Source organism: Pangasianodon hypophthalmus, chromosome 24, assembly GCF_027358585.1.
Source record: "Pangasianodon hypophthalmus isolate fPanHyp1 chromosome 24, fPanHyp1.pri, whole genome shotgun sequence".
NCBI classification, from domain to species: Eukaryota; Metazoa; Chordata; class Actinopteri; order Siluriformes; family Pangasiidae; genus Pangasianodon; species Pangasianodon hypophthalmus.
Genome location: NC_069733.1, coordinates 17,098,555 through 17,242,733, shown reverse-complemented (window position 1 = coordinate 17,242,733; position 144,179 = coordinate 17,098,555). Strand labels below are relative to the sequence as shown.

At 38.3% G+C, this 144,179-nt stretch overlaps 1 protein-coding gene across 1 annotated transcript; it reads left to right on the top strand.

The window, feature by feature from the left end:
* Positions 1-69,753: 69,753 nt before the first annotated feature.
* On the top strand, positions 69,754-142,469 carry srrm4 (serine/arginine repetitive matrix 4). Its single transcript, XM_026931479.3, has 13 exons — positions 69,754-71,310; positions 112,860-113,000; positions 119,476-119,565; positions 123,034-123,111; positions 123,262-123,288; positions 124,377-124,427; positions 126,136-126,216; positions 129,251-129,368; positions 133,019-133,302; positions 134,081-134,239; positions 134,347-134,451; positions 136,002-136,145; positions 136,356-142,469. The coding sequence occupies exons 1-13, from the start codon at positions 71,180-71,182 to the stop codon at positions 136,600-136,602; spliced, it is 1,656 nt and encodes a 551-aa protein (XP_026787280.3). The 5' UTR covers positions 69,754-71,179; the 3' UTR covers positions 136,603-142,469.
* The last annotated feature ends 1,710 nt before the right edge of the window (positions 142,470-144,179 follow it).

Below are 144,179 nucleotides of genomic sequence, written 5' to 3'. Positions count from 1 at the left end.
ACCCTAAAAGTAGAGGAGATGTTCAACGTTTGCTTGTTTCAGATGCGGATGTCTATCTCACCCAAACTCTTAAACAAATAAAGAATTTATGTGGATAATAACTTAATATGGAGTGTTATTTAAAAATAGGTATTATTGTATATTCCAGGTTTCAAACACGGAGATGCAGAAAGAGAGGAAGAGGAAGAGAGAACGACAGAGAGAGAGAAAGTAAAGAGAAAAGACAGAGATAGAAGAATAGAGGGAGAAAGAGAGATAGCAGGAAAGAATGTGTGAGAGAAAGGGAAGTTTAATAAAAAGAGAAAATAAAAAATGCAGTCAGGTCCATAAGTATTTGGACAGTGACACAATTTTGGTAATTTTGCCTCTGTACACCACCACAATGGATTTGAAGTAAAGCAGTCAAGATGTTCAGCTTTAATTGAAGGGGTTTAACAAAAATATTGCATTAATCATTTCGGAATTTCTACCATTTTTGGAGTCCCTCCATTTTCACAGGCTCAAAAGTAATTGGACAAACTAACATAATCATAAATATTAGGATTATTTTTAATACTTGTTTGCAAATCCTTTAAGTTTCCCCCCTTGAGATGCTTTGCCAGGCCTTTACTTTGCTGCTTGTTTGTGGGTCTTTCTGCCTTCAGTTTTGTCTTCAGTAAGTAAAAGCATGCTCAACTGGGCTGAGGTCATCAGACATTTAAGAACATTTAATTTCTTTGCCTTAAGAAGCTCTTGGGTTGCTTTCACGGTATGTTTTGGGTCATTATCCATCTGTACTTTGAAGCGCTGTCCTGTCAGTTTTGCAGCATTTCACTGAATCTGAGCAGAAAGTATAGCTCTGTACACTTCAGAATTCATCCTGCTACTTCTATCAGCAGTCACATCATCAATAAACACCAGTGACCCAGTTCCATTGGCAGCCGTACATGCCCATGCCATAACACTGCCTCCACATGTTTGACAGATGATGTGGTATGCTTTGGATCATGAGCCCTTCCTTTCCTTCTCCATACTCTTCTTTTCCCATCGTTCTGGTACAAGTTAATCTTGCATCAGAACTGGCCAGGCTTTTTTTTTTAATATATATCTAATCTCTCCTTTCTGTTCTTGAGTGTTACCAGTGGTTTGCATCTTGGAGTAAACCGTCTGTATTTACATTCATGAAGGTGTCTCTTGATTGTAGACTTTGACAATGATACGCCGACCTCCTCCAGAGTGTTCCTGACTTGGCTAGATGTTGTGAAGGGGTTTTTCTTCACCATTGAAAGAATTCTGCGATCATCCACTTTAGTTATCTTCCGTGGTCTTCCAGGCCTTTTGGTGTTGCTGACCTCGCCAGTGTATTCCTTCTTTCTAAGAATGTACCAAATTGTTGACTTGGCCACTCATAAAGTTTCTGCTATTTCGCTGATAGGTCTGTTTTGTTTTTTCAGCCTAATGATGGCCTCCTTGCATCGACACCTCTTTGGACGGCATACTGAGAGTTTCCATGAACAGCTACCAAATGCAACTTCAATGCTTGGAATCAACTCCAGACCTTTAATCTCCTTAATTTATCATGAAATAAGGAGGAAACAGGCCACAGCTGGCCATGAAACTGCTTATCAGTCAATTGTCCAATTACTTTTGAGTGTGTGAAAATGGAGGGATTCTGTAAAAAAAAGTCTGTAATTTCTAAACGGTTAATGCAATATTTTTGTTAAACTCATTGAATTAAAGCTGAAAGTCTACACTTCAACATCTTGATTGTTTTGACACCATTGTGGTGGTGTACAGAGGCAAGTGTTATAAGAGAGAGGGAGAGAGAGAGGGAGAAACAGAAAGAAATGTAAAAGGGGCTAAGCAGTGACAGAGATAGAGAGAAGAAAAAAGAAAGAGTCAAACAGAAGAAACAGGGAGAGACAAAGACATGATAGAGAGGAAGAAGGGTTTTTTTCCTTTAGGGAAACAGAGACACAGAAAGGGAGATAAAGGACACTTAAAGGAGAAAGGAAGAATGAGAAAGAAATAGAGGGTCATAGAGAAAACAACAGAAAGGAAGAAAAAAAAGCAGACAGAAGAAATTGAGAGAGAGAAAGAGAAGGGAAGAGAAAGAGAAGGATGAGAAAAGAGAGACACAAAGAGAGGAAGAGTTAGAACAAGAAAAGAAAAGAGTGAGAGAGGAAAATGGGGAAAGAAAGAGAGAACAAGAGAGAAAAATGAGAAAAAATAGATTTGGAAGAGAGAGGAAGAGAGAGAGAAGAAAGATTTATGGAAAGTGGGCGGCAGAAAGAGGGAAATAGACAAAAGTGAATGGTGAAGGACATAGCGACAGATGGAGAGAGAGAAAAGTAAAAAGAAATGAGGGGAAACAGAAGGACAGGAAAGAGTGATGTCAGGGTGATGATATATTATTATCTTGTCTTGTGTCTATCAAGGTGAGTAAAAACCAGGCAGAGCAGAAACAGATGGTTAAGGGTATGTGTGTGTGTGTGTGTGTGTGTGTGTTTGTGTGTGTGATCACATGTTGTGTGCAGTAATACAGTATGCGTGTGAAAGGCAGGATGGAGGTGTGAAAGGTGTGTGAAAGTGAAAGACGCAGCGGTGACACAGGTGTCAGGTGGAAGTTTCTCACCACTGAAGCACTGCAGAACATAATGGCGTGTCTTCGCACAACAAAAACGTCTACACAACTTCTACACAAGCATCACCGACTTTCTTATAGCTTGTTGTACATTTTTGTGACACTTTGTTGATGTTGTCAAGGTGTGCGAGTGATCGAAGGATGGAGAGTTTAAAAGCAAAAAAGCCTGGTTAGCATTAGCCGGCTAGTCTAGGAAAACAACTGCAGCACTGCTATGCTAATAAGACTGAACAGGTGATTGTCGGAGGTGTTGAAAAATTAAGACACAGTTTAAGTAGCTAGTTACAGCCAGTGGTCTTCGAGTAGTCAGTTTCCTTAAAATGCCAGCTACAGACGTACGTTCCGCCTCTTAACATCCTAAAATGCTTGACCTCATCATGGCGAATAACACAAATTTATTTCTTTTACACAAGCACATCGATTGAAAGTTTGCTTGAATTATTTTGTTTTAAAAAGCTACCACTTACGCTTCCTCGTGTGTAACACAGAAGTGTGAAAAAGATCCACATTTGCTAACATTTTTATACACAGATGTCTTTAAATTTGCCTCTCTCGTTTAAGTTGACTGTTTTTATTTAAAGTTGCTTATTGAGTTTTTAAAATATATTTTTCACATATTAAATTTGCAAAAATTTTTAAATAAATTGTATAAATACCTAAATTAAATTTTAAATAAATTGTATAGTTATTTATTGTTTATTTAATACCTAAGTATTATATATTTATAATATATTATTATTAGTATTATTATATTTATAATATATTTTTCACATATTAAATTTGCTTTTTTGTTGTCTCATTTTTTAATTTACTTTTTTTAAATAAATTGACTAATACCTAAATTAGTTTTTTTTTTTTTTTTTAAAAATACATTTTTATTCATGTTTTCCTTTGTCTTATGTGTTAAGAAGCAGCTGTGGTTTCAGTGAGTTTATTTTATAGAAGAAAAGCACAGACAATAAATAATTACCTTTGCATATATCAGTTATTTGTATTTGTCCTTTGACTTGCCCTTCATGTACACGCTCTTTTTAATAAATGAATGAAAAGGTTAATGGATTTCTGTTTATTCAAGCGTTCTTGCATGTGTGTCAGTTTGAGCTCTGTAGGTCACACACAATCTCTACCCACAATGCAATTTTAGCAATGAGCGATTACAGAGAGCGTAACTGAAAACGACGTGTCCATGTTTCATGTTTCTCACATCCTGAAAATCAATAAGATGATGGGAAGAAGGCGGACAGTGAGCCAGCTGGTTTTGTTTACCTGTTTAATCGGGAATAAAAATCGATCTTGTGATTCTCTTACGGGACATGTTTGGGAGAGGAATGTTCTAGAGAACAAAAGTTGACCTCTGGTCCATGTTTTACTTTCCTGTGAAGCTGATAGAGAACGTACGCTTCGGTTCTAAATGTGTTTGGTATGAAAAGCTGCAGTTATGTGCTGATATTAGATCAAATCAAGAAAAGTATTAAAATATAATAAAAATTATGCCTTGTAAATGAATCATTCTAAGTTAACTAAGGAATAAAGCACTGTGTGTCATGCTGTTATTGGAAATGAATCAACAACAGGATAGTGTGATGAAGCAGAGTTACTAGCCTTGGGGTGTGCTGTTATAGGAAAATAATCAACTCCAGGGTAGTAACTCTGCTTCATCACACTATCCTGTTGTTCATTCATTTCCTATAACAGCATGTCCTGAAATGTTTTATTCTTCTTACACCACAGCAACTTGTCAGTGATTATGATTTATTAAAGAACGACACATCATACTTTTTACCCTTTTATAGTTACATTTAATGCTGTGCAACGTCCATGAAACAAGTTCCTGTTCTCACTTTTAGCAGCTATATACAGTCATTCCCTCACCAGCCTCTCTTTTTTCTTTTTTTTTTTTAATTAATGTTAATAAGACCAAAAAAAACCCAAAACAAAATAAATAAAACGGAGCTTGTCATGTTACCGAGAAACCGAAAAGTGTAAACTCCTCTGTCCTGAAGATGTCAGAAAACGTAAACTTCCAGCTTTCCCTCTGACCCCTCTGTTACAAAGCGCTGACACTGGAGACTCCTTCCATAAATGTTAAATAAACGTCTCCTCATGAAATGTCAATTACACACATTTTTATATCCGTTTATGTGGCGTGTTCACCATACGCATCCCTGTGAACGAGCTGTTACTATAGAAACGATAACGTACAGTAATATAAACCTGTGATTTGCAGCTGCACTACAGTCAGAGCTGCTGTTATAGAAAATGAATCAACATCCACCTACTGACCAATCAGAAGCCAGAATTCCACAACGTGTTTCACTGAGGTTTACATCAAGTAAATAATAAAAAAAAAAACATTAAAAAAAAGGCAATACTCAGCGATAATTATTCTCCTACGGGAACGAGAAGCCACTGTTCTCATATGAGGATGTTATTTTTTTTAATGACTTCCATCCCAAACTACTTCCTGCTTAAAGACATTGATTCATTTCCATAGTGCCGGTAAACAGAAACACTAAAAAGAAATTATAATGTACACACACACACACACACACACATAAACAGAGTAAAAGTCACTTTGAATACAACTGGCAAATGAATCAATGTAAATATGAATGAATTTCTTATAGTAAATAAACCAACAGAGACTGAAATCTCATCGTTGTATAAATGTAACACAACCTGTATAAAACGTAATGAAATATAAAAAAGAAATGTGTTCATAAATGTAAAATGATATATTCAATATACTGGATGGATATACATACAAAGTTATGAGTTTTTTCCTGAACTCAGTTCAAAAACAACAACTGGTAGATTCTCGCCAAAATGGAAATGTACATTTTTTTTCATCATTTCCCGTTCTTGACCTTTTACTGCTGCCCTCAATCTCCAAGGAGATGAAGTTTTCTATTGCATGAAAAAGCCTCCTGGGTGAGTGTGCTTCCTCCACAACACACTCGAGATGCACACACACACACACACCTTCTCTTTTAATGACATTCACTCCTCTTCCCAGCTGTTTTTTGTCTTTAAATCTAGCTGGTGCATAGCTAAAGGAGCACATAACAGCCATAAAATAAATGTACATAACGGCCTTACCTCAAATTTACACTCAGATTTAAAGAGATTTTTAAAAATTTTTGCTGGAAGTTTGCTTCTTTTGTTTTGTACAGGAGTTAGGAGGCTAACCTGGAGCTACCTGGAGCTAACCTGGTTAGCATCATCACACACACACACACACACACACACACACACTGTGTCGAGGTGTTTAATGTCTCGAACACAGGTGTTGTGGTTTCTGACAGTGTATGACACGCCGTTATCTATAAACATAGACAAAAGGCTGTCACAGAGCTAAAAACAGTCGGAACTGGTTTCTAATTGAATTCATTTTCATATTTCATTTTATGCTAAAAATGTGTTATACCACAGTGCTGTTGAGTTCTGGACTCTGATTGGTCAGATTGTACGGCAAGCACTCCACATAAACGGATTAAAAAATCTTTGACGTGTAAGGAGTGTGTAAGGAGTTTTTTTGTGTGAGGAGACGTTTATTTAACATTTATGGAAGGAGTCTCCAGTGTCAGAGCGTTGTAACAGTCAGAGTTAAAGCTGTAACTTTATGCTTTACGCTTTTTGTAATTTCTTGGAAACATGACAAGCTGTGGTTTCTCTTTATCAAGAAAGAAAAAAATTATAAATAAAAATGTTATTTAAAGACCACTTAAGCCAACTGCTACATTTGTGGTGTATTTCTGTAAACCACATTCTATAGTTCTGTATTTTTGTCTCATCAGTTTGCTAGGTTATTTGTAATTATTCAACTGCTTATGTAACAAAGAAAAAAAAAAGACAGCAAATGAAAATATCTTGAATGTAGTCAGAGATTTGTAGTATTTCCTATTATAAGATTACAATAAACCAAATACCTAATTATTAAACCTATTTCTAGACAACTTTTTACTAATTCTAAGAATTTTCTTTTTCTCGATTCAAAATTATCTGTCAACAGAATAAAATTTAAAGCTTGGAAAGAGTAATAGCATCTAAAAACAGGCTAATAATCTTATTTGATCTTTAATTTCTTAATAAGAAATATTACGTAAATGTCCCTATATTTTAGAAGATATTTTCACTTGCTAAGATATAATTTTATGCAGTTTAGTAAATAATAAACGAGTGAGTGATGGAGTGAATTCAGACACAGCAGTAGTAGTTTCAGTGTGGTTCATTAGGATTGGTAATTTTTTTTTTTTTTTTTTGAAATTGTAATTCATCTTGCAGCCAGCAGAGGGCTCTAAACATTACAAACTGCTCCTTTAATATGAACAGCAGAAGGCAGGCTGTTTTAAGTGTGACAAGGACATGTCAGTAATTTAACCCTTTATATAATGAAAATGTAAATGAAGTAGAAAAATACATTTCACTATATTTATCTTCTGGAATACACACAGTTTCATCAGTCTTGAATAATTTAAAAATGTGTAACAATTCAATGGTGTAAAATGTGTTTTATCCGAAACAAGCTGATAAATATTTTAACTCGAGAGTGTGAAATGTCCTGTAAGATATCAGGCTCACTGATTTTACTTTAACTTCTGTCTGCTGTTCACTTCAAAGTGCACTGTGATGTTGGAGATTAGAGCTAAAATGTCGGGTTTTCCCAACATCTGAATATTCTTCAACCCCACACAAACAAATACACAAACACACACACACACACACACACACATTTTCATACATTATTAAAAGCACAGACATTCACTATAAGAAATATCTCTAACAATGCCAACATTTCAATAATTTTAATATAATTTGGTCATGTAAATGTAAATTATTAAAGAGAATTTTGTTGTGTTATTGAGATCAACATCCTTTTTTCAGGATTCAGAAACAAATAAATGATGGGATATGTAAAGTATGTACATGCACTGATAAGCAGCGTAGATTTAAAACCATTACACGGTAAACATTTAAAATTTCAGTTATTTTATTTTTTTTTTAAATCAATCACTGATTAAATCAGTTTTCCCAAGTTCTGCCTTTTTACAAAGTTTATTCTAAGGTTAAATAATTCAAAATCGTTGCCATAACACTAGAAGTAGGTTAGTAATCCATTTTAAATTGTTTTAAATAGTTTTAAAAAGCACACACTGTATTTCCCTTAGACAGGTACAGTACAATGTTATAAATGATATACAGTATATATGAAAGGTGACTGTAGTAATAAAACAAGTGATACATTGAACTACAATCCTGTGCTTATGAGAAGATTATGAGACGTTTTCAAAAAGATAAACCCCCAACTTTTGTGGTTTTCTCTCCTGATGGATTGGAATGTTGACATTTCTCAGTATAGGACTATTAGCGAATAAAGTGTAAATACAGTATCATTTTATCTGTATAGAGTCTTTTCTTATTTTCTTACCAACACATCTGAGGGAAATGTTAATATTCCTGACAGTTTCATCTCATTTTCATTGTCTCTATTACTTTCTGTTGTTTGTACAAACAGCTATGTGCTAGCTAGTTTCAGCTTCAGTATTGAGCTAGCAAATGCTCAGTGTCCATGTTTCTCAGTTGCCTAGCAACAGTGTTCGCATGACTTGAACAATGAGTGTAGTTTGTGTTTATCTTCCCATGTTAAAAGCACAAATGAACCATATGTTTGTGTAGTATTTTCTAGTATTTTCTAGAAATCCTCTTTAATATTTGTACAAAATAAGTTTGACCAAAAAACAAGTCTGAACAATAACCACAAAAAATCTTCATCATGTAAAACCGACCAGTCAAACTGTGATTCAAACCAAAGAGGTGGACTGTTTTTATTAATGTCATCTAATATTGAAAACTATAAATATACTTCAAAATCACAAGTTGTGACATAAAGTTAACCTTTCTCAGTATAGAACTTCTAAACTCATGGATGGTTAAATAGCAGTTGATGCTAAAGTGTAAATACAGTATGATTTTATCTGTCTTTTCTTAATAATTTACAAACACTTCTGAGAAAAATGCTGATATTCCTGTCAGGATTCCACTGTCTCTCCGCTTTTCCATTGTTTGTATGAAAGACTTAACAGCTATGTGCTATCTAGTGAAATCATCAGCCTCATTAGGTAGCTTATGCTCAGTGTCCATGTTTCCCAGTTGCCTAGCAACAGTGTTCACATGACTTTTACCACTTACAGGCAATGTAGCTAACTTTAGGCTTTATTTCATTTCATTTAACTTACAGTTGTAAGCTGGATGCCACAGTGCATTATGGGTAATACACAAAGTCCATATAAATGTTAAAATAAATAAAATGACTAGTGTTTACGTGTTTGAGACATTTCTTAAAAATGGCTGACTTTCCAATATCAAAACTACCTAGACCTGAATTTCAGCATATAGCACAGAGCACACAAATATCCATCATATAAACCCACGAGCATCTGCTTTCTGCTTCAGTGGCTTTTAATCGCGTTGCTTACGGCCTTTCGCATGAAGACTGATGTGTTGAATTTAGCGCCGGGCCAAAATGAGGTCAAGCTTCATTTCAGTCCTAAATGAATACCAGGTCATACCATTCATCTTTTATTTATTTATTTATTTGTTTGTTTGTTTATTTGCTTGAAAGAAGTGATGTTGCACATGTGGCCTGTGTGCATGACTCGTCTTATTGATGCCAGTCAGACCATCTTGCTGCTTTTCAAGGTAGGCTGATTTTAGGGACATAACGCATTCGGAATTCATTGTTGTGCTGGACGGAAGTCCTTCAAGGTGTGTGATCATGTCTTTGAAAGTCAGAGTGCCATATTTCTCCTCCTCAGCTCACCAGTTTCACCACTAAGTTCTGTTTGGGCCAAAACGGCCCCAAGTACCCTTTAGACATGTCCTTTTAAAGCACCGAAATTATCTAGTGGCTAAATGACCAAGGAACACCTCTACACCTGTGCTCTGTGCTCCAGATCTACGAATATGCATGATATGTAAGTTGGAAACACCCCAATGTCCACGTGATGCTGCTAGGAAACACAGGTAGACATTTGGATGTGCTAAACTGTAGACAGACCTGTAAAAATATACCATACGCTCCAAGATTTTGCTTATCATTAACATTGACTAATTTAGTAAGCTAGTGTTTCCAGGTACCACATCATCATCATCTTATAGTGTGCCTCGTCCGAATCAGGATTATGCGCACAGGATTTTTAACCAGGAGTTAAAAATTGCTGGCCTACTATATAGTAGTATAACAGTAAAAAAATAAGGTTTGTGAATAAAACTTTATTATTAAAATATGGCATGGAGTGAAAGATAAAAGGGACCTATACTGTTGGAATTTATATTTCTGCTCCCAAATGCCAAGCAATGGAAACAAACTAAAAACAAAAAGCAGTGAAAAAACGTCTTAGTATGCGCATCTTGTACTAGTTATTTTTTTTTACCTTTCTGTTTTCAAAATATTAGCACCCTCACTCTGTATTTGTCTGAAACTGTACAATTTTTCTGTCATATACAACAACTGAAATTATAAACAAACCTTTCATTCTGACAGCTAGGTGTAATATAACCCTGTCTTTCCTGTGTCTTATTTTAAAAGAAATACTGTCTGCACTCCCTGCTGGGAACCGACAAGATGTAATTCGCTTTTTTCCATTTTCCCCTTCTCATAATCTTCTCTCGCTGAATGCTTGTGATTTAAAGACAGGCTGCTCATGTTGTCGGGCAGAAACGTGGCCGAAAATGGATATTACGTTCAAATTGATTTTTATGCAGTGGCGTGTTGGGTGTAATGCATAATGAAAATAAGAACAAGCAGTTCAGTCGTGTGTGTGTGTGTATGTGTTTTCACTCAGCTGCTCTTTTCTTATTTAAATCGAATGGGTAACTTGTGCAGTGTTCAATAACAGTTAGATCACAGATGAGAAAATGAGTCAGTGTTTTTAGCACTCTCTTCACTGCTTGCTTGAATGTTTGCTTCATTACTTTACCAGTTCATGCGAAGTTGATAAGATGACCTGTGGGAGGAAATGCTCTACATCACTTTGAACCTTAAAGAGTGAACAAAACAAAATGGCGGGTGAAGCTGTATTCTAATGTGGACATGAGCAATGAAATGTACACATTTTCAAAATATGACTTCTAGCTAATTTGATAAGCAACAATTTGCCATGCTAACTAACTAGGTAATGAGAAACCAGCATCGTACACTGGCTTTGTTAAGATGCAAGGTCTTCAGAATTCATTCGTTCCAAATGATGAAGACCTTGCATGCTACCATAACAACATGAGCAGGTGACTTTGGTCAACACTTTCAGCTTTTAAATTGCACATAAGGTGTTTTTAATGAGTTTTAAGTTATTTTGTCTCAGAAATAGGTAAAGTGTGAGTTTTAAAGGCACAGTGAGAAGAAGAGTTTGTGAGTGCAGTAGTCACTCAACAAGGATGCTCTATTTGTTGTTGTTGTTGCCACAGTGGATCATTGGCCCACATGTTTGATTTGGCACAGTTTTTACATCGGATGCCCTTCCTGATGCAACCCTGCCCAGTTTTATCCCGGCTTGGGGCCAACACTGGAAATGCACTGTCGTGTGTAACTCCAGTGGCTGGGGTTGGTTCCCTGAAAGGGAATTGAACCCGGGCCACAGCAGTGAGAGCGCTGTAGCCTAACCACTAGTCCTCCAGGGATCCACTCAACATTATGCTCTAGTTGTTGAAAATAACCAGATCTGTTAATATACATGCTCTATGAATAACACAGAACCTGGTAGCAAACGTAATCAGGCACAGAAGGTGTTCACAGCTATAATTCTTCCATTTAGATTATTAAAAGGGTTACCCACCTCCTCTGATCGGATAGAAATTTCATTTGGATTGAGCTCACACATGAATGCTTTCTATAGCAATTGAGCTCTTATTAATGGATTATTAGGCTGCATGTACTGTAAATGTGTGAGTGTGTTGGCTGCAGGTGATGTAAAGAAAATGCAGTGCTTTTATTCAGGCCATGGTCTGGACACTGCTCTCGTAATTAGAGGTCAGTGCTGATGATGTAATGGTTGACTCCGTGGATGTGTTGCTGAGATAGTTTTTTTCATCTGGATGATAATCATGAGAGACACTGGTTTCACAGTCTGAAAATTTGGTTCTAATAATAAACCCACGTCTCTTATTGCCTTGCAACTGGGTCATTCAAGTGGAATTAGTCTCTTCTTAACGGCCTGTTTTGTTCCGGTGTGCTCTCACATCGTCTCGTCACATCAAGGAAAGTCAGATCAAGCTGGAGATGTGAGAAATATTTGTGCTTTTTTGTTGATTTCTTCTTCATTTCTTCCCTTTATTCTTCTGTTACCCAAACTGACTCTCTCTCCTCTCCATGTATTTTTTATGAAGCTGAGAGCTAAAATGTCAACTCGAAACACACTGTAGCTGTGATAATTAGGCAGAAACAGTGGAACTGAAATGGAATTTCTCTCCTCATTAAAAGTTAGGAAAGTATTCTGTAGTGTTTTGCTATATCTTAATATAGTTTCTATACATCTGAATACAATTTCGTTGCAACTGTAACGATTTCCTATACATTTGTGTATTATACTATATACTTATGTATCCAGTATATAGTGTGTATACTGCAGCTTGCATTCCTGTGGAGACAATCAGCAAACACCACATTCACCGTCATCAAACACCAACAATCTCCATGAAGCACCAACATTTAGCATCACCCATCAACATTCATCATCAAACGCTAACATTCTCTATCAAGCATTCACCGTCAATCACCAATATTGCTCCTTCTTACAGGAAAACAATATCCTTGAAGAATTTCAGTCAGGTTTCAGGCCCCATCATAGCAAAGAATCTGCACTAGTAAAAATCCCAAATGACTTGTTTTTAGCCTCGGACCAAGGCTGCATCTCAATATTAGTCTTACTTGATCTTAGTGCTGCATTCGACACTTAGATCACATAGATCATAACATTCTCGTAGATCGCTTACAAAATCACATAGGTACTCAGGGACAGGCATTAAAATGGTTTAGATCCTACCTGTCTGATCGATACCATTTTGTAGATTTAAATGGAGAACTATCCAGGGTAATGCCAGTGAAATATGGGGTTCCACAAGGATCAGTTTTAGGACCTCTGCTGTTCTCAGTTTACATGCTTCCCTTGGGTAACATCATTAGAAGACATGGGATTAGTTTCCATTGTTATGCTGACGATACCCAGTTATACATCTCATCAAAACCAGATGAAATAAATAAATTGTCTAGATTAACTGAATGTGTTAAAGATATAAAAGATTGGATGACTGATAATTTTCTATTACTAAATCCTGATAAGACAGAGATATTACTTATTGGTCCAAAAACCAGTACACAAAAGCTCTCTCAATTCAACTTGCATTTAGAAGGATGTACTATCACTACTAGCTTGACGGTGAAAGACTTGGGCGTAATATTAGACAGCAGCTTGTCTTTTGAAAATCATATTTCCAATATTACTAAAACAGCCTTCTTCCATCTTAGAAACATTGCCTAAGTGGTTTAGCTCCCACGTATCTAGCCAGTCTTCTAACACGTCACAATCCACTACGCTCCTTAAGATCTCAAAACTCCGGACTTCTGGTAGTTCCCAGACTATCAAAGTCTACAAAAGGGGGTAGAGCGTTTTCGTATTTAGCTCCTAAACTTTGGAATAGCCTTCCTGACAGTGTTCGGGGCTCAGACACAGTCTCCCAGTTCAAACGTAGATTAAAGACATATATCTTTAGCCAGGCATACACTTAACTCACACCATAACCTTGTACTTCAGTACATCTGATTAATTGCACATTATGATTTAGGGCTTACTAATATTATGAACAGCAGCTACGCTAATTCCTTTCCACTTGTTTCCCTTCTTCTACCCATCCCGAGGCACATAGAGATTGTGCCAGCTCCAGTAGACGAGGCCAACCCTATGAGGATCCTGAGGCATCCAGAGATGGACCTGCTCCAGCTGGTTTCTGCCTCGTAAGGATTTGGGTATTCAAAGCATCGCTGCCAACCGTATGTGGACTTTGAGGAAGACAACAACTTCCAAATTAATATACACATAAAATTCTACTTGACTATACATAAATGCAGAAAGGACATTGTTCATATCACACTCTCCAGTGTCACCCAAATGAGGATGGGTTCCCTTTTGAGTCTGGTTCCTCTCAAGGTTTCTTCCTCATATCATCTAAGGGAGTTTTTCCTTGCCACAGTCGCCTCAGTCGCCTCAGGCTTGCTCACTAGGGATAATTTTGTCTAACATCTAGGACTGTTTGCATGTTTTTGTTTCTGTTTGCATGCTTTTTGTTTCTTATGTTCTGTAAAGCTGCTTTGAGACAATGTTCATTGTTAAAAGTGCTATACAAATAAAATTGAATTGAACTGAATTGAATATTCCCCATCAGACATTAACACTGAAAAACAAACATCAACATTCTTCATTGAATACCAACACATACCATCAAACCCCAACATTTACTTTCAAACACCAACATCCTCTGTCGAACACCAACTTTCTCAAATGCCACCATTCATTATTACACACCAGCATCAAACAGCAACATCCAGAAACAACCATCAATATTCTTCTTCAAACAACTTTCTCTATCAAAATCATTTACCATAAAAACCAGCATTCACCATCACACAGCATCATTCAACATCAAACACCAACATTCAACAACAAACACCAACATTCACCATCAAACACCAACATTCACCATCAAACACCAACATTCACCATCAAACACCAACATTCAACAACAAACACCAACATTCACCATCAAACACCAACATTCAACAACAAACACCAACATTCACCATCAAACACCAACATTCACCAACAAACACCAACATTCACCATCAAACACCAACATTCACCACCAAACACCAACATTCACCACCAGACACCAACATTCAACAACAAACACCAACATTCACCATCAAACACCAACATTCAACATCAAACACCAACATTCACCATCAAACACCAACATTCAACAACAAACACCAACATTCAACAACAAACACCAACATTCACCACCAAACACCAACATTCACCATCAAACACCAACATTCACCATCAGACACCAACATTTAGATATCAAACACCAACATTCACCATCAAACACCAACATTCAAGAACAAACACCAACATTCACCATCAAACATTAACATTGTTTATCAAACACCATCGACCTTCAACCCATTCCATCACTCTCATGTATCATTTGGCTTTCTTATTGTCTAGTAAAATAATCAATAAGCCAAATAAACTGGTGTGAATAGTGGCGAGAACTTTCTGTAAACTTCCCAACACACACACACACACACACACACGCCCCTTCTATAGCAGGAATAGCACAAAAATGTTCAGTACATTTACTTTCCATATAAGAAGTTAATGATTTATTCAAGTGTTTGTTTGGCATCAGTTATCTTGAACTCTGTTCGTGAGACAAGCACAAACTCAAATTCCAAGACTCAGAGTTTGCTTAATGCTCAATTTCCTTCAATGATGGGGGTGGCAGAACGGGCATGGTCAAGTGTTAGCTGTGGACGGAGAGTGATTGAGTGGGTGAAACCGAAGCAACACACACTCTCGTATGAACTTGAACTTGATTGAAGTTACAAAAGCCTTTGAGTTTTTTTTTGTTTTTCATTAAGTGGATGAGAAGCATACTGAAAAGTGTTCACACTATGTAAAAACTATAATAGAAAAAGAAAAGAAGCGAGAATAAAAGAAGCATGAAGTTCCAAAAAATTTGCCTGTCTTCAGAACGCTCTTTCACAAACCCACACACACCAGGTTCTACAATGGGATATGCTGAGGAAACCTTTCTTTCTACTATACGCATAATATGTGTATATGTATAATGGATTAAATTAAATAGTTCCTGGGATACATATTTGTTTCCTGCCTATATAAAACAGCAGAAAGAACATTTGCAAGTGATTTATGTTATGATGGGATATATGAAGGAGTTTATTGGATCTTGAAAATGATGATCTTCTGCCTGCGTTCACTTCAGCACTGTGACTCTCTTTTCAGAGCAAAGTGATTTAAAAATGACAAAATTCAACTGTTGCTGCAGTTCCGATATTAGATCTGTATTCCCCTCACGGGGAATTATTCCAGCAGATGGAGCACGTCTAATTACATTTTATGATTTATGTGATCATTTGTGTGGCATCCAGGGAACGATCACTGGGAATACTGATTCAATAATTTCTCGATCTAATGCAGGAAATTAATAACGGCCTTGAGAATCTCTCGATGTATCAGACAACAAAATGTTAAACCCTGGAGGTTAATGCGGTGTTTACATCTTGATGATTGTTCTTTGCAGGCTTTCTTGTTTGGAAATGGAACAGATATGCAAATTAGAGATTGTTTTTAGAGCAGAATTATTGTAGCAAACACATAGATCTTATTTCAGTGGCAACAACTTTATCCCCAAGTTTCATAATGAGATTCTGAGAGTTATGCTAATAAGTCAAACTCACATATTAATAGCTGAGGCTGGATAACAATATGGTTTTCAACGTGACCGTGTCAATTTCCTGTTCTGAATTCTGCAATGTTTCATCAGTTTAAATGAAGTTATGAGACTCCAGGGATTGAATCATGATCAGTGGCATTAGGATCTGATACAATAACATGCTTAATATGACAAAAATATAGAATTCAATTTGAGTTTTATATCAATAAATACTTCATTTGTATGTGACAGCTAATATATTTTAACTATCACAAATTCTTAAACATCATTTGCTATGAAACACCAAAGTTCTCCATTAAAAAACGTCAACATTCTTAATCAAACCCCAACATTTCCTATGAAACACCAAAATTCTCTATCAAACAGCAACATTCTCCAGCACGCACCAACATTCTCCATCACGCATCAACATTTACTGTCAAACAAACACATGTTCCATCAAACCCCAACATGCTCCATCAAACACCAACATGCTCCATCAAACACCATGCTCCATCAAACACCAACATTGACCATCAAACAACAACATGCTGCATCAAACACCATGCTCCATCAAATACCAACATTGACCATCAAACAACAACATGCTACATCAAACTCCAACACTTACTGTCAAACACCAACATACTCAAGCACACACCATCAAATCCCAACATTTACTATCAAACACCAACATTCTCCATCAAATAACATTCACTACTGAATACTAAATTTGTCACTGAAGTCCAAATATTTACACTCAAATACCAACAATCTCAAACAAACACCAACATACACCATCAAACCCCAACATTTACTATCAAACACCAACATTCTCAAACATCGACATTCTGTACCAAGCATCAACACTCACCATCAGACAGTAACATTCTCAAGAATCAACGTTCACTAAGATTAACATTCTCCTTCAAACACTACTGTTTATCATCAAAGCCCAACACTCACCATTAAACCCCAAGCATTTACCATGACACACTAACATTCTACATCAAATACCAACATTTACTGTCCAACACCATTCTCAAGCACTAACATTCACCATGAAACGCGGTTCTCAATCAAACTCCAACATTTACTATCAAACACCCACAATTTCAGTCATCAACATTTACCATGAAACACCAACATTCACCAACAACAACATTCATCTGCCCAAATCTGCCCTGAAACAACCTGCATCCCACAGCACACAGCTACATCACAGATGTTTTCTCTGTCGGTTGTTCGTGTCAGATTGAGAAGTTGAAAGGCCAGATCCAGAGTGTTTAGGGACAAGGATGTAGATGATGACAGGAATCTTAAAGAAAAACACACCAATCTCAATCTGACCTTTCTCCTAAATGTGAATGGCTAAGAGCATTGGGTCGAGCTCTAATTTATCACAGTTACTGGTTAATGCTGAAAAATGATTTTGTAGTGCTCGTAACTGAAGCCAGAACCTGAAACACTTGTCTTCTGCTTGTCTTCTGCTCACCCTTGGCTGTTTTCCACAAAAGCTATGAGTGCTTTGAGGTTTGACAGGACCTACACTGATCTTGATCTGTTGCAGATTCTCTTGTTCTCCTCTCACTAGCTTTCTTCTCTTTTCTAACAAATTTGAGTAATCACACACACACACACACACACTCAAAGGCTTAGAAGAAAGACACCCTGCTTGAAGCCTGTGATGTTGGTACGGTGTGACAGGAAGTAGGTCTGAATGCGAGAATTCACACAGCGCGTGTGCATGACTGACAGATGGATCAGTCTGTATGACACGGCATTGTTTTTTCTATTTATATTCAGTTCTTGTTCCAAGATTGACTTGTCAAGAAAATTGTACTTTTTGGTTGAACACCTGTGATTTATTTTATACATTTACTCGATTTACTCGATTTTTAAGGTTGCTCTTGTCGCTACAACATACAGTGCAAAGTACACAGTAAATATATGTAAAAGCTAATACACAGAGTGAAAGTTAACCTATTAAGCAAAAACCAACCTAGTAAGGGAAAGCTAATCAATCATGTGATAGCTATTATAGTGAATGAAAGCTATCCCAGTGAGTGAAAGCTAGAATGTGAAAGCAAACCAAGCCTATGAAGTGAAAGCAAATCTCCAAAGTTAAAGCTAACCTCTCAAGGTAATCTAATCAAATGAAATCTAACCTACTGAGTTAAGTCTAATCCATCAGGTAAAAGCTAACATATTGAGTAAAAATTAACCTAGTGAGTTAAACAGTAGCCTACTGAGAGAAAGCAGAGCTAGAGAGTGAAAGCTAATCTAGTGAGTGAAAGCTAATTATCAAGTGAAAACTAGTGAGCAAAAGACAACCTAACAAGTAAAAGCTAACCTAAAGAGTGAAAGCTAACCTAGAGAGTGAAAGCTAACCTAACGAGTGAAAGCTAACCTTACCAGTGAAAGCTAATCTAGTGAGTGAAAGCTAACCTAGAGAGTAAAAGATAACAAAGTGAGTGAAAGCTAACCTAGAGAGTGAAAGCTAATCTAGTGAGTGAAAGCTAACCTAGCGAGTAAAAGCTAATCTAGTAAGTGAAAGCTAACCTATCAAGTGAAAGCTAACCTAGCAAGTGTAGCTTGCTGTGTGTTAACTCTGTAATTTCTGTTTTGTTTTCTTCATTCACACTTGGATGTTTAATGGAACACTCAGGTCTGGTATCATTTCTACATTTTTTACTGTAGAGGATGATCATGAGTGTGTGCAGTGTGATTGCTGTGGGTAGGAGTAGGAGTAGAGGAGGAGTAAGAATAAAGGAAGAGGAGGAGGAGAGTTAAATCCAGCTCCATCTCATAAAGTGAGATGATTTAGGCTTCATTTGTTCCTGCAGCATTCAGTTATCAGGCTGCGGGGGAGACGTCGCTCCCCTTGTTTCTGCCATCTGGCCCTGTGCTGTAGTAAACATATGGAAATGTGGTTCTGCATAAGGTATAACAAACCGACTTAGACATAATCAAAAACAACAAAATTATTTAACATAAATGTAAAGCATGGAAAGACACCAAAGAGAGAAAAACCTGAAGCAACAGAGATGATCAAGGAGAGAGTAAAAAATTAACATTAATACTTTTATATATATATATTTTATAGGGTCCCTGGAAGATTAGTGGTTAGCCTCGGAGCTTTCACCGCTGTGGCCCGGGTTCAATTCCTGGCCAGGGAACCACACATCAGTGCACTCCCAGTGCCGGTCCCAAGCCCAGATAAAATCAGGGAGGGTTGCATCAGGAAGGGCATCTGGTGTAAAAAGTGTGCCAAATCAAATATGCGGACCAGTGATCTGCTGTGGTGACCCCTAACGGGAGCAGCTGAAACAACAACAACAACTTAATTACTTATTATATATTAGGTAATCTATACTATGCATAAACAAAATTCAACTATACATGAACATAACTATAATATATTAATTTAATTAAACAGTACATAAACAAAACTTCACATTAACAAAATTATACATCTGTACTGTATGAACATTAACCAAACTATACTGTATGCTATGAAATCTACACAAAAACTACAACGACAACCCTATACTATGCATCAAGAAATCTACATACAGTACATTAAGAAACCTATACTATACATTAACAAAATTATACCATACTATACATTAAGAAATTACACTGTACATGAACAAAACTATACTATGCATTAAGAGATCTATACCATATACAGTACAGTTTACTTTATAAAATCCACAGTATGCATGACGAAACTGTACTTTGCATTAAGAAATCTATTCTATATATTACAAGTAATCTACAGTATACTATACATTAACCAAGCTATACTATACATGAACAAAACTATTCTAAACATTAAGAAATCTATACTACACATGAACAAAACTATAGTATGCATTAAGAAATCTATAGCAATATACATTAAGAAAAATACAGTATGTGATACATGAAAAAAATTTAACTGTACATTAAGAAATCTATACTATACATGAACAAAATTATAGTATGCATTAAGAAATCTATACTATATATTACAAGTAATCTACAGTATACTATATATTAACCAAGCTATACTATACATGAAAAAAATTTAACTATACATTAAGAAATCTATACTATACATGAACAAAACTATGCTATGCACCACCAAAACCATATGATACATTACCCAAACTATACTACACATAAACAAATTTTGTTTATTTTCCTATAACAGCACATCCCCAAGTGTGTTATTCTTTACATAGTTAGACAGTGCATTAGGAGAATATTTGTATAAGGTGTAGACTTGAATGAATGAGATGAGGAAAGAGGGAAATGATAATGAGAGTGAGGGATTAAAACAAAGAGTCCAAAATTCAAAATAAACAGAGACATAATCAGAGAAACAACAAAATCAACAAAAGAGCACAAGATGAGCTGGTTTTCAGGTGGCAGTGTGTCATAATGCAGGCGACATGCAGAGCAGCTCACAAACATCATGGTTGGGGCGGTTTACAGTGAGGAGGCTGCTCATCCTGTCATCCTCTAATCATCTCTACATTCATCACATCCTTCCATCTTCAGCTCCTCATTCCACACAAACACATGGAGCAAGATCAATACAGGACCACACACACACACACACACACACACACACAGCAATACCTGAGATACTTCGAGGCAAACACACAACGTCACATTCAGAGTTGAACTGAATAATTGACTGGTGTAAAAGTGTGAGTTTGTAAGTGATCCAGTAGAACATGGCCTCTTTTGCTTTTAATACAGCACTCATTGGTAAGAGTCTACCAATTTAGCATAACTTAACTTAGATTTGTTAATTGAATTCCACTCATAATTGCAAAAATGCTCCAGATCTTTTGAATTGTGAGGGGATCTCCTGCGCACAGTCCTGGTCCACAGGCTTTTGATAGGATTTAGATCTGGGCTCAGCCTGGGGCATTCCAAAACTTTGATCTTCCTCTTCTGAAGCCATTCCTTTGGTGACTTGGATTTGGTTGTTATTGTGCTGGTAGGCGAATTTTTTATTTATCTTCAGCTGTTATCCATGTTTCCCTCTGTGCTGATTCAAGCCCCAGTCCCAGCTGAAGCGAAGCAGCCCCATAGCATGATGCTGCCACCACCCTGCTTCACCACAGATATGGTGTTCTTTGGATGATAAGTCTTGTTTTTGCACCAAAAATATCTTTTAGAATTATGCCAAATGGTTCTACCTTGGTCTCATCAGACCATAACGCAGTTTGCCACATGGTTTGGGGTCGTTTAGGTGGATTTTTTTTTTCATGAGAAAGGGCTTCCATCTAGCTACTCTACCCCACAGACCAGATATGTGTAGAATACGAGAGATTGTTGTCACATGCAAGGAGAGAGCAATACTTACCAGATATTCCTGCAGCTCCTTCGGTATTCCTGTAGGTCTCTTGCCAGCCTCCCTGATAAGTTTTCTTCTTGTCCTTTTGTCAGTTTCAGAGGGCTGTCCTGTTCTTGGTAAATGTCACTGTGGTGCTCCATTTTGTCTACTTTTGTCCATGGTACATCTAATGTTTTGGCAATTCTTTTGTACCCCTTTCGTGTATCTATCTATCTATCTATCTATCTATCTATCTATCTATCTGCCCTGTCTTCACTATATATAGATATAACTGATGTTCCCTCTGTCCATAGTTTTGTAAATTTCATTTATATCTTCTAAACCTATTAACCTTAATTCTTGTGCTCATATTATATGACATTTACATTTTAAAAGTTATTTTCTTATTTTCTTATTTTCTCTGATTTCACAACTTTTAGATTAATAGATACTACATTAACTATTTATATGTATATATGCACTATGTAAATTATATAACTATATGTTTTGATAACTAAGACTTAGATTATTCTGAGGTAGTAACAGCTTTTCTTTTGTTTTTGTTTTTATTTCTCTGGATTTAGTTCAGGTGTAGCTGTTCTTTTCCGTCTCTGACGTGTGGTTGTATCTTGGTGATGTGTTGGTGCCATTGGGGAAGTCTGTTATAGAGATGTCCTTGTTCTTGTTGTGTTTTCGGTGGCAAGTCCTTTACTGAATGTCCATGAGGAGGTAAGAATTCATCTTCAATGCTGCTTGAGGTTGTACCAGTTTCATCTGTTTCCCTGCCTGTGCTGCTGTACTCTGTCTTGCTGATCAGTGTGTCCTCTCCGCACCATCCATCCACCTGGGTTGGTTTTTCAACATTCTGTGTGTCTGTCTGCTTCTGGCTCTGGTCTGTCATGTTGTTTTCATGCTGCTTTCCTTCTATCACCACTGGGTTGTTTTGCTCTGGTTCTTGTTGCGCTTGGATCTGCTGTGGGCCTTTCATTTTATTACTTTATGTTCGGTGGCACCTGAAGTACAGATGTCCCATCACACCACATAGATCACAGATTTCCAGATTTGAACACTCCTTCCCTTTATGTCCATGCTGGCCACATTTCCAGCGTTTCAAGATGTCACAGTCCTTAAGTTCAGTTAAGATACAGATGTAACCTCTCTGGGTTTGTCCAGGGAAAATGATTCATTATACGTCCCCATGAAGATAGAGTTATGGATTGACATCAGGCTGCAATCAGGTTGTTTTTTCATTCTGACTTTGTATCGTCATACACCATACCATATTCCAAACTGGCCTACCTGTTTTTGGACAGGCTGAAGAAGGTCACAGATGTGTCAAAGGTACATTTCAATATCCTCATCTGCCACTCTGCCAGTCCAGAATTTGACCACCAGGTACTTGACATCCTGTGGTGAAGAGTCAAGTTCCCAGTTTTTCCAGAAACCATTCTTGCACCAGTGTTGAAGAGCTGTGTGAATCATTGTAGTGTCTGTTTTTACAAGAAGCACAGTTCATAGTGCCTTCTGTTAGGGAGTGCGATGAAAGAGTATATCCCTGAAGCTTGAATCCACTCACTTGAAGAAGCTGAGGTCCTACTTGTGATCTATAAGGAGTTTCTTCTTCTCTTATATAATGAAGCCAAGCCCAGTGCCTCCTCACTGATGGCTGCTCGTGAAGACTTTCAAAGTTCCAGTTTCAGTTTGCAGTAATTTGCTTCAGCTGTGCTTAATTTCAGAGATGGAATTGCAAGAAGCAAGAAAAAGGGCTTCAGTGCCATGAGGCACTTACAATTTAATACAATTGCAAATACAATTTTTTTTTTGTTGTGCTAGCAGTGGCCTGAACCAGAAATTAATTTTGGTGGGATAAGGAAATATACAAAATAAAATCATAACTGTTTTCTTGATCTGTATAATTAAATTAAGTGTGTAAATAAGGTAAGTGTGATGTGCTTGTGCATTTCAGATGGATGTCAGACAGCAGTAGGAGTGGTGAAGATACTAATTTGTTATTTAATCATTTATGGCACAATCTACCATCAAACAATCTTTAATATTTATTCATCTTTCCATATTAATAACTTTGCCATAAAATGCATGTATGACAGTGTAGTGTAGTGGTACCTACCGGTACATGGTATAAGCAGGAGGAAGGACGTGGAAGGGAGAATAGAAGAAGTGGGGGTAATGTGCTGTGCGTAGTGTACAGTGTGCAACATGAAAATAAATGTTCAGTTCATTTTTTCTTGATTAGAAGTGGAATATGTTACACCTGGTGACGAGGATAGTCAACATGTAACACTTCTGAGCCTGGTAGGGGTAAAGACTCCTATTTTCTTCAGAGTTTCTGAAATCTCAATATCTGGATGGCAAAATGGCCACCAATTAACCTTCCCCTGTTGCATCATTTGATATACAGACAGATCCCACCAACCTTGGAACACACTGGGAGACGTGGGTGAGCTGTTTTAAATTGTGCTTTACTGCTTCAGGGATTAAAGTTGACATACAGAAGCATACATTATTGTTACACTTCAGCGGGTCAGATGTGCAAGATATGTTTACCACTTTGGATGATACTGGCGAGTACAAAGATTATGATTTGGCTTTAGCTAAATCGAAGGACTATTTTACACCACAGAAGAACATTCCGTATGAGAGTCATGTTTTTTCACCAAGCCAAACAAGAGTAAGAGGAGTCAGCTGCCACTTGTGATTTTGAACACAACAAAGATAATTTCATTCGTGACCAAGTCACTGATGAGTCAAAATTCGAATGTGTTACGCCACCAATTGCTGTGTGAGAAAGAGACCTCATGCTTCATGGACTACAAGACATCACAAAGGTGATAGAGGTCACAGACATGCAAGCTGCCAAAATGGAGAGACTCACCATCAAAGAGATTAGCAAACAGCCACATTAGAGAGCAGAATGTCACCGCGAACTAAAAGTTAAGCCAAGAAACAAATCTCAGGTGGACGTACGCAAAAGCAATTCTGAGAAATGGCGACTTGCCACCTTCATCGGGTCCTCCAGGGCATCCAAGGGGATTTCAGATGATATTTTGGTTTTCGGCCAGGACGTGCAGGAGCATGATTCAAGATTGCACCATGTGTTACAGAGACGTCAAGCTGCTGATGTTGAGCGGTGACAAATGTGACTTTAGGATGTCTGAGATGGAGTTCATGGGTCACCTTCTCACTAAAAATCGTATTGGTGCGGCCCAGTCTAAGGTGAAGGTGGTCCAAGATACATGACAGCCAGGACTGCAGAGGAAGTAAGATGCTTCCTGGGCCTTGTAAATTAACGTTGTCATTCTTTGTAGTCCTTTTCTACAGACCAAAGTAGAGTCATGTTGTGGTGAACACATTGTTCTGAGGGGGACTCACACTGTTGTGCCACAGGCAGCACAGGAAAGAACACTGTTTTAGCTCACAAAGGGCATCAAGGTGCAAATTAAACAGCTTCTGTGCACAAAGGTCTGATAGTCAGGCATGGACAGGGAGGCAGTGCAGGTGGTCAGGACTTGCTATGCATGTCAGATGAATGCTACACCTTCCAGGCCTGTTCCAACCATGCGCACAGGGCTGCACAGTAAACCATGGCCAACAGTAGCTGTGGACATGTATGGCCCATTCCCATCAGGCAAACATTTTCTCATCACAACAGACTACTACTCAAGGTGGGTGGATGTGAGTGTGCTTAGTAACATTACTGCATCCAATGTTGTCAAATGCCTGACAGAGATGTTTGCTACACATGGCCTGCCAGAAGTACTTATTTCTGACAACAGAGCCCAATTCACAGCGAATGAATTCATAGATGTGCAGGAGAATGGAATCCAGCATTGACGGATCATGCACTATTGATCTCAAGCAAGTGGGGAGGTTGAACGACAAAACAGAACGCTTCGTAAAGCAAGTCACACTGTTCATGCGGAAGGAAAAGACTGGCGAAGAGAACTGTAGAGATTCCTGCTGGCTTACAGGAGCACTCTACAGTCAGTCACTGGCCGGAGCCCAGCAGAACTCATTTTCAACCGCCAGATTCATGCCAAAATGCCAGAGGTGCCAGCCATCACACCACCTGGGCACTAAGACTGTGCTGTTTGGCTCAACGATGCGACCACGAAGGAAACGGGTAGGCAGGCTGCCGACAAAAGCAGGAAAGCACAATACAGCAAGGCGACAATACAGCAAGGTGACACAGCACCCAAAACAGAACAAATTATCATTTGTCAACAAATTATCATTACCTACAGGCCTGGTGGAAAGAAAAGGGAATTCTGTCCTCAAAAGAGCTGGCAAGAGAATAATGAGACATGTATCAGCTGTCAGAAATGGATTCTGCCAGCGGATTCACAATCCATACAGGATACTGAAGACCATGAGCTATGGACTGAATCCGATAGCCCATGTGCAGGCTCAGCAGATAAAATTGTAGAGTCAAGTTTAGGATCCAGTCCATCAAGCATCAGGAGAGAGCCAGTCTGGTTTCGAGATTATGTTAGAAAGGCAGATGCCAATCAGAGCAGAATAATCTCTGGCACTGTCTTGCTGGCAGGGTAGTCTACCCTACCACTAGCCATCAAGGTTAGATAGAATACTAGAGTTTCTATCTGCTCAATGTAATGACGATTTTGTCTTATGAATTTTGTTTCTTTAGTGAGATAATGTCCACTGGTCAGACTATTATAACTTTCTAGTATTAGATGTCCTTTGAGAATTTCTATTTTACTAAACAGAAAAAGAATTGAACTTTGTTTTGTATTACTGCAATGACTCTCACCTCTATATCTCTATATATCTCTTGTAGCTTCTGTGTAGTAGCTTTCAAACAGAAACAGGAAACATGCATCATCCCAACTGGCTAATCTGGCTTCTCTTCACAGTAGCTGCTCTCCAATGAAAGTGATTAAACAAGGGAACGCATTCATTAAAAAAATCAGTATGATAAAAATGACCTAATAGTGCAAACACTTTAGTAGTTTCTGTTAGCGATTCTACTGACTGGGTCTGACTGGGAAAGAGACAAAAATGCTTCAGAGGAACCTCCTCCTGTTCCAGAGAGTGTGAGCCCAATGTCTGTTAAATTGTTTTAAATGTTGGAAAAGTGAAGAATTTTCTTTCTTTGGTGAAAAATTAATGACGTTGGGACGTTGTTTTTGTGGCCTAGAAACTCTTAGCTAGGATAATGAGTATTTCTGGTAATGAGGTTTTGTTTCTGTTCATTATTGTTCTCTTTGGGGAAACATATCTTTTTGAGCTAATCATTATGTACCTTATTGCTAACAAAATTAAAATTTTTATAAAGTGTACCGACTAATAAATGGGCAGTTGATTTCCCATGTTCAGAATTCGATCAGGAATAGGTCATACACTTCCTATTCATGGTAACAAGCCCGATTCTAAATAATTTTGACATGTCAGGTATACACATTAGTCTCTATGATTGCTAGGACATATAGCTCTTGCAGCAACACGGCATGAACAAGATGGTTGACAGTCCAGCGGTCTCCCATGAGACCTCATTAAGAGAATCAGAATGGGCTTCAGAGAAATATTTGTATTTATATTTATTTATATTTATTTATTCATTTATTTGGTTGCTTATTTATTTATTTATTTATTTATTATGGCTGCAAACAAGTTAACAATTTGAGAATTAATAAAGTTTATAAATGACAGTTTGTCCTCCATTCAGCATGCAGCATGTTTCTCAGTTTCACTGTTCTGAGCGACGTTTTGTTCTGATTTCCCTCAGCGTGCTCCTCTCCTGTCATTGTCCTCTCACTAAACAGCTTTTACAGAAATAAATTTAGATCCCATTTGAGCAAGCCAGAGGTGTCAGTGGCAAGAGAAAACTCCGTGAGACTACATGAGGAAGACACCTTGAGAGGAACCAGACTCAAAAGGAAACCCATCCTCTTCTGGGTGACACCGGATAGTGAGATTATAAGTCTTTACGTATATAAGTGTGTTTCCTGATTTTGTCCAGGTGTGCTGTGTTGAGTCCTTAAATTTTATCTTTCTAAACCCTGTTTTCTAGTCTCTTTATGATGTTTTGACAATGTTATCATTGTGTCCAGGTTTTTTGTGTTTACCCGTGATTAGTTTGTCGTATTTATACCCTTTCTTATTGATGTTAGCATAATCTTCTTTACTCAATTTCTGATTATGAATTATCCTAGTTATTAGACATGAACTGTCATTTATAAACATGTCTTAATGTTTAAATTCTGAATAACAATTTTATTCATACTTATTAATTATGTATTAATGAAAGTTATTGTTTTAATTATCTATAATATATATTATATATCTATAATATCTATAATATCTATTCTTTTGTGAAACTGTCTACTAGATATTAAAATACACTAGGATAGAAAATAATCAGTATTTTCTTATTTTATATTTTTTCTTTCATGAAGATAAGTGTTCATAGTATAATTACAGGACTTTTACAGGACTCCGTACTGATCCAGTACAAGCCATGTAAATCTAGACTATTATATTATGTCTTTGTTTTAATTAGGTCTGTTCTATTCTTGCCATTTCACCTGGATAAAGTTCTGTCCTGCTGAAAACCACCTGTGCCTAAGGATTTGCCTGAAAGTTGGCCGAGACTTAGGGTCTTGTTCCAGGCACCATGATATCAGCTTGTGTGCAGTGATAGAAGTGATAGAAGATGACAGAGAGATAGTCATCTAAAATTTGTTTGCAACTTTATTTTTTCCCTTAATTACAATTTTTTTCTACAAAAAAAATTAATTATTAAAAAAAAGTTGGTATGCTATTCAAGTTTTCTTCTTTATTATGCAGGTCTAAATGTGATGCTTCTGCATTTTCTCACCTTTAGACAGACCAGGAGGGAAGTACAGGCGTCCTTCAGTAATTTCATCCTCTGTCTGAAAGGGCACGTCTCCACAGAGCAGTTGATACAGGACTATGCCCAGAGTCCAGACAGTAGCAGGACGGCCCAAGTACTGTCTGTGATGGTACCACTCGGGAGGGAAGTACTCTGGAGTGCCTGAGTGTACAAAAACGAGCAACCACCAGCGGCACCATCACAAACTGGTTCTCCACTGCATTCTCTTTGATTCTATCCCATTTCTATAATGTACTTACCTGGGCAATATTTGAAGGGGGTGTCCTTAAGGAAATCGCTACAGCTAAAGTCTATCAGCTTAACTTGCTGTGTCTCAGTATTGATGAGATCATTCCCAGGCTTGATGTCATTGTGGTTGCAGTTTACCATCATGAAGTTTACAGAATTCTTGGAGTTTCATGCAGAGACTGGGTTGCTCCAGGATCAAGATGATGTAATGGGGTAACCCCGCCTCTACAGGGAGGACACGTGTCTCTCCAGGCTAAAATTAAAACAGACACAGTTAATATGGGTTTGGAATAAATATTTTTAATCTATGGAAAGCAGAGATGTAAAGACTTCAGCAATGTTCAACTGATATCTATTCTAAATGCTATAAATATAAATGAATAAATTTACTTACAATGGTGATGACTCCTTTGAAAGAATCTTTGACTACAAACTTAACAGCAACCTGTTGACATATGCAAAAAAAATGATTAGTAAGTTCTAAAAGCTATCATTTTACTACATTGTATAATTAATACAATTCTACAGCCACTATGTTAAGTGTCAGCAAAGTGAGGCTTTCAGGAAAAGTCATGCATTAAATATTGGAATGCAAAAAGACATTTATTAAAATAATCAAATTATCATACATTAATCTCATCAGGTAAGTCACATCCCAGACTTCAGGTCAATTTTTGCATGATTAATTAGCTTCACTGTAAACTGGCGCATGGAACTTGTAAATAAAAAAAAAAAAGCTTTTAGCGTGTGTGTGTGTGTGTGTGTGTGTGTGTGTGGGACCTTATAGGTACATGTGAGGGAAGTCTACCATTTGTAATACTTTACAATTCCCATACTGAGTTGGTTAATGGTAATTAACTGCATATGTGCAAACATACCTCTGTGGCATCTGCTTTGTGATCTCCTGCATATACAGCACCGGCACCTCCATGTCCCAGCAGATCTCCTACAGTGTGCTCTACTGCAGTAGCCTGTAATGAATGAGACATGCGTTATTACAGTTAATAACAGTTATTATAGAGTGATCTTATTACATCATTCTGTCTCTGAGTGTATATGAGTACCGCACATAAATATTACAGTCTCAATATAAAAAGAAACTGAATTGAAGAAAAAAAGAGAAGTAACCAGGAATTTCAATCGAATATGTGATTGATCAGATAAATCTGTTGTTATCTATAAATGAACTCTGTTGAAATACATTTTCATCCTAGACACTCTGTGTATCTAATGTTTTAATACTTGAAATTATTTCGTTTAATCAATCCAAAGTCACATTTGCAGCTACCTACGCTCTGATTATTTCTATTACTTACTCAAAGACTAATGTAGGTAGTATGGAAATATGGATGTATAAGCTTTTAACTTGCTATTAAATATTTACATAGTGCAAATATATAAATCTAGCCTATTAGATATTTTTCTGTGCATATTTTAAAATAATAAAGAGCCTACAGACCTCTGCTGACAAATCTGTATTATTTATCTGCTAAAATTCATATATTCTTTGATTTCAGTGTATTTTTGTGCTCACATAGTCCTCTTGAATGAACCATACCACCCTTACCACCTTAGCTTACCTAGATACATTCCTTGTTATGTGATTTTCAAATGTTCAAAATAGTTTTTGTGCAAATGGTGGATTCTGACTTACCCTCTGAAGTAGAGGGCTGTTCCTGAGGAGCAACCTGAAGAGCAGGTGTCACATTATCCTTTAGGTTCTGTAAAAAAGTTTGTACATAATGAATTAAATATGATATAGCATATGGTGATGCCTAAGTACACACATCAGGTCATGCAAGCACTTTTTTTTACTAATAGATTACACCTTTTGGAACATTAAATATAACTCCCTTTCACTTTAGTTTATATACTGCAAAAAAGTATATAAATACTGAACTCAATCATTTGTTAGCCTTATTTTTTATATCCCTACGTGTGCATATAACCAATGTTTACTGTTATAAATATATTATTTAAATATATATCCATTAAAAAATATTTCATCATCATATATAACTGTACACACTGGGTAAAAGATAAAGTTTAAATTAAAAAGTTACACCTCTCAATGATTCCTTGTAGGTGAATTTTTTTTAAATGATCATTTTTGATTAAACATGTAGTAAAGTTTTACAGCCTATTTACTAATCAAATTTGGAACTTTACCCCATGTCTTAACTAATTTTGATGAGGTCTATCCTATTCTTGCTGTCTAACCTGGACATTCTCCTGAAAACTTATGGAAAACCACTTATGCCTGAGGATTTCCTCAAAAGTTGGCCGAGATTTAGGGTCTTGCTCCAGGCACCATGATATCAGATCACAGCAATCCGTGTGTTCAGTGATACGACAGCGGGTCAGAGAGACATTTATGAAAAATTTAGTTATGTTTAAGGCTATTTTGCTATGCAAGTTTTACAGCTTTATTATACAGGTCTAAATGTGAGATTTCTGTATTTTCTCACCTTCAGACGGACCAGGAGGGAAGTACAGGAACCCCTCAGCAATTTCATCCTGTGTGTGAAAAGGCAGGTCTCCACAGACCAAGTCAAACAAGAATATGCCCAGAGTCCAGATGGTAGCAGGATGGCCCAAACACTCTCCCTGAAGTGTCCACTCGGGAGGGTAGTAATCCGGAGTGCCTGAGAGTACAAGAGATGAAGAGCAACACCCATCAGCAATGTCACATAACTGGGTCTCCACTGCATTCTCTTTGATTCTATCCCATATCTATTGCGTAATTACCCGAGTGTTTCCTGTAGAGGGTGTCCTCAAGCAAAGCGCTACAGCCAAAATCTATCAACTTAACTTGCTGTGTCTCAGTATTGATGAGAACATTCTTGGCCTTGATGTCACGGTGGAAAACTCCACGGTCACAGCAATGACGAGCAGCCTGAACCATCTGTAGCATGATGTCTCGAGCCAGTGGTTCAGGCAGTTTACCATCGTGAAGTTTATGCAGGGACTGGGTGGCTCCAGGATCAAGATGACGTAATGGGGTATCTCAAACCATTCCAGCAGTTCCAGGACATGCGGACTGCAAAACGGCGTGGACACCATCTGCATTAACCCCGCCTCTACAGGGAGGACACGTGTCTCTCCAGGCTAAAATTAGAACAGACACAGTTAGTATGGGTTTGGAATAAATATATCTAATCTATGGAAAGCAGAGGAGTTATAATGGAAAATGTTTCAGCACTCTTCCTCTGGTATGTGTTCTGAATGATAGGTAATTAATCTGAAATATGATAGGGAGGAGAATTTGTTTTCGTTTAAGAAGGAATGAGAAATAGACACATAATCAGTATATGTGGTCAATAATGTGGATCTGAATCTCAGAAGTAAAATAAGTTTACTTACAATGGTGATGAATCTTTTCATGGAATGTTTGGCCACATATTTAATGGCAACCTGTTCACAAGTGCAAAACACAATTAGTATGTTCTAACAGCTATAATTTTACTAATTAGCATGAATACAATGCAACTGTATTCAACTGTCAGCAAACAGAGGCTTTCAGGAAACTTTCCCTGAAGCTGAAGCTGATGAGGGAAGTCTATCATTTGTAATGCTTTACGATTCCTGTATTTGGTTGATTAATGCAAATTAGCTGTATATATGCAGACATATTACCTCTGTCCCATCTGCCTTGCAAACTCCCGCATATACAGCTCCGTCCCCTCCTTGTCCCAGCATCTCTCCCTTACTGTACCGTGAAGCAAACTCCTCTATTACACAGACGATAATTCAGTTATGTTAACTTTAATTAAGAATAAAATAGCCTCATGGGCTTGTCCTCTCCTGCACTAGCCGATGATGAATTAGACATGTGTTGTTAACAATTATATTACATTGTTCTTATTATTATAATCCAAACAAATGGTGTATTCTGACTTACCCTCTGGGGTAGTGGGCGCTTCCAGAGTCTCAGTGTGCTGCTCTTGGGCAATTGAAGCATTTGTAAGAGCTCCTTCTTCTTTGTGCAGCAGGCGAAGATTTAGCAGCCATCCAGGTTCTTTTCCCTTCCCTTCATGCAATTTCTCAGACAGCTATAAGACAGGCAGGGAAAGAAAACTGGTGATGAAAACAATCCTTTGCGTTTAAAATCAGGGGTTCATTTCACAAATACGAATCATCTTATTTCCTCGTATAAGCTGGTCCAACAAGCTGTTTGTGATTCTGTCTGGGAAGGTGGCGACTGCTCTAGCGATGGTCTCACAGTAATCGAGGGCTTGAGCAGACAGTCCAGACTCAAACAGCTTGCAGGCATAAAGGAACTTGAACTCCTAAGACATATATAACACTCAGCCAATCATTCTGAGTACAATGGTTCCCTGTTAAAAAAGCAAAATCCCAACCTGGAAGTTTGGCTGGGTGAACCCTGAGGTCAGGCTCGGCACATATTCATAAACCTCTGTTCGCTCAATGGCTTCCTTTATGGCTGATATTCCAACTGGCAAGCTGTTGCAAAGAGAAAAATGTGTCAGTAGCAAGCAAGGAAAATAATCACACACGTGCACACAAAATACCTTTCGCATCCAATCAGATCAAAGCCGGACTCCTTATATGCCAGCACATAGCAGAGATGCGCTGCAAAGGTCAGTCCTTCGGTGGCTGCAGATGAAAGATAAAAGATGCATGTGAGGCTCAGGGTCAGTGGAACAGTTCAGAGTTCATGATAACGTTACAGCAGTTAATTTCAGAAAAATACTGTTACTGTGGAGCTTATCCATACCAAAATTGTCTCCCATGTCAATCACAGTTTTTATGTGCTCATCTTCTGGCACAGCAGCGCGTAACAGAGCTGCCAGAGGAAGGCGCCAGTCGTCCTGTTTCTGAACACCTCTGAGCTGTAGCAGAGATTAGCATGTTACTGACAAAAACAATGCAAAAATATATATTCACAATAAGGACATATAGTGATGCTGATGTGCCGATGTACTAACCTTAGACGCCTTTTTCCTAAGACGTCTGTAGCCCCTGAAGAGGACTGTAGCAACTTCTGACATTCTTGCTTTCTGTAAAAGAAATATCTTCAACTTGCATGTCGACTCTAGGTATATTTATTCACTTTTATTGTTAAACAATTTTGCTTGAACCATCACTTGCAGTACATAATGAATTCTAATGCTTACTCCATTTTGTTTACAGAACAATTCCATAATGTTCCAGAAGAAATAGGATTCCCTTTGTTCAGGTTCATCAACATGGCGCAGACACTCCTGAGATTTCCTCTTGATAAACCGAATCAAGTCCTCCTTGTGCATCTTACTGCTGCAAGAGATATTGGAACAGCACATACACCTTGAGCACCTGATGATATACTTCGAAACCTTGCTGTTGAAATAGCCTTCATATTTAATGTGCATGAGAGGAGAAAGACAGAGGGCCAGGAAAAGTAAGATTCTGCCCAACAAACAGGACCTTATCATCACAGTCCAGGATTTCTGCCTTTCCTGCAGACACATCCTCATTTACAACTACAGAGGAAGAACATAGTAAGAATTATTATTCATTGTATTTTTTTTCCATCTAATTGTATCCAGCAATGTATAAACTACAACCTTATACATTATAAATTTCAGAAATAAATACCTTAGGACAACACTGTGCCTCACACGATAATTTTTTTCTCATGTACTGTCTGTTGTCTATAAAATGGTTGAATTTTAAATTCATTGTCATTATGTATACATAGCAAGAGATCATTGTGTAAACATGAATCCCTCAAATCCCCTAATCCCCTAATCTGATGTGAGCCAGTCTCAAGGATCTGAGGTTCTCCACAGGCTGTATGCTCACTCAACATTTCTTTACTTCTAAACTGCACTGTGTGTGTGTATGTGTGTGTGTGTGTGTGTTACTCGGACTGCATGGTTGAACATCAGCTTTTCCTCCACCACAGGGAGAAAAAAGTGGACTAGGGTTTGTCAATATCATTAATGCCGTCATGGCCATCAAAGTGTTGGAAAACTATGGAAAATTAAAAATGATATGATGATGATGACAATGATTATTACTATTATTATTATTATTTACATTTATGGCATTTGGCAGACGCCCTTATTGCAAGCCACTTACAAAAGTGCTCTGTAGTCTCTATCAATAAATACATTCTGAGACTGGCTCGCTAGGTCACAAACTAGGAATACATTAGTCCATAAACTCTGTTGGGGTGGTAATATAGTTACAAGCGCTCAGACAATGCAATATATATATTTTTTTAAGTACTTTATGAAGAGGTAAGTCTTTAGACGTCGTTTGAAGACTGCCAGTGACTCAGCTGTTCGGACATCTAGGGGAAGTTCATTCCACCACCTTGGTGCCAGAACAGAGAAGAGTCTCGATGCAGGTCTTCCTTGTACCCTGACAGATGGTGGGACCAGTCGAGCGGCGCTAGAGGATCGGAGGGAGCGTGGTGCCATGCGGGATGTGATATTATTAATGGTGAAAGTTATTTTAAATGTATTTATTGACTAGATTTTAGGAAAAATTGGAGCTATTTGCTTTTCATTAACATGCATTTCTCTGAGAGCTGTTTCCACTCTCCTCCTCTCAGAAATTCAGCTGTCAGGAATGCAGGTGGTTTTCCTTGTGGATTTTACTCGGGAATAACTAGCAATAGGGATAGTAAATAATAATAATAAAAAAAAATAAAGTTATACTGTATTTGCTTCATTTTATTGACAGTCGTAGTCTTTAGGAGATACTGTAGTTTCAGTTTTTTATTTTTTTACACTCTATAAAACAGGTTAAGTATATGACTAAAATAAAAGTTTTAGCCTATAGTTATCGATATCTACATATTTGTTTATAATAATCTCCTCTGCTCTTCAGCATACTTATCAGCTGAACCTGGGAGGTTGACTTTCTCTGTCAGTATTCACTCAGTCAGACACTCAGTGAGTTTGAACAGTGAAGCTGTGAAGTAGAAGCGAAGAAGAAAAAATGGACCAGCAGAGGACGCGCGGATTGTGACGTCACAGTGTTCGGAAACGCGCGTCACCACGCGCACGCAGAAAAGCGCCTTCAGCTTCACTGTAAGGAAACTCTGTCAGTAAACGCGTTCACTGGCTTTGTGGATGAACCTTGTGCATCAAGAATGAATGCATGAACAATGCACAGCCCCTAATAAAGAATAAGACTATAGTGAGTTTGTTTTCGTGTAGCACTAGACCTCACTGTACAGAGCCTTAATACGTTTCATTCTCAGGATTCATTATGATTGCTGTGTGTCCAAGTCTCTGCTTTAACCTTATTTCTGCTGCGCGATCATGATTACTGTGTCTCCAACAGTCTCCTATAGCTAGATTAAATTCCTATATCACCTTCCTATATTGCCAAAGGTGTATTTATTTTCCAGCAAACGAGCGAGTGTGTCGAGATTCACAAATAAAGTTTATTTCAGTCCATTTCTGATGGTCTCGCGAGCCCAAACTTCTCCTCTCTTCTGCACACAGTAAAGTAACAAAACTAACACACAACAATTCACACTGTTTATGAGTATAAAGCCAAAACATTTTTAATCATCTTTTACTATTAAAAAATGATCAATCAGGTTTAATGTGATGCTATGAAAGCATTCCAACAATTACACATTTCACTCACTGAGCACTTTATAAGGAACACTATGCTAATACTGGGTAGGGCCTCTCTCTGCTCTCAGGACAGCCTCAATTCTTCGTGGCATGGATTCCACTAAATGTTGGAAACATTCCTTTGGGATTCTGGTCCATGTTGATATGATTGCACCACACATCGTGCAATTCTTGCAGATTTTTCTGTGCACTTTCATGCCGCGAATCTCCCGTTCTACCACATCCCAAAGATGTTCTACTGGATTCAGATCCAGTGACTGGGAAGGCCACTGAAGAACACTGAACTCATTGTTGTGTTCTCAGTTTGAGACGACTTTTGCTTTGTGACATGGTGCATTATCATGTTGGATTATCAGGTAGCCATTAGAAGATGGTAAACTGTGGTCATGAAGGGATGCACAAGGCCAGCAACAATACTCAAATAGCCTGTAGCATTCAAGCATGGATTGATTGGTATTAATGGGCCCAAACTGTGCCAATAAAACTTTCCCCACACCATTACACTACCTCCACCAGTCTGTACTGTACACACAAGGCAGGGTGGGTCCATGGATTCATGCTGTTGGCATCAAATTCTGACCTTACCATCGGTGTGCCTCAGCAAAAATCAAAATTCATCGGACCAGGCTACATTTTTCCAGTCTTCAGCTGTCCAGTTTTGGTGAACCTGTGATCACTGCAGCTTCAGCTTTCTGTTCTTGGCTGACAGAAATGGAACTGGATGTGGTCTTCTGCTGTTGTTGTCCATCTGCCTCAAGGTTCAGCGTGTTGTGCATTCTGAGCTGCTTTTCTGCTCACCACAATTGTACAGAGTGTACATCAGTAAGGCATTTCTGTCCACAGAGCTTCTGCTCACTGGATGTTTTTTCTTTATTGCACCATTCTGAGTAAACTCTAGAGACTGTTGTGCATGAAAATCCCAAGCGATCAGCAGATACAGAAATACTCAAACCAGCGTGTCTGGCACCAACAATCACATTGTCTATGAGAACACACTATCTATCTACCAATCTATCTATCTATCTATCTATCTATCTATCTATCTGTTTTTCTGCCTGCCTGTCTGTCCCTTTAGCTGTCTGTCCATATGTCTGTTTTTCTGTCTGTCTATCACTGATTACTGCATAGTGTAATTCAGCACCATGGACAGTAACATCTCTCTCTCTCTCTCTCTCTCTCTCTCTCTCTCTCTCTCCCTCTCTCTCTCTCTTTGATGATATATGATGATGGTATTTGGTGGCTCTCAGATGAACCATATGGTCTTTCCTGTCGCGGCGTGTGTGAAAACACTCTCATGTCTTTCACTCATCGTGAGCAGACGCAACAGCTCTGCTGTGAATGTGAGATTCCTCTGCGCACTGTTTGTGACTTCACACTCTTTATTTAACTTGAGGAAAAGAAGAAAATTCTTGCTCAGATTTTGCCTTCTATAAATCCCAGGAGGGGAAATGTGCTGATAAAAACATTCAACCAATAACATTTCATGAAGTGATCACATGACCTCTTTTTTAACAGCTGGAATTAAATGTTATTGGTCATGTGATTAACAGCTGTGAATTAAGAGTTTGCTTAGCAATATTAATTTGCAATAACTGTACTATATAATTTAGATTTATATTTAGGTAATAACGTTTCTTTAAAAATTCCAGTAAAACTACATAGTTATTATATAAATAGTAGTAAATTAAATTAAATTAAATAATAAAGTTAATTTAAAAGTTACAATATATTTCTAACTTTTATATAATAATATGAAATAAATATTATATTATATTATTTTCATATTCAATTTAATGTTTTAAATGCATCATAATTAGTATATATTAATAAAACAACAATAAAATCTAGCTAATTAATTAATTAATTAAACAAATTTAATGTATCCAATACATTTAGTTTATATAAAAAGAGTAAATTAAGTTGATTCAGTTTGGAATATATCTGTAAAATAATATTAAATAAGAATATTAAATTAATGTTATAATGCTAATTAATCCTAAATGATTTATTTATTAAAATAAATGATCCCCATTAAAAAAAATAAAGAATTTAAATTTATACTAATATTTAAAATGAACAATTGAATATGAGATTTATAATCAAATATATTAAATAATATTAAAATAGCAAAAACTACAATGAAATAAATTAGACAGTAATATAAACATACAATTTTATGCATGAAATAACAAATTTTATTAAAATGAAGAGGCTGAAATTAAATGAAAATGGTGTAAATAACAAGACAGCTGTCACAGTACGTCAATAACACACACCAGCACCACAGTCACATTCTGTCTCACACACACACACACACAGCCTGGGGTCACTCGGGACTGAGTGATTGACAGCTTGGTGGGTCAAGGGGTTGAGTGAGAGAGAGAGAGAGAGAGTGCAGAGTAAAGCTCTCTCGCCCGGAGCAGTGTGTATCTGAGTGAACTGATAAGGATGGAGAGAGATGAGAGACATATGGAGGAGGAAGATAAAAAAATGACTAGTGCTGAGGGGAGAGACACTGCTTCTTCAGCAAAATGAAAAGGAGGAGGAGGATGAAAAAGGATGGACAAAGCGGACAAGAGATATCCTTAAAGAAGACAAGGAAAAGGAAGAGATGCCCATAATGAAGAGGAGGAGAAGGAGAAGAAACACCTGTGAGGAAGAGGAGGAGAGACGCCCATAAGGAAGAGGAGGAGAGATGCCTGTAAGGAAGAGGATAAGAGATATCCTTAAAGAAGACAAAAGGAAGAGATGCCCATAATGAAGAGGAGGAGAAGACGCCAGTAAGGAAGAAGAGGAAAAGAAGAAGAAACACCTGTGAGGAAGAGGAGGAGAGATGCCCATAAGGAAGAGGAGGAAGAGGAGGAGAAACACCTGTGAGGAAGAGGAGGAGAGATGCCTGTAAGGAAGAGGAGGAAAAAGGAGGAGAGACACCTGTAAGGAAGAGGACAGGAGATATCCTTAAAGAAGACAAGGAAAACGAAGAGATGCCCATAATGAAGAGGAGGAGAAAATGCCAATAAGGAAGAAGAGGAAAAGGAGAAGGAACACTTGTGAGAAAGAGGAGGAGAGACACCCATGAGGAAGAGGAAGAAGAGGAGGAGAAACACGTGTGAAGAAGAGGAGGAGAGATGCCTATAAGGAAGAGTAGGAGAAACACCTGTGAGGAAGAGGAGAGACACTCATAAGGAAGAGGACGAAGAGGAGGAGAAACACCTGTGAGGAAGAGGAAGAAGAGGAGGAGAAACACCTGTGAGGAAGAGGAGAGACACTCGTAAGGAAGAGGAAGAAGAGGAGGAGAAACACCTGTGAGGAAGAGGAGGGGAGATGCCAGTAAGGAAGAGGAGGAAGAGGAGGAGAAACACCTGTGAGGAAGAGGAGAGACACTCGTAAGGAAGAGGATGAAGAGGAGGAGAAACACCTGTGAGGAAGAGGAGGAGAGATGCCCATAAGGAAGAGGAGGAAGAGGAGGAGAGATGCCTGTAAGGAAGAGGAGGAAGAGGAGGAGAAACACCTGTGAGGAAGAGGATGAAGAGGAGGAGAAACACCTGTGAGGAAGAGGAGGAGAGATGCCCATAAGGAAGAGGAGGAAGAGGAGGAGAGATGCCAGTAAGGAAGAGGAGGAAGAGGAGGAGAAACACCTGTGAGGAAGAGGAGAGACACTCGTAAGGAAGAGGAGGAAGAGGAGGAGAAACACCTGTGAGGAAGAGGAGGGGAGATGCCAGTAAAGAAGAGGAGGAAGAGGAGGAGAAACACCTGTGAGGAAGAGGAGGAGAGATGCCAGTAAGGAAGAGGAGGAGAAACACCTGTGAGGAAGAGGAGGAGAGATGCCAGTAAGGAAGAGGAGGAGAAACACCTGTGAGGAAGAGGAGGAGAGATGCCAGTAAGGAAGAGGAGGAGAAACACCTGTGAGGAAGAGGAGAGACACTTGTAAGGAAGAGGATGAAGAGGAGGAGAAACACCTGTGAGGAAGAGGAGGAGAGATGCCAGTAAGGAAGAGGAGGAAGAGGAGGAGAAACACCTGTGAGGAAGAGGAGGAGAGATGCCAGTAAGGAAGAGGAGGAAGAGGAGGAGAAACACCTGTGAGGAAGAGGAGGAGAGATGCCAGTAAGGAAGAGGAGGAGAAACACCTGTGAGGAAGAGGAGAGACACTTGTAAGGAAGAGGATGAAGAGGAGGAGAAACACCTGTGAGGAAGAGGAGGAGAGAAGCCAGTAAGGAAGAGGAGGAAGAGGAGGAGAAACACCTGTGAGGAAGAGGAGGAGAGATGCCAGTAAGGAAGAGGAGGAAGAGGAGGAGAAACACCTGTGAGGAAGAGGAAGAAGAGGAGGAGAAACACCCGTGAGGAAGAGGAGGAGAGAAGCCAGTAAGGAAGAGGAGGAAGAGGAGGAGAAACACCTGTGAGGAAGAGGAGAGACACTCGTAAGGAAGAGGATGAAGAGGAGGAGAAACACCTGTGAGGAAGAGGAGGAGAGATGCCCATAAGGAAGAGGAGGAAGAGGAGGAAGAGGAGGAGAGATGCCAGTAAGGAAGAGGAGGAGAAACACCTGTGAGGAAGAGGAAGAAGAGGAGGAGAAACACCTGTGAGGAAGAGGAGGAGAAACACCTGTGAGGAAGAGGAGGAGAGATGCCAGTAAGGTAGAAGAAAAAAACACACTTGAGTAGGAGAGAGGCTTGTGAGGAAGATGAAGAGACATGTGTCTATTTGTCTCTCTGCCACTTTCTCTCTCTTTTTTTTATCTTTCTTCCTTTCTCTTTCCCCCTTTCCACCTGCCTATTTCTGTATCTTTTCGTCCATCTGTCTGTCTTTTACTCTCTTTTCTCTCTTTTCCTCTCTCAGCTGTTACTGTCTTTAATATCTGTATGTCTCTCTATCCTTCTTCCTTTAATTCATTTACACTGTCTCTATGTCCCTTTCCTTCTCTCACTCTCTCTCTCCATTTCTGTCTGTCCCTCTGTTTCTCTGTCTTCCTCTCTGCCTCACTATCTTTCTCTCATTATCTCTCTCTCTTTTACCTTCTCTATGTTTGTCTCTCTGCCTTTCTCTTCGTCTTCCTCTTTATCCTTCTGTCCCTCTTTTATGTCTCTATCTCATTCTCTCATTCTATCTCTTTTTCTGTCATTCATTATCCACTGACTGCTTTTTTACTCTCTCTATCCTTCTTCCTTCATCTCCTTCTCTCTGTCTATATCTCTTTGTGTCTCTACTTTTTCTCCTTTGGCCTTTACCTCTCTATCTCTTTTTGTCTCTCTCTGTCTCCATTTCTGTCTGTCCCTCTCTCTTCATTGATCTTTCTCTCATTATCTCTCTATCTCTGTCACCATCTATCTATTAGTCTTTCTGGCTTTTTTCTGTCTCTCTTTGTCCATTTGTATCTCTCTTTCCCTTTGCCTGCCTGTTCCTGTCTCTTTTCTTCTTTCTGTCTGTCTTTACTCTCTCATTCTCTCTTGCTCATTATCTTTCTCCCTTTTGTCTATATTTCTCTCCTTCTCTGTCCATCTGGTCTTTCTTTCTCGAATATCACTGTCTGCTTTTTTTAATCTCTATCTATCCTTCTTCCTTTATCATGTACTCTGTCTTTCTCTTTCTGTTTTTGCCTCTTCCTCTTATCCATCTGTTGCTTTTTAGATATATATCTTTTAGTTATCTATGCTTTTTGTCTCTAGCCTTTCCTTCTTCTTGTTCTCCATCTTCTTGTCTCTCTCTTTTTGCCTTTGCCTCTCTCTATCTCTCTCTCTCTCTCTCTCTCTCTCTCTCTCTCTCTCTCTCTCGCTCAGCCTTATAATGAATACTTTTTTTTTCTTTTCAGAAATCTTGAGGAAAAAAAATCACAATTTTTCAAGCTTCTTAAGTTGCCATGACAACAAACGTATTGTTATAATTGTAATATCACAACACTCGAATAGTTGTGAAGCTGCAGATGAAATGCATAAATGAATGATCAGCTCTGTCTTTACGGACGTGATGGTGAACAGTGAAAGAAGGAACTCGCAGTCGAATGGACAGAGAGCTGTTTCAATTATTCAGGCGCTCACAGCTAAAATGATATCGTATCCAAACGCTGCCATTTCATTACAGCACTTCTGAGAGAAGGAAAGAAAAGAGTGAGAGAGAGATTTTCTCATGAGTTCGGTTCCTGCTCGTCATAACGACACTTCACAATGACACATATATCTATTATTCAGAATTCAGTATTGTTTCATATCAGCTTTTCTTTTTCACAGTAAAAGACATATGTACCTTTTCCTTTCACTCTTCCCTGATCACAATCTGATACGCTACGTTGCTGTTTCACTGTGAAGAAGAGCGTTCGGTCACTAGTTATCTCGTTAATTCCTTCAACTCTTGGCTCTTTATTCAGCTCTTCATTGTAAAACACATTATTTAGTAACTTATTCAGAAACTCCAGGGAAACTAAAAGGAAAAGGAGTCAGGAATGTAAGTCCAGATCAACCGACAGGTTAAAGAGCTAACGTTCCAAAAATGCTAGCAAACATTCACAATAATAGCTTCCACACGATGCAAGTGGTGATACCACTGAATGTGCTATGCTGCTACAGTCAGGTCCATAAATATTGGGACAGTGACACAGTTTTGGTAATTTTGCCTCTGTACACCACCACAGTGGATTTGAAATGAAGCAGTCAAGATGTGACTGAAGCGTAGACTTTCAGCTTTAATTCAAGGGGTTTAACAAAAATATTGCATTAACCGTTTAGGAATTACAGCCATTTTTTACAGAGTTCCTCCATTTTCACAGGCTCAAAAGTAATGGGACAATTGACTGATAAGCAGTTTCATGGCCAGCCGTGGCCTGTTTCCTCCTTATATCATGATAAATTAAGGAGATAAAAGGTCTGGAGCTGATTCCAAGTGTTGAATTTGCATTTGGTAGCTGTTCATGGGAACTCTCAATATGCCGTCCAAAGAGCTGTTGATGCAAGTGAAGGAGGCCATCATTAGGCTGAAAGACCAAAACAGACCTATCAGAGAGATAGCAGGAACTTTAGGAGGGCCAAATCAACAATTTGGTACATTCTTAAAAAGAAGGAATGCACTGGCGAGCTCAGCAACACCAAAAGGCCTGGGAGACTACAGAAAACAACTAAAGTGGATGATTGCAGAATTCTTTTCTTATTGAAGAAAAACCCCTTCACAACATCTAGCCAAGTCAGGAACACTCTGGAGGAGGTAGGCCTATCATTGTCAAAGTCTACAATCAAGAGCCACCTTCATGAATGTAAATACAGACGGTTTACCTCAAGATGCAAACCGCTGGTAACACTCAAGAACACAAAGGCCAGATTAGACTTTGCTAAAAAACCTCTAAAAAAAAGCCTGACCAGTTCTGATGCAAGATTAACTTGTACCAGAATGATGGGAAGAGAAAAGTATGGAGAAGGAAAGGAAGGGCTCATGATCCAAAGCATACCACATCATCCGTCAAACATGTGGAGGCAGTGTTATGGCATGGGCATGTTTGGCTGCCAGTGGAACTGGGTCACTGGGGTTTATTGATAATGTGACTGTTGATAGAAGTAGCAGGATGAATTCTAAAGTGTACAGAGCTATACTTTCTGCTCAGATTCAGTCAAATGCTGCAAAACTGATAGGACAGCGCTTCACAGTACAGATGGATAACAACCCAAAACATACTGTGAAAGCAGCCCAAGAGCTTGGAAATTAAATGTTCTTAAATGGCCGAGTCAGTCACCTGACCTCAACCCAACTGAGCTGCTTTTCACTTACTGAAGACAAATCTGAAGGCAGAAAGACCCACAAACAAGCAGCAACTGAAGATGGCTGCAGTAAAGACCTGGCAAATCATCTCAAGGGAGGAAACTCAGCATTTGGTGATGTCCATGGGGTCCAGACTTCAGGTAGTCATTGACTGCAAAGGATGTACCTCCAAGTAATAAAAATAATCCTAATATTTATGATTATATTAGTTTGTCTCATTACTTTTGAGCCTGTGAAAATGGAGGAACTCTGTAAAAAATGGCTGTAATTCCTAAACGGTTAATGCAATATTTTTGTTAAACCCCTTGAATTAAAGCTGAAAGTCTATGCTTCAGTCACATCTTGACTGCTTCATTTCAAATCCACTGTGGTGGTGTACAGAGGCAAAATTACCAAAACTGTGTCACTGTCCCAATATTTATGGACCTGACTGTATATGATACGATTCGATCTGTGTCAAACTTTGTTCAGAATCGGTGTCAGGCCTATCGATAATTTACAAATGATTTATGAATAAATTAGGAATGAGTTACGAATGAGCTATGAGCAAATTACCTTGCTATCCCATTAAATTTAATTACGTTTTAAAACATGAACGAATTTTTATTTACCAATTGTTTGTCCTTTTTGGATATTAATCAATTTATGACTGTTGCATCAATTCATTTAAATTTTTGCCTTGTAAATCAATGCATTGATCCAAATCACAGGATCCAAATCGTTGGATCCTATGTAGCTAGTTATCATAACTAAACGTATATATAAAACGTATATATAAAAAATGTAACTTTAATACTAAAACAAACAAAAAAATCAGTAAAGGATTTTAACCCATTGAATTCCCAGGACTTAAATACCTACATTTAAGTAACAAACCGCATATGAGTCTGTTTAGTTCCAGCTTTGTTTGTTTCATTTTTAGTCTGTTTCCCTGATTGTCTGCACCTGTTTCTTGTTTCCCATAGTTAGTGTGTGTATTTTTCTTTAATTGTATCCATGCAAAGTATCGTTGTGCATTTATTACTACAATGTCAAGCCTTAATCTGTGTCTTAAAACTTCATAATTTTAACTGACGAACCTACAGGAAGGTGGTGATCTCTGAAGCTGACTTCAAGCTAATAAACTGTTGTTTAATGTTGACTCAAAGGATCTAATGAACCGATAAGATTAAGAATTCAGTTTATTACACACCCAGATACCATTAATCTGTAATTGGAATCTTGAAAATGATTAAATCAGTTGAATCCTGATGGATTTTATTTCTTCCTTTAAAGTTTAAAGTCATTGTGGAGCTACAAGTTTTTCTTATGACACCAGATTTTGCAAATTCAGTTTGTCTGTGTAAATATTGCTTGTGGTTGAGCTTGATTAAGAAATGAATGCATGTAATATGCGTAATTTGAAAATCATTTTCAATGAATGTATTTTATATGAAAGCAATTAGATTAACTCTGTGAAGCATTTAGAAAAAAGCTGAGCTTATTAGCACTTACAACTGTAATAAACCGTGATGGTTATTTTCCATGAAGTGTGTATTATTGTGCATCTCATTTCCTTTGTGGCCTGCAGGTGCTTCGCTGTGATCGCCACACATCGTTTAGAGCTTATAGACCATAAACAGCATTTCATCCAGAGAGATAACTGCGTACGAACCAGTGGACGGGAAATACCGATCTGTTTGAATGGGTTCTGAACATACAGAGAGGAAAACCATTTCAAAAACTAGAACCAAGACCATTTTAAACATGGTCAGGTTCTTAGGAATATAAGCAAGGTGCAGAAACTTACGCTTTATGAACTTAAACTATCGAAATATCTTGTGCAAATAATTTAAATCAAATTCTTATAAGGCTGTACATTTCAATTAAGGCAAAATGTATTCGTTTCTACAGGTAGAAATAATCATTTTTTAGATGTTTTAGATAAATTACATTTGTATGATGTCTTCTAGTAATACAAAATATCAAAACGCAACAGAAAAAAAGTTTTATTTCACTGTTTTTCACATCAAATTATCTGTAACTCAGCAACTTTGAAGAAATCTCTTCCCATTAGTCATCACTTTCTGCTATAGGTGCATGTCAATTTCCTTTAAAACCTTATAGATAATACTTACTGGAGCTGACACACAGCAAACCACATCTTTTTTTACACTCTTTTTCTCAAAATCTGGTTTTTTTTTCTATATACAGACCCAAAAATCTCAATTTCTAGGTGACTGGGATTCAGAAAATGTTACATATCCCCTAAGTAGAAGGATATTACAAAAGAAGTTCCCGAAATGTAGGATTTATGTCATTTTGAACTGAAAAATGACAACAAAAAAAAAAAAAAAAAAAGAGAGCCCGTGGTGTTTCCTTGGTTGGAATGAAGAAACAATAAAGAAATAACATTTTTAGAAAAATCTTTATCTTGAGAACATCTTCATCGTGAAATAAATAATTTAATTCTACCTTCATCCGTGGACTAGATTTTTGTTTTTAGTAAGTAAATTCGTGTAAATAATTGAACGTTTCTGGAAATTTTCCAGTGCAACAATATTTAAGAAAAATATGTAAGAATATCAGAAATGTGTTGTTTAAAAAAAAAAAAAAAAGTGTTTGCTCTGAGGTTTTTGCCTTATCATCACTACCGCTTTCTGTCAGTTAGAATGTAATTAGTACTGGACTTAAATTAGTAAAGAATGCTGGAGTTCTGTTTTATAAATATCATTTGTTACTTTTTTGATATCTGCTAAAATAGTAATTAAAAAAAAAACAGTACATGGTAGTGCACTGAGCTTTTTGGATTTGGATTTTGGATCTTACTGTAATTCCACTAATGATATATAAGAGGCTGTGCTAGACTGAACAGCGTCTGCGTTTTCACAGCTCCATATCACACGACTCTGGATAACTTTAGAGAACTTTTTAATTGCAAGTGCTAAATCTAAATTTAAATCTGCTAAAGTAAAAACTTGGGTTTACTGTGACAATGCCTCCTTGTTAGTTTTATAATCAGGAATGTGCTACAAGTAGAGGCTTACTTACAGCCTCAGTGAACAGAGAGTAAAATATGTGCTCAGATTCAACCTTCAGCAAAGTGGGAATGATAAAAGAAAGTTAAAAAAGTGCTTAAAGTGATTATATTTTGAAGTAAAGTGTAGTTATAGTGGGCTGGGATGGTAAAACAGTGTTGTTTTCTAAGTCTAGTATTCAGAGTTCAAAAATTATATTAATATTTATATTTTAATATTGAGCCCATTCAGGGCTCCCTAATAAAATCACAGTAGTTCACACCTCCAAGGTTGCCAGAATTATTGTGAGTAGAAGACTTTAAAATCAAAGAGAATCAGGGTGTGGACTGAATTAGGAAATATAGCATTTTTTAAGATGTCAAATATAATTTAAGATAGTGAGCAGTGAAATAAACATCTAATATTTGCAATGTTGTAATCATACCATTAATCATTTACAAAGGGCCTAATAAAATGGCTTCCCTTATTATTTGGCAGCTTATAAAATAGCACTTGATCCACAGCCTATTATTTTGCATTAATTAATGTCATATTTAAGTATTTAATATTGCCCTTGAATTGTTACCCTGGATTCATCCCATAGTTACCCAGTAGTTACTCCGTATTTATCCCATAGTTACCCCATACATATCCCATAGATGCTGCCTGTTACCACATAGTCAATCAACATTTACCCCATAGCTACTTCATATATACAGTATCTGGTACTTATGCCATATTTATCCCATGCACACCTCATATTTATCCTGTACTGTAGTTACCCCAATAGTTTCCCCACAGTTTGTCCACAGTTACCCCATAGCGACCCCATAGTTATTTTGATTTAGACACAATCATTACCCCATAGTATTTCAGTAATGATTCCAACAACACCCAATAGTTCCTCTGTATTTTTTCCCTAGTTACCCCAAGTGTTAATGTGATTAATCAAAATTTGTAAATCTAATATCAGGGGCACACAAATGGCATCACAATCATGGAGGTATCAGTTACAGTTGGATGTCAGGCAAGAAAAATCCAGAACACATAATTGAGGAAATTAATTTTAACCGACCTCCTTAAGGGTGATGTCTGACAGAGCCCAATGTTTTTACAATCGTTTTTTTAAACGCATCCAGATCGACTACCTCTTTTCATTTCCCCGTAAATTGAACCGAATCTCCTCTGCCACCTGATTCCACTCATCAGCTCGTTACCAAACCTTTCATGTGTTAAATTGAGTGCATTATCGCGGCTCTATAGGACCTGAATGTGTCACTCCTGAGTTAAATGAAATCCAATGTATGGGATCTGTGGGGATTTTGCCCTAAATAAATAAAAACACCTGCTCTGATCAATGAGATGAACATGATTTAATGGCAGTAATTACATTACACAATAAACAGGAAATAGGAAACAGGTGAATGTCAACAATACAGGTTTCAGACAGTCGGTTACAATAATGAGGATGCTGTGAATTATGAAAAAACAAATGTTAAGGTTTTGTCCCTCTGCTTATTGGTTTCCTCATGCTACTGTTTTGCTGATGTTTTTTCTTTTCATCATGTGCTCATCATAATGTTGGTGTAATGAGTCTTTCTAAAATTTTCTTATAAATAAATGTTGTCACTGATATACCCACTGAAGAAGAAGGACACGACATTAGTTTACTAGTAAATGTTTAATTAAATATCTGTTGATTAGTTGCACCTGTTTCTTGTTTCCCACTTTCCTTATTTGGACACATGTATCTGTTGTCATCTAATTGTTCTTTTTGGTCTTGCTTCCATATTAAAGCTGTTTTTGCAGAGCTGTTCCTCTTTCATTAGTTTAGCTTCCATTTACCCCATAGTTACCCTGTATTTATGCCACAGTTACCCCATAGTTACCCGTATTTACCCCATAGTTACCCTGTATTTATCCCCGTTACCTCATAGTTACCCTATATTTATCCCATAGCTACCTCATATTTACCCTCTATTTACCCCATACTTACCCTATATCTATCACATAGTTACCCTGTATTTATTCCATAGTTCCCACATATTTACCCTCTATTTATCCCATAGCTACCTCATATTTACCCTCTATTTACTACATAGTTACCCCATAGTTACCCTGTATTTATCCCGTGGTTACGGCATATTTACCCTGTACCCCATACTTACCCCATAGTTATGCTTGATGTCCCATAGTCACCCCATAGTTAATCCACTGTTACCCCATAGTAACTATGTATTTATTACATAGTTACCACATCATTACCCTGGATTTATTCCATACTCACCCTATTGGATTTGCCCCATAGTTACCCTGTAGTTACTCCACAGTTATTCAGTAGTTACCACAGGGTTGCCCTGTATTTACCCCATAGTTACCCTAGATTTATCGCATACTTACCACATAAGTACCTTGGATAAACCTCATAGTTATCTCATAGTTAATCCATAGTTATCCCATAGTTGCTCTGGATTGATGCCATAGTTACACCATAGCTACTTAACTATGCATATTTACTCTATAATTGCCCTGTATTTATCCCATAGTTACCCTATAGCTACTTAACTGCCATAGTTACTCTATAGTTACCCGGTATTTATCCCACAGTTACCCCATAGTTACTCAAAAGTTATTGCTACTTCTAATGTATCTCATAGCTACCTCATAGTTACCCAGTATTTATCCCTTAGTTACCCCATTGTTATGCAACAGTTATCTTAATTACCCAATACATGCCCAATAATGATCCTATAGTTACCTCTAGTTAGCCATAATTATTGGTTTATTGACCTTCTGAAGTTTTTGGCAAAAAGAGAAGATTCATGAGTCACCTTTTCATTGTGTCTGGCTGATTGAAGATGCTTCATTAAACATTAAGGGTTTTTTAATGAATCTTGGTGCTTATGTTCTGTCCTGTTACCTCAGACCACCTCTATAGATTTTATAGCAATACTGTTGTGATATGTAATCTAAAAACCCCAATAATTTTCCTAGAAAACTCAGTGATCATTAATATAAATAATCCTAATGAGCACGGAGTTCCTTCAGGTTAATAAACACCAGTCATTTTTAATGAACAGATCAGTATGGTCTCAGACTTAATAAAAACTCACTGTAATATAAATATTACCATTTTAAATATAGTGTTTCATAAATGTGCTGTGTTTTTAATAAATCCATTATGTAGGATTAAGAATAATTTCCTTTTAAAAAGGTGAGTTTTAACAGACCAGCCGGTTTATTTTATCTTGGCTGTTTTTCCTGCACTGAGTTTTCTTCTCCTCGAGAGGGCAAATATAATTTCATCCTGTCAGAATGACTGATTTTATCAGTGTAATGTGTCCCCATGTCATCAGTGTCCTTCTCTAGAATGACCTTTTATTGGAAAAAAGGGACACGTCTATGTGTTTATTATGGTCCTTAGGAAAACTTTACTTATGAATACACGATGGGTCTTTTTTTCGATATACAAAGTATATACAAAGTATAGTGGCCCTAATTGCCCCAGACTGATTTTGACCTGTTCAAAATCAGTTTGGAGGCAATTAGGGCCACTATAAAACATCTAATATACAACAACAACAGCAACAACAACAACAATAATAATAATAATAATAATAATAATGATAACAATAATAATAATATGTTTTATAATATAGTGATGTTTGTGCCATCAAAAGTAATATTGTGTAGTTTTATTTCTCAACCTGTGCAAATTTTTAATTTCCTCAAAAATTACATACAGAATTTTATGTTACGCAGCATGAATAAACAGAAATATTTCAGGGAATCGTGTTATCTAATTATGATTTGTACCATCTTTTTAAAAATATTATTCAATTGAGTGCATGAAAAATTAAATAGTAAAATCAGTTTTCATAAATGGACTCCATTTTATATCAAATATGTGGCAATATTTCATATTATCTACTAAATAACTGTCTCCATTCATATAAACCTACATTTTATTTATAATTAATCAAATGATCTTCAGTCCCTGAGTTACTTATACCTGAATCCAATTTGGAACATTTCCCACGTTCAGTATACACATGTAGACCATAATATTATAGCTTCATCGGGTCAAAATATGCCCACACACCGATCGAGGGAGTGATGGAGGATGAGAGCGAGTCTGACACTGACTTGAGAGACAGAGCAAAATCATTTCTCACCATCAGCAACTGCTGCCAGTGTGTGAATCTTCAAAAAGACAAATTTAAAGCCCTAATTAGCTCTCTGCTGTCTCATAAGAGGAAGAGGAGACACACTGACAAGTTTTTTCCCCCACTTTTCACTTGGTCACCTCATCAGTTTCTGCTGTGCAAAGACGCTCGCACGAACAGAGCTTCTAATTAAGATCCTCATTAGGATTAGGGAGCTTTCTGTTCTCACTGTCGCATCCACAGCAGTAACTTCAGCAATTTGTGAATTTTAGCTCCATGCTTTTTTGTTGTGAGAGAAAAAGTTTTCTAAAATGGAATGTTTACATGTTTAAATGAGTATGTTTACATGTATAAAATAATTTAATACCTGCAAAAAGTAGTGAATCAGTCAGTAATCAGCATTCCTTTTAAATACATGACCTAGTTGGTTTTCTGGTACATATCTATTTAGATATGTGGTGATTAGTTGCACCTGTTTCTTCTTTCCCACTTTCCATAGATGGCCACACCATCCTGTTGTAAGCTAACTGTTCTTTTAGGTCACACTTCCATATTAAATGTCTTGCAAAACTGTTTCTCTGAGTCTCCTTTCATAGTTTATCATGTATCTATGCCATAATTACCCAGTATTTATTCCTTAGTTACCCCATAGCTAATTTATATTTACCCCATCAATACCCCAAACTTTTCAAGTAGTGATCCCATGGTTACCTCACAGTTATTTCATAGTTACCACACAGTGATCCCAAAGCTACCTCACAGTGATCCCAAAGCTACCTCACAGTTATTCCATAGTTACCTCACAGTTATTCCATAGTTACCTCAGTTATCCCAAAGCTACCTCATGATTATCCCATAGTTGCCTCAAAGTTATTTCATAGTTACCTTTAAGTTATTTCATAGATACTTCACAGTGATACCAGAGCTACCTCATGATTATTCCATAGTTGCCTCACAGTTATTCAATAGTTACCTCACAGTTATTCCATAGTTACCTCACAGTTATCCCAAAGCTACCTCACAGTGATCCCATAGTTACCTCACAGTGATCCCAAAGCTACCTCATGATTATTCCATAGTTACCTCACAGTTATTCCATAGTTACTTCAGTTATCCCAAAGCTACCTCATGATTATCCCATAGTTGCCTCACGGATATTTCATAGTTACTTCACAGTTATTCAATAGTTACCTCACAGTTATTTCATAGTTACCTCACAGTCACAGTTACACTGTGGTATGGTCAAATGTATGTAGACACCTGACCATCACACCCATATGTGGTTCTTCCCCAAACTGTTGCCACAAAGTTGGAAGCACACAATTGTATAGAATGTCTTTGTATGCTGAAGCATTACAATTTCCCTTCACTGGAACTAAGAGACCCAAACCTGTTCCAGCATGACAATGCCCCTGTGTACAAAGCGAGCTCCATGAAGACATGGTGTGTGAAGGTTGGAGTGGAAGAACTCGAGTGTCCTGCACAGAGCCCTGACCTCAACCCCACTGAACACCTTTGGGATGAACTGAAACACCGACAGCACCTCAGACCTCCTCACCCAACATCAGCGCCTGACCTCACTAATGCTCTTGTAGCTGAATGAACATGGAAGGAAATGGAACAGACTCTTCAACAAGCACGTATGGGTGTGATGGTCAGGTGTCTACAAACTTTTGGCCATGCAGTGTATTCTGTAGTAATCCCATAGTTCCCCCGTACTTATCCTGCAGTTATTCCACAGTTATCCCATAGTTCGATGTATCACACAATCAGTGTTCCTGATTGCTATAAAATTGTATGTATACTGATACAGTAAAGTAAGTTTTTGAATTTAAGTTTTTCTTATTTCTGTAAAATCTACACTTCATAAAACAAAAAGAGCTATTGCCTAACACGTTACCTGGTGTCCCACATTATCTGTGTTCATTCAACTTATTTGAATAAGGACTTTAAGCAACAATGAAGACAGGGATGGTTGCAGAAAACATTAGAGTTGTTGCTTAGTGACTCGGTTTCCATGGCTACAGCGTGAACACAGAGATTTAGTTATGGTTGGCTGTAGCCGCCCCATAGCTGTCGCTGCTTAAAGTCCTTATTAACGTAGCCAATTACACTAAGAGCTACGAGACCTGACGAGGCAAGACCTCCAGGAACTGTGCACTCAATAAATATTGATCTCTCTCTCTCTCTCTCTCTCTCTGTCTCACTCAACACAATACTATCAAGTTTTATAAGTAAATGGAGTGTCGATAGAAGTCCATCAATAACCTGTGTTTTAGTCATTGAGCCTTTTTGATGCTGCTTTTCAACTCCTGAAATTTTATTAGCTTAATAAAGGGCAAAATCTCTCTCTCTCTCTCTCTCTCTCCTCTTTATTACGCTAAGAACTGTGTTTTAATTGGCAAGTGTTTCTTAACAGCGCTTCAATGTTGAACTTCTGAAATAATGGCTCAATAAAGGGCTTTTAAAGTCACAGTCTGTCTATTTTTTCATCTCATTCTGTCTTGTCTATCCCTCTGTTACTTCATATAATCTTTTTTATCTTTAATTTTCTCTCTATTTCTTTCTCTTTTCTGTTTCTGATACACTCTCTCTCCCTCTCTGTCCACATCTATTTCTCTCTAGAGAGTGATAATTCCCACAATTCCCCACTGGCCCCACAGTCGGTGGTTCAGCAGCGAATAAGGTGATGATGGCATGCTCTTTTATTGCACTCGTTTTCCACCACTGAAAGCAGAGTGAATGTCTTTTATGCCCTCGTCTGCATTCATTGAGAGAGACGGGGCACTTATTGCCCTTGTTCTTTTCCAGGAGGACAAAAAGATTTAAGCGAGGCAGGCTTGAATCAGGATGAAGTGCATTGACCTAAAAGGAAAAAAGAAAAGTCACTTCTGTTTTCAAAAGCACTGAATTGAAAACAGGATGTTTTCATTCCAGCATTACACCTAACATACTACAATGTGATGGAGTCAGAGACTGAGCAAGTTAAAAAGATGAATAGAAAACACCAAAAAATATCAGCCTTGCTGATGTAGGCTGACTATTCGCTTTCTTTTTATACAGAAGCTAAAGTGCTGCTTTCTTCTCTTAGACTTTTGGTAGAGATTCTACTGAGGAACATATTTATATTTATACCATCGTGCTGTTGAATCCTCAATTCTGATGATTCAGAAGGTGGTGGAACATTTTCTACAACAGCAGCTCTGCAAATCACTAGTTAATATTAATGTGCTCATTATAAAACATTATTGTTTCTATAGTAACAACTCACACAAGGACTTGTATGACGGATGAAATGTATGATGAACATTGTAATTCTTGTATAAGAGGAATAAAACACTTCAGGACATGCTGTTATTGGAAAATAATCAACTTCAGGGTAGTAACAGTAACTCTGCTTTATCATAGCACCCCATCATTGATTATTTACCTATAACAGCACAACGCCAATTGTTTTTTCCTTACTTAATATTTCCTTATCACTGTATACCATCACACACATATATAGTTACATCCCCCAGTTAGGCAGCAACGAGTTTTATTTTTTTATTTTCCGAAAATTGCAACCCACAGTGGAGACAAACGTGTGTCACGGCACAGATGTTGTCATGAGAAACACGTGTTGACGTGGTGTCACATGGCTGAGGTGTAGACTGAAGCGAGAGCAGTGTTAAATATTTAATGAATACTTTCAGGAGTGAACATCCTGACAAGGAGCTGAGTGTCATCTGCGTTCACTCTGTAGGGTTAATAAAGTGTAAGTGTGTGTGTGTGTGTGTGTTTTCAGATAATTGACCTCACAGAGTCTATTTATTTTGGCCAGATTGAATGAGATGTTCATCACCTCCTCCCTCACTGTGTCTGCTTCTGGAAAACACTGAGCTTATTCTTGGAAAATCTGTCTGTCTGTCTCTCTGTCTCTGTCTCTCTCTCTCTCTCTCTCTCTCTCTCTCTCACTCTTTCTGTCTATCTATCTATCTATCTGTCTGTCTGTCTGTCTGTCTGTCTTCTGTATTTTTATATTTAAATGTGTAACCTAAACATTAATTTAATCTTTAAACAGTAACTGTGCAGTTTTAGGTCTAGGAGACACACACACACACACACACACACACACACACACACACACAAAATCACAAAAAGCACAAACAATTGCAAATTGCTTGAGGTGATCAGGAGTCACAGAGTAAGATGTTGTTCTTGAGTTGGTCTTAATAAGTAAAGAAATCAATGCAGTGTGTGTGTGTGTGTGTGTGTGTGTGTGTGTGTGTGTGAGAGAGAGAGAGAGAGAGAGAGTGTGTGTGTGTGTGTGTGTATATATGTGTGTGTGTGAGAGAGAGAGAGAGAGTGTGTGTGTGTGTGTGTGTGTGTGTGTTTCCTAGACCTAAAACTGAAGCAATCAATGAGTACAAGCTGGTCTCTATAGAATCCATATTCACACACACACACACACACACACACACACACTTTAGAAACCTGAACAATTACAGATCCCTGATTTACTAAAGATTTGTGTGAGAGATGTTGATTTACTAACAGCAAAATAACACGTGTTGTCCAGGTTTTTTTCAATAAAAATGTAAAATATAGAGCTTTCACTTGCTAATTTCCACTTGCTAGTTTGCTTTCGCTCACTATTCAGCGTTTACAGATTAGTCAGATTGCACTCAGTAGCATGCTTTTGTTTGAAAAATTGTATTTTGCTAGACTGTCTTTTCCTCACTTGCTAATAATCTTCTCCTCACTAGATAGCTTTTGCTCACTATTTTGTTTTTTTGTCCACTAGTTAGTTTTCTCTCATTAGTTTGCTTTTATAGAATAATTTGCTTGTGCTTGCTAGTTAGCATTTCCCGCTAGTTAGCTTCCACTTTCATTTTCATTTCTAGTCAGCTATTACTCGTGCGGTTGCTCAGTTCAGACTCTACTATTTCAGCTGCCTTTTATGATTTATGATTATTTCTTGTCAAACACTGAGTGTGATGATTTTGAAAATAAAATCTCAGCTGAGTTCTCTAACAGAATGCATGTTAACGTGTGTTCTCCATGTCAGGTCATACGATGAAGATCCTCTAACAATAACGACAGACCTGCGATAAAAAAATTACTACATCATCAATCAGCATAATCCAGGGTCATGCAGAAAACAGGGTCACATAAACACAAACATTCTTTAAAGTCAGCTTGAGTCACCCATTTTTCATTCTAAAGATAAGAATTTCTGGAAAAATACATGTATACATTGAAAAATGTACTGATATTTTATTAATATACTGTACTCCAGATGTAACATGATCATGGATTTAGAGTGACCTCTGTACAGTTATGGATTACGCCGATTTTTTAAAAATAAAATATCAGTCATTTACAAATCCCCAATAATACTTTTAACTGCTTCTGAGAAAAAAAAATCATTATTAAGATACCTCAGGAATTCAGGCCACAAAGTTACGTGTTTAAGTCGAGCTGCTTTTATATTTTCTCTCTCTTTCTTTATTTCTCTGAACCTCACGTCCTGTTTCATGCACACTGTTACATAATGACCAGCACCCTGACCTCAAACCCAGCCACTGTCTCTCTGAATCATGTGAAGTGCAGCCATTAGCGTAACTTAGAGACGCTACCATCATTACTGATGAACATTATGTGGTGTCCCCCAGGCAGGGATCGTCAGCTCCGTGTTTCTCAGTCTCAGTCTAGAAATCCTCGAGCACAATCAGACTGACAGGAGGCTAACCAGAGCGGACATGACTGTCTCTCATAACCTTGTCCTCTCTGACTGCTCTCTTTCAGAGCTGTGACCATCTGAGAAAAGATTCAGTCATGTTATCAGGACTGAAGGAGGTCCAGAGATGGATCCCAAATGCTAGAGCTCTTATTTTAATAAGCAAATGCAGCTTGAAAACTGTGGAATAGTTTAGCTTGCTCAGTAGAAAGCTAATAATATGTTTAGCGTTTAGCGACCAATTAGCATCCTAAATGGGTTCTTCTTGGAACCATTCCTGAGAGCTAAGGACAACAAAAAACTATTCAGGACTTCACTTTTTTGTCTAAAATTAAAATAGCATAAAATAACAAGATTGTACAAACAAGTAATGCCACATTCAACTATCTTGGGATAGTTATGGATTCTTAGCCCCCTAAATAGGTTGAATAAACACTTGAAAGTAATGCCACATTCAAAGTTTCTTGGGATAATTATGGATATTTAGCTTGCTAAATGGGTTCTGCTTGGAACACTCTAGATTTAACATTTTTATCTAACGTTAAAATAGTATAAAATAATAATCTGGTATAAACACTTTCAGTGGTTCTTGGGATAGTTGTGGATTCTTAGCTTCCTAAATGGGTTCTAATGATTGGAAAACACAACCACATAACTCTCATGCCTTCAAGATTTAACATTTTTTGTGTAAATCCCTATTCAGACAGGATTGCACTCTTTGGGTAAAGTCAGTAATTACATTTTCACACATCGGTTTTGAGATAAAACTCTCACATCTGGATAGCAATTAAGTTAACACAGGATGAGCTTTTCATTGCTTTTTATTGCATCACACATGGTCATATGTTTTATGTGCATTAGCGGTTTGAGTAAAGAGAACATTAATAGATAATTTATGATTTTATTTATTTTTTTGACAATGTTAGATGGTTGACGAGCTGACAGCAATTCTACTGCTCATTCATTATTTGTAGAAATGGCATGATATTGTGGTAGATGTACATATAAAGTGGTTTTATATATATGTGGTTGTCAGCCTGCAAGAACACACTGTTCTGTTTCTCAAATTCTTAATATGGATACACGTGCTAGATGAATAAACACAGCAGGTAGCAGCAGAGGCAGCTTCTACCTGAAAAATCACAGCGTTGTCTATCTGGACAACATCAGAGCTGGTCAAAAAACAGAAGGTAAATTGGTCTGTAATTTTCTCTGGGGAAGAGGGGAAAAATACTGCCATGGCTGAACTGGATGGAAATAAAATTTTCAGAGTAACACCAGGAAATGCTGAAATACCACAGCTTCCAATGTAAAATTTCATACTGTCCGAATAGGACTTAAAAGTTCAAGTTTCAGTAGTTAACCAACTATTTCTCAGTATGTTGGTTAACATCAAACAGCCAGAGTGTGTTTTTAATTTCTCCTTTCAGAAATGAAGAAATGACAGCTAATTTGGGCACCTAATATATCAAACTTAATACGACCCAAAACAGTATATTTAGTTACAATCGGACAAGAACGGCCCAGTTATTGATGTTCATGGACACATCTGCTCACTTGGTAATATTTTCAGTTCAGAATTTTGGAATAGGAACTTGATGGAGGAGATCATAACACGTTGCTGTCTCACAGCTCCAGGGCTGGTCCTGAGCTCGGGTTACTTCGTGTGTGGAAGCTCATCCTGCATCTGTGTGGGTTTCCTTCCTTCACCTTCCAAAAACGTGCAGGTAGGCAGATTGGCTATGTTATATTGTCTCTATGAGTGAAAGAGCATGTGAATATATATGTGTGTGTGTGTGTGTGTGTGTGTGTGTGTGTGTGTGTGTGTGAGTGCATTGTGCCCTGTGATGGACGGGCGTCCCCTCCAGGGTGTATTCCTGCCTCATACCCAGTGTTCCCAGGATCCACCACAACCTTGACCAGGATAAAACAGTTACTGAATGAATGAATGAATGTTTTTAACTTCTCACCATCACCACCACTACATAATGTAGACCAGTTTTGGGCAAGTACACTACATCCATGTGGGCAACTTGGTTCCTGCTGGATATGCATATTTTTTGGTAAGAACTGTATGAATAGTATAAAAGAGACCCAAAACTCCATTCGAACAGCATACACTCTTTTTGAACATTGTCCTTGAGAGCCATGCTGTAAAAAGCTGACAGTAGCTTTAATTAACAAGTACTAGTGCTAAAGATAGTTACCACAAATAAGTCACAATAAGGAAGTGGCTCACGCTCAGACAGCAGAGGATGAGGCTAGTGGTATTAACGACATGCCTGAGAAACCTGGCTGCTTCTCCAGCTAATAAGACAAAGACAAAGCACTGGTACTGAGAGTAAATGTGAGAAAGGTTTGTTTCATGTTTTTTTTTTTGTGTAGTAGGAGGTTTAATCATTGTTAAATCTGTTCATGATACAGTGTGATTTATTGTATTGGCAAAAAACAAAAACCAGTAGCTACATACAGGCTAATAAACTTTATCTATTAGATATTAGCTAACACCAAACCCTGATGAGGTTACTTAGTTAGGTTTTTTTTTTTTTTTTTTTGCTTAGTTACGTAGTTTCTATAGTAACAACGCATTCACTGGAACTTGTATGGCGGACACTAGAATGTAAATAAAAAAATAAAAAGTAGGTCATTCATTATTCATAAATATAAAATTGTAATCATTGGTAAACTGCTGTGGTATAAAACAAAATAAAACTTGCTGTTACAGGAAAATAATCAACTATGGGGTGGTAACAGTAACTCTACTTCATCACACCACCCGGTTGTTGATTATTTTCCTTTAAGAGCATGACACAGAGTGTTTTATTCCTTACATATTCAGTACTATATACACACTAGAAGGGCAGCATTTTGGGGCAGCATGTATACCATATACAACAACATGTATACCATGCTGTTGCTTATTTTCCTTTAACAGCACACCCCAAAGAGTTTTATAGCTTATGTATTAGCGTTACTTGAACAATATCCAGCAAGGTTTATGTTTATGAAGGTGAGATATAAGCATTCTAGAGATTATTTAATGCATCGAATGCAAATCAGCACACGCCCCCAAGGGCAGTTTGAGTTATTGAAAATTTCAAGGAAATGACAAATACCACTTAATTTCACAGACACTTTAACTGAGCATTTTAGCCGAGAGCACTGTATAATATACAAAAAGTCAAACACTCAGCCAATCATCAAACAGCTGGCCCTCTGTTCAGTACTTTTTTTTCTCTTTTTTTACACAAAACTAATGAACAGTACATTAAGATGAGATATAACCTCAGGGAAACATATGCATAATTATAGAAGACTGAAAACCTAACTCGGTAATCTTGACTCAGCGTCAGCATCTGTTGATCATCATCAGAAAAAAAACAGTTTTATTTGTACAGATCAGCTAAAACCCAATGATCCTTAATAAAGCATTTTTCCCTCCAGTCTGCAAAAGTGCTCGCTTTGCAATTCGCAAAACCAGCAGCGCAACACACTCGACAACGAGCAAGCCATTCCTGGTGTGTTCATGAACTCGTCACGTTCAGCACTTTTACTAATTGAATTTTGAAACTTTCATACAGACGGGATAGTAAATGAAGCCCAACAGCTTGTAATTGGATGACTATAAAAAAAATCACAGCTGCAGACAAAAAAAATTTACATTTTCTTCTGCTCGGGGGTGTTTCTGCAAATGCCGTGACAATTAAGAGCATTTGACTCGGTCTCTGCAGAGTGATGTGATACGTGAGCTCTGCTCTGAGATGAACTGAGCACTTTTAAAATGAGGTTAAACACAGAACAGAGCTTAGGCGTGTATTAGGCAAAGAATTAAACACTCCATGTTGTGTTGCTATAGGAAAATAATCAGTGACGGGGTGGTGTAATGAAGCAGAATTACTTTTACACATATCCAGAAGCGTTATATTTCGCTTGCCAACCTAGTGCAATGTTTATCTTATTGAAGATTGATGTCATACTTTTTATCCTTTTATAGTTACGTTTAATGTTGTGGAATGCCCATAAGACAAGTTGGTTTCTGTTATCAGATTCATTATCTTTTTTCTCCCTATTGAATATCAGAATCGATGCTTGGTACAAACATAAGGATATCATTGTGGAGTGATCTAATAAATAAGAGCCTTTAAGGCTGTATGAAGCAGTTCATTAACTAATTGCTTTCAGTTATAGTTTAATTTGCTCACTTTGATAGAGATCGTTGTTAGCGCTGAGGATGAAGATGACTGATTCCTAATAATCCGTCCTTCAACATCAGCCACTTGCCTGTGGTTAGGAACTGAATCGGCTGGACTGGACTGGTGTTAAAGGACATCACAATGACACACACAGGCTCTGTCTCGCCCACATCGATTTAATCATGTGCGTAATTACTGTCATCCAGGCTAATTCTCGGCAAATTAATTGCATTTTGGACAGTCCGAATGCTGAGGGAGGAACAGGAGATAGATCTCGATCCAGCGTGGCATAAAATCAAATTGGGCTGCTGACACTGTTTACACTGGTGCACGCCGTTGAGTTACATCACGCATGAATAAATATCACTTAGGACAGAGAAATGAGTTAACGTGAAGACACGTGCACATTGCTGATAGAAAAAAAGCCTTTCATTTCTCAGCTGCCAGAATCGAGAAGGATGAAGACGTGTCATGTTTCGCAAATTAAACAGGAATGGAAACACGTCTTTTGCAGGCCCTCGTCAGCAGAAAGACGTTTTAATAGCGTTTTATTGGTGTCTGTGATGTACGACAGGCCTCTCAATGTGTTGACTGCTAGAATTACGCAGAAAGCAATATGATTGGCCAGTTACATGCATGCACAGTGGTTTTTATGGAGATAAATGAAAGGAGGAGGCTAGCACGCCATGAGAGTCTTTAACTCAATACACTGTCAAGGACATGGGAAAAAAATTTTTGCATTTTTTTTTTTAATTTGTATTTTTATTTACAGTCAACTGGGCTCTCTGGCATGTCCTGATGGGCAAATAAGAGAAGAACATAAATTCAATTTTATCAATCAATAGCAAAGTTGATTTAGCAGTAGTTTACCTAATGTTAGCTAGTTTACTAGTAAGAGGACACGGTTCTCTATGTCTCTGAAGTTAATGTTTTAATTACCGCAGATAAGTTTACATAATGCTAGCTAGCTTGATACTAAAACAACCTACTCTTTTTAATTACACAATAAACAAGCTTACCCAGCATTAGCTAGCTTGCAAGTAATATTACCCACTTTTCTCAGGTACACAGTGAACTAGCTTACCTAACAATAGCTAGCTTGCTAGTGAATTAGCAAGCTACTTATTTTCAGATAGCTACTGCTGCTGGAAATGTAACAGTAGTTACATTTACAGTAACAGTAATTAACTCAGTGCTCACAAAGGACATATAATAATATTTACAAGAAAACACATCTACACATTTTTATCCATTATCCATTTATAGTTACGTTTTATTACGTTACGTTTAATATTGTAATAAGTATCTGTTCTCACTTACTTTACTGGAGCTGTAAAGAGTCGTTTCTTCATTTTCTCCTTAAGTTAAAAAGACAGAAAAAAATCCAGCTTGTTACTGAGAAAAGTCTTCCGTCCTTACACTTTCCTATGGTGCACCCTCTGTGAATGAGCTGTTACTATAGAGTATACTATACTATAACGTATTAGAATGAGTGTATTAATATAAACTATATAAATATATATACACTAATTACCTGTTACTTGACTAACTAACCTACTGAAAGCTAAGACTGATATTCTAACATATTAGTATTATAGAATATAATATGGATATTCATATAATAACTCAAACGTTGTGTTAAGCAGACTGTTCATACTATGCACTAAACTGGACTAAAAAGCTGCATTTTTTTTAAATTACTTACCTGAACAAGGAAATGTTAATAGCTGAGTAGTCAGTATATCAGTAATACACTCTGTCACATACCTAGAGCTCACTATTCTCCCCAAAACTAGTCAAAAACATTGCAGTTAGATAGCATTATTAGGCACAGGTCCCTGTCTCCCTCACACACACACACAAATATACACACACAAACAAACACACTATGTGACACTGATGATACACCTTGTTAAATTTCTATTTCACTCTATTACCAAGAATAAATGCACTATATATCCGACATCTGATTTGGGTGTCAGGTGATAAATATCCCCGCTACAGGATGATGGACAGTTCAGAAATATGCGGCTGAGAAAAGCCGATGGTCAGCCTGCTTGTTTAATGCAATGTGAGAAAGTGTCAGTAACAGAATCGAGATGTGTTATCGTAACCGGACAGCTTCAGCCTACCTTAGATTCACTGCTGCACATCCTAATGAGGGTTTCCTCTTCCTGTCCGGCATTAACTCTATCTCTGAGTCTCTCTGTCGGGTTCAGTGAGTGTGTTTAAAACACTAAAGTAATTTGTATAGCTCATATAATTAATTTTTATTGCCAAAGTAAAAATGCGTAGTAACAGATGTGGTACAGTTACGACTTGTGCACCTACAACATACACTGAAAAAAGGGAATATGTGGTTGACCAGATTTAAGAAAAAATATGTTAATGTACATAAAAAATATTTCATTTCTCATCAAAACGCGATTTAATTGTTTTTACTAAATTTTATTTAAGTAAATATTTAATCTACTACTGTAGTTAGAATTATGTAACGAGTGTGATCTATTAACGTGAGTCAATTACATTATAAAATTTCATTAGGATGTTGCCGTGAGGCTTCATTAGTGTTGTGTGTGACATGGTAGTGTAGTGGGTTGTGTTACCACCTCACAGCTTCAGGGTCTTGGGTTTGTTCCTGAGCTCGGGAGTACATGGAGCACATGGAGATTTTATTCCAGGGCTTTGAAAATATATGACAAATCCTGTTGGCTGTATGTTAATGCAACTCAATTAATTTATGTTGAACAAATGTACACCTTTGAATCAAGTAAAGTTAAATAATTTTTTTCAGTGTATGCATAAATAAATAAAGCCCTGCCCTGTCTTTCAATAAAATCAGTTGAATTTTTTTGTTTGTTTCATTAGATTCATTTTTGGCAGATTATTTGCCATTACCAAATGTTTTAACTATTTCAGATTTTTCCTTGGAACTGAGCACACCAGCACCTCCAATAGTTATACACACACAATGGCATGGGGCTGATTTCTTTCTAGCCCAGACTGTAGATTCATGCAGCCTTTCAGCGACAGCCATGTCAGGTGATTATTCAGAGTGACACGTCCCCTAGAGCTGATCTCCATTTGCGCCGATATTTTTCACACACATTCGTAACGTCATCGGCAGTGATCGAGAAGGCACAAGTGAAATACAGTTGCGGGTGTAATGAACATGAATGAAGTGGATTATTTACTCTGTCATCTTTTTTTTTTTCTTAAAATATCTCTGGAGAAGAAGCTAAAAGTAGACTAAACACACATTGTCCAATCAAAGTTGCGCAAAAGGACAGACGAGAGTACGAACTGTATGTTTGGTGTGCATTTTTTGACAACATTTTCTGTTTATCATGTTTGGAATTCAGAGGAAGCACTATATGAACACCAGCTGAGCATTACAACTTGAAGCACTTAAAAATTTAATTCATGAGTGTGTGCAATAGTTTGCCTCACATCATCATTATTCCATTGATGAGACTTCGATAAAATGCACTGCTCAGCCATAATAGCTATTGATCGATATTAGATTTTAGCCTCCCAGCTAATATCACCATCAACCATCACTGAGCGCACGGTATATGGACACATAAAGCACAGAATCCAGAAAATACTAAATGGTTCAGTTTCTATTTCCATTCAGGCATCGCCAACAAATATACATGATAGAATGAAAGTATAGATCGTAGCTTATATGTTGAGAAAATTAAACAATATAGAGTTGTTAACATTATAACACTATTTGGGCCATGAAATTACTTGACTATTTCCAAGATAACTGGTTTAAATAAAGAAACAAAATGAAATTACATCACTAAAACTATTAGCTCTGCTGCATGATTAATATAATCTTTAACTACATACAAGCTGCTTGATTTCAAAAGTAGCATTCTCACCTCCCGCTTCACTAACAGCTACTCTGGCTAACCGCTTTACTGTTTAGCTTTCGTTTATTCAATAATTTCACTTCAGAAAGCACTTTATCTTGGTATTGATCACTGTATTTTTAATGTATTAATTAAAAAAAATTGCTAATAACTATTAGGGAAGCTAATAATATAGCTGATATAACAATATCATTATATTATGATAAATTATTCTGAAATAGAGACCAATTTATTGACTAAGTCACTGAATGTAAAAAATCTTTTTCTCTACTTTATCTTGTTGAATCTTTAAGTAATATATATTTTTTTAATTTATGTGGCAGCACCGTTTTCTTTCTACTTTGTTAGACTAAAAATTTTTCTCATTTTTCGCTAAACTAAAAATTGGGAATATCTAAAAAAAAATAATATTTTTATCCAACTGTATACTGTTATCTAAATTAATTTTAGGAAAGGAAAGACTACTAACATGGCTAAGATTTGTGTGATGTGAGATTTGTGAGGCTACAAATATGCTAGGCTAATGCACCCTGGATTATGATATTTCTGATAAACTGGAGACATTTTAGTTTTAATAATTCAAGTCAAGTCAATTCCTGTAAAATTAAAATACATTAATCTGAGACGAGACTTACTACGACCTTATTTTGTACCTTATTCAGTTAATATCATATAATACAAATGTTATATGACTATTTTTGCTAGTTTGTATCATAATTCGTTACATTTCAGCTAAGGTTTTTGGCGTCCTGATTCCACACAGAGATACACTAAAGCATAATTCAGACATATTGCTTGATTAGACGAACACACTGCGAGTTGCTATTTGGTTTAATTCGAGTGGGCTAGATGGTAATCGTTATTCAAAGCACGCTGATGAGGGCTCCACTTAGCGTTAAGTGCTTGGTGGCGTTACACGTTAAGTTGCACGGTTAAAATATGCATAAAGCTGCCTGGGTGTTGACAGTGAAAAAACACCTTCATAACGCGGCGTAATGCGGAACAGCTGCAGAAAGCCTCAGGACGCGATGGGAAACAAGGTGTAATGTTTACCACCTGACGTTGCTATGGCGATTATAGTGCAAGAGAGATTTAATTGGAATAGGTGCTACTGTAAGGATGAGGAGCTACGACTCGCTATGTTCATTTTCCTGCAGTAGAGAAGAAGACAGAATGGCAATCAAATACGAATATGGAATTCACGCTTCATTTCGTTCAGCAGGTCTCTGCAGTCATTTACGAGGTTGTTATATAGAACAGGCAGTAATGATCCCTGGCATAGGCATCATAATCAGCTGCCAAGGGTGCTAAGCTGCCAGCAATGACACTGGCTCACTGCAGTTGTGGCTACTTAGTTAATAAAAAGTCCTCTATGTAGGGTGTAGAGGCTATTATTGCATAGCCTACATAGTGAGAAGGAATTAGTGAAAAGTTTTCCTTATGGCTCCATTTTCTCAAATATTTGCTGTATGTTCAACAGCATTCCACATGAACGGCCCAATGTTTCATCTCTCAATATGGAATTTCAGGACTCATGGAAGTTCAGTTAGCAGACAATGCTAAGTGTATTTACAGTGCAATTATAGTTGTACAATTTTTTTTTCCTAGTAACTTTCCCACACATCTGAGGTATATGTTGATATTTCTGTCAGTTTTGTCTTGTTTCTACTCTCGCTGTGTCTTTAGATTTATTAGTATGAACAACTTCAAAACTATGTACAAGCTAGCTGCATCATTAGCCTCGGTAATACTATGCGTTCATGTGAAGCAGTTGATGCTCAGTGTATTTACATTAACATTTCAGGCTTTTCTCAGTAGCTTATCTACACATCTGAGGGAAATGTTAATATTCCTCTGTTGATATTTGTCTCGTTTCCATTCTAACTGTGCCTTTATGTTAGCATAAACAACTTAACAGCTATGTACAAGCTAGCTACATCATTAGTCTCACTAATGCTAATGTTTATATTTCCAGGTTGTCTAGCAACAGTGTTCTTGAGAACACAAGATGTGACATAATGTTGTTGTTGTTGTTGTTGTTGTTGGTGATTTTTCTATTATGAGACCTCGGGACCAGTGGAAGATTGGTTAGCAGTTGATGCTAAGTGTAATTACAACAACATTTCAGTCTTCTCTCAGTAACTTAAACACTTGAGGAAACTATCAATATTCCTGACAAATTTGATTTGTTTCCTTTCTCTCTGTGGCTTTGTATTTATTAATAAGAACAACTAAATTAATAAGCTAGATACATGGTTAGTCTCGGTAATACTCTGTATTTTCAGGTTGCCTAGCAACAGTGTTCTTGAGAGTATGAGTTGTGACACAAATACACTATATTACCAAAAGTATTCGGTCACCTGCCTTGACTCACATATGAACTTAAGTGCCATCCCATTCCTAACCCATAGGGTTCAATATGATGTCGGTCCACCTTTTGCAGCTATTACAGCTTCAACTCTTCTGGGAAGGCTGTCCACAAGGTTGAGGAGTGTGTTTATGGGAATTTTTGACCATTCTTCCAAAAGCGCATTGGTGAGGTCACACACTGATGTTGGTCGAGAAGGCCTGGCTCTCAGTCTCCGCTCTAATTCATCCCAAAGGTGTTCTATCGGGTTCAGGTCAGGACTCTGTGCAGGCCAGTCAAGTTCATCCACACCAGACTCTGTCATCCATGTCTTTATGGACCTTGCTTTGTGCACTGGTGCACAGTCATGTTGGAAGAGGAAGGGGCCCGCTCCAAACTGTTCCCACAAGGTTGGGAGCATGGAATTGTCCAAAATGTTTTGGTATCCTGAAGCATTCAAAGTTCCTTTCACTGGAACTAAGGGGCCAAGCCCAACTCCTGAAAAACAACCCCACACCATAATTCCTCCTCCACCAAATTTCACACTCGGCACAATGCAGTCCGAAATGTACCGTTCTCCTGGCAACCTCCAAACCCAGACTCGTCCATCAGATTGCCAGATGGAAAAGCGTGATTCATCACTCCAGAGAACGCGTCTCCACTGCTCTAGAGTCCAGTGGCGGCGTGCTTTACACCACTGCATCCGACGCTTTGCATTGCACTTGGTGATGTGTGGCTTGGATGCAGCTGCTCGGCCATGGAAACCCATTCCATGAAGCTCTCTGCGTACTGTACTTGGGCTAGTCTGAAGGTCACATGAAGTTTGGAGCTCTGTAGCAATTGACAGTGAAGAAAGTCGACGACCTCTTTGCACTATGCGCTTCAGCATCCGCTGACCCCTCTCCGTCAGTTTCCGTGGCCTACCACTTCGTGGCTGAGTTGCTGTTGTTCCCAAACTCTTCCATTTTGTTATGATAAAGCTGACAGTTGACTGTGGAATATTTAGGAGCGAGGAAATTTCACGACTGGAATTGTTGCACAGGTGGCATCCTATGACAGTTCCACGCTGGAATTCACTGAGCTCCTGAGAGCGGCCCATTCTTTCACAAATGTTTGTAAAAACAGTCTGCATGCCTAAGTGCTTGATTTTATACACCTGTGGCCAGGCCAAGTGATTAGGACACCTGATTCTGATCATTTGGATGGGTGACCGAATACTTTTGGTAATATAGTGTATGTAACTTCAGGGTTCATGGAAGTTCAGTTAGTTGAAGCTGAGTTGTATTACAGTATAATTATAGTTATGTAAATTCTTTTCCTAGTAACTTACAAACACATCTGAGAGAAATGTTGTTATCCTGGACAATTTTCCAATCATTTCCACTCTCACTGTGTCTTTACATTTACTAGTATAAACAACTTAAAAGCTATGTACATGATAGCTGCATCATTAGCCTCCGTAATACCCTGTATTTCTAGGTTGCCTAGCAACAGTATGTTTGTGAATAAGAGTTGACACATATCTGACCAACATATCTGAGGTAAATGTTGATATTCCTGATAGTTTTGTCTTGTTTCCACTCTCGCTGTGCCTTTACATTGATTAATATGAACAACTTAACAGTTGTGCACAAGCTAGCAACATAATTAGCCTCCGTATTGCTAATTGCCTGTATTTCCAGGATGCCTAGCAACAGTGTTCTTGAGAATAAGTTGGGACACAATGCTGATGTTTCTCTTTATTGAACTTCAGAGCACTTACACTGGAGACTCCTTCCAAAAATGTTAAAAAAAAAAACATCTCCTTAAAGAAAGTTATATATTTTTCTTTTTCTTCTTTTATTATTAGTCTTAGATTACGTGTACGGTCTGACACATAAGTCCCTGTGAATGAGCTGTTACTATAGTAACGATTACGTGTTAGAACGAGAACATTAATATAAACACTTGTGCTTTATGTTCCACTTTGCCTACAGGTGCACTGAGGCTTTATCTTAGTGACTAGTGGTTTAGTGCGGCTGAATCACAAACGGACATTTAGTGCACTCTGTAGTGTGGAAATTATTTCCGTGTTCTTTAGTGCATTAATATATTTGTATTGTACGTAGGACCCTGAATCCCTGCTGTACATGTGATGCTGTGGTGCGAATACATACAGAGTGTGTAGGAACGTCTATACTTGTAGTGTGTAGTGTGCATATGTAGGGAGCAGGAAGCCATTTTGGATTGAGCCCTGGTGACAGGTGGTTTGCTGAGGAGGGTGACGGGGTCTCGGCTGGCGGAAATGTTTCGCCTCAGGGGTCTTTAAGACACACACACACACACACACACACACACACATGCGCGCGCACACACACACACACACACACAGGGATCCATCTGCTGCCTCCGAACATCAGACCTTTAGTTATGCTGATTAAGGAGCAGCGCTTCTTTGTCCGTGAGAGAGTGAGAGAGAGAGAGAGAGAGAGAGAGAGAGTAAGGAAAGGAAGTGAGGGATGATACACAGAAAAAGAAGCCAGAGGAAAGAGAGGAAGAAGAATGGAAAAAAGTAAATAAAAAAGAGAGGAGTGGTGACAGACTGACTGTAGAAAGGAAGAGAGAAAGAAAGGAAAAAAATAAATGAGAAAAAAAGAGAAACAGGAAGGAGTCAAGGGTGCGAGTAGAGAAAGAGAAAAGAGCAAAGAAGAGAAGAGAAGAGAAGAGAAGAGATGGTGAGAGAAAGAAGGGAGGAAAGCAAAAAGAAAAGGAAGAAAGGTATAGTGACAAAAGAAGGAAGAGGGAGTACACGGGAGATCAAAAGATGGATAGTGATTGAAAGATAGAAAAGAGAAAATGAAGAGAAAAATAGATGAAAGAGGGCACAAGAGATAAAGTAAGAGAAACAGGATAAAGAGAGAGTATGTGTGTGTGAAAGAGAGAGAGATCTTTTTGTTTGTTTTTGTTTTTTTTGTGTGTGTGAGAGAGAGCGAGAGAGACTGTGTGTGTGTGTGTGAGAGAGAGAGAGAGAGCGAGAGAGAGAGAGAGAGAGAGAGAGAGAGACAGCATGTGTGTGTTTGTGTGAGTGAGTGTGTGTGTGAACGAGAGAGAGAGATTGTGTGTGTGTTAGTGTGTGTGTGAGCGAGAGAGACAGTGTGTGTGTGTGTGAGAGAGAGACGGTGTGTATGTGTTTATGTGTGTGTGAGAGAGAGAGAGAGAGAGAGAGAGAGACAGTGTGTGTGTGTGTGAGAGAGAGAGAGACAGTGTGTGTGTGTGTGTGTGTGTGAGCGAGAGAGACAGTGTGTGTGTGTGTATGTGTGTGTGTGTCCTCGCAGTCTCCACTTTAACGTCACGCGCTGCGCCTCCCAAAACGAGCCACCTTCAGCGGAGCTGTTCACTCGCGCTCTCGCGCTCAGTCCGCGCGTGTACACGCACGCATACACGCACTCTGTCGCGCGACACACCATCTCTCTCTCTCTCTCTCACACACACACACACACACACACACACACGCGCGCGCGCGCGCGCGCACACACACACACACACTTACTGCCAAGCACTGAGCTTTGTCTCCTAGTGCTCACCAGAGAGAGTCGCGTGCAGGTCGCTGCGTCTCGCACGCGTTTTGGAAGAAAGCGGCGCGAGGAGGATTCTGAGCCAATCAAGAGCCGTCGCCCATGACAACCCTCTAACCGTCTTCAGGATTTTAAAAGATTTCAAAAGTGAACCGTTATTTATTTATTTTTTTTAAAACAACAACAACAACAACAACAACCAACGACAAATTAGAGTTTTCTGAAAGACCGAGGTTCTCAACTTGGACAGCTCCCGTGGTACTGCAGCTCTGTGAGTGTGTGAGTGTGTGTGTGAGTGTGTGTGTAAAACAGAGACGGTGTGTATCGGGCTAACGGTTTCCTGGGCTCGGTGTCAAATCTTGGACTCGGCTATCACTCCGGGAACATCCGGGAACATGGCCAGCCTTCTACAGGGGGAGAAGCAGCTCTTTGACAAGTTCTGGAGAGGAACGTTTAAAGCCGTGGCCACGCCCAGACCCGAGAGCGTCATCATCGCGAGCATCACCGCGCGCAGAGAAGCCAACAGGTAACAAGCTAACTTAGCTGTTAGCTAAATACACAACTTCAACCTACAAAAACAGCTTGTTTGTTTCTAAATATGTTATTACACATAAACAAGCAATAAAAATTAAATTACAACGACCATACAGAGTTAAACTCACATAGTGACATTATACATTCACACATTCATGTTTTGTTTTTTTTTTTTTTAGTTTTTTTTTTTGTTGGTTTTAGCTTAATAGTGTAATAACCACAGCTTTTTTCTTTCTTTTTATTATTTTTATTTTGTTATTGTCAATTTGATTTAGTTTAAAAGTGATTTTTTAAAAAAAAATAATGTCTATTTCTTCATTGTACATTCATCCATTTTAAAATTTTGATTTTTTTAAAAAATGTAACCAGATTTTTTTTTTTTTTGGAGCAACCTGCAAATTAATTCATTTTGTCACAAAATTCTAAGTTTCTTCTTCCAAAAAGCATCACAAACTGTGTTTTTACTTTAACAGACGAGTAAAAATACTTTATTTCTTTTCACATTTTATGGCTTGGCAACTTTATGGAGGGATTTCAGTCTATTGATGTTTTCATTTGATCATATTTTGTTAAAAAAAAAATAGATCCCATTATTTCACTGTCATTGAAAAAGAGGTTTATTTTATCAACTACACAAAAAAAAAAAAAAAGCACCAAGCTGAAATCAAAATTATTGTGAGTTATGTATAAGCAGTGCTAGTCAGTTTTAGTCCATTTAGATTTTTTTTCCCAACAAAATGTCTTTTAAATTGTCTGTAAAATGAAGGCAGAAACAACCCAGAATCCTTTTGCAGGATTTGCGGTTTAATAGCAGAGGTGCCAAAATGATTTAAAATCATCTACAGGGTTTAAAAATACTTCTTCCCGACGGAAGTTACGTTGATGAGATGAAGTGACTAGCGCTCGGCTATCAGTTCTTGTTATCTTAATTTTCTGAGTGGTTTCAGTTTCAACGTTTGTCTAAAACTCCTTCAGGTATTTCCATGGACATTTTGTCTTTTCCTCTATGATACTGATGTTACAGTAATCTGAAATGTGTTACATGGGAATTTGAGTCCTAAAATAACAGTATTTTAATTTGAAAATCAACAGCACATTGAACAAAAATGAACAAAAATGACTTTAATTATCTAAACACAATATATTTTGAACACTTAACACATCATATCTGTTATTTATTAGTATTATGATCGACACACACTTTACATTTAGGTTCAGTCGGTTATTGTTCAGCATCTGAACCCCTTTTGTGTCCTGTGAATGAGACTATGGACTTATTCTTTAATTGTGATTGCTAAAAATATTTTTTTTGCAAGTATGTCAATATTTTATGAGGTTGTTTTCGCTGATCTACACTAGATTCCACTAGAATTATTAAAAAAAAAATAATAAGTAAGGACGTGTTTATAACTCGTCCAATGGTACACACACAAAAACTGTACACACACAATTACACGTACGTTGACAGGCAGAATTTATTTTCAAGTCCTGTAAGTTCCTTAAAAATATTCTATAAGATGTTTAGACTTGAAAATGAGAGAAAACATTATTTTCTGTTGTTATTTCGGAAAGCTACCAAAAGCTAATTTTGGCAAGAGATGAAGATTTACAATGACAGGATGTGATAAAGCTGATCTGAATTTAACTTTACGTAAATGCGAAGCGATGTGACGATGACCCAAAATGGAGGAAACGCGCCTTAGGAGTTAGCTTTGTCTAGTTTTTCAGTAACACGACAAGCTGCGCCTTATTTTTTTTTGTCTTAGTAACATGAATTATTAACAATTTACGCAGCACGTTGTATAAAATAATACACTAGGGGCGGGGATAAGATTCCTTTGGCTTTCAATATGACATCTTCTGCTACATTCTTATCTCTTATTGTAAGCAGAGACGGTGATAAAAACGTTATTTTGATGACGTCTGTCATTTATCGCACGAGGAAATGATCACGTCATTACCTCATTAAGGAATAAAGAAGGAAATTTGCCTGAAATTACAAGATTGCTGCATGACTGTGTGTGTGCGTGTGTGTGTGTGTGTGTGTGTATTTTGAGAGTCTTTGTTCCCTACTTTTCAAAGGTCAGCTGTTGTATTATTTGCTTTGAGTGCAGGTCAAGAGACAGAGAGAGAAAGCGAGTTCACTCCTGCTCTGTCTGCACTCGTTCGTGTGTGTGTGTGTGTGTGTGTGTGTGCGTTTGTTGAAAATCTCAAACAACTCGATCCATTATCGCAGCCTGAGATGCTGCAGGTGTTTTTTCACACACACCGAACATCTCTAAAAAAATAATAAAATAAAATAATAAAAATGTGCTTCCGTCTCAGAAATTATAAAGTGTGTGTTCAGGTTTTAACACACACACACACACACACACACACACACGCAGTTTGAGGATACACAAGGGCACTAGGATAACGGAAGATCACACACACATGCACAAACACACACATTTATCATGGTGTATAGGCAACAACAACAAAAAAATCATCCACATCTGGATGTATATACGCACACACACCTTCTCCGCTTGTTTTTTTTTAAAATTTATGCCACAATTCTCGATTCTGATTGGTCAGAAAGTGTTGATTACTTTTCAGCAGCTCTGACAGTAGCGCAGGTTTATATTAATGTGCTCATTCTAATACATTATTGTTTCTATAGTAACAGCTCATTCACAGGGACGGTCGATGCTCCACAGTTCAAATGTTTATTTAACATTTATGGAAGGAGTCTCCAGTGTCAGCGCTTTGTAACAGTCAGTAAGTTTTCCGACTTTGTCAGGACAGACGAGTTTACGCTTTGCTGTTTCTCGGTAACATGACAAGCTGCGTTTTCTTTCTGTTTTCTGTCAACCTCTCTGTCTCTCTCACTCACTCTATATCATTCCCTCTGTCTGTCTCACTCGGTCTGTCTCACTCTGTCTCACTCAAACTGTCTCTCTCACTCGGTCTGTCTCACTCTGTCTCTCTCACTCTGTCTCTCTCACTCTGTCTGTCTCACTCTGTCTCTCTCATTCTGTCTCTCTCACTCTGTCTCTCTCACTCGGTCTGTCTCACTCTGTCTCTCTCACTCTGTCTCTCTCACTCTGTCTGTCTCACTCTGTCTCTCTCATTCTGTCTCTCTCACTCTGTCTCTCTCACTCGGTCTGTCTCACTCTGTCTCTCTCACTCGGTCTGTCTCACTCTGTCTCTCTCACTCTGTCTGTCTCACTCCGTCTGTCTCACTCTGTCTCTCTCACTCTGTCTCTCTCACTCTGTCTCTCTCACTCGGTCTGTCTCACTCTGTCTCTCTCACTCTGTCTCTCTCACTCTGTCTGTCTCACTCGGTCTGTCTCACTCTGTCTCTCTCACTCTGTCTCTCTCACTCGGTCTGTCTCACTCTGTCTCACTCAAACTGTCTCTCTCACTCGGTCTGTCTCACTCTGTCTCTCTCACTCTCTCTCACTCAAACTGTCTCTCTCATTCTGTCTTTCTCACTCACTCTATATCATTCACTCTGTTTCTCTCATTCTGTCTGTCTCACTCTGTCTCTCTCACTCTGTCTGTCTCACTCGGTCTGTCTCACTCTGTCTCTCTCACTCTGTCTGTCTCACTCGGTCTGTCTCACTCTGTCTCTCTCACTCGGTCTGTCTCACTCTGTCTCTCTCACTCTGTCTCTCTCACTCAGTCTGTCTCACTCTGTCTCACTCAAACTGTCTCTCTCACTCGGTCTGTCTCACTCTGTCTCACTCAAACTGTCTCTCTCACTCTGTCTCTCTCACTCTGTCTCTCTCACTCGGTCTGTCTCACTCTGTCTCACTCAAACTGTCTCTCTCACTCGGTCTGTCTCACTCTGTCTCTCTCACTCTGTCTCACTCAAACTGTCTCTCTCATTCTGTCTCTCTCACTCACTCTATATCATTCACTCTGTTTCTCTCACTCAGTCTGTCTCACTCGGTCTGTCTCACTCTGTCTCACTCACTTTGTCTCTCTCACTCTGTCTCACTCTGTCTCTATCACTCTGTCTCTCTCACTCTGTCTCTCTCAATTCAATTGAATTCAGTTCAATTCAGAGCAGGCTTTACTGGCATGACCATGACTGTGTGTGTGTGTGTGTGTGTGTGTGTGAGTGTGTGTGGATTACTCACTGTCTCTCAGATTGCGGCAGATACTGTACTGTACGTACTGTCCTGCTAAAACGCAGGTGTCAGTGTTGGGCAGAAGGGAGAATTTGGGGTGTGTGATTTGAAATTTTTCCAAATATATTTCACGCCAGTGTTTGAATTTGTTACGCTTTGTTAGAAAGTGCAGCTCTGTCTCCACTCTCTGCTCTCACTCTCATGATTTCTTATAGTGGCCCGTCAGCATGGTTGTGTGTTGGTGCTCAGTCACTGTAGTCAGCTACAGTTGTACTGTCGATTTAGGGCCAGATACGACTGCATTTTATGATTGTTCTTGTTCCTGATGTAAAACCGTGTTAGTGTGTTTTAGCAAACTGATGTTTGGGACCAGATGGGTGAGGAGACTCTTCTCTCTGCTCACTCTCTATCTCTCTCCCTCTCTATGTCTTTATCACTGTCTCTTTCACTCTGTCTGTTTCTCTCTCTGTCTCTCTCTCTCTCTCTCTCTCTATGCGTCTTTATCTCTCTCTCTCTCTTTTGTTATCCATGTTCTCTCTGTCTCTACTAATGCTAACATTTACAGCTAAATGAATGCGGCTAATTTAACTCAACACACATCACTTCCTCTCTCTTGCTGCATTCATTCCAGCCTGAAACAGACAGAACTCTTTCTACACTGATGGAAAACAAACTTGGACAGTTTTATTAAAGTTAAATTCAAAGCATTTGTTTAGGTTTCAATTTTCAGTTCTTTTATAAAAAAAAAGAAAAAAAAAGCCATCAACGAACAGAGCAGTGTCGTCGCATTCAGCTTCAGGTGCATCGTTATTCACCAGGAATCAACGCTGGCCAACGGACAGACAGCCTGAACGGATGCAGCCCTGAGGGAACATCTCACACACACACACACACACACACACACACACACCTGATCATTGTGTGACTCTCAGTTCTCCTGCACCTATTCATTCCATCTCTTTGCTTTTGTTCCCTTGTTTCCTGCATCCTCCTCCCTTTTCCTCTTTCTTTCGTGCCGAGGCCCACAGCAGAGTGATTATAAAGATTATGTTGCCCCTCCTCCTCCTCCTCCTCTTTTTTCCACCCCGGGGGCATTTAGACTGGAGCAGACAAGAGATTTTAGCCCTTTTCAGCTTTGGGCAGCTGTCTGCTACTGAGTAACAATCTTCATTAGAAATGCACAGATAGGGGTAAAATCGGGGGCAAGCCTGTGTGTGTGTGTGTGTGTGTGTGTGTGTGTGTGTAAAAGAGCAGATGGTCTATAGTCTAAAAGGGGGCTGGGATGGACCTGTTACACCAGCAGATGTTATATTAAAGAGAGAAAGGAATTTACCACAGGAACGATACGGGTTGAAAGAAAGAAGTTCTGATCATATAAAAATTTTTTGGTGTTTGGCTTTTTAGATTTGCTGTAATGTAGCTAATGAGTAAAGGAAGCTTATGGCCTCCAGTTTAGCAGCAATCTAAATCATCACACGCACTTCAAATTTATTCAGCTTTCAACCCAAAGAAGACAGTCGACAGGTTGATGATCTACACAATGAGGCAATGGATATAAAAAAATATACAAGCATTGAACACAATCAGGACCAGTAATAAAAATTCAAAAAAGAACACGTGAGCATACAAAGAGGATGGTGAAGAAGGCAAAGAAAAAGATTACGCCAAAAATGTCAAACGTCTTGAAGTTGTTGAGTTTCTAAGCTAATAGATCTCCTTCTCCAACATGGCTGGTATTTGTGACGTCCTTTTTTCCATTTTAATAGATAACAGTGAACCACATCATCACGTATGTTTGATACACTGAACATGTCAGTAAAGCTGACTGAGGCGACACAACCGTGTGACAACGACAGTGGTAGCTCAGTGAGTAAGATGTTGGAATTTTCATCGGAAGGTTGTAAGTTCAAATTCGAGCCACTGCTGGGCCCTTGATCAAGGCTCTTAACCCTCAACTGCTCAGTTGTATAAATCAGATAAATGTAAGTTGCTCTTGATAAAGGCCATAAAAGTACATTTAGACTCGATGCTATAAGCTTCCCTTGCTTGCTAGCTTCAGTGAAAAACTAAAGAAGCAGTCTTTAATAACCCCAAACAATTCTTGGCTGGTTCTTAGTATGGTGTTGGACCACCATAAACCTCCAAAACAACTTCAAACTGGATGGATGGACGTCGTTCTTTCAAAAAGATTTTCCCTCAGTTGGTGTTTTGATGACGTCACTCCAAAATCTCCCATAGGTGTTCAGTCAGGTTGAGATCTGGTCAGTGTTAACATCTGGTCAGTGTAAAATCATTTTCATCCTCATCAAAAGGATGCAGTGAGCCCTTGTGCTCTGCAGATGGGGGCGGGGTCATCCTGGAAGAGACCCCGCCCACCAGGATTGATATTGAGTCATCATGTGACAAAAGGTGATCAGTCAGAAGAACTTTGTACTGATTTGCAGTGGAGTTGCAAATCAGTGGATTCATGTTAGCGTAAATAAATAAATAAATGCCCACACATTATAACAGAGCCACATTCTTTTAATTTGTCACTCTGCAGATCCCTATCTTTATCCTTTTATTCCCTCCATTTTTTCACCACATTCTTATATATATATACATATATATATATATATATATATATATATATATATATATATATATATATATATATATATATATATATATATATAGAGAGAGAGAGAGAGAGAGAATCCCTTCCTCTTTGTCTCTCTCTCCCCCTTTTCAGTATTTCAGTACAGATGGTGCTCTCTTTTGCACCATCATCTCTTTTGTTGTGTGTATATCTATCCAAGACACTCACACACACTTTCTGAGTGTGTGTTCGTGTGTGTGCTCTGGCAGGCTGCAAGGCTTCGGCTTTAAATCCACAGTAATTTCACATCACAGCACAGCACACAGAGAGCAGAGTCTCATCTTATTTTGCCGGAAGTCCAAGACTGTAATCGTGAGCATGATGAAAAGCGCAGCTGTGAGGCAGAGCAGGAGCAATACAGGACTCTCACTATGTTTGCAGTCTGACGTTGAAAGGAAATCTACAAATTTCTTTTTCAAGATTTCAGGATCGGTTCAAGTAACACGCCACGTGATGAGCGGACATAAACTCTCGACAGGCTCTTTGTGTCCAATTTTCATGTCCTTGACAACTATATTTAACAAAAGAAAAAGCATGAAGGAGTTCTGAGACATCAAAGCCCATTCAGAAATCAAACCCTGGGATTGGGCCTGTAAGCCATACTCTTGGCATTGAACAGTTTGTATTAACCGACTAAATTCTGAGGATACATGATGTATGGTTCAGGCTGAATTTCTAAGTGTGAATCAGCTGCTACCTTCACATGCTCACGGCCTTCAGATGCTTCTGTATGCTGCTTGCAGTGTTGTAGTTCCAAAGTATTTGCATTCAAGCACGTCATTAATGGTAGTTAGGAAGCTAGCTTGATTAATTATTGTAAACTTATTGTAAACTTATTGTAAACATGTCCAACTATAACCAGTGGTTAGCGATATAATGTAGTGCGTACAGCCTAATTAGTGACTACTAAAAGTAAGAATTACTTTACCATAAAGACCTGAAACCATCCTGTTCTTAAAAAGCAGTAACAAGTTTATGTTCAGCTTATAGTTACATAATTAAATCAAATTTACCATGATCCCATAGACCATAAGGGCATTATGAGTTATCCATACTGTATCCATACAATGCAAACTGAAGTTGAAAAGTAGTGAAGGGGCAGGAGCTTCACATGTAAGGATATAATTATTATACTGCAGTATGTTGTAGATACCAAAAAAATTAACCTTAGGCATCTGAATCCAAAGCCATCCATAGTCGGAAGTCCAAGAGACCATAGGAGGGGCGTACTCTGTCTCCCCTGTCAATCACAGCGACACTAGCCAAGCCTGGGCATCTGTGAGATCATGTATGCGGAAGAGGGTGGATAGCTCTTTCCTCCAAGTGTGTGACGCAGCACGAACAGGAGTTCGAAAAAATGTCATTGGTTGGCTTCATGTGTCTCAGAGAAAACTTGCGTTATCCTTCACCCTCTCTGGTTGGTAGCAAAATTGGGAGAAAATGAGGGAAAAAAATTTAACTTAGGCAATAAATACTCTGTGTTAACAAGCTAATGTTTACACCAGCTGTTAGAAGCAGCTAATTAAATTGTTAGTCTACAAATCTTTTATGGCGCTTTCACACCTATTAGTCAGAGTTAGAATCACAGGCAAATTTATTCTTTTGGTTTGTCTGCTATTTGGTTTGGTTTGGTTTCACACAGCATGTATTTAAAAAAGAGGAGAATACAAAAACACAATGATTTTGTCACACACTATTACTTCACTGATACTTATTTTAACAGAGAACAAGTATTAAGTGGACTGAACAACAAAAGCATCTTGATGCTGTCACCAGATTCATTTAGGAGCATCCATTTTGTAAAAGTGCATAAGCAAACAAATAGAAATGCAAGAGAACAATAAAAACAGGAAGCAACATCAGAGTGCTTATTTATCACTGCAGAATTTTCAGCTGTTTTATTTATTTTAGTTACAATTTAATATTACTAAATATAATGCTTCTTACATGGACTTGGGTGTAGTTTAAGCTGGTCTATTTTTCTGTTTATCATAAAAACAACACAAAGTTCCTGTGCTTGCGTTACTGTCTGTGTGGAGTTTCAGGTTTCCTCCCAAAAACCTACTGGATTGACTACACTAAATTGCCCCTAGGTGTGAATAAGTTTGGAATGACATTAGACATGGGTGTGTCCCCCTTCAGAACTGAGCACATCACTAATGACACTTGAAAATGGATGAACAAACGAGATGCAGGTGATCAGAGGGTGTGAACATGGCAGGGTGGCTGAACACAGGACATAAACAGGAAGGCAGAAATGATGTATTTGCTTTTGTGAACCATCCTTGTACATAATGTTTCTCTCTCTCTCTCTCTCTCTCTTTCTCTGTCTCTCTCTGCGTAGGCTATAACGCCAAACAATTTGCAAATATGAAATCATGTTTGAGAGCTGTAAGTAGGGCAGAAATCATTTCCATACACTTAAACAAGCAATATATGTTTCATTAACTATTAAAAGCCAAACATAATTAGCGTAAAGCTCTTTATGATCCTCCAGCATGACCTAATAATGAATTGAATAGTGTTAATATTTAAATTGGCACTGAATGGAATCGGGCTTTGAAATATTGTTTCTGCAAATCTGGCTTTAGTCTGAGGATTAGGATGTAATGTATTCAGAATGACTAAGTGCTATAAAATGGGACATAAAGCCGCACAGAGCAGAGACTCTTTTCTATCCAGATTTAGAGGATTTAAACAGAACTTTTCTTTGCTTTCTGGTCACCTAAATAAAGATTTTTTGGTGACAGACCAGGTACTGGGAGATTGGATTTCTTTTTAATAAGCTTTACTGACATTGTACAGATACATTTTTATTCCCCGAAGTATACATATTATAACTGTACCTTTAAAGTAGAACAGAGATTCTTAAGGTTTAATTATGTACCTGTAGAGTAACTTTTGTTGTTGTTTTGAATAAGCACTGAATTATTCATTTTAAAGGTTCATTCACTAAAGGTACAAAAGACAGCCAAAAGGTACAGTTCAGCGTAAACAATTTAGACGTAAAGTGACAGTTCAGAGTAAATATTTTAGACTGTAAAGATACAGTTCAGAGTAAATTCTTTAGATATTATTAAATATTTATTAAATATTATTAAATATTTTAGAAGTTAGTTAAATGTAAACAATTTAGCACATAAAGGTACAGTTCAGAGTAAATATTTTAGAGCATAAAGGTACAGTTCAGCATAAACACTTTAATTTCAATTTCAATTTCAATTTTATTTGTATAGCGCTTTTAACAATGAACATTGTCTCAAAGCAGCTTTACAGAACATAAGAAACAAAAAGCATGCAAACAGAAACAAAAACATGCAAACAGTCCTAGATCTTAGACAGAATTATCCCTAGTGAGCAAGCCTGAGGCGCCTGAGGCGACTGTGGCAAGGAAAAACTCCCTTAGATGATATGAGGAAGAAACCTTGAGAGGAACCAGACTCAAAAGGGAACCCATCCTCATTTGGGTGACACTGGAGAGTGTGATATGAACAATGTCCTTTCTCCATTTATTTATAGTCATGTAGGTTGTTGTCTTCCTCAAAGTCCTCAAAGTCCACATAGGGTTGGCAGCGTTGCTTTGAACACCCAAATCCTCACGAGGCAGAAACCAGCTGGAGCAGGTCCATCTCTGGATGCCTCAGGATCCTCGTAGGGTTGGCCTCGTCTACTGGAGCTGGCACAATCTCTATGTGCCTCGGGATGGATAGAAGAAGGGAAACAAGTGGAAAGGAATTAGCGTAGCTGCTGTTCATAATATTAGTAAGCACTAAATCATAATGTGCAATTAATCAGATGTACTGAAGTACAAGGTTATGGTGTGAGTTAAGTGTATGCCTGGCTAAAGATATATGTCTTTAATCTACGTTTGAACTGGGAGACTGTGTCTGAGCCCCGAACACTGTCAGGAAGGCTATTCCAAAGTTTAGGAGCTAAATACGAAAACGCTCTACCTCCTTTTGTAGACTTTGATATTCTGGGAACTACCAGAAGTCCAGAGTTTTGAGATCTTAAGGAGTGTAGTGGATTGTGACGTGTTAGAAGACTGGCTAGACACGTGGGAGCTAAACCATTTAGAGCCTTGTACGTAAGTAGTGCTAGTTTATAATCAATTCTAAACTTAACAGGTAGCCAGTGCAGGGATGCTAATATTGGGGTTATGTGATCATCTTTTCTTGACCTAGTAAGAACTCTGACGGCTGCATTCTGGACTAATTTTAGCTTGTTTACTGAAGATGCAGGACAGCCACCTAGCAATGCATTACAATAGTCCAGTCTGGAGGTCATGAATGTATGAACTAGCTTTTCTGCATCAGATACAGATAAAATGTTCCTAAGCTAGGCAATGTTTCTAAGGTGGAGTATTTTAGAGTGTAAAGGTACAGTTCAGCATAAACATTTTAGAGCGAAAAGGTACAGTTCAGCGTAAACGTTTTAGAGCGTAAAGGTACAGTTCAGCGTAAACGTTTTAGAGCGTAAAGGTATCATTATTATTTAAATCCTTGTGTAGTGAAAAACATGGCATTTTCCTCAGGCTTCTTTACATTATTTACATACGGTACAGTAAGACCTCAATATTTTCAACCTTATTTTTTATTCTTCTGTGATTATTTTACTCCTACGATCGTCTCCTCAATATTTTCAGCCTGCATGAATATCCCTTAGGCTAGACAGAGTAAAAGGGATCATTTATTATTTCTGTTCCTTCCTGTAGGAACGAGTGAGGCGAGTTTCCCATCAAGGCTTAATGAGGTAAAAAAACCTTACCGTTGAAGCCAAAGAGCAGTAAAGGCCTCGCAGAGTGACAGCAGAGCTGCATTATTACAGCCTCTTAGGGAACGAAAAGAAGAAACTCACAGTGAAAAGCAGTGCTAGTAGAGTGGCTCAGCTGATTTATATACTCTGTGTAATGGTGCCTTTACATTAAATAGCAGCGGTGGGAATGTCTTTAGATGAGAATATTAAAGCAGTCAATGATTTAATATATGACTTAGAAATGTTCTTAGAAATGCACCTTGATTTGGTGTTGTTTAGGGATGGAATCTGAATATGATATAGATATAAATACACATACATATAGAAGGGAAAGTTTTTATAGGGCATCTGGTTAAGACTAGTGAGTGGGATGTTTTACGAGGGCTGCAAGACTCGAGACATTTTCTGTATTGACTTGGACTTGGGCATTAGTCTCACTAAATATGGTCTTGGTCTCGACCAAGAGTTTGTAAAAAGGTTTGTGTTATCTCTTGTGCACAAAGTCTGACAAGAAGTAATCTTTTTTTCTAGAAAACAGCCTAATCATTGGCACAATGCATGAATGAAGACAACTAGTTGAAGTAAAGGCTTGACCTTGAAAAGGATTTGATGTTTTTTAGTCTCAATCTCATAATGCAGTAAAATGTGAAAAAAATGGAAGTAAAGTTTAGGCCACGTCCATTTCAAGATTAAATCCAAATACAGATACAGATACACATAGTGTCATTGTGTCACACCCCTAATGTTGTGCAAAACAATGGGTGGACACACCCCCTTCCTTAGGACTGAAAGGGGCAGAGGCCACACCCTCTTTATTAGGACTGAAAGGGGCAGAGGCCACACCCCCTTCCTTAGGACTGACAGGGGCAGAGGCCACACCCCCTTTACACCTTTTTCTGAACCATTGCAATATTTACTCAGTGATACATGACTATCCCGCTTACACAGATATCAGTGTGATAGGTATTCACAAACTGAGCTAAAATATTATCTTCTCAGTTTGAAACAAAAGATTAGATCCATGGTTTAAAGCTCTGTGTCTCTCTGCTGTTGAGATTGAAGTGTAAATTATTTGGAGAGTGAATGATAAAAATCAAAGGTTTATCAGCAGGAGCTTTAGGAAACATCAGGCAGGAACATGGCATCACATGTGGATTTAAATGTGAACTTCATTAACTAAACACAGAGGGGGTTCGTACTGATACACTGGTGCATGCCGTCCATCACAAACACACCATCCTCTGAGATTTTATATCAGAAATACAACAACACTGACATTTTCTTAATCCCCTTGTTGTGTTCGCTACTTAGTAACCTACTGTGGCTTTTATAGCACTTTATACCTCACTGCTGTTGAATTCTCAAATCTGATTTCTTTGGTAACAGCATACACAGAGACTTGTACAGTGGACTTTCCACATAAAATGGATTAAAAAAAAACATGTAATTGTTGATATGGTGAAGTTTTCTGTAAGGAGACGTTTATTTAACCTTTATGGAAGGAGTCATCAGTGTCAGCGCTTTGTTAGAGGTAAAGATGTAATTTTAAGTTTTCTGACATCTTCAAGACAGAGGAGTTTATGGTTTTATGGTTTCTCAGTAATGTGACAAGCTGCTTTTTTTTTTGTCTTATCAAAGAGAGGCTTTTTATAGCTATTATATTGTAACAGGAACGTGTTTCTTGGAAATTCCATAATATTAAACATAACTGTAGTTATTTTCGTTTTTTTTTTAAAAGGGTGATAACAGTAACTCTGCTTCATCACTCCACCTCATAGTAGTTACTGTGAAATTAGTAGTTAATGAGTAATAGCAATTACTGTGTAATAATAGTTGCTAAGTAATTAGTAGTTACTGAGTAATTAGTAGTTATTGAACAAGTAGTAGGTACTGAGTAATAGTTACTGAATAGTAGTATTTACTGACTAATTAGTAGTTACTGAGTAATTAATAGTTAGAGAGTCATAGTCACAGTGAGTAATAGTAGTTTCTGAGAAATTAATAGTTACTGAGTTATTGAGTAGTTATTGAGTTATAGTACTTACTATGTAATAGTAGTTGCAAGTAGTTACTAATACTAATTACTAAATAATATGAAAAACATGTATCTCTGCTTTTTCACTTTTTTCAGTATATGAGCAGCTTCCACTGAAAGAAAAATAAGAGATTGATGGAATAGAAATTTGCCAAAATTGCATTTTTAATGCAGTTATTTTTTCCCCTAAATTTACTTTTGTCTCAGGTTCAGAACAACCTGAACATCATCTCAGTAACACAAATTGAATTTGTTGAAGCTCATCAGCGAAACAGAGCTAAGCACATGAAGTTTTATCTTCCAGAAATTATTCTAATAAAAAAAAAAAAAAAAAAAAAAAAAAAAAAAAGATAATTTTCACACATCACGCTAAAGTGTACTTGAAGGGTTATTGTCAGTCAGATTGCTGGATTCCTGATTCTTCTCCACATGCGTACCAGAGCGCAATTTTCCTCTCGACCGAACCCCCCCCCCACAGGGCGATCGCACACCATTAATAAAATGCAAACTTATCAAAGTCAAACCTTCATCACTAAAATTAAATCATTTCAAGCTTGACTGGCTCTCCACCTCCCTGCCGCCTCTTCATTTCTCATTTCCCTCCCGCACCCATCCTTGTTCTCACGAAGACGACCTGCCACTCATGTGAAATCGCTCTCATTTGCATAACTGATGCCTCATTTGGGGCTCACGTCTGTTTCTGTAGCCGTGTCACGCGTGCTCTGATGCGCAAGCAAGCGCGATAATGGACAGACGAAGCTCGATTTAGAGGTCACAACAAGCAGTGAAGTCCAAGTGTGGCCTGAGGTTGACATTATCTCCGTCCTTCATCCTTTCTGCCATCAGATGTTGAATTATATTGGTGTTTATTAGCTACGTACTAACATCCAGGTGACATCCACAAGGTAAAGTATGACAAAGCGTAGCTGAATTATAAAATGCATCAGGAGAGAAAATGTTAAACATGACAAGCTGCATTTTTTTGTCGTTAACATTAGCTTCATTAAATGTAGCAATAAACAGTTAAAAATTTTGTTCTTTAATAAATAAAAAAATTGTAATTGCTGTGGTTTAAGAGGAATAAAACACTTCAGGACATGCTGTTAGAGGAAAATAATCAACTTTGTTGTAATTCGCTTCATCACACCAACCTCTCACTGGTTCCTGTAACAGCACACTCCCCCAGTCATTTTATTTAATGATCATTTCTTCTGGTTTCCCAGCAGACCTGATTGTGTTGGTTATTTTGAACCAGAATGGATGTAGAGACAGGAAGTGAGCAGTGAGTAGACGAGGGTTTGTCTGAGAGTCACTCAGTGTGGATCGTAGTTTCAGATTGTGAAGTTTATCGCTCATGACGTTCCAGCAGTGGACGGTTTCGCTTGAGCACTGATTAGGGAAAGTGAGGTTGACACGCTGGCGCTCTTTTCTCTCAGTTTGTACTAAGCGTCCTTTCCTCATTAGCCACATTTTCTCTTGTCCCTCCTTTGTGCTGACAAATGCCATCAGGGAAACAGAAAGTGACACCAAGAGACTTCTTTGCACCTAATTTTTCGGGTTTTTTTTTTTTTAGAGGAGAAATTAGGCTTTGAATGAAGTTTTTTCCCTGATGTTAACTTAAAAAACCCTGATTTTCCAATTCAGACCTCTTCAAGTATCCTGTCCTAGCTCTAGCTCATTAGCCACATGTTTGTTTAACCTTTAGATAAGGGAATTCATATAATCATTTCAATTGCTTCTCATTCAAGATATGTAGAGCGCTTATGGCTTTGAACATGTCCAAGTGTCCTTTATTAGTGCTAGCTCATTAGCCGCATGTTTAGCCACACTGCCTTAAACTGACAAACCTCTTTGGCGAAATAGGAAGTGAAAAAAAAGGACTTCAAATAATCATTTAATTCCTACTCATTAAAGATTTTTATACAGCTTTTAGCACTTTGAACATGTCCGAGTGTCCTATACTAGCACTAGCCACATTTTTGCACGTCCTGCTTTATACTGACAAATCTTTTTCAAGAAACAGGAAGTAAAAAATATTTCATATAGCATTTAAGGCTTTAAACAGGTCTATGTGTCCTTTCCTAGCACTAGCTCATTAGCCACAAGTTTAGCCACTCTGCTTTATACTGACAGAGAGGCTAAGGAGAGAAAGGAAATGTCTGAGAACTTCAGGTAATTGTTTAAATCTTTTTTATAGAAGATTTTTTAGCACATTTGTGGCTTTGAACATGTCCAAATGTCCCTTCACAGCTAGCTCATTAGCCACATTTTTGCCCATTTTATTTTATACTGACATACCTATTTTGAGAAACAAGTGTCACTTCCTAGTGCTAGCTCATTAGCCATATTTTTCCCGTCCTACTTTATGCTGACAAAACTATTTCGAGAAACAGGAAGTGAAAGGGATTTTACAAAATACTTCATGTAGCATTTAAGGCTTTAAAGGGACTTTTAATAATAGTTCATTCTTGAAGAGTTAATTCTCTTAGAGCGTTACCTAGCACTAGCTCATTAGCCACATTTTTCCCCACCCTGTGCTACCATGACAAACTTTTTCATGAAACAGAAAGTAAAGTGCGCCCTTCAGATAATTGTTCAGTTCCTTCTTACTGAAGAATTTGAACAAGTCCAAGTGTCCTTTACTAGCACTAGCTCATTAGCCACATGTTTGCCTGTCCTAATTTATACACTGACAAAAAAAGAAGCCAGAAGCTGAAAGGGAGTTTATATTTTATACTTTTTTATTCCTTTTTATTAAAGATTTTTAAAGCATGGTTAAAGCAAAGGTTTTGAACATTTCCAAGTGTCCTTTCCTAGCACTAGCTCATTAGCCATCTTTGATCGCCCCACTTTACACTGACAGACCTCTGGAGATACAAGAAGTAAAAAGGGACTTTTTAAGTTAATTGCTTAACGCTCTCAAGTGAAAATTAGCCTTTTTTTCATTTATCAAAAAAAATTGTGCTTCCCTTTAAGTATTCGTTCCTAGCATAAGTTTATTAACCAGTGGCAAATCTCTTTTGGGAAAATGAAAGTAAAAGCTGAAAGTAATTTAGTTTATATCTTTCTAATTGAAGACTTCAGAATCTTCTCTTTCTACAAAATGGTTATCAGTCACAGCTAACAGGGTATTTTTCAAGTTTCCACAGAGGCAAAGAATTTTCAGGGAGATAAATCTAATTTCCAGCTAAAAAAGGAATTAAACAATTAGCTGAAGTCAGTTTTTACTTCCTGTAGGTTTTTCTATGAAAAGTAAGATGAGTGGAAAAGAGGTTAAGGAGCTAGAAAAGTATTAGAAGAGGACTGTTGGTCATGTTGAAATGTCATAAGCTGTAAATCTTCATGCAGCTAAACACAGAGTCACAATACTCTACATACAGAAACCCAACAGTGTCCTGACTAATCTTATAACAGACTTGTGGCGATGAAATAATTCATTTGTTTATACTGATTGAAAATGTCTGATAAGTCGATTTCCATTCTGCTGGTGGAACAGAATGCCAGTGCACTGCGAGAAAGTGTTGATATCAGCTTTAATCTGTTATAAGGTATACACCAATCAGCCATAACATTAAAACCACTGACAGGTGAAGTGAATAACATTATCTTGTTACCATGGCACCGGTCAAGGGGTGGGATACATTAGGCAGCAATTGAAAAGTCAGTTCTTAAAGTTGATGTGTTGGAAGCCGGAAAAATGGGCAAGCGTAAGGATCTGAGTGACTTTGACAAGGGCCAAATTGTGATGGCTAGATGACTGGGTCAGAGCATCTCCAAAACGGCAGGTCTTATGGGGTGTTCCCGGTATGCAGTGGTTAGTACCCACCAAAAATTGTCCAAGGAAGGACAACCAGTGATCCAGCAAAGGGTCATGGGCACCCAAGGCTCATTGATGTGCATGGGGTGTGAATTCTAGTCAGTCTGGTCTGATCCCACAGAAGAGCTACTGTAGCACAAATTGTTAAAAATGTTAATGATGGCTGTGATAGAAAGGTGTCAGAACACACAGTGCATCACAGCTTGCTGCGTATGGGGCTGCATAGCTGCAGACCTGTCAGAGAGCCCATGCTGACCTCTGTCCACGGCCGAAAGTGCCTACACTGGGCACTGCACCATGAAGCAATGGAAGAAGGTGGTCTGGTCTGATGAATCATATTTTCTTTTACATCACGTCAAGAGCCTGGTGAGTGTACATCCCTTACCTGGGGAAGAAATGGCACCGGGATGCACTATGGGAAGAAGGCAAACCGGGAAAGAGTTAGTGTGATGCTCTGTGTGCAATGTTCTGCTGGGAAACCTTGGGTTCTGGCATTCATGTGAATGTTAATTTGACACATACCACCTACCTAAACATTGTTGCAGACCAAGTACACCCCTTCATGGCAACGGTATTCACTAATGGCAGTGGCCGCTTTCAGCAGGATAATGCGCCCTGACACACTGAAAAAATTGTTCAGTAATGGTTTGAAGAACATGACAAAGAGTTCAAGGGGTTGACTTGCCCTACAAATTCTCCAGATCTCAATCTGATCGAGCACCTTTGGGATGTGCTGGACAAACAAGTCCGATCCATGGAGGCCCCACCTCGCAACTTACAGGACTTTAAGGAACTGCTGCTAATGTTTTGGTGCCAGATACCACAGTACACCTTCAGAGGTCATGTGGAGTCCATGCCTCGATGGGTCAGAGCTGTTTTGGCAGCACAAGGGGGACCTACCCAATATTAGGCAGGTGGTTTTAATGGTATGGCTGATTGGCGTAAGTATACTGTTTATGTGAACACTCTGATTACTCCCTAAAGCAGATAATGACCGTGTTATTAGTGTGCATGTAAATCCACTTGAATATGCCTTTAAGACTCTTAGAAAATGAATTTCTCAGGGCGAAATATTTTTCTTGAGCTCACAGTGTAACCTGAAGTCTATTTAATCCACTCCGCCTGCTCAATTGGTCTTGTACCTAATTATATTTGCACCCCGAAGCCTCTTTAGTTTTGGCAATCATTCCAAGTTGTGAGCCTTTAATTATTTGCAATTAGCTTCCATTATTGATCTAAAACTTTGCTCATTAGCCTGGAGTTAATATAATTATTACATGCCTTCTATGTTTTCTGGCTCTTATTGATGTAATTATATGGGGAGCAAACTGCAAAGACTTCAAGGTCCAAATAAGAGAAAGCACAGAGAGCAAGTGAAGAACAACAAGCTACAATCCTCGAGCTCTTTGCATGACATCAGCTTCTGCACCGCTTTCACATTACGGATAACAGAATAATCCGTTACCCTCGAGAGAAATTGGATGAACCTGCATCACATAAAATAGAGATGGAAGGATTAAATAACCAGCCAGGGAGGGTTACATCCAGCAAATGAGACAATTTATTAGGCATCTAAGAGAAAAAGAGAGGTCACCATCTCTTTAATAAACACGTCCAGGTGGAAAGCAGTAATTACAGAGTGTTTACAAGTGCTAAGACGGGCCAGTGCCCACCATGATGAGGAGTGAATGCAATCATTAGGGCGGGCATGGCATTTTACTGATTCTCTTATGGATAGAGAGTGTAAGATGTCAAGGCAGATCATAACTTTAATTCGCTTAGAGTCAGTGACTTTTAATGCACATTTATAGGATCTTTCTCTCCTCCCAAGATGTTACGATGAATAAAATATTCCATTCCATTAAATAATAATACAATACAGAGCTGATTCACATAGCTTGAAAGAGTGTAGCTGGGACTGATAAGCTACTGATTTGCTGGGCAAATAAGCTACCTCCTTTACTAGGACTGACAGGTAGAGGAGCCATGCCGCCTTCAATGGGGCTGACAGGTACAGAAGCCATGCCTCCTTACTGGGACTCTTAGACACAGGCCACACCTCCTTCACAAACCTCCGTTATTTACACTGACATGTACAGAGCCATGCCTACCTCCTTCACTGAGGCTGACAGGCAAATAAGCCATGCCCCTTTCACTGAGACTTCCAAGCAAATAAGCCACGCCTCTTTCTTGTGACTGACAGATACAGAGAAGCAAAGGAAGAGAAACTTAATTAATCCATCCATCCATCCATCCATTTTCTGTACCACTTATCCTACACAGGGATGTGGGGAGCCTGGAGCCAATCCCAGGGGACTCGGGCACAAGGCCGGGGGACACCCTGGACAGGGTGCCAACCCATCTCAGGGCACAGTCACGCATACACCCATTCACACACAACGGACAATTTGGAAATACCAATCAGCCTACAGTGCATGTCGTTGGACTGGGGGAGGAAACTGGAGTACCCAGAGGAACCCTCGAAAGCTCAGGGAGAACATGCAAACTCCGTGCACACAGGGTGGGGGCGAGAATCGAACTAAGCCACCGTGCCCCCAAACTTAATTGATAATATTCATAAATAATAATCACTAGTAATAAAAACTTCTTTCTCCTGAATTCATTTCCTCACCGTCACTAAACAACTTTTCCCTGATACACGTTGTTCTGAATCCGTGCAGCCATAACGTAAACATCGTGGAACGGTTTGGTTCCGCGGTTGTTAGACAAAGCAGCTGGCTACAAATGAACTCCTCCAACTGAGCTGACCTGCTGCTGTAATTCTCTGAGGCGAGCCATAAATCCTGCTCCGACAGCCATCAACTCTCCATCTGTAACTCCACACACATACACACACACACACACACACACACAGGTGGTGGAGAAACAGCAGCTTCCTTTTGGACAGGATTAATGTGCAGAGCTCAGCGTGGGGCTTCAGAGACACACAGAACACACACACTGAGGCAAGGGAGATTTCCCATCCACCTGCTCTCATGTGGATTTTGGATTCTCCGATAAAGCTGAGTGGACTTTATACAACTATCAAAATCGGAAAAATCTCTGTCCTACATGATGTTTCATGCTTTAAAGAGATAAAGATAAATCTTCATAAATGCTCTCGTATGCATTGTAGCTCATGTTTTTAATAGTAATATGACTATAATGTAGTATATCTAATGTTTATAGAAGCTGTAAATCTAGCTAGCTAACATATCAGAAACTTGCTAATTAGCATTACTCATGTTTCTTGTGAGGAAACCCACACAGACACAAGGACAACACGTCACAGTTTTCATATAGAGTAACAGCAGGCTGCTCCACTGTGTACATACTGTATATGAACATATTTCCAGCAAGTAGCAAGCGAGCTAGCTAAGAAATCCTTACAGCAGCTGCTTACAGTATACAAGATCAACATTGCTAATTTGCAGCCTTTCCGTGCTAAACAGTACAGTTCAATGAGAAAACACTAAATGTCAGGATCTTGTAGTTACAGATAGCACACGTACAAACGTGCAAATTGCAATGCTTGTTTTGCTAATTTCAAAGGTGTCAGGACAGCATTGTTTTACATTTTCCTTTCAGCCATGTTTGAATTTAATGTGTGATTTAAACTAATCACTGCTATAATAAACCAGCGCCCCCTCCTGGCGATGGCTGATTTACAGTACATTTAAATTTACATCATTTAGCAGATGCCCTTCTCCAGAAGTGCTTTGTAGTCTCTATCAGTAAACATCCTCATGCTAGCTTGCAAGGTCTCCATAATCTCTCAGTGTGATTAGCAGATTTACCTCAAAATTCCTTGATATCTTTAATTGTTATAAAATACATTGAACATTTATTGTTTGGTTTAGCCAGTAACACATGTGTAGTTTGTTTAATGTTATTGTGATGACCATGAGGGAGAATATTGAAGGACATACATTAACAGTGACCATAAACAATGTTGCGCTGACATTTTCCCAATTAGCAAATGAGCTAAATATTTAGGTGGATGCTGTTCTGATGTTCCCCAGATGTCTGAGTTTGATCTTGTTCAATCCATTAAGATGCTAGAGTTGTTGCTAGTTTTTGTTAATCATCCTTTAGGCTTTAGCATCGGTTATCTTCAGGATCATGTGCCGCTTAACATTTTTGAGAATTGTGTAGGTAGCAATGCAGCAATTTTTTTTTCTTATATCAGGGTGTCAAACTCCAAATGTGCCCTTAGATCTAAGTAGGTAATGTTTGGTCTGCAGGCCATGAGTTTGACACATGTCTCAAATTCCTCCTCCCAGAGAAGCAGTCTGGATAAGTTAAACTCCTGAAGCATTTGGTTTTATTATGCATCATGCTAGGTGAAATACATGAGTATCAAGAACAAGAGTTATACATTGTGTTCACGTGATCAGGTATTCAGCTTCATCACATTACTCAAGTGAAACTCTTAATAGGATCATTTTAGTTCGAAACCTGCATGCAAATTATTACAATTTTTCACACTTTAATGAAAAATATGTGAAGGATTCCAGATTACCTTGATCACCTCCGTTATTAACAAAGGAGAGAGAAATGATTTTTTTTTTTTTATCAGTTCTACAGAAGTGTGAAAATCCCTTAAAAAACTGTCTTGACACATTAAAAAAGCTTTCCTTGCATGCAGCTCGACAGATGTTCCATGTCACATCCCTCAAGCTACCGCTGCTTTTCCACCAGATTGTTCCATAAATCAAGCGGTCGCCTTTTTACACAAACTACATCCATATTTTATCCGTTATTTCTCGCCCTTGTAAAAAAGTGCTTGGCGAGGCTCTGAATTATTCACAGTGCTGTTTTGCATAGTAAAGGCCAGCTGTGAGAAGAGGTGAACCTCAAGTCATCGATGACACAGCCGCCGCCGTCACTTTTTCACCCATTCGCCCTTTCATCGAGCTAATTAGCGTATCGGACTCTCGACAGGACCTCTCACCGTCTCTACACCTACTTCCCCTGACGAGATATTGATGTGTTTACGGGTTACACATCTCCACAGAGATCAGTGGCTCATTACTGGTTCAACTGCAATGGGTTTTAATGTCGTCCATCCATTGATGCTTTACTCGGAATGTTAATGCTCTTTAAAAGCAATGAACGTCTTCAGTCTTCCTAGTCAGGCTGAATGTCTAGCCGTAGTAATTCAAGGTGACCTGTAAATTATTTCTTTTTTTACCTCATTTTTCACCCAATTCCCATGTGCTATCTAGGACTCACTACAATAGCTACCAATCTGGAGAGGTGACAGCTAAAGCCTTCAGTTTTCTTCTTCTGACAGTCAGCAATCAATAGTCAATTATTCTCAATGAAGCAAACATTCAAGGCTTTGGATGTGGGACTAAACAGGAAGTATAAATACAGTACGCAGGCAGCTAGCGAGTAATACATGTGACTTAGGTTCTGCACAGATAGCTTTTTTAAATTTACAGCCTCAATATTTAAGCAAACGCATTTATCATAAAGTGCAAGGGGCCCAAGCAGCACTAGGATCAACCTCTCTCCTAGACTTGTATGGCTCGCAAGCTGAGTATGTTTCGTCAATAAATATATCCAAGAATCATTTTGCGTGACATGGCACATGACTTTTTCCCCAAAGTCCGTCCACAAACATGAGATTTTCTCATCTACTTTCTGCAAACTGCTTCAAACTCTTTAATAACCTTTAAAGCTGGGATTCTGTGAACTTTTCCACATACAGAAGTATGGAGAGCCAATCAGATTGCAACCTTGAGCATGTTTAAGGTTGTGGTCAGAAAAGTGTACGAAAAGGAGCATCTGGGGCTGAGATTAGAGACATTATAATGCTGTGAGAAAAGGGCAGAGGTATAGCTGTGCTCTGGAGTACTTTAATGTAATCCATGGAGGTGATGGAGGTCAGGTAGTCTGGACCAGCTCTCCCTCTCATACCCAGGGATGGAAGCTTTGACTCCTCTGGGGAATCTGAGCAAATACAGAGAAAGAGAGATAGAGAATGTAGGTCTTAAGAAAAAAGAAATCGTGTGAAAATTGAAGAAGAACCTTGTGACACCTACAGCAGACAGTGAGACTTTAGTGGTAGTGTTGCATGTTCACCGTTCAGTGCATTTGGAGTTTGTATGCATTTGTGCACCGATGTTGGTGAGGAACAGCCTACCCACTCACGCCATATATTTTTTCCCCACCAAAACACACAAAATGCTGTTATCACAACTTCCGAACTCGTACACGCGAACTTCCGAGGAGGACCTGAAGGTAGCGTTAGCTTCCTACACAATTCCGTTCAAACCCTAATCAAAGAGATAATCAGTTTATTTGATTGGGCTCTTGGATTAGTGCTGGAACAGGATCCATTAGTGATCACGCTAGAGCTGAATGATAAAAAATGCAATATGTGGAACGATCTTTGGATAATATCACGATGACGATGTGTGAGATGTGATAAATCAAGTGAGAAATCTAATTTATTTTAATGAATAGAAGTATAAATATACACTACATGGCCTAAAGTTACATGTGGCTCAGAGGAAGCACGTGTTTATTCTTCACCCTTTTGGGCAGAACATTAGGGGAAAAAAGACACACAACCTGACACAACACAACCCGACAGACATTTGACATTAAAATGTTGGCTCAGGATTAAAGGACAGGTCTTTGACTTTCTATTACTAGACATTTCTTTTAAATGTTAATTGCTTGTTCTTGGTGTTCTTGTGTGTGACAGAAGCTGGTGATGATGTTGTTGTCGTTGTTGTTTTTGTTTTGAAAGTGAGCGATGGTGTAAATTACGTCCTCAGCTCAGTTCAGACATTGAAGGGCTTTGATCAAACATCATCTCTAGTGCAGGTAAGATGGAAAATGAAGGATGAACAGCTGACAGGTTAGACATGACGATGGTAAAGCAGTTTTAAGTAGTAAAAGCCCATTTAAAGGATCTGGGTATTTGTAAATAAATTTATGCATGAAATGGTTAAACTTTATACAATAATTATTTATCAGTTGATCGTTAATTAATTGTTCATGTTTATTTAACAAGTAATTTATATTTATTGTAGTTTATTTAATAGATCTTCCCTAAGGAAAACTTCCTAACATTGCACTGCTATCATCTATTCAGCCAAGCGGCTAATCAGCAATTAGCTTATGATATAAATATATATGAAATATACAGTACATGGCTTCTAGCTATATGGTGCAGATAACATGCAGTAGCTAATGTTATACTTCTCTTATTGTTCTAAGAAATGCTAATAATGCGTCATAGTGTGTTATTGGTAATAAACACTGTTCCTGAGGCACAAAGAATAACACCGTATGAACATGTTTAATAACCAAACCATTTCTAACCTTGGGGGCAGACTTCTGTAATAACACCACGTAACTATTGTTTTATGCTTCACAGCAGAAAGTCGCCCTGTCCTGAGACAGACAGAAGAAAATACAACGCTGCTGCACTACACACACTCTTTAATTCCCTTGCTAGGCTGTAACAGAATCAACGCTTTGAGTGAGAGTCAGAGGTGCTTGCTGCTGGAAATAATGAGGGCTGTTCAGGTGGGGTTCGGCTTAATGATGTGGACTTGCACTAACACAAGTGACATTCTCTTCCGAGAGAGAGAGAGAGAGAGAGAGAGAGAGAGAGACTGAGCAGTCGGGACAGAAATGATCAATGATCTGTGGTTTTCATTTTCAGTCTCGCTTCTGAACATTTTCGCCTCATCACCGACATCCATCTCTACTTCTCTGTGAAAACAGGAATCCACATCAGCAAAGACCCGAAGAGCATCACCTCTTCGTTACACCAGCATTCTCCATTCTGATTGGTCAGAAGGTGTTGATTCATTTTCTATAACAGAAGCTCTGAAAGCACAGGTTTATGTTAATGCATTCGTTTTCATTTCTATAGTAACAACTTACATGAATGGCTTCCACAATCCACATAATTTAAGGCTAAGCAAACATTTTAGATGTGTTGTTTAACAAAGCCGTATAATCGTTAATTATAACGAGGTGTTCTGGAAAGAGCCTCCCGGAAGGAGTCTCCAGTGTCAGCGCTCTGTAACAGTAAGTTTTCCGACATCTTCAGGACAGAGGAGTTTATGCGTTCCAATTTCTCTTTAACATGACAAGCTGTGTTTTTTGTCTTATTAACTGTGAGAGAGAGAAAAAAAAAGTGGCTGGTTAGGGAACGACTCTTTATAGCTGCTATAAAGTAAGTGAGAACACAAGCGATCTTGTTTTGCAGACATCCACAATATTAAATGTAGGTATAAACAGGTAAAAGTATAACATTTCGTAGTTCAATACATAAAAACTTTAATTGTTGATGAATTGCTGTCATTACAGTAAATACTAATCAATAGTAACCTCGCTGTTGACTACATTTGACACTGAATAAACAACATTCTCACTACGAGCGTTAGCTCTGAATTAACTAGAAATATATCTAGCTAATGTTAGCAAAAGTTTGTTATTTCACCTAGCCATGATTTGATTATTTTCTGAAGTGATGATTACAAAAAAAATAATACATATATAAATCAATTAACTACATAACTTCATATCATGTTCAACAATTCCGGGGACAAGTTTACTCTCAGCATTGTTGACAAAAATAAGGTGACATTTCTTTCCATGGCAAGTGATGGTGATAACGACGGCTATATTTCCATGGGAAATAATCGGTTTTAAGGTTTAGCGGACATCACCCTGCATCCTCCCTGCGTACTTCTGGATTTTGTGAAAAGGGTCTTCTGTATCACATCTCACAGAAAAAAGTCTTCTGTATCACATCTCACAGAAAAAAAGGTACACTGATTTTGGCCAGCATTTATTTTTAAACCTCAACAGACAATTAACGAATGCTGGACATCGCCTACTGTACATTGTGTCTTAGTGAGTCTGTTCGACATAAAATCAAAGTAAAAGTAAAAAAAGAGAAAGTGTGACATCACAGCCTGATTAAACAGTCTCTATAGAGCTCCACAATACAGCGAGTGTGACGTTCTTTAAACAAATTCATGACACAATAATGTGATCGTATCCTTGTGTTTGACGCAAACATCTGGGTTTGCACAAAAGGAAATGATAGAAACCGCTATGAACTGAAGATGCAAGAGTTTAAACATATTCACTATCAAAGCTGAGAGTTTGGATAGTTTCTGCTAAAATATAAAGGATTTTACTGGACTAAAAGAAGTGGGAGCCACATGTCTTTAGTGTCCCCAGTGCCTATGCTTGCTAATACAGTGACCTAGACATTCAGATACTTTCTAAAATTATATTAACAGTAAATGCGTAGCTAGTAACATAGTAATTGTGTTGCTTGAGTTGCTCATCTTTTCTAGAAGACCTAGATAAAATGAAACCTGGATTACCTGAAAAACACCTTAAATGAATACACATTATGCACCATTTCCAGCCGTGAAAAGTAGCGCTGGACAATACTGAAATAAAAAAAATCCATGGCAACAATGGCAATATTGAGAATACTGGTCCTGCATAAAATATCCTTTCTGTTTCTGTCAGGCTATGTGTTGGGCAATTGGCGATGGCCTTCCAGGTTCCCTCTCCTGCGTTTCCTTTTCCCATTCAGTCCAATTTAAATGTAATACGCTCCATTTGCATTTGGTGGCCTTATCCAAGTCTAGATATTTCACCTTTTACACTCTGTCTGTGCTGCAGCCTCATTTTTTACGCTCAGTCTGGCTCCTATCAGGTTTAAAATTTCATTTGCACTTCTGTGTTAAATTTCATTATTCTGTATTAAATTGTGGCATCATCTGAATCATTGCTATTTTAACCATTAACTAAAATAGAAAATGGAAAACCATATCAAACGCCACGCCTCCTTCGTGAGCCTAATGCAAAGGCTGTAGACTGACACCACATTGTGTGCTGATGAAGAAAATTATTCAACTGTTTTCAGCTCCTTTTTTCCCCCATGTTTATAGATATCAGTGTCAAACAGAGTCAGAAACCACATCAGCACATCTGTTTGAGACACACCTCAGCATGAGTGTGTGATGATGTGTAATGCTAAACTAGAGGCTATAAGCTTCTATTACTTGTTTGCCTCATTAGATTCATAGCTGCAGTGCAAAAGTACTACATTTGGGACTTGTGTAAATTCATTTTTTGTAAAACAGTCATCTTTAAAACTGCAATATGGGATTGGAGAGTTATCATAGCGTGAATTCGTCATGTCATTCCAGCACTAGTAGTCACATACGAAACACAATCTGCTCACCATGTGTCCATCACCACGCCGCATTTCTCAAAGTAGCATGGTCACATACTAATCAACTACAGCTACATTTCTGTCGCTGTTTAAGGAAGAGAATTTTTTTCCTCTTCCAAAAATGCAGATCAGAGCATGCTTCTCTCAAGCCTCACCATCTGCTTCTGTTTGTGTCTAAGATGGAGCTCGTGGATTTGCTCCAAACCTTTTCAGTCAAATTCCCCTGCCAAAAGCAAAGCCTCATGCTGAATGGCGAGAAGCTAAATCTGTCACAGCGAACCGTGCCTGACGTTTTAATGGCAGACCCTCGGAAATGCCACACTCCAATCACACAACCCCAGCTGACTCTGTTCTTCTGTCCCATCCCTCTTTTTCTTTCTCTCTCTCTCTCTCTCTGGCTCTCTCTCACTCTGTCTTTCTCCCCCATCACCACTGCAATTAGTGTGACGGAGCTGACTGATTAGCTCTCACTGTTCTCCCTGTACCTCTTTTTATTTTCTTCTTGAGAATCAGACAGGAAGTGTCTCAGGGAGATTGAAGCTTATCACAAACAGCTAGCTAATTAAAGCACAATTTTTTTCTGTTTCCTTGCTACGCTGAATGACCACTCAACGCTAACTTGACTTTAGCTTACTAATTAGCATGTTTTTATAAAGAATGAAAGTGTTAGTATTTCCAGTCCTGCCATTTCTAAGACAAATCATACCTTAGAGAGGAGCACCTTATTTTACATTATACACCATTGCATTGTTTTTTTTAAATGCTAATTTGATATTTTTAGATGCTCACTGCATATCTATAGGCCAAAAAAAATTCCGCTTCAGTCCTGCACTGTATTCCAGTAATCCTTGAAACAAACCCAAATAATACAGATGATAGAGTTTTTCGCTTGAAGCATTGAAGAAAACTATTTGATTTTCACATTCGAAATCTTTTGTTATCGTCTGGGGAGCAAAGCCAAGCTCACGCTGAGCCAAGTGCACTTGTTCTTCCTGTTCGGTTTGTGGAGCCATTATGAATCCATCCTGAAAGGAGTTGGCAAAATGAAATGAATTTGCCTTGTAATGTATAGCAGGCTTTAAGGCTAATGGAATTTGAAGAGCATCTGCGGGAATGAGGGAGCAAAGGAGGTTGGTGTAGGCAGGCATCCTCAAGGCTGATATGGCAGTGAATACATCGTTGAATCAAAGGGCAGTCAGAAGCAACTGGCTATAAACACGTAGTCTTTTTATTAAGACATTTCTGAGAGTCATAGGCTAGAGACCATGGCAAGGGTCCAAACATACAGTTGACAGGCTATGAGGTTATTGGAGACAACTCAATAATCCAAGGTTGAAACAGGAAAACTAGGACAATACTAGAAAAAAAAATAAAACGAGTGAGAGTAGACAAACAAGGAACTAGGACACAAGAACATTAGAAACTAGGAAACGTGGGTCACAGGCACATGCAAGCTTCACAAAGACACAACACAAATGGAGACAGAACAAGAAACAGGTGAGAAAAATGAGCAGGGCATGTGGCCACGAGCCAAGGCTGAGCTTGCAGCTTACAGGAGGTTTTCCTGACAACAGGTGCATAGACATCATGAATCCTGTATTCTGCAAAAAAATATGGAGTCTAGATCCTATATTCATGGTTTCAAGGCAATAGAGAAATGACTGATGACTTCAGTACACAAGGTTATCTTTAAAGTTGGTGGTATAAGTGAAGATCACATCAATTGAACATCAATTCAGGATATAGTAACATTCCAGGGAAGACACAATAGAGACTCTATTACTTGTTCATTACTCAGAGTCTTAAGCTGGATCTCAATACTCGTTTACTCAGTAATCATTTGTCTCAGTAGTCATTTACTCAGAGTCTTGTTCTGGATCTCAATACTCATTTACTCAAAGTCTTGAGCTGGATCTCAATACTCATTTACTTAGTAATTATTTATATCAGTACTTATTTACTCAGTCTTGATCTGGATCTTGTTAGTCAGAATCTTGTACTCATTACTCAGAGGTTTGGTCTTGGTTTCACTACGCAAAGCATTTTTGTTCTGGGTCTCAACACTCAGAGTCTTGGTCTCATTACTAAAGAGTCTTGATCTTGTTCATAGTACTCAAGAGTCTTGATGTTGGTCTCATCACTCAGAGTCTTGATGTCATCACTCAGAATTCTTGGTCTCATTACTGAGTCTTGGTGAACTTGACAACATTTGACAACTAGTTTTCTAAGTATGGTAATGTACTATCTATGTTTATAGCAAGTTAAGAATACTTATTAACTTACACAGTTGTTCCTAAAAAGTAATATTTCATGGAATTCAATCTTTAAACTTTGCATTTGAAGCAGTATTGGAAGTTTCATATCCACGTCTCAAAACTTGTTTACAGCCTCAACTGTTTCGTTCTTGCAGAGCATAAATAATTTATAGAATTTATATGCATAAAGGGAATATTGCAAATGTCTCGCATCTGACCAGCCTGTCTGCTAGGCATTACTTTATCAACAAATTGGATTCTGTTCCAGCTTGCTAGCCATCTGGAAATGTCAGAGTTGTTAAATTTAGTTCTGAAGATGCTGAAGACTGGTCTTTGTATTCACACAGCCTACCGCAGCTTACTTTTTTAAGTTGAGAAAAAAAAGCTGAATAATGGTCCAGTTGGTTGATGTTATGCTCATATTTGGAAGGACCTCACACAGAGCAGATATGAATTGGTCGGTCTGTGGTGTAAATAGGCCATGGTGTTTGCTTCTTTCCGTCACACTACTGCCAATTCCAATCTGATTACATCGGCTGATTTTTGACTTTTAATGACCATCTTACGTTTGGTAAAGCTCAGGCAACACAAGGCAGCGATTAAAATCACAACCTTGGAGGCCATAACACATACATACACATACCAAAAAGAAAGAAGAAAAGCATGTTGCTAAGACACAGTGCATAGCAGGGGTGTCGATACGATCAGGGAGAATGTCTGGCTCTCTCCCAGAACTAATTCCCTCCCGACCTCCCGTTACCCTCGCACACTTTAGTGCTGTTTTGTAACACATGTAATTACAATCTGCTGCGCCAAGCTCAAGTGCAGCCGGTATGAATTTTAATCTGCAAGTGAGTGTGTGTGTGTGTATGAGTAAGAGAGAGTGAGCGAGAGAGAGAGAGAGAGTTCAAGTCCTCCCTGCTGATTTAACATCTGAATTTTAACAGCTTCATCTGTCCATACTGTAGCTGAGTTTCACATAAACTGAGGTATAACAGCGTCCTATCACTTGTGATTTATAATGTAGACCACTCCACGATGTCTGTGTAATAGCACCATGAACAAGTTTGGCAAGAAACACAAATATATAAAATTTTCCGGTTTCCCCAAATCTGCAAAGACATTTTTGGACTCAGATGTTTGCTTATTTAGTAAAGGTGTAACAATCGGACGTTTGGATTGATGCATCTACTTAAAAAGCATCAATACAAATCATCGAACAACTGAACATCGATACTTAAAATAGCTCTTCTTTGCATCATCATTATTTGCAAATTAAAGGTAGGCCATTCTGAACAAAGTCGGTCACATATTGATCAGAGGATACTAAATCAAATCATTGTAGCAGATTCTGTGGTATTGCAAAATATTGAAACTTTGCCCTAAGAATCAAAATCATATCATGTCTTATCGTAGCAGATTCAGTGGTAGCAACAAGTATCAAAACATTACCTAAAGAATTTAAATTGTATCATATAGTAGCAGATTTCATGGTATTGTCAAATTTTGAGTTGTTGCCTTAAGAATCAAAATCATATCATATTGTAGCAGATTCAGTGGTATCATTATATATTGTATCTTTGCCTTAAGAATCAAAACCGTACTGTATCATATTGTATCAAAACATATCATATGATAGCCTGAGGTTTACTCCCTTATTCTTTAGAGGTTAATGTAACTAACACGTTAGGAAAGTCTATTTCACCCAAAATGTTTTCATAAATAAATAACCAAATAACTAAATAAATACAGAGTCAAATCTTCATATACTTGCTTCAGACGATATTCAAATGATATTCCGTAATTTTATTTTTAAATTTTGTAAAATAAACAAGAATAAGGTCAAAGTTGAACAATATTTTCATCTATATAACGTACAGCTTTCTGCAACAACTCCACCTTGGAAGTTTGGGACGCAGAGCCCAGATGTCTACCCCGGACATTACTGGGAAAATGTGAATACTCATTCAATTTTTTGCTGAATTAGTGCTTTAATAGGGATCTGTCTCATATGTTTCCAGCAGCTCACAGGATTACAACTCAAAATAATTAATGTGAGAAAAGAATAAGAAGTAATAGAGTGATACAGAGAGGAAAAAAAAGAAAGGTATACTCTTTTGAAATGAAATTCACCAAGTCCAGTGCTTAGTACAAATCATTTTGCAGCTAGATGGGAAAAAAAAGGCTGACTTTTCAGCATCATCGCCCTGGGGAGACGGTAAATCAGACACTATTGTATAAAACAGCGGGGTGTATGTAGCAGCTGTCAGTAAGCTGAGAGAAAGCTAAGTACCAAAACGCCAACACACTCCTTACAGTTGTTATTTAATGCACCGCCGAGTTCTCGGCTTGAACCTCAAGCCATTTCATCTCCAAGTGGCTTAGCAGTGATTAGCTATTGTTGAGACTAGCACTCTTTTCCCATCATGCATCTGCAGGGAATCATTTTTGCAGGAAAAAGAGGTGTCTAGAGTGAGTGTGCGTGCTCTTGTTGGCCAATTACGATTTCCTTGAGTAGGAGGGAAAGTCACGGGACGAGTGAGAGGAGCTCATTTGTTGTTTTTTGGAGGAAGTGATTGTAAAGAGTGGCGGGTTGTTTAGTGTGATGGATGGAGAGATCCTGACGCAGTGCACTTGGCCATAATTACTCTTTGTGCTCTCCGTGATAAGGAAATTAATCGAGCCACTGCGTTGCTCTGTTTCATCGACCAAGCAGAAATAACACAAGAAACCTGGAACCTGGTGATTAGAGCAACTTGAGATCAAGGATAATGCTGGATGCCAGAAATGTATACGTGAAGGAGGTGTGGCCTCTGTGCCTGTCAGTGTCAGTAGAAGGAGGTGTGGCCTCTGTGCCTGTCAGTCTCGATAAAAGGAGGTGTGGCCTCTGTGCCTGTCAGTCTCGATAAAAGGAGGTGTGGCCTCTGTGCCTGTCAGTCTCGATAAAAGGAGGTGTGGCCTCTGTGCCTGTCAGTCTTGATAAAAGGAGGTGTGGCCTCTGTGCCTGTCAGTCTCGATAAAAGGAGGTGTGGCCTCTGTGCCTGTCAGTCTCGATAAAAGGAGGTGTGGCCTCTGTGTCTGTCAGTGTCAGTAGAAGGAGGTGTGGCCTCTGTGTCTGTCAGTGTCAGTAGAAGGAGGTGTGGCCTCTGCGCCTGTCAATCACAATAAAAAGAGGGATGGCCTACTACTTCTGAAAGCTAACAGTGTTTTCAAGTTAAAATTGGACACTTTGTACTGAATTATATTCATTGTTGGCTGCTTTAAATGTACCTTTGATACATCTGAACATTAATAATGTTTTAAGTTGCACACATCATATTGTTTGTGAAAACAAAATACACACTACTACCAGCCCAAACCTATTTTTATTATCTTGATAGTTTTTTAAATAGATAAAGACACTATACTGTTTTTTCCATCACACAACACAGGTGCCTTATTCATCATCTTCATAATTATCATAACTATCATACAATACAATTTTTTACTACAATAAATCATTATTGTCTAGCTTTTTCAGGTGTTATGCATTATCTTGACTACCGCTTTCAGTCAATACAAATGTTTTTGGACTTTTATTAGTGAAGAATGATGGAGAATCGTGTGTAAACAGCACATGTAAAGGTATTTTGAAGCTTGTTATAATAATTTAGTTGTTAAGTTGTTGGAAGTGCACTCAGAGTTTTGGACCCAACTACAGACAGCAGAAATGAGTTTCTTATAACCCTGAGGAGGTGGAGGGGAGACCATGGAGGGGGATCAGAGATTCAAATCTGTCTGAATTGGCTGTAAATCCTCCATGTCCTCTCATAACATAGCAAGAAATAGAACAACCCATTCTCTCTCTCTCACACACACACACACATGCACACACACACACACTCCATCTCCCTGTTTCCACCTGAAACCTCATTCGTTTGGGATTTAGAGATCACAGTTGTGTATTCCACATATTAAAGCCTGTTGCTGTGATTTTACTTCTCCCACAAGACTTTCTCTCTCATAGAGTCCAATGCTTTTCCATCAGTTAAAGAATTTTCCAGAATATAAGACACATTTTCCCCTGGCTGTGCCTTATAAAGTAATTAAAGGTATGTATTATAATTTTATGATCAGTTTAGTTCAAATGTGCACATTTCTTAGGTTCTTTGTGGTATTTATGCTATTACATGAATTACGGTAATTTAGCTTAAAAAAACGATCACACTCTTTGGTAGTTACGCTTGTCAACAAAAAAGCATGGTTGAGTGACGCATGGCCATGAGACCGATGGTCAGGCTAATGATCTGGGTTACAGTAGATTGGGAACGCACACCAAGGCGTGAGGCGGGAATACATTCTGGATGTAATGCCAGGCCATCCCAGGGCACCAACACGCACATTCACACACTCACAGGGGTAGCCAATTCATCCTAAAGGCTTGTTTTTTTGGGAAATGGAAGGAAACTGGAGGAAACCCTCAGGAATATGAGGAGACCTTGCGAAACTCCATATAGACCTGAGATCAGGATCGAGCCAGAGACCCTGGAGCTGTGAGGCAGCGAGGCTACCCACTTTTCAGAAATAAATGTATACATGGAGCTTTAAGTTTATTATTTACATTTTGTCATAGAAACAAATTTATAGTCAAACAGCCTTCAAGATAATGAAAAATATATATTCAGTCTAGTGTGTCCAAACTGTTGACTAGTAATGTATACACTGACATTTTTCTCTACACAAAGAAAATTTAATTTTGTGTGTTTGTATGATACACACTGAGAAGGAGAAACAAAATAACAGCCAAAAATATGCAATTATGACGAGACGCTGAATAACACACTCATCATTATTTACTGCAAAACACAATTTGTTTTCTGTATACAGAAGTTTACGCCTCAGACAAGCAGGAAGACTCTCTGATAATAGCTAGACATGTATTGTTCAGATTGGATTAAGTGTCCATCATTGATGTTGCATAAACGATCTTCACTCGGCATTGAAATTCACGCCGCAGGATGTTTTCATCACCGGAGCAAAAAGAGCATGGAGAGATGGTCCTGAACCGAGAGGACGTTATCTCTCTGAAAACACACAATTAGTGCACAACCCTTTCCTTTCATTTATTCCTCATTTCACATCATGTTTAAAAAAGGAAACCAATTCCACATCAGCTTTAAATAACTACATTCATATCAGAATAAGCTCCAGCAGGAGTGTCTCTGAGAGTCCTCTCTACTGCTCGACTTCATGTTTAATATCATTTCAGACACAATAATATGTCAGGACTCTCATTTTGGCACCATCATGGTGTGTGCAGAAAGTCTTCATTTACCTGACAGTTCATTTTACAACTTAAAGGCCTTGATTTAAATTTACATGATCTTAGGCTAATCTTAAAGTGCGTTCACATTACCGAGCCCCAAAAACAACAAATTGTGATTTGCTTAATTGTATGCAGATTTGAACACCACATGAACACAGAAATACAGCCAAGATCATACTGACTAGTATTGATATTTAAAAATGAGGTACTTGTTTTTAGATGAATGCTACAGGTTTATTGGACACACTGAAGCACCATTATGGACAGTCATTAGAACAGATAGTGCTTCAGCAGATTGCTCTTCACATGAGCTGTTGATAAATCTGTTATGTATGTGTAAAGTAGAGAGAGCGAGGGGAATGGAGGGGCAGAGAGTACTCTGCTGGTTGAAAATGCAATGTGTTGTAATGTTTTCTGGAAAAAAAAAATCAACTTGTTAATCACAGTAACTCTTAAAATTGACTGACCACCTCAGAAGCCACACTTCTGGAATTGTGAACCATCTGATCCAAGTTAAAGCGGAGAACGGATCTCCTTCTTCAAAACACACCTCTTGACGACGGTTTTTAGATGACTGTAATTAGCAAGTAACAACTCTGCATTGTGTCTCTGTCCTGTTTATGTTCAAAAAGTGTAAATATTACTTTCTACACATGAGTTGGAGCAGATGTCCTGTGACATTTCAGTCATTTTCAGCTACTTTTTGATGATGTCAGTGTGTCGGACATGTTGATCTTTCTGGAATATGATTATGGAAATATAAAGCGCTTCAGTGGATTGCTCTTCCTATCTGTTGTTGTAAGTGTGTGAGAGATGGAGAGACGGAGAGGCAGTGACAGAGCAACAGGGAGACAGACAGATAGAGAGGCAGAGAGACAAGGTGACAGAAAGACAGAGAGATGGAGAGATAGAGAGACCAAGAGAAAGAGAGACAGAGATACAAGTAGACAGAGAGATGCAGAGACAGGGAGAAAGAGAGACAAATAGACAAGACCAAAACCAAGAGACAGAGAGACTTTGGGACAGAGAAAGAGACAGAGAGAGACAGAGAACAAAAGACAGAGACCAAGAGACAGAGAAAGAGAGAGAGAGGCAGAGACAGAAAGGCAGAAATAGAGACAGAGGAAGAGAGAGAGGCATAAACAGAGAGAGAGAGAGACAGAGAGGCAGAGAGAGAAAAACACAGAGGTAGAGAGAGAGACAGAGAGGCATAAACAGAGGTAGAGAGAGTCTTAACTTATTCAATAGCTAGCTACGTTAGCTTGCTGTGTTAGCTTACTGCAAGCTCTTTGAGCTAAGGAATAACAACCTAGCTGAGAAGCTAGCAAGCATTGCTAGGGATGACAAACAGATAAACATATTTTTATTACAATGTCATGACATCATGGTAATATCGTAAACTGTTGTAAAAGGTTAGATTATCATGTCACTATTCTTTCCTTTAGCGGCTTGCGTCATAGCAGTGTGTTTATAAGTGTGTTTATTATGAGGACTTGTATATTCACCGACCCCTGCATTACTCCATGCTGTAAAATCTACCATAACCTCAGTGTAAAATAAACAACACCATCCTCCCGGTGTTAATGGCTGCTGCTGAGGGATTTAATGAACACACTCCGTCATCTGCTCTCCCCTTCATTATCACTCCCTCGCTCATTTTTTATCACAACCATTACCAATCGCTCAGCTGTGAATACGACAGGGCTAATAGTGCGGGATGGGCCCTTCGCAAACTCTGTGTGTGTGTGTGTGTGAGGTTTATGTATAGTGGTCCTCACACTGCTGCATCTGAAATCAAGTCCTACGCATTGCACACTTATTTAGTATATATATCTTAAAGAGAAAGAGTTCTTCAAGGTTTTTTGTGGATAATTAAGATTTCTTAGCTACCTTAGAACCTTTTCTGGTAAAGGAACACACTGTGGTAGGGTTCTGCATAGAACATTTAAGAGGTCTCCTCAGAAGAACAACTGAAGAAACCTTAAGGGTTGTAGAAAAACATTTAAAAAATGCTTCCGTCTAGGAGGATATATAAAAGATCTATATAGAACCCCTCAATCAGGGCGGAGCTTATGTTAAAAAATTTATCAATCAATCACTTGACATTGATGAACTTGGCATTTGGTTTGAATTTGGAAGATTCTTTATACCACGGCGCTGTTGAATTCTTGAATCTGATTGGTCAGAAGATGTTGATTAAGTTCTTTATGTTGAATTCTTGAATCTGATTGGTCAGAAGGTGTTGATTAAGTTCTTTATGTTGAATTCTCGAATCTGATTGGTCAGAAGGTGTTGATTAAGTTCTTTATGTTGAATTCTCGAATCTGATTGGTCAGAAGATGTTGATTAAGTTCTTTATGTTGAATTCTCGAATCCGATTGGTCAGAAGGTGTTGATTAAGTTCTTTATGTTGAATTCTTGAATCTGATTGGTCAGAATGTGTTGAATAAGTTTCTATAACTTCACTGTTGCGTTATAAGTGGAATAAAACACTGCTGTTGTAAGAAAATAATTAACTTTGTCTACTGGTTTAATCTTGGGGGAAATAGAGAGCGGAGTTTGACGAGGATAAATTTTAAAAATCATATTAAAACTTTGTCATGTCTGTAGCTGAGGCTTTCTCTCTGCTCCCATGATGCTTTTCTAAACCCAATGCCAATCCTCCTGCCGTTTCCCTCAACACTAAATCATTGCACATCAAAGCAGGTAATTATTTCTGAGCCTCAGAGATGGAACGATTCAGAATTTATTTTTAATCTCATCCTGGCATTCTTCATCTCATCTTCATTTCCCACGTGTCTCTCTCTCCGTATGTGTGTGTGTGTGTGTTTATGTGTGTGTGAATTTCACAGTGCCCAGTCGCTGGCGGCCATATTGTTTTGACTGAACCTCCTGCCAAGTTTTGCTGATGGTTTCACAGCTCCTGTTATTTACTGCAGAAATGAAGATGAATCATCAGAGGGAATGTTTATACCAGATTTATATTTTCATACCGCCGCTTTGATCCTTGTTTCATCCTGTCGTATTACACCACCTGAAAAATGATGGTTCGAGTCAGCTTCAGGAGGTTTTTGTTGTATTACCGTGGTGATATTGGACTGGAGAATTTCACTGTCACTATCTCCAAACTCAAACTATTAGTGATTAGTGATGCAGTATATCACGAGGTCTCATTAATGGTATAATAAATAAAGATGTAGGGCAAATTATTACACACACACACACACACACACACACGTTTGTAGTAATTATGATCGATTTGTTTGACTGATTATCTCTCTCAGGCGTTATTCATTCTCTTTAATATACATACTTTTTCATGTAAACACATTTCATCCCAAAGACAATGATGACAAGGTGTGTGTGTCTGTGTGTGTGTGTGTGTGTGTGTGTGAGGTGACAGTTGACAAACACTCTTGTCTTCTTGCTCAGGTTGGGACATATCCACTCTTATGGTTTTTTTTCTTTCATCCTACCATCCTACCATTTTCAGCTGCCATCTCTCTCTCTCTCTCTCTCTCTCTCTCTCTCTCTCTTTCTCCCTCTCTCTCACTCTCTCCTACTGTCTGTCTATCTGTCTCTCTGTCTTTCTCTCTCACTGTCTGTCTCTCTGTCTCTTGCACTGTTTCTCTCTCATTCTCTCCCCACTGTCTGTCTCTTTAACTCTCTCTCTTGCACTGTCTGTCTCTCTGTCGCTCTGTCTCACTGTCTGTCTGTCTCTCTCTCAGCACTTCATGGCAGTGAATCAAAGGCAACCTGAGGCAAGAGTCATGAGTCATCCACAACAACACACACACACACACACACACACACACACTAGAGCCCCACTGAGAGAGATTATAGTGCAGTGAGGGGAGAAATCATGCTGCAGGAACAGCGCTGAGACTGATACAAGCACAAATTTGAGCAGAAACACAGCAGCACCTCTGGATCTGAACGTCACTTCATTATCGAACGTAACTGAACACAGAGGGGGTTGTACTGATACACTCACACACTATACACTTGCGGGCTTTTATTGGTAACACACCAAGCTGTGTTTTCTGTCACATTAACTATAAGAGAAAGTGAGGGAACGACTGCTGTAATGTAAGTGAGAACAGGAACTAACTTGTCTCACAGACGTTCCATAACATTAAAAGTAACTATAAATGGATAAAAAGTAATGTGGCGTTATTTAATAAATTAAAAATTGTAATTGTTGTCAAATTGCAGTGGTATAAGAGGCATAACACACTACTGTTGTGCTGTTATGGGAAAATAATCAACTTCAGTATGGTAACAGTAACCCCGCTTCATCACACCAGATGATTATTTTTCTATAACTGCACAACACGGACTGTGTTATTCTTTACATAAGGATCCACCATTATGGTTAGGAGCATATATTTATTTTCTGATCATGTAGGCAGTGTGTGTGCGTGTGTATCTGTGTGTGTGCGTGTGTGTCTGTGGTAGGCTGTTATTAGCGTGATTCTGTCCTGCCCTCACTAATTCAGAAGTGAGAGAGGACACGCTCCATCCTCCAGCAGGAAGACAGAGAGGAAATCAGTGCTTAATCGGAGAGACTGATTAACCTGTCATTATAATCAGACACACACACACACACATAATGAGACAGAAGCGCACAAACACCTACACTAGCATTCGGTACGCAGCCCTACATTAGGCTGTTGATTAATTCCACAATCCTGAAAGGAACTAAAGAAAAATAAACAAGTTCAGATTTCCATCTAATTTGGAGCTCAAAGATCTAACTGGTCCCCTTTTATTGAAGGACTGAAGCTCACCGCTAATTATCTCATTAGCAGCTATTAGCTAGCGAACTTGTCACAACATAGCAGTGGTGGATCCTGCATGTAAGTATATCAGATGTCCAACAAATGTTAATCTTCATAAAGTCCTCATTCACAACTCCATACATTTTCAATTTTGTTGAAATACTAGGTACCTGACTTGAGTGATTAACGATTTATAAAAATGTTACTAATTGGCAGATATAAGCTGATGTTCTGTTGATTTGCTTGACTTCCTACATGTTGTGTAATCATGGGGCAGCGCTCTCACTGCCCCATTTATCTCCATAGAGTTATTATTGCACCTAGTGGTCAATAATGTGAAGTGCAGCATGCACTAATACAGGCCCACTGGGGCATGAATCACTCTGCCCCATGCTCGAGGGAGGAGCAGAGGACAGGGCAGTTAAAGACAGGGTTGCCACCAGGATCTTGTTTTATAGCAAATACTCAATATTGAATCTAATACATTTCTGCAACCAAAGTGCAGGCAGTGTGTCTGTGATGTACAGAACCATTTCTATTGTAAAACATATTGCAGAGATTCCGAGAGGGAAATCTGGAGTGGATCATATTCGTACATTAGAAACGCAATTGCACGGTGTCTTTGTTTCCAAAAGCTGAGAAAATGAAGACGAATGTGTCTCTCTTTTCCAATGCCTGAATTTTTGGACTAGTTTTTGTAGCTTTTGAAATGAAGGTGGAATCTGGCAACCCTGCTTCATGATATTAGCTCAAACACAGTCGAACAAAGGTACATCTAAAACCGCTGTACGCTGGATCACTGTATGCTGTCGACTCTCAACTTTCCTAACCCTCCAAAGATTCACTAGATAGTAGCCTGCAGCAGAAGTCATGTGAAAGACTCTCGACTTGCTTGTGGCTGTATCGTTATTAATGTTGTCCTGCAACACCAGAATGTATGGTCACGAACATTTCTTATATCAGCATTTTGTTACTCAAACACTTCAGAATAAAACCTCACAAAAATACTTTTAGTACATTTTAAATGTATTATAAATGCATGTATTAAAGTACCTGTAGACCCTGAGATCTAAGATCCCAAAGTAACGTGCAGATTTGCACGTGCACGGGGATAAATTCCAAAAAATGCACGTTTTGTAGATGATTTACAAAGAATAATCATTTGAATGACATCATGTCCAAAGTAGGAATAGAAAGGAATATTTAAATATGTAGAAATTGTATCACATCCAAATTAGGAATTAAAAGAAATATGTAAATATGTATAAATTGTTATGTGAAAAGTAGGAATAGAAAGAATGATGTAAATATGTAGAAAATATGCAAATATGTAAATTATGTCACATCCAAAGTAGGAATTGAAATAAATATGAAAATATGTAGCAATATGTAAATAAGAAGAAATATGTAAATTATATGACAATATATTGCATGTGCATGTGTGTGTGTGCGTGCGTGTGTGTGTGTATTATTAATTTTGTTCCCAAAGTAAATCATATTGCAGGTGCTGAGTAGATTTTTGCTCTATATTTTGCACTTTTTAAAAATAGAAATATTTATTAAAAGAACACCGTGTCAGCTCTGTCGCTTTCTTGTCATGCAGGTTGGGGACGTCAGTATGTGTGGCAGCGAAACCCAGCGAGACCAAATCAGAGAGAGAGGAGCGGGAAGTGAAGGAGACGGAGAAGAAGAGGCACAGGAAACACCGAGGGCGGAAACGTCACAGCCGCCGTCGCTGCCACAGGTCTGCTTTAGAAATCAATCTCGATATCATGATGTTTGCAAACGTGCGTAGATGTTACAGGAAAGTTTGTTTCGCTGTTATTTTTTTACTGGACTATTTTTACATCGTGTTTGTGTGAGCACATGCTGCTATTAACCTAAACGTGATGATTTATTTTAATGTTTCACTCTATGAGGAAGAAACACAGAAGCAGCGTGCACATCAGATCAGAGATCAGATCAGAGATGGCTGATTTTATATTTATTTATTTTTTACCTTCTCTTTCCTATGCGTAGTAACAGTGTATCAGTACGACCCCCTCTGTGTTTTGTTAATTAAGTTGACATTTAAAGCCACACGTGATGCCGTGTTCACATGCTGTGATGATTCTCAAAGCTCCTGCTTCAAAAACTTTTGAATTTTATCAATCGCTTTCCAAATAATTTACACTTCAATCCCAACAACAGAGAGACCCAGAGCTTTAAACCTTTTGTTTCAAACCAATAAGCTGATATTTAATCTCAGTAGAGAAAGGAAGTAAACAGAACAAAAGGTTTGTTCACGTATACAATTGTGTCTCAATGTTTTTTTTATGCTATTGTGCTTGAACTTCATTTTAAGTCCATTCACACCTCTGCCTCTTTTACGTATTCACCATATGCATTTCATTTTCAATGTGTGCGAGACGAAACATTCAGAAAAATCCGTCCTCACAATCAGAGGAAAGGAAAACTTTCAAAACGCTGACGGCAAACACACAAACACTCTTATCTAGCCTCCACAGCGCCAACGCTCAGGTGTGGCTGAGAATTTTAAAGACGAGCGAGGTTCTCTCCCTCATTTCACACCTGCTGAAATAAAAAAACACTCGGCCGCAAGTAGGTAATCGATTCAGGCTCGGCGTAATCCCTGCGATAGGTTCAAAGCAGCAGCGGGGTTGAATTTTTTTTTTCTAAAACATTTATCTCAAAGTTCTTAAGAAATGAAATTACAGCACGTGCTCGTGCTCAGTTTTGTCACTCAGTGTAAAAGAGAGATTCATCTGCAGCCAGTCACGCTTCAAAAGTCATTAAAGTCGTCTCAGCATACACACTTTATATCTTACAAATTACATGAGTCTAAAACTTTGAAGTCTTTTATGCTATTTTGTTGCCATTAAACTAATCTGTGTGGACCTTTTAATCCTGGTTAGTTAATGCAGGTGTATTTATTTATTTATTTATTTATTTAACATTTAAATAAACCTCCATTATTTAACTTTATGCCAAAGCGCTGCAGAATCCTGGTTTCTGATTGGTTAGAAGGTGATGATTAATTTTCTCTAACAAATCACAGTTTTATATTAACATGTTATTTAATGAAGACAAAACATGCTTTCTGTGAGGAGTTGTTTATTTAAAATTTATGGAAGGAGTCTCCCGTATCAGCACCTTGTAACAGTCAGAGGTAAAGCTGTCAGGAAAGTCTTCAGGATTTCATCACACCACCCTGTCGTTGATGATTTTCCTAAACAGCATGCCCCCATGTGTTTTATTCATTAGTGTTACTTTTGGTATCATTAGTTATGGCACATGGTAGGATGGTAGATAACGCTGTAAATATTGTAAAGTGTTACCTCTTTTCCTTATTATTTAGGCATGCATTATGTCACACTGAGACAGATCCAGTGTGAGCTGTGCGAGAAAATCCTCCTATAAAGCGGCGACTGGTGAATGTTATAGCCAGCTACTCTACGCAATCCCTAATTCACTTTATTTTTAAAATTGTAGTGACACCATGATGTCATTTCAGTGCATTTAAATGTCATTTAAAAGTCCTAACACACAATGTTAAATTGTTTTCTATTAATGATTAACGCTGTGAGTTTTCAGCCAATAAGAACTCACTGAACTGGACTTGTGGAGGTGAGGATTGTTTCAGAAACCTAATTTAATAAAATTGTGCTGTGATTAAACAAAAGCAGCTCTTGGTAGAGTATTCTTCCTCATTTCTAACGGATATGACACTGATGGACAGGCAATTTTATATCTCGCACAAGACAAGCCGGCAAATAAAAGCCTCACTGTGCTGGTGATAAACAGGCTTCATATTGTTTTACAGAAGGTCAGCGGGTCACATCCTTGAGATTTAAAGCGTGACAGCGTCATGCACCTAACAGCGGCTTAAGTCTCTCCGCTAGACATCTATCATCAATCCTGACAGGATTTTAGCTCCATAACCTTCACGAGTCTCCACAGTCGTTTATCACCCACGTGCCCTCAAGGTCGTAGAGCCTGAGAGGAGTGATGGGAGAGGAAAGCTTCTAAAGGTTGAAGAAGGTGTAAACGCAAAAAAAAAAAAAAAACACACGCACACACATACACACACACACATGCAGTGCTGTGATATTTGGTGTTGTAAATCAATAGCTACATTTAAGTGCAGTTTATTCGTTTTATCTGTGTGTAATCCTACTGATGAAGCTCTGAACAAGCCTGAATAACATTACTGACTGACGAAAAAGAGGTGTACGTCCATTTCCATGCCACAGCGCTGTTAAGTAATCTGATTGGTCAGAAGCTGTTGATTAATTTTCTATAATAGCAGCTTTGACAATAATGTAGATAACAGGTTTATGTTAATGCGCTTGTTCTAATACGTTATCGTTTCTATAGTAACAGTTCGTTCACGCGGCAGACGCGCCTCACATAGGGAGACGTTTATTTAACAGTGATGGAAGGAGTCTCCAGTGTCAGCGCTTTGTATCAGTTTTCTGACATCTTCAGGACAGAGCAGTTTACGATTTGCCGTTTCTCAGTAACATGACAAGCTGCGATTTTATATCTTATTAACTATAAGAGAGAGAAAAAAGCCGAATATTAAATGTAACTATAAACAGATAAAAAAAAACCCCACAATTAATTAAAAATTGTAATCATTGCCAACTAGCTATGGTATAAGAGGAATAAAACATTTGTTTTAGGAAAAGAATCAACTTCGGATTGGTAACAGAAACTTCTGACCTATCATTGATTATCTTCCGATGAGGCATGACACGGAGTGTGTTTTTCTAATCTGTTTTGGAATAATCTTCGGATATTTTTCTGTATGTGCATTTGAGACATGCCGCACACTGATCAACACGGTTACGTAATTATAGGAAACCATTTCCTAACACTCGATAATAATAATTATTGAAAGGAAAAAAGAACAACACACATCACACAGAGTGCTGAGTGGTTGCTTATACGGCCTGATGGAAGGATCGGCGCTGATTTGAAATAATCGCAGTGTGTGGTAAGTGCATTAGCAGAAATCTTGCAAATATAGACATATTGTGTTTACAAGAAAAGCACAAGATGGTAAGTGCAGAAAGCTTTTAGTGCCGCTTTACTGAAATCTCTCTACTTATGTGTAATGATTAGAAGATGATGATAAATGGGAAAGTTTGTGACTTTCCATACAAATGCTACAGATAAGAAAATGTAAATGTGCATCTCTACCCTAAACAAGAGTGTGTCTGTGTCTGTGTGTGTGTGTGTGTCATAACACAAATGGTGTAATGAATGACAACGCTTTCTAATTAAGCAGAAATGACACTTGCTGTGTCTCTAATCAGCATCTAAAGTGAGACAGCTCCACTAATGCAAAAGCCGCCTGTCTCTCTTTCTTTCTCTCTCTCTCTCTCTCTCTCACTTCACTGCACCACAAACACTGATCCATCTCATCACAACTCCTAATTATTACTTTCACCCAGAACTCATTAGCACCACCTATATAACGAGTTCCATCTTCCAAAACACCTCGGCCCTGTCCCAAATATGAGAATTCATACCGACTTCATGGTTTTACTAGACTGTGAAGAACAAGCCAGACTTATTGATAGTCACTGTTTCATTTTCATTTACACAGTGTGTTGCATAAGTATTCCCCCCCATCAACCAACATCTCCCTCCCCCCAACCCCACAAAGTTGTGATTGCAACTTTTACACTGCAGTTACACTGCAAAATCCTGCAAAACCCCTGAATCAGTTCTCTCATTAAAGTGTCATGTGATCCCCATATATGTAAACACATCTCTATACAACAAACAGAGTTTGTTAACTAAACAAATAGCGTCATGAAAACCAAGGAGTGATCAAAACATATCCAAAGTCCTGGAAAAGTACAGAGCCCTTTACAAATGCAAAATGCAAAGAATAAGACAAGTAAGGATCAGAGTCAGAGAAGCAACCAAGATGCCAAGGGTAACCCAGAAGGTGCTGGAGAGATCCACAACTGAGCTGGGAGAAGATTCAATTCAATTCAATTCATTTTTATTTGTATAGCGCTTTTTACAAAGGTCATTGTCTCAAAGCAGCTTTACACAAACAAAAGTAAAGTGAAGTGTGTGTGTGTGCCGTCTCTGATGAGCAAGCAGGGCGACGGTGGCAAGGAAAAACTCCCTGAGATGGTGATAGGAAGAAACCTTGAGAGGAACCAGGCTCAACAGAGAACCCATCCTCATATGGGTTTACACTGTAGTGTGCGTGTGTGTGAGCACAATGTGTGTTGGTGTAGTCCATGGAAAACAGCTGAAGCGTTTTCGTGGCAGTATGAAGCATTGCCGGTGGACAGGTCCAGAGTGAAGGGGGGGAGGTCTGGATCACCGGCAGCTCAGGAGTGTAGCTCGGCAGAAGGAGAAGGAAAGTGGTTAGGTACACTCACAGTCACCGTGTGGAGATAAAACTCAACATCCACAAGTCCCCCAGATCTACTCCTTTGATAAAAACACTAGTCGCTAAATGCTAGGTTAAATAAATAAGTCTTCAACCTCGACTTAAACACTGAGACCGTGTCTGCTTCACGTACATTAACTGGGAGACTATTCCATAATTTTGGGGCTTGGTAAGAGAAAGCTCTGCCCCCTGCCGTGGTTTTGGCAACGCGTGGTACTGATAGACAGCCTGCATCCTTAGAGCGAAGTAGGCGCGGCGGAACGTAAGGTACTAACATATCGCTTAAATACTGCGGAGCGAGACCGTTTAATGCTTTATAGGTTAGGAGTAATATTTTATTATGTTCACAGGACGACAATAGTCCAGATTCTCCACAAATCGGGGTTTTATGGAAGAGTGGTAAGGCAAAAGGAGACTCAGCAAACATGTGGAACACATTTTCTAGTTTGATGAGACCAAAACAACATTTTTTTGGCCTTGGCACAAAGAGCAACGTTTGGTAGAAACCCAGCACTGCTCATCACTTTGCGAACATCATTTCCACTGTGAAGCATGGTGGTGGAAGCATCCTGCTGGGAGTTACCCTTGGCTTCTTGTTGATTGTTGCTTATTTGTCTTATTATTTAAATCACAGCAATTAATACAAATATTAGCTGCACACGTTACTTATGGTGTATTAATGCTGACGTTCATGATTTGTCCACCTAGCAAAATTTGTTTCCTCAATTGTTTACTTTATTCCAATGAAATGGTTCACAAATACCATTCAAATAACTGTGTCCTCTATCAGTGCTAATTAGTGAACTGCCAATTAGCTAATTAGCTACTCGTGTTGTCCGCTCTGTGCTTTAGTGACTCTTTGTAATGCAATATCTTTGTACACCGTCTCAAACCTCATGTTCCTTTTGTGCTGACGTTAGATACACTTTTGCTCCAGGGACTCTCAGTCAACAAACTCAAGTTTCTTGTGTTTCCTATTTTAATCTACTTCCTATTTTTTTTATTCATTGTCATTCTCAGACACTCCTCTGTAACGTCTCACTATCAGTGTTAGTATGGAATCCATCAGAACCATAGCTCGAAGCTAAACCCTTTAACATTTCAGTAATTCATCATCTGTCAGGAACAGCGTCCTTCTGTGAAACATTATCAGTTGTGCAGAGGCACTGAGGGAAACGCCGTTTCTCTGTCTCTCCATCCTGCGTGTGCTCTGTCCATTTATTCCACCACAGATATGTCACATACAGTACAGTGTTGTTGTGCGTCTATTTGTTTTCCAAGGTTTGTTTCTGTACAATCAGGTCAAGTTTATGCACTTCACTTTTTACACTGGAGGAATGTTATTTTAGGAACGTTATAGACTGACCTGGTTGGATACTTACTAAAGGCTATAATAATGCTCTCTTTCAGCTGAGTATTGCTTTATTCATTATATTTATTGCATTTAGGCTTGTGCAATTATAACGATTTAATCGTCTCTATACGATATTACACTGCCACATAAACGATGTGACGTTTAATCAGATCTTCAAATGGAAGATGAGCCAATTGACATATAAACTTAAAATGATGTACGCAGGTGTTTTGGACCCTCTAATGTTAACCGACAGCGTGTGGAAGCCCCGCCCCCTTTCCACAATCCCCCATGCTCTTGCGAGACTATTGACTCAGTCCACTTCTCCATGTGCTGTGTCTAATTTGACTAAATCTCTGCCAGATCATGTGTTATTGGATACACATGACAATAGTTTCTGTCATCTGTCAGCATTTAATCTTTCTTTTTCTCTGTCTGTTGCAGTGTGTCGCTCGATGCAGACTTTTCCCCAAGGCCAGTGGCCAAAGGGAAAAAGAAGAAGAAAAAGTCAGTGAGGAAGAGGAGGAGAGAAAGGTCAGTAAAACAAACAAAACATCGAGGGGGGAGGAAGGAAGGAAGGAAAACAGAGAGAGAAAGAAAGAAAAAGAAAGAGAGAGAGAGAGAGAAAAAGAGAAAGACAGATGGAGAGGGAGAGATAGGGTAATAGAGAGAAAGAAAGACAGAAATGCAGCAAAAAGAGAAAGAGTAAGAGAAGAAGAAAGAGAGAGAAAGAGTAATAGAGAGACTGAAAGAGAGAGACATAGAGAAAGAAAGACAGACAAGCATTGAAGGTGAGAAGAAACAGAACAAAATAGAAAAGGAAGAAAGAAAGAAAGAAAGAAAGAAAGTGATTGAAAGAGAAAGAGAAGGAATGAGAGAGAGCCTGAAAGACAAAGAGAGACCAAGAGAGATAAAGAGATTGGTAAAAAAAGAGCCTGAGAGTGAGTGAAAGAGAGATAGAAAAAGAGAGTGTGTCTGAAAGAGAGAGAGACTGAGAGAGAGAAAGAGAGGGATAGAGAAAAAGAGACTGAGAGAAAGTAAAAGACAGTGAAAGACTGAAAGAGAGAGTAAAAGAGAAAGTGAAAGAGAGTGAAAGATACAGTAAAAGAGAAAATGAAACAGAGAGAGAGAGTGAAAAAGACAGTGAGAGAGTGAAAGATGTACAACACTGTGTTTCTGCTGGATGTGTGTTTAACTGCACAACGTTCTCTGGAAGCGAAACACACTGCTGTTAATCAATGTGCCCTTTTACAAGAACGATCACGCATACACACACAAACACACACACACACACACACTTTAACCTTAAACGAGCTTTATTTTATCTCATACACACATTGACACACTACACTTGTTCAGTAAAGTGTAGAATTTAAGCTTTGTGCTGCTCTAATGCCTAAATCCAAGAATTATGAATTAATGAAAATTAAAAAAAAAAGAAGAAGAATTAAATGGCCATTTTCTTCAACACTATGGCTTAATGTGCTGCAGTTTAGCAGTGAGCAATGTTTTTAAGACAAATTCTTTAAGACAAATTTAAGACAAATCAGCTGCTTTTATAGCTTTACTGTGCGGTGGTAAAAAGTGAAACTTTACCTTCTCTAATCACACTGAGACTGAAACATTTACACTCTCACTCCATACATTTCACACTGAGCTGTCGGATTTGGGTTTTCTGCTGTGGCAATTTTATAGTTTAATTTGATTTCATTTGTAGTGTTATCAATATCTTTCAAGAAAGAAAGAAAGAAAGAAAGAAAAGAAAGTGAAAGAGGGCCAAAACAGGGCAGAGTGAAACTGAAAGACTGAAAGAGAAATAGACAGAAAGTAAGAGTGTGAGAGACAGACGCAGAACATGTGAGACATGTGAGTGAGAGAGAGAGAGAGAGAGAGATTTTATTTAAAAAAGCCCTTTATTGATTTATCTCATGATAATTCAAACATACTTTTTCAGATCATCTTCATTCTTCAGGAAGAAAAAAGAGAAAGAAATGAAGAGAGAGAGAGGGATATATACTAAAAGACAGACAGAGATAGCATCAGGGAAAGAGCAAGAGAGAGAGAGAGAGAGAGAGAGAGAGACTGAAAGAGGGTGAGTGAGACTTTCAGGGAAAGAAAGAGAAAAAGACAGAAGGCAAGACAGAGAGTGTGTGTGAGAGAGAGAGAGCAAGAGAGACTGAAAGAGAGTGAGCAAGACTTAGGGAAAGAGAGAAAAAGACAGAGAGAGAAAGGAGTGACAGAGAGAGTGAGATAGAGAGAGAGAGAGTGCTGATTGGGAGTAAAAAGGTCAGAGTGATAATATACAGCTCTTCATTACACTAATATCTGTAATGCATTATAAATCCACCAGCACTAAATAAGTGCTACATCATAATCCACTTTATTAAGGCAGTATAATATCTCGCATTCATTACACTGTAATGCCTCAGTGCTGTTCTACCTGCTAATGCGCTCTAGATTGGACTGTACCACTGCACCCCACGGGGAGAACGGGTAGAATAATCCCATCCTGTTACACACACAGGTATGAAGTGAGCACTGATGAGTGTAATAAAGCTTTATAATTCATCTGATTAATCAACGTGTAGCCAGTGAGTGTGAGGAGGAAATGGAGTGTATCATCTCATCTCAAATTCATTTCTGATTAAAGTGATTAATAAGCCTATACGCGTTTCATAAATGTCATAATGCACTATAACAAGTCACACTAACACGTTATATCGTGTACTGTTTTACGTTACACGTGACGCTTGTTTCTGGGTCTGATTTACTGAAACGTCTGAAATGTTAAATGCTAGCTAGACCCCCGTTTTTTCTTTCTTCTGTTAGATTCTGAGTTACACCACTACGCCATGTTCAGAGCATACGTAGAATGTGCTATGCAGGTGTTTAATTTGATTTTATAGATAGCTCATTGAGATTATTGAAATTATATGTGTGCACTTCATGGTTGAAAGGTTTCCAGACTTTTCTGAAAGGTGCTTTCGGGACAAAATTTTTTTTTATAAATCGTTTTGCAACAGAAAAAAATTAACGATATCATCAGTAGATCATGAGTTTGAATCCTGATGATTCCACAGCCATCCATGGTCCAAAGAGAGCAAAATTGCCAGTCGCAGTGAAGCTAGCCAATCATGGGCGTCTGTGAGCTCATGTATGCGGAAGAGGGCGGATAGCGCTTTCCGTCTGTGACGCAGCACGAGCAGCAGTTTGAAAACTTTGAGAGTTAGCTTGGGAGAATTTATGATTGGGAGAAACTGTGAAAAAAAACCCTCTAGACCACCTCCTTTTAAATTGTAGGAAATACGAAATCATGAAGCAGATTTTATTTTATCGGTGAAATATTTCAACAATTGCAATATGATGTAGATTAGAAGCAAGAAATAGACAAATGAGAAGAAGCTAAAGATTCAAATAAATATAAAACTAGATGTAATGGAGGACTCAGGGGCAGGTTATAAGGATCCATGTACATGAGGTTTATTAAAAGAATATCAGGGTCAGAACAGGCAGAGTCGATAATCAGGGGAAAAAGTCTATCCAAAATACAATATCTATAAATCAGCAATGCGGCATCAAAACAAAGGGGCAAGGCAAAAGGTCGAATCCACAGAGTAGCTATCCGAAGAGCAAGGTTCAGGTTTAGAAAGACTAGACAAACTCCAAGACCTCGGAAAGTCTTAGCGTCAATGTGCTTTATGTAGTGCTGGAACAGGAAATTGAAGGGACAAAAAAGAAGAAGTTCAGAATTCAGGTGAGAGCGCCCTCTGGTGGTCTGGTGGGGCAGAGTCAGGGCTGGATGTTACAGCAGAATACTGTATAGAGAGAATATATTGAGGAAGATTGCACATGAATACCGGTCTGTTATTACCCCAAATGAATGTAATGATTGGTACACCATTATCCATTTTATTAATACATTTATTATAACACCTTAATATTCACTCTGATAAATGAAATAAATGGAATGTGAGAGTCTGACAGGAAGCTGTTAATCTGCAGGTGTCACTCCTCCAGTCCGTCACCACTCCGCAAGAAAAAGAAGAAGAAGAAGAGCTCGAAGAAGAGGAAGCAACACAGGTAATGTGTCAGATGGCTTTCATGGCTGTTTGCTAATCACTTAGCAATCACTTCCACAGTCTCACTAATTTACACACCTTTTTTTAACACACACTGCTAATGAAGTGAACACTCTCTCTCTCTCTCTCTCTCTCTCTCACACACTCACAGGGCTGCCTCCAAGAAGAGAAGACACAGGTATGACTGTGTTCGTGTTTCATTTAAGTAAAGCAGAAACCATGATAATAAATAAACCTTAAAAGATGGAAATTTCCTTTGGATTAATACGCCTGTAATGTTCAGCTCCCTGCATGCAGAATATAACTGAGAGCTAATATAGTACACTGAGGTCCGTATTTAGTAAGATTACTATTAACAGGTACTGATATGTGTGTGTGGATTTTCCAAATCCAATTCCAGTCGTTGCTATTTGACATCGGATATGTTTTCTGCAATATCTAATCCAGCATTTTTTTTTTTTTGCTTGCATCGGCCAGACACCGATGCTGGGCGTCATTTCTAATGGCAATGAGATATGTTGCAAAACTGTTTTCAATAGAATCTGGACCTTAAATAAATGAGAGTAAAGACGAGTGAATGTCTGTTTATAAAGTCAATGTGAATGAAACGTTTTCTGTTCGAATGAAACCAAAACATGAGTTAAATCAAACATGATTTAGTAAAACTTTCTGTTTATTAACACTTAGTAAATGGCAAAAACCAACTTTCAAAATTTAATACCTGCCCTTCAGTCTTATTCATTACTCAAACTGGGTTTCAGGCAAAATGTGTAGGACGCAATCCTGTATAGAGGCTGTTAATAAATCAGCTCACTTTTTTTTTTTTTTTTAGTTTGTACATGTTTTTACTCACACAACTTAAGTAAATAAGGGCCTTTCCATAGGCAGTATTTAGTGTATTTAAGTCGGAGTCTGGTATGTTTTTATCCCCTTGATGCGCGATTTGTACAAGTGAGAATATAGCAAATACATTTGAGACTTTGTGAACCGAAACAGCAAGTCTCAGGGGAAGAGAGCTCGACTCGGTCAACTTCCAAACAAACCCGAGTGTGGTTCGATTAAAGTGAGAACACTAACTGCAGGAAGGTTCACACGCCTCTAGCATTTTTTTATAGAAAATTTCACTCTGATTGAGACTAGGTAAACAGACAGATAGGTGAGAAAGTGTTTTTACTGAAATCCAGGGAAATGGATTTAATTAATCAGTAATAAGCAGTGCTGAGTGTTTTATAATTCTCTGTCAATAATGTGCTTTTCATCATACAGCTCCTCAAGCACCAGACGCAAACGGAAGGAAGAAAGAAAACATAAAAAGAGGTTGGTCGCACAGATTCATGATTTGAAAATCATGTTGGGTTTAACCCTGAGAACTGATAGTACGGAAATTTACTATTCAGGTGCTTATCGTTCTTTTAGTGTTGGATAACTTTATCAGCACATGACTAGTGTTGTGTTATTATAATACAACCATACACACATACACACACACAAACACACAGGTACACACTCACACACACTGCAGTTTCACGGTATCTTTATGCTGGGATCATCATGTATTTCTGACCTTCCCCAGGTTCAGGATATGTGTGTGTGAGCACTCGCACAGAGAGAGAAAAAAGTGATACAGAGATGAATGGAGGGAGAGAGTGAGAGAGACAGAGAGAGACAAAGAGAAAGCAAGAAAGATTAAAAGAGACAGAGACAAAGAAAGAGAAAGTGAAGGACAGAGAGATAGAGTCAGAGAGAGAGAAATAGAAAAAGAAAGTGAGAGACTGAGAGAGACAGAAAGAGAGAGAGATAAAGAGAGTGAGAGAGAGAGCAAGGTAGAAAAGGACATAGAGAGAGACAGAAAGAAATATAGACATAAAGAGACAGTGTGTGTGTGTGTATGTGTGTGTGAGACCTGCATAGTCTGCTTGATGAGAATTGTCCTGTTTCCTCAATTCACTCACTAAATGAAATTATTTTCACCACTTTTTTTTTTGACTGTCTTTGTTCAACAGCTCTGATTTAAAGTCACTCTGTAAGTCATTTCACTCTCACAGCTCTATACATGTTACATTCAGTAAAACTCAACTCACATGTCTGTTTTCATGTTGCAATGGCAATTTGCTATTTAAAGAGGTAAAATCATGCCCCGGGTATCAGTGGTCTTGAGTCTGAGAGAGTAAATGTGCTGTTGTGAGAGTGAAAGAGCAGCTCTGATACAGTTACAGTCTACTCCCTGGGCCATCTCTGGCAGACTCAGGGGCAATTGCCAACCCAGCACCACCCCCACTGTCGCACCCTAGATCGAAAAAGATGCAGCGAAAGTGCCCTAAAGGGTGCCAGTAATGTAGATAAAACGTGATGAAGTACCCTAATGGCTGCCCTTCATTTGAAAAAACATGATGAAGTACCCTATAGGGTGCCGCTACATACAAGAAAACATACTGAAGTGCCTTAATGGGTGTTTATGTTCATTAACATGTGAACGTACAGGTCAACACATCTATCACATGCATTTCTTCATTATTAGTAACTGTATTATCCTGGTCAGAGTCACGGTGCTATAAATGACTGGTTTGTTTAGATTTTGGAAAATAGAACCAGCTACACTATATGAACAAAAGTCTGTGTGCACCTGACCATCACACCCCACTCTTACAGGCAGGTTTAAACTAGATTTTGGAGCATGGCTGTGGGGATTAGTGCGTATATCATTGTAATTCATTTTAGACCTCTGTTCTGTTAAATATCAGCAAATATTTCACTGCTCCCTCCTCTCTCTGTCCCTTGGCGCTATTTCCTTCTCCCTCTTTCCTCTTTCATTCTGTGTATCTCTTGCTTTCTGTCTTACTTTGTCCTGTCCTTTTTTTGTTTTTGTCTCTCCCCAACACTCTGTATCCCTTTATCTCTGTCCCTTCTCTCTTGTCTTTATCTTTTGTTCCTCTATCTCACTCTTCTTTTTATTCCCTCTGTCTCCAACTCTCACTTCTCTTCACTGTACTGTGTGTGTGTGTGTGTGTGTGTGTGTGTGTTTCAGATGCCATAGCGACTCTCATCACAGACGCCGATCACGGAGAGCAGACAGTTCTGACTGGAGATCCTCCAGCACTGAGAGCAGGTACACACACCGAAAGACAGAGAGAGAGAGAGAGAGAGAGAAAGAAAGAAAGAAAGAAAGAGAGAGATTTTTATTTATTTATTTAATACCCCCTTTTACTGGGTCAGTCAAATATCAATGAAAAAGTGAAACCACTGATTCTTACATTGTAAAATTATAAAGAAGAACAAGAAGGAAAACAAATCAATTCCATTTTAAAAAGGAAAGAAAAAACTTTCCTAATAAACTAAAAAATGGCACACTTTTAGAAAAGCAAGTCATCATTTTCTTCATCGACCAAACACAGCAGTCCATTTATCCCCCATGTACCCATAAACTCCTGCAGCTTCTCCACCAAAGCATAGCATGTGTGTTCAACTCAGAGCCGTGCCACCACTAAACCCCTGAACATGGCTATTACATCCACTGTTCCCTGCCCTGACATTTGGTTCTTCCTAGTTTTCCATATAGCTAACTTTGCTTTTCCAGATAAGAAATTCAGCAAGCCCAAAACACTTTTTCTCTTTCCTGTATACTTTGGCCCAAAGATAAACACTGGGAGGGAGAAGACCTCACCTGAAGATGAATTGTAATTGTACTGTGCATTGTGCAAAAAGATAAAACTAGGACACAATTTCCAGACAAAAAGGACAGCCTACCCCAGCAGTGGGATCGAGGTGCACCCGATGTCTGTTTGTGGTTATTGCCCCATGTATTATCCTCCAATGGAGGTCAGCTGTCCGTATGTCAAATATACAGGGAGCACTTATACAGGGACCACCAGCAGCCTTTAGGGGAAGAGTCAGTGCCAAAAAATACAAGCCACCTACTTGATGGAACTCCCTTCAGGAGATGTACATGGCAGACCTTCACATAGGTTATTCAGAGAGCTCTTTTCCCAAATTGATTTAAAAGCCCCAGTTCAGGAGTAGTAAAGCAGGAGATTCCGCTCAGCAGCAGTGACACTCAGTGCAGGAATGTCATGAGGATGTCCATCTGTCCATTGTGCACAGGTCCTTTAAGAAAGCTTGATGGTCAGCCAGCAGTAAGCCTCATGTCCTCACTACGATCTGGTTTAAAAGATGCCCTGACCTGATCCCGTTCCTTTCACCCACAGCCGACATACCAGTTTTAACAAGATGGCCCAGCTTTAGAAGTGGTGGCTCAATGGTTAAGGCTCTGGGTTACAGATCAGAAGGTTGGGCCCGTGAGCAAGGCCCTTAACCCTCTCTGTATCATGGCTGACCCTGTGCCCTGAAGAAAAGAATTTCACCGTACCATAATGTACACTCACCGTTTCACTTTAACAGGAGCACCTGTACACCTGCTCATTTATGCAGTTATCCATTCAGCCAATCATTTGGCAGCAGCACAGTGCATAAACTCATGCAGATACAGGTCAAGAGCTTCAGTTATTGTTCACATCAAACATCAGAATGAAGAAAAAGTGTGATCTCTGTGACTTTAACTGTGGCATAGTTGTTGGTGCCAGATGGGCTGGTTTGAGTATTTCAGAAACAGCTGATCTCCTGGGATTTTCACACACACCAGTCTCTAGAGTTTACACAGAATGGTGTGACAATCATGCTCCCACATGACTGGCTGATTAGATAACTGCAAGAATGTGCAGGTGTACAGGTGTTCCTGAAAAAGTGGATGTGAGTGTATATGTATTAAAAGTAAAGGCTTCTTCACTTCTCTTTGTGTTCCTCGTGATCAAAAGACGTGGATGCAAGTTGGCCAACAACAAAAACTTTGATGACAGAAGAGTGTTAAAAACTAAATACTGGAGGACCAGTACCCAGGTATCAACAAAGTGGAGAAAACCTTCCATGCCTCCAAAACTGACTGCTAAAAAGGTGCGAGAGCTCAGCCTGTTGCGGTTTCTTTAGAAGTCCCATTCAAGTCCCATTCCACCCGTTCTCCTTAACAGTGAAGTTGCAGTGTGTTCCCAAGCGACAGACTTGTTGTATAGCAGTCTCCGAGCAGCTTGTAAATGAAAAAGTCATTATTCTGGACCTGACGTCCGCAAGGCCTTGATCCCCTTCTATAATACGGCTGATTATACTCACTGTTAGCCCAACCAAAAAAGATCACCCATGCTCTTTGTATTTCCTGCTTTGTCTAAGTCCCGCAGGTGGTTGTAATACATTAGGTTTGTGCCAGAGAGTCGAGGCAACCAAGGTACTAGCAACCAAAACCACCCCCCTGTAGGAACTTCACTGAAATGCTTCCTGAGGTTCCCAGGTAAAAGTGAACATTACCTGCCCAAAAAGCTTGACTTTTGTCCCAGTTGATTTAGCTAAAAACGCCTTCTGATAAATCTCAGATCATACTCTTATGTCCCATCATTATTAATAAAATCTGAAACATCATCTGCATATGCAGAGAGCACAACTCCTGGCCCCTGCGATATCCTTGGAAGCTGAAAGCCTGCTAGCCCCCGCAAAGATAGATCAGCTGCGGTTCAGTGGCTATAATGTACAACTCACACGATAGTGGACGTCTTTGATTCCTCTTGTGACTGCAATCTGCTGGCTCAGACCACACCCAATTTTGATCATGCTGCACACAGCTACCAAAAATACTACCAAACCCAAAAGCTAACAGCATTAAGAAGATAGTTATGATCAAAATATGATCCAAGTCCATCTCCTGATCAAGTGAAATCAAACCAACAACCATATCAGAAACATTACAGAGATATACTGTAGGAGAGAGAGAGAGAGAGGGAGGGAGAGAGAGAGAAAGACTAAATCCACTTGGTCTTCCCTTAATATCAGTTTTAAGAAAGATGTCTATTCTCTCTAATAATTAACAAGGTAATCAGTCTGAATTTAATTAAAAAGTACGAAGAATTTATTACTAATAACTATTAATTAATAAATACTAAATGAATATGAATTCATTTTTTAGTTCACAAACATCCTCAATGTTGTCTTGTTTTATTTTTTTCCCTCTGTTACTGCTGCACTATGGTAAATATACACGATAAATGTATATGGTGATTATTTTTGCTGTAGCCGTGTAAATATTTTATGATTTTGTGGCGTAGATGTGAAGACAGCAGTAAATCAGGCTTTCAGCGCAGCAGCCATGGTTCAGGAGAGCGTGGAGGGTTTGAATGGTGTTCAGCGGTGAAGCTCGCCACTAAAATCCCCTCCAAGTGCACAGTAAGTGTGTGAGAGTGCCGCCCGGCGCGCTAATAGCACCCCACTGCTGCTCTCTTAAAGGCCACCTGAAAACATTGATTTCTTTTTGCTGTTTAATGGGAACAAAAGAAAGAGACGATGCCATTTTACACGTCAGTACAGCTCGGCTGCTCCTAACACACACAAAGACCAGAGAAATATTACTCTCAGGATAGAGGAGAGGGGAATTTCACACTGTTTCATACTGATCTGAGGTCAGTGTGTGTTATCTGTCTCTTACATAACAGTGTGTGAATTATTTAAAAAAAGAAATTAAGATTCAGAGCAACACAAATAAACTGTAAACTCTATGAAATGTCAACATTTACTATAGTAATATGTTATAATATGTTATAATATAATATAATAATCTCATAATATGTTTCTACATATTTTTCTCAGTTCAAGTTTGAAATTATTTTATTCTGTTTGCAGATCATTTTATTTATTTCAAATGTTTTTTTCTAGAAAGAACTCAAATTATCTGCAAGAGAATAAGAACAGAATGAGAGACAGAACGTGTCTATTTCTATCTCTCTTTTTCTCTCTTTTTCTCACTCACTATCATTTTCTGTCCTTTTCTCACTTTCTGTCTCTCTCTGTCTATTTCTATCTCTCTTTCTGTCTCTCTATTTCTCTCTCTGTCTATTTCTATCTCTCTTTCTGTTTCTCTCTCTCTCTGCCTATTTCTATCTCTCTCTTTCTGTCTCTCTCTTTGTCTGTTTCTCTCTCTCTCTCTGTCTATTTCTTTTTCTCTCTCTCTGCCTAGTTCTATCTCACTTTCTGTCTCTTTTTTCTCTCTCTCACTTTCTGCCTCTCTCTCTGTCTCACTTTCTGTCTCTCTTTTTTCTCTCTCTCACTTTCTGCCTCTCTCTCTGTCTCACTTTCTGTCTGTCTCTCTATCTCTGTCCACTTCTGTCTCTCTCTATCTATTTCTTTCTCTCACTGTTTGTCTCTCTTTTTTCTCTCTCTCTCTCACTTTCTGTCTCTCTCTATCTATTTCTCTCTCTCACTTTCTGTCTCTCTATCTCTGTCTCAGAAGTGTTAATACTGAAGTAGGTCATACTGAAGATAAATGAATGAATGCTTGGTGTACTGTTGCAACTGATTACACAAATTAAAATAAAAATAATAGCTATAACAACATAATAATTTGATCTTCTTTGCTCTAATAATAGTTCTATTAGTTTTTGGGGTTTTTCGGTAGTAGATTCTCGTTATTTAAACATAACGACAAATCTGCCGTTCTGTATTTGTTACATTTGCTGTTGCTTCAGATGTTCTGAACAGAAAGCAACCTTTCATTAAACCCTTCACTGAGGATAATTTTCAGGAGGGAAGAGCTCACACACACACACACACACACGCACACAGGCACACACACACACGCACGCACACAGGCATGCACACACACACACACACACACACACACACACGCAGGGACACACACTCACACGCACGCACACACACGTGCACACACTCACGCACACACGCGCACACACACACGTTTGAGATTTGCATTAATTAACTTTTAAACCAGAGTGGGCTTTCGAGTGTTTCCCAGCTCCAATAATTACACACACTCTAATTCTCATCTAACCTTTCATCCCTCTCAGTGCGTACACTGACAAAAAAACAAAAACCAAAAAACACTCATTTCTCAAATTACACTTTATATAATAACTTGGCTTTGGTGTTATTATCCTCCAGTATGATTGAGGGATTGTTTTTAGAAAAGCTGAGACAAATGTGTGTATTATTAATGTGTGTTAAGAAACTTTTATTTGAAAGTTAAGGAGAATAATGTGAAGTAATTGAACTTATTGTATTCGATTTTTGTTATATCCTTTCATATTCTTTAACAAATGGAAGAAATATTCTTAATTATTGAAGTTTTAATTTTGTTCAAGAGCAGTTCAGGAAGTTACAATGCACAAAAGACCCATTTGGCGTTTGTAAACGAAAAGAGACGTGCACGCAACCTGGTTGCAAAACAACGCGAGTAGCCTACTAACTCAGCTAAACTAACGCTTTCACATGGTGTAACTGTAGAAGATTCTTAGGGCTTGGTGCTTCCTGTCAGTGGCTAAGTGATGCTAAGTGGTGGTCTAGGATATATATACATATATATATATATATATAAAAGATGTTATACTAGAGAGAAATTAAAGGCAATTAAAGGAAATTAAAGAACATCAAAGTCTCTTGATGTTCAACATGGTTAAGCAAAGTTAGCTAGCTAAACATGTCCATTATAGGCAACGCCTCGGTAAGAACGTGACCTAGCTATCTAGCCCTAGCCAGCTAGTTTCTTGATGTAGAGTTTAAGCGAGCTATTTAGGTTTGTTAAAGCAGTATAAATTAGGCAAATTAGCTAACTGGCAAGCTAAGACTGTTAAATTCATAGTTAGGTCACTAATATGATAGTTAGCTACTTAGCCAAGATAAGTAGCCTGTAACCACAGCTGTCTTCTGCTGGCTTGGAAAGGTGTCCGCTGTGATAGCACGTGGTAAAATCTAAAGGTTTATGGACACTTTTCCGATTCCCAACAGCACAAAGTGACATTTTGGAAAACAAATTCTGGTCTGCTTGTAAAAAAAATCACTGTAGTCCTCCCCAATGTTTTTGCAACCAGGATGTGCGGCTGGCGTCACAGTGACGCGTCTCACTCAGAGGTCTGTAGAAAAAACTTAAATAATCAAAACTTTGTAGATGATCATGTTTCTTTCTGTAAATGTTCTTTATAATAATGTAGTATATTGTGTTTTACTATAGTAATAATAATATTAATACGAACACTGTATTGAAATTTGATCTATTAAAATTTTCATTTGGGATACAATTGAAAAAAAAACCAGAAGAAACTGAAGCGTTAGAAGAAGCAGTGAGACAGAGTGGCTTTGGGTTTTGAAGACGAGACTTATTTGTCTTTTTCTTGCATTTTCCCGCTCTAACGATGCACTTACGTTACCCGCTCTTCCCTTTTTCTTACACCGTACCTACTTAAGGAGGAAGTCTGGATTGGTAAGTCGATGCTATCCGCAGATTTAGGGACTTACTGTAGGACGCTGGTGGACTTTAAAGCTCTTCCTGCAGGGGACCTAAGCTCAAACCAAACGTCCTCTTTAATTCCTCAACGCTTTGATTTAGTTAGACTGGATTAGATGGAAGTTTTTGTCTCTGTCTCTATATTATATATTACATTTATATGAAATATGACGTTTAATAGACAGAACTTTTAAACAGGGCTTTCTTTGCTGTTTTTCTCTCCTTTTTGTTGTTAACTGTTCATTATTATTATTATTATTATTATTATTATTTTCTCTTCCTCTCTTTTTTTCTTCTCCTTCTCTTATTATTAAATCAGCTTTTTATTTTACACTCTCTCTTTTAGTGCATATTATTAGTTCATTAGTTCTCCTTTCGTTTCTTCTTTTTTCTTTTCTGGCATGTGACAAATTTGCATGACAATTTTTAATAAACATTTAAACATTTTGATCTTGTGCTGAAAACACATCTTAATTTCTTCTCTGTGCTTTGTAGGCACTTTTGTAGAGAGCTCACACTGCAGCTAGAAGATTAGCGCTTGATTTTTTTTCCCCTTTTATAAAACAACATCGTTTTCTTGCAGGTGGTACACTCGCGTCCTGGGCTTGAAACGTCCATCGTCCAGGACTCGCCGTGTATTCAGGGTAAAGGACGTGCGGATTATGATTCAGGAAACGACACGTCCTCTCCGCCGTCGTCTAAAACCGGTGTCTCGAGGGCGCAGGTCACGGCGGACAGACAGGAGAAACTGAAATTTATGGACAATTCGTCTGATTCAGGAAACTCTCTGAGCAGCTACGAGTCTCTGAGTAAAGCCGAACACAGAGACAGACACATTAACACGTCTGTTTTCAACAAGCTCAAAAGGTGAGAGACACAAAAGGAAGCTAAGTTGATTATTTTATTAATAACAACACTTCCTGATGTGTTTTACCAGCAATTTGAAAACAATTTCTATTTATTTCTTAAAGATAAACATATGGTGCATTTTAATTTCTATTTTATAGTTATATTGAATGTTGTAGATCATCTGCGAAAAACAAGTTATTTCCTGTTCTGACTTGCGTTATCACAGATATAAACATTTATTCCTTCACCGGCCTTTCTCTTTTTCTCTCATGAAGTTAATAAGACAAAACAACACAGCTTGTCACGTTACCGAGAAACCGCAAAGCATAAACTCCTTGGAAAACATCCTGACTGTTAGAAAGAGCTGACACTGGAGACTCCTTCCATAAATGTTAAATAAACATGTCCTTAGAGAAAACTTCACCACATGAACGATAACACAAGCTTTTTAATAATAGAAACGATAACAGTATTAAAACAAGTGCACTTATATAAACCTGTGAGACAGAGCTGTTCTTATATAAAACGAATCAACACCTGCTGACCAATCAGGTTTGAGAATTCAACTTGGGTAGCACTCCTACCTAATGGCAACAAATTATAAATTTAGCAAGTAACAGAATTTTAACCATAACTCAGTTTACGTCTCTGTTTTGTAGAAGCACAGATTTAATTTCTTACAACGTTCAACATCTATATGGGGAATCGCGTCAGAATTTTTAAACTCTTCATATTCACCAGACATTCTTGTGCAACATCTTGATCTAATCCTGCTGCATGTTTCCTGTAATTCTAGCGAAGAGTCGAGCAGCTGTGTTGGGTTCATGAGTCACCGTTCTGTTAAATATCAGTATCGCTCAGAAACTCGGTCTCGCAGCAGGAGTCGATCGTCACGAAGTTCTCGCCACTGGGGACGTTATATATCCAGGAGCAGGTCTCCATCCTCCAGCCGCAGGTTAGTCACGTTAAAATGAAACACACCCCAGTTCAGCTTCAGCTGTGTTATTATTCAGCCGTTGTTTTTACCTGTGTGTGTGTGTGTGTGTGTGTGTGTGTGTGCAGGTCGTATTCCCGTTCGTCCAGTTACTCTTGTGATTCGAGGAGAGGGAGTGTGTGTAGCGTGAGCAGTCGACGGAGTGGAAAACATTCGAGATACACACCGGACCGGTACGTAGCAGTGCTCTGACTTCTGTTCAGTAATACAAGTTCTGCAGTACTTTTTTTACGATAATAAAAAAGAAAAGAACCCGTCCTGCAATCCAACAGAGTTTTTCATCCTGACCTCCGATTTCCTGGAGTTTTTCGGAGTCCTGGTCATTCTGTTACTTAATGAGCTGAGGTGAAGTGTGTTAGATGAGGCATTGCATTATCACTCTAGGCTTTCAGGAGTAACATTTTCCCAGACAGCATTGCAAGAAGATATGTTTCTCAACAAAAACAAAGCTATAAAACCTTAAAGTAGCAGTTTGTTATTTTTAGAGCCTTCTGTTGCCTATAAGCTGAATTACAAGACTTTTTTTACGACTGGGGGCGGAGCTATTTTGCAGGACGTAATAATGTACGCCGAAGCCTGACACGAGACGACTAACCATATCCGCAGAGCTGTCAGTATCGCTAACAAGAAAACGCTAGTAGGCAAAGAAAAAAAACAGAGTCAACTGAAAGAAATATCTAGACCTATTATAAATAATATCGGCTTGGACCTAATGTGTCCTATCGGTGGAAAGTTCAGGAACAGAAAGCTCTATGGCTCTAATATTTAGACAAAATACAGTAATTGTAGGTACGTTTTTAAATAATATTCAAGAAAAAAAAAACTGTTCTGAGGGGAGAATGGAGAGTTGGAGAACCTCTGTCGTAGAGTATGTCTGTGGACCTGGACGTCTCCATGCTAACAGCATATAAAACATGCACACTATGTATACGGCCAGAAGTTTCTAGTCACCTGACCATCACACCCATAATGTGCTTGTTGAACATCACATTCCAGATTTATTCCCCCTGTGTTTGCTGTTATAATAAGCTCCACTCTTCTGGGAAGGCTTTCCACTAGATTTTGGAGCGTGGCTGTGGGGATTTGTGTTCATTCAGCTATAAGAGCTTTAGTGAGATCAAGCACTGAAGGTGTTGAAGGTCATCCCAAAGGTGTTCAGTGGGGTTGAGGTCAGGGCTCTGTGCAGGACACTCGAGTTCTTCCACTACAACCTTCACGCACCATGTCTTCATGGAGCTCGCTTTGTGCACAGGGGCATTGTCATGCTGGAACAGGTTTCAGCCTCTTAGTTCCAGTGAAGGGAAACTGTAAAGCTACAGCACACAAAGACTTTCTATACAATTGTGTTCTTCCAATTTTGTGGCAACAGTTTGGGGAAGAACCACATATGGGTGTGATGGTCACTATATATACAAAAAAAAAAAAAAAGAAAGAAAACGATGATAGCCTACTGTCACAGATTCCCATGGTGACAAGCACCATGCGTATGTTATTTTATAATCAGCTTTATTACTTTAAGGCTTCTATTTCTATGAGACACTGAATAAAACTTGATTGTGTAAAAAAATACTTCAGTGAAGGTTTACAGAAACAAAAGATTCTCAGCGAACTGAAAAATGTGGTAGACTAAACTGTAGTAATAGAGCCAGATTTTAATCAGAAGACTTTTAACAACTTAAGAAGGGCTGAATTTACATCAGTTTCATTCTTCTGTTCCTAAAAGGATCCGAGAGAGAAGAAGAAGCTCCAGCTTGTGTGAGAAGCCGTCAAAGCGAAGCAGGAAGCGCAGCAGGAGGAGAATCTGTTCACCAATGAGGAAAAGGAGAAGAGACTCACCCAGTCATCTGGAGGCTCGCAGAATTACCAGGTCTGAATGCAGCTACGTCACTTTACTCTAAAAGCTGTTATATTACATTTATAGAAGCAAAGCTGGTTCAGACACCTTCATCTGCTACATACATATATAATCAGTGAACCTGATGGCTTTTACAGATGCTCAAAATTTTGAAATTAAGAACTAATTAAGTAATACAGGCTGTATTCTTCTAATTTTTGTTGTTATCTCTCTTTTTGGCAGTGCGAGGAAGAGGCCGATTCCCTATTACCGCCCGAGTCCTTCCTCTTCCTCAAGCCGCTCGAGCAGCCTGTCCTCCTGGAGTCTGTTCTCCCTCAACCGCAGCCAATCACGGAGCCTGATTCACAGCCGCAGCAGGAGTCGCAGCCGCTCTTCATACCGCAGTTACAGTCGCAGCTCGTCGCTGAGCTCCATCTACAGCAGCAGGAGCTACGACTCGCTAGCCAGCTACAGCCGTGCTCGCCGCTAATTTGCAGACAAGAAAATGGAACTGGATTTATTTTTCCCTTAAAATAGTGACACATCATGAAGACACAAGCTAGAAAGCTAATAGAAACAAAAAATAAAAACATGGACAAGCACAAATCCAAACACCTGAATTTACACAGAAACATGGAAAGATATTCCAAGCTAAATCTGACACACAAGCTAGCTCCTGTTAGCAAATTATGACTAGCTAGCAGGAGCTAAGTACATCTATGTTAATCGCGACGTTAAATCCAACAAAGTAATTCCAGCTAAAATTACACTTAGCTAAGCGTAAAGATAACACAATGAGATTTTACTCAAAAACAAGTAAACAAAATATTAAGACTAAGAACTATAAGAAAAAATTATGCAGTGCAAAATGCAGTGTATTAAGTAATGATTAAGACTTGGCTAACAAGGAAGCAGACCAGGAGCTAGCTAAGGTTGAGGTTTAATTTACGTAGTAAATCTGAGGCACAGCAAGGGGTGTTAGCAAGCTAACAAGAGCGGCTTTTACTCAGAAAATGTGAAAAGTTTAATAGAATGAAACTGTGATTGGATACGGGATGCCATGTGGTGAAAAAATCACCTCAGAAAACTATAAGACTGCGACATTTCTGAATTCTGTATTTACTTGCATTCAAAACGGTTAGCAGGCTAAATGGGCTGGATGCTACGTGCCGTGTGTGGGACGAAACACCATTTTTGTTGTTTAGCCGTGCTACAGTGGTTAAACCAACACACGCTGCAGTGTCACTTCAGCTTAGTAACCTTGAGTTAAGTACAATTTCACGCCTGATGTGTGAATCCTTTTTATCCGACCTGCCGTCACTTTCTCTCTTTTTTTTCCTTTTAAGAAATGTGTCAAAATCGCTCGAGGACAGAGATGTATGGCCTCTATAACAGATTTTACTGCACGCCGGGATTTTTTGACACCTGCATCACATTTTCTTCCCTTTGAAAAATGTGCCATGCTGCCAAACACACGCTCCATCAGCTCAAATGCCAGCCGTATTTATCTTCCACCCGAGTGCAAAACAATTCAAATGCCAATGGCCGTTACAGCGACGCCGCTTCTAACGCCGCTAATGACAGACGATCTGAATGTGACAGAAGCCCATCTGTCTGCTCTAAAGCGCTTATTGGATTTTATGAGAAAATAAATTAATTTTGTATATCTACAATGTAAGACCGCTAAATACTGAATAATTTATCATGCAGAGTGGAATTCACGTAGATGTACACACAGGGCTGTATTCAGAGTTGCTGACTTAAGTTCAAAAAGTTGTGCGTTTTATATATATATATAAATCCATGAGAGACTAAATCGAGGACATGAAACTGGAATGTGCTATTTTATCATGCTTCTCATTCACTATTTTGATTTATCGAATTAATCAAACAAAGCCAGTGTGTTTGTTCATCTGATGCTGCGCTCTCGTACGGAAATCAAGAATACGCTGACCATGCACTTATTTGCTCAACTTTATCCAAAGAAATGAGTGTATTTACAGCCAAAACATAGTTACTTCAAACTGTCAGACAGTGGCGCTGGACTTGGTACTGCTCCTCGCTCGAGCTGATATCACGCAAGAAAATAATGCATCTAAGCTCAAAGTCAGAATCTGTGTCAGTCAAACTCCGCCCTGCGTGTGTATCTCTCACGTAACTCCTGCACGTACATCTAGAGTTGCGTCTAAGGTTTGTGAATTTTGGAAACAAATTCTTAACAAACGTTAACTAGCTACGTTAGCTTGCTAAACAGTCCAATATCAGACTGTTTATTTCATAATGCTCTGCTAATCTAGTGCATATGATGTGTTATTTTATTAAGCAAATGGAGTTTACTTTCGTAGTTAATTAACTTTAAAATTAACTTTTTTTTAAATAGTGCTGTTTAGTCCTATGACTAGCTAGAAGGAAATATGACTAGACTAGCTAGCCAACCCCTTGTGGGTGTGCTAAAAGCTTATAAGACTACACAGAAACAATAACAAATGAATAAAACTAAAACAGAGGTTGGCAAAGGCTACAATGAAAGCTAGCTAACAAGACTAAATTTAACTAACGCTAAAAGGAGTTTAGCTATACCTAGGTGAGGTAGCAAGCTAAGACTAGAGTTTACTCAGAAATAAAAGCATGGATGGTTAAACGTAGGTCAGCAAGCTGAAAAAATCTTACAGATTTCATTCAAGCTTGAGCTTGTAGCACCTAATTAGCTCAGCTGACTCTAAATGTAGCATTTATTAAACAATTTCAGCTTGATTTTCTTAAAAATATGTCCTCGTTCAAACATTGCTTAATATAAACCGAAGTGAACAAGCTAAAATAAAAGGGTTTAGCTAAACCTAGGTTAGCATGCAAGCCAAGACTAGAGTTTACTGAGACATTAAACTGTGGTTGGTTAAACTTAGATGAGCATGCCAGCTATCAGGACTGAAGCTGGGTTGAAAACAGCACAAAAAATTAAATTAAATTTAAATTAATTTAAAATAAAATAGAACTAAGGTTAGCTAAACCTAGGTAACTAAGCTAGCAAGACAGAATGTATTTTATACTAAAATAAGAAAAGATCAACAAAAGATCAGTCGCTAGCTATAGCCAAGACTGCCGCAAAATTTACAAACCAAATCTGTGGCAAAACTAGGCGTAAGAAATTGTAAAAGAGAAACGTATAATTTATTAAGAAATATTTAATCTAATGTCTATGGCTTGAATATGTACATCTATAGCAGCTCATCACAAATTAAATCGCAATTAATCACAAAGAGAAAAGCACTGGAATATTTTGTGAATTAATGATGGATTTTTTTTTTTTAATTTATTTATAAATGTTATCTCTCACATCATTTCACATTCCACGGTTTATGAAATATTGTATTTTTTATTTATTTATTTATTATTTAATTAACTTTTCATATTTATTTGGTTCTTTGTCAGAACACGAAAAGCAGCCAGGTACTTGTTTTGATATTTGTTGTATTTATTACTTTTTATAATTTAGTAATCAGTAGGTATACTTAATATTTCCTGTGTGTAGTGAAGAAAGTGTTTGTCAATTTTTTAATTATTATTTAATTTTTTAAAATCAATTTCCACCCCCCCCCCCCCTACCCCCCCATACCTTTTTGGTTCATGAATAATGATAATGTACATGATATGATGGAAACGTGTACCGTTCATACAGTTACAAATTACACACACTGAAAAATATATAAAGCAGCTTAAAGGAAGCTTGAGGAATTAGAAAGACATCAAGTTTGCTTATCTCAAAGCTACACATAAGAAATTGTAAAAAAAAAAATATGCATTTTATTAAAAATAATTAATGTATAATAAGGTACGATTCTGAAACGAATTTTAAAAAGGTATCGAAGCCAACAGCAGTCTTTGGCTGATGTTCACATGTGAGGAAAAACATGGTAAAGATTAAAGATACGTTTCCAGCTTTAATTTAATTTTTGATATTTTGAATAATTTCAGCTTTCTTCTTTTTAAAAATATAATGGGTAAAATTATGAAAGTTGTTTAGCATATAGGTCAGGCTACACCACTCAATTTCCATTTTTAAACAGCTGTTACACATGAGGATCTGTAAATCTGTCATGTACATATGCAGAGGATTAATATGACTGAAGTACGCATGTGTGTAATTTATTGAAAAGGAAGTGGGTTTGTAAAGAAATTGCCGACTCTGGCTGTTATAAAGATACAGGATATTTATGATGTCAAACTATATGTAATATATTACAAAAAAAAACACTGGAATTTCATGAGAAATGAATAATGTTACACCAGCGTTGTCTGTAAAGCCTGACATTTCTCAATTGCCATTTCATGGAGAACCAAACACGAAGTTCTCCAGTTCTTTATCAGGCATTGTGAAGGTCCGTGTATAATATTGTACAGTGCATCATTTTATTCATCTTCCATTTAAGTCAACTGAACAAACAGTTTCAGCACGGCAAGACACGTGTCTAGAGTTAATGAAGTCTTACTTAGCACTTCATTAGTGTCAGACATGGTTAAAAAAAAAAAGTATCTGTTTAGAGTTCATTTAAATAGATTTTAATAAATGTCCCAAATGCTAGAATTCTTCTCTATTTAACATTCTTATTAGAATGACCATTTTAATAAACACCTCAAATGCTACAATTCTTCACTACCTAGCATTCTTACTAGAACATCGGCCATTTTAATAAACTTCCCAAATCCTAGAATTCTTCTCTATGTAGCAATATTACTAGAACGTTGGCCAAAACATGTCCCAAATACTAGAGTTCTTCAATACCTGGCATTCTTACTAGAACAGTGGCCATTTTAATAAATAACCCAAATGCTAGAATTCTTCTCTTCTTAGCGTTCTTACTAGAATGTTGGCCATTTTATTAAACGTCCCAAATGCTAGAGTGTTTTACTGCCTAGCATCTTTTACTAGAAACTTGACCAACATCCCTAACTTTAATAAATGCTAGAGATGTTTATTTTTAAAAAATCCCTAACTTTAGAATCCTTCTTTATGTAGTGTTCTTACTAGAATGTCAGCCATTTTAATGAACTTCCCAAATGCTACGATTCTTCACTACCTAGCATTCCTACTAGCATGTCGGCCATTTTAATAAACGACCCAAACACTAGAACTCTTCTCTACTTGGTGTTCTTACTAGAGTGTCAGCCATTTTAATAAACTTCCCAATGGCTAGAGTTCTTCACTCTCTTGCATTATTACTAGTTACTGTTCTCTATGTAGCACTTTTACTAGAACATTGGCCATTTTAATAAATGTCTCAAACAGTAGAGTTCTTCACTGCCTAGTGTTCCTACTAGAATGTCAGCCATTTTAAAAAATATCCCATACGCTACACAGAATCCATTCTAACAAGACATCTTTATAACATCTTGATAACTATTCTTTTATTTTCTGGTATTTTTTATCATCAATATCATTAAAACCTCAGTATCATTGCAGTGTTATTGTCAGTGGATAAGGAATAGCGAATCAGTTTGAAATGAAGTAACGTGTACTAGCACTCAGGTGTTTAGTGTCACTCAAGCGTGATCATGAGTTCACCTTGTTTACGAGAAAATTCCATAAATATTCTGCTAAAACTGACGTTTTAGTATCAAACTTTGAAACCCTTGGCGGTTTAATTCGATGCTAATGCTAATCATATTTACAGTGTCATTTTAGCTGTATGGAGTCTTTTTTTTTAGTAATTTTCCAGCACTTCTGAGGGAAATGTTGATATTCCAGACAGTTTGGTCTCATTTTTACTGTCACCTCCCCTTCACATTGTCTGTATCACAGACTTACAGACTTTGTGCTCTGTGGTAAATTGTTAGCTGCAATCATTAGCTAGTAATCATAGTTCCTGGTTGCCTAGCAACAGTGCTCTATACACGTAGCATGTTACCTATACCTATACATATGCTAACTTTAAATTAGCCAGTAGAGAGTAAATAAGCCAGAGTATTACAATGTCCTTATATCTTTTATATACAGTACACCACATTTTTTTCTCAAAAGACAGTCACTTGTTAGAATGCATTCTTGTATCTTCTACTGTTTGGGATACGTCCCGTCACTTCCTGTCAACTGTCAAAGTCTAAAAAAACTGCCAAATTACATCAAATTACATTCAGAAGTGTGGTTGGGACAACATGTGTATATTAAAGTAGGTCTCAGAAACCCATTTTCCTCTGTATTATATGCAAAATATTGTGTGACACAGAGAGTGTGTGTGTGTGTGCTTGTGTGTGTGTGTCCTAGAATACGAATGTGTCCCCTTTTGCTAGGTCTAGTCTTCCTCTGTTGTCTGAGTCCATGTAGAAAATATAGAATAAATAAAGAGACTTGTTTAAACCTTATTATATGTGTTGATGGTGTTAAATTGGAATGTCGTGTCTCAATGTCTTCATAAGGGATCTTGGGAGGGACTAAGGAGGAAGGTCAGGTTTCTTGGTGGTCATTTCACCGTGTCATTTTTACGTGTATAGAACCTGTGTGTGTGTGTGTGTGTGTGTGTGTGTGGTGACATCACCTCACATAGCGATGACCCAAGGCCTGACACTGGTCTGAGCTGAGGTGAGTTAGGTTCCTGTAAATAGGCTGTGAGTCACTGAGGGAAGGAAAGCTTGACAGGCAGCGTTCACATGCACCCTGATGTTGTGTGTACTATGAATATAGGTTTTACCACAGCAATGCCAACAATTAATTTTTATATATATATATATATATATATATATATATATATATATATATATATATATATATATATATATATATATATATATATATGTACAATTTTTTTTACAGCACATCATGCTTTTTAACCATTTACAGTTACATTTATTGTTGTCTCTGAGACAAGTTCTTGTTCTCACTTATGATATAGAAGAGATAAAACAGTCGTTCCCTCACAGCATCTCTTTTTTCTCTCACTTGAAGATAATAAGACAATAAACGCTGCTTATCATGTTCCCAAGAAACCACAAGATGTAAACTCCTCTTCCTGCGGTGGAAAACTTACTGTTACAAAGCTCTGACACTGGAGACTCCCTCCAAAAATAATAAATAAAGGTCTTCATATCAATGATTATATACTTTTCTTTGTTACATAACAAGTTCCTGTTTATCCATTTATTGTTAGCCTTAGAAGTTATGGCGCGTTCATCAAACAAGCAACCATGTAACTGGTTACTATAGAAACAATAACCTACAGTATTAGAAGTAGCACATTAAGCCATTATAAACCTATTGTTTGTGTTACAGCCAGAACCACTGTCAGAGCTGCTGTAATAGAACATCAATAAAATAAATAACTTGATTACTGATTACTGTGATGTAAACATGATAATATCTTTATTTAAAAGTAAAGTATCAGTAAAATCTTAGTCCAGTAAATTAGACACTGATCTGATTTTTAGTGTGAATGTAAACACACTCACTGTCAGTCAGATATATTTAGATTAATCACTCACAATTTCTTCCTGGATCCCTCTGGATCCTTCTTGAACTTGTACTGATAAATTACAGAGCACTTGAACACTGCAGAAGCTGCTGGAGTCCCAGGCTAAATGTGGATAGGAGAGGAGGGGTCTTTAGCTGGGTTGCCAGATTGATTAAGTCAACCACCTGTTTTAAAAGTCTATATTTTGAAAGATACTAGCATTAGAATTAATGTCTATTTTACACTGGTGGGATTTGTTTCTGCTATATTAGTATTATTTAGATTATTTAGATATGCCATTTAGGCCTGGGGTTTCAAAAACATTTTGGGTAAATGATGCCAAATTGATTTTCTGTGACCTCAAGCCTTGTCCATCCTACAGTCCAGATTTATAGCACAGGGCTATTGTGAGATTTCATGTTTTATTATATGTCTTTCTGACTCAATTCAAATAATCAGAGGCGATTCCAGGGCTTAGCATGGATTTAGCCTGTGTCAATTGAGGGTGCAGTCCTGGCGGGCATCTTTTTCAATCATGCTTGCTGATGAAATAAAATATCTGTATCATGATGAAGAAGTGCAGACTCCCTGCTATATGTTTTGTTTAAATTTTTTATTTTGCTTCTTA

Coding starts and splice junctions, on each gene's coding strand:
- srrm4 (XM_026931479.3), top strand. CDS start 71,180: ATGGCCAGCCTTCTACAGGGGGAGAAGCAGCTCTTTGACAAGTTCTGG. Junction 129,369..133,018: donor AAATCCCCTCCAAGTGCACA/GTAAGTGTGTGA, acceptor GTTTTCTTGCAG/GTGGTACACTCGCGTCCTGG. Junction 133,303..134,080: donor GTTTTCAACAAGCTCAAAAG/GTGAGAGACACA, acceptor CTGTAATTCTAG/CGAAGAGTCGAGCAGCTGTG.